This window comes from Callithrix jacchus, chromosome 19, assembly GCF_049354715.1.
Source record: "Callithrix jacchus isolate 240 chromosome 19, calJac240_pri, whole genome shotgun sequence".
Classification (NCBI taxonomy): Eukaryota; Metazoa; Chordata; class Mammalia; order Primates; family Cebidae; genus Callithrix; species Callithrix jacchus.
Window position 1 is genome coordinate 36,589,588 of NC_133520.1, and position 144,179 is coordinate 36,733,766.

The 144,179-nt window shown below is 41.3% G+C and overlaps 1 long non-coding RNA gene and 2 pseudogenes across 1 annotated transcript; 1 reads left to right on the forward strand and 2 right to left on the reverse strand.

Annotated features, from left to right (window-relative positions):
* Nucleotides 1-85, forward strand: part of LOC100399037 (transcription factor Dp-1 pseudogene) — a 2,393-nt pseudogene extending 2,308 nt beyond the window's left edge.
* Nucleotides 86-24,868: 24,783 nt separating this feature from the next.
* LOC144580335 (uncharacterized) lies at nt 24,869-101,931 on the reverse strand. Its single transcript, XR_013529639.1, has 3 exons — nt 97,306-101,931; nt 53,357-53,488; nt 24,869-26,860 (listed from the first exon to the last, which is right to left on the reverse strand). It is a non-coding gene; the product is annotated as an uncharacterized LOC144580335 (long non-coding RNA).
* LOC118149521 (ATP synthase F(0) complex subunit C2, mitochondrial pseudogene) lies at nt 34,008-34,788 on the reverse strand (annotated as a pseudogene).
* Nucleotides 101,932-144,179: the final 42,248 nt, after the last annotated feature.

Consider the following 144,179-nt stretch of genomic DNA (forward strand, 5'->3'; position numbering starts at 1 on the left):
CTTATGGTAAAATTTGCCTGATTTCTTACAGGCAGCGTTTGGAAACCTCTTATTATATAGTTGTTTACATACTTATAAATCTATCATTTAACGACATGTACTGAAACAAATGTTGTATTTGTTTGATAAGCATTTCCTGTAATTTATTATAAAATTGAAATTATAGAGAATGTTTTAACAATTTTTTAACTCAAAATTTGTCAATAGTTTTTTTTTATAAAAAGAAAAAGGAATTAAGGACAGGCAGTCTCTTTTAAAATTTATTCGCAAAACCCATTAACTGCACGGTTGCTGTTAGCTGGCTGTTCTAAAATGAGTCTTTTCATTGAAACAAAATTAAACTTTTCTGTAATGTTTTATGGAATATAAAGAGATTTTAATTGCTTAACTTGTTTAACTTGACACTGTTAGTTCTTATTAATAAAATGCAAATGGGCATTAAAATAAATAAACATAGAGAATCCAGAAATAAATTCACAAATACACAGTTAACTCATTTTCAACAAAGGCATCAATAACATATATTGGGAAAAGGATAGTCTCTTAAATGAATAGTACTTGGAAAACTAGATATCCTTAGGCAGAAGAAACTAGACTCCTATTTCTTGCCATATAAAAAATCAAATCAAAATGATTAGGGATGTAAATTTAAGACCTAAAACTATGGAACTACTAGAAGAAAACATTGGAGAAACACTCCAGAATATGGTTCTGGACACAGATTTCTAAAGTAAGACCTCAACAACCATCAGCAAAAGCAAAATTTGACAAATGGAATCACATCAAGAGAAAAAGCTTCTGCACAGGAAAGAAACAATAAACAAAGCCAATTTCAACTACTTTAAACATTGACAAGGATTTGAAAAACCATTTCTACCAAAATGATGTATAAATGTCCAAGAAGCACCTGAAAATATGTTCAGCATCATTGCTCACAAGGTAGATACAAATCAAAACCAGAATTCACAAAAGTTTATTTTTAATTTGAGAAGCTCCAATAACCAATTTATGGTTTGCTGCTCATCATGTGCTGGCACTGTTCTATGAAGTCATGAGTAGTCAGCACTGGACACTGCCCATCATGACCAGTTGAAGCCAGACATAATGGGTCAAAACCAGGAGAAACTATCTTTTTTTTTTTGAGATGGAGTTTCGCTCTTCTTACCCAGGCTGGAGTGCAATGGCGCAATCTCGGCTCACCGCAACCGCCTCCTGGGTTCAGGCAATTCTCCTGCCTCAGACTCCTGAGTAGCTGGGATTACAGGCACGTGCCACCATGCCCAGCTAATTTTTTGTATTTTTAGTAGAGACGGGGTTTCACCATGTTGACCAGGATGGTCTCGATCTGTTGACCTCATGATCCACCCACCTCGGCCTCCCAAAGTGCTGGGATTACAGGCTTGAGTCACCGCACCCAGCCAGGAGAAACTATCTTAAAAGCTAGTCTAAACTGAGGTCAGCTTCCACCAGTTGTGACTGACCCCAGCCTATTTATACCAGTTATTTCTGGTCTGGGCTATCTCCAACTGATTTAGATGGGTTTTAACTGGCCACAAATGGTTTAGACTGATTATAACTAGCTAAAATCTGTCTGGGCTCGTTTCTTCTGGCCACAATTAGTTTGGATTGGTTATGACCGACCATGACAGGTTTAGACAGGTTGAACATGGAACAACCGGTTTAGGCTGGTTTTTACCAGCCACAGTTAATTTTGGCCATTTCTGACTGGTCATGGTCTGTTACAAATGGTTTAGATCAGTTTTGAGGGTCCCAAACCAGTTTTGACCTGTTATGACCAGCCACAACTAGTTTAGACTGGTTTTAATAGAGTATAACTGGTTTAGGACAATTTTCAGTGGCCACAGTTTATTTCTCTGGCCAGTAAGTTCAAACCAGTTCTGACTGGCTGCAGACAATGTAAGCTGGTTGTGACTGGTCACAACTTATTTTACTGGGCACAGCTGTTTTAGACTACCTATTTCCAGCCTCAATCAGTTTTGACTCATTACTCATTTTGTCCAGCCACAATTGGTTTATGCCTATTCTGACTGGTCATGGCTGATGCTGACCAGTTTAGACTGGCTTCAACCAGTTTAGGCTGACTCTGAGTAGCTGCAATTTGTTTTGACTGATTTTGACCTGCCAAAACTAGCCTAAACCAGTTATGATTGGCGGTGACTAGTTTAAACCCTGCCTAGACCAGCTACAACCAGTTTTGGTGGGTTTCAATCAGTCATTGATGATTCTAACCAAATTCAACTGGCCACCACTGCATTAGACCACTTTTGACCAGCTGCAAAATACTGATGCTGGTTTCAGCTAGGCTCAACTGTGACTTGTCACAGCCAGTTTATACTGGTTCTGACGGTCATGGCAGGCTTTTACCATTTTGACTCATTATAACTAGCCACAAATGGTTTCGACCAGTTCTGACTGGCTGCAACTGTTTTAAGCCAGTATTAACTGGCCCACACCAGTTTCTAATGGTTATTAAAAGGCATGATGAGCTTAGAGTGGTTTGAACTGGGCACAACTGATTTATGCTGGTTCTGATCCATTACTTTCTGTTTGTTTTGACCAGTTTGTTTTGACCAATTTTAATGAGCCACAGATGGTTTACACTGGCTATGGCTGAACCTAACTGGTTTCAACTGGCTATAGTCATTCTATGCTGGTTCTGACTAGTCATGGATAGTCCTGACCAATCTGGAGTAGTTTCAACTGATTGCAGTTTAAATAGGCTCTGATGGGCCCAACTAGTTTAGGCCAGTTTTGACTGGCCATAGCTGGTTTGGACTGGCCCCTTCAAAACCTGATCTGGAAAGGTCCCATGCTTGTTAATTATTCATTAGTGTGATTGCTTTTATCTCGGATGTTTGGGCTTTAAGCCCAATGAGAAGTCTTCCCTTTTTACCCTCAAGGACCTTTCTAGTGCTAGTGATAGGATGGAGAGGTAAGGTGCTCTGGGACTCTGAATTATACCTCCATGGGTAGGTTTCTCCATGTGGTGTGAGGACCCTGACCATCAAAATCACCTAACGCACTGATTAAACAAGCAGCTGGACTGCTTCTCCCCCTTAACACTACTGAATAGGACATGTTGGGGTCAGCACAGAAATCTATCATTTACTAAAGCCTCCTGATGATACTGAAGCCCGACAAGGGCTGTAAACTTCTTATCCTGGGACTATCAATGTAAATACTGTGCTTGCCTAGCTCTTTAACTTCCTCCTTAGTCACCCGGCCCTATTTCCACATTTTCCAAATATGAGATTGTCCCAGAGCCACTGTGTGGCTTACTGAAGATCACACAATTGGTTAGCACAAGAGAGAGCAATGGAAAGCAAGCTTTCAGATTCCAAAACCAGGATTTTGCACCTCAAACTGAGTTTAGGGAGAGTGACGTAAACTAAGAGGGTATTTATAATAAAATGACTGCTGAAACTTCCTAACCACAGAACCATATCTTTCAAACATGCTTCAAAACATAATTTAGCACATCTCCAAGTGATCAGGATTCTAAGACCTCACATGGAGACTTCAGGCAGGTATTCTAACTTTCTATGAAGTTTTAAGAAACTTGACAAAATCCTTTCATTTCCTACTACTATTCCTATGATTGAGCACATCACATCACGGCTAAATCTCTGAGACTCTTGATGTTAGAAATTCCTTTACTTTTATCTGTGTGATAGTATTTAGTTAGGAGAGTGGAATTTGAATGTAATCAAGATTGGAAAAAGAAGCAACATGAGCTGCCTAGGTAAAGAGGTCAAGATTGTGGACTTCAAATTTCCTGAAAGAGACTGTTTCAAGCCAGAAGAGGCCAGGATGAACTGCAGGAGTAGGAAAAGATTTTGGAAACAAAGATTATGTCAGTGATGACTACAAAGGTCATGCCTATGAAGATTTCTGATGGGGATGACCTATTTATAGATAACAGGATACTAACTTCTGGTAAGAAGTTCAATCCCCTTTAGAGTTTGACTTTCTTGACCTAACCCAGCTAAGACACTGCACAGGAACTTTCAAGGCTATGATTCAAGGCTATTTTAACTTTGGATCTTCCAACCTCTAGAAAGTCTATCCATTTGTGGTACTGAAACCAGAAGTGATCCACTGGAGAAAATACAGAAAACAAGGGCAGGAGAGCAGAACACTAAATTGATATAAAACTCATAGGGTTTGAGTTGAGAAAAGGAAAAGGCCATTTTATTTACTTAATGAGAAATTGTATTGAGGAATAGGTTTGGGGATTTTGTTTTTGTTCTCTGTACCATGCAGAGAATGTTTTCCACCCCTAAAAGATTTTACTCCTTGCAAATTCTAACCATTCCCCAAAGGACAATTTTCTTTGACTAAATAAGGTTTCTCAGTTGTAATGAACTGTAAAAGAGACTTATAAGCTCTTCCTCACTTATAAAACCATCACAGATGAAAAACAATTAGAAGAATCTTGCTTCTTTTTTTTTTTTTTTTTTTTTTTGAGATGGAGTTTCGCTCTTTTCACCCAGGCTGGAGTGCAATGGCGCAATCTCGGCTCACTGCAACCTCCGCCTCCTGGGTTCAGGCAATTCTCCTGCCTCAGCCTCCTGAGTAGCTGGGATTACAGGCACGCGCCACCGTGCCCACCTAATTTTTTGTATTTTTAGTAGAGACGGAGTTTCACTATGTTGACCAGAATGGTCTCGATCTCTTGACTTCGTGATCCACCCGCCTCGGCCTCCCAAAGTGCTGGGATTACAGGCTTGAGCCACCGCGCCCGGCCTATCTTGCTTCTTTAGCCTGCAGAAAGTGGAGCAAGAATCTCCAACTCAGGAATATTGGACTTCCAGGCTGCAGAAAGGATTGAGGTCAGACAGGATGGATGCCTCATCAATGTTCTTCCTGCGTGAGGTCAGACAGGATGGACGCCTCATCAATGTTCTTCCTGCATGTGAGAGATTCCAACCTTGCCCATGAACCTGTGAAAAAGAACTCACTAAAACACCTCTCATTTGAAGAATATGTGTTCTGTGAGATAATATTAACTTGCCAATCTGCCTTTCCAGAGGAAGAAACGTGACCCATTTATAAATGTTGAGTTAGAAACTCCATGCAGAATTAAGTGACCTCTGGAAGTTGTCTACCAGACTCTGGGTTCTACAGATATTTCTTCAAAGACTAAAAAGGCTTATTTCTTTTCAAAAATCTCAGCTGATTTCCCACAGCTGGCCTCAGAAGCATGCAGGAGGCTCTGGCCCTTTCATGTGGGCAAGGCTGGCAGAGGAAGGAGGAACATTCTTCTTTTGTAGGCAGATTATGAGAATAAATTATCGCTCATGCTCCTAAGATATCTATATGGAAATAGGTGCACAGACACCTGATTTAGAAAGGATTAGAGTATTTATAACAAGTCTTTCTGAGCCTGGGAAACATAATACAATCTCTAAACAAATGGGAACTATAAAGAAATATTATTAAGCTAAACGTGTATTCATTTTGAGGGACAGACTTACCTCTCTCTGTTTAGATCATTTCCAAAATTAAGAACAATTCCCAGCCCACCCCCACCACCTCGCATGAATTTTAGTAGACAAATAGCTGTGTCCCCACAATTCCAAGCGTACTGGAGACAAGCTAACAATTCAAACATCTGCATGTCCAGTTGTGAAGGGTGATTATGTGAATTGGGCCACTCTTGACCCAACTAAATCAGAGTCAAGAAGCCAGGGGGAAAAGCACCTGGGGCACATAACACCTTGCAAAGAATTTAATTATTTGCAAGCCTAGCTGCGGAACTGCCTGCTGTAACTCTAAAACTACTTAGATCCAACAGCTGCTGAAACAGCCCGCCACAACTCTAAGACTAGTTTTTACCTACCACCATCACTCACCAATCAGAGCGTGCCATCTCCTACAATTCTACCAGTGCCGAGAAACTTTTTTTCAAAACATATACCATTTCTCTTTCTCATAGAAACCCCCCACCTTCTCTTTGCTTTTCAAACACACCAAAGACCGCCTACTCTCTAGGTACGTCTTGAATCACTATTCTGTGATTCTAAAAACAAAATGTTAGGTTTAGGATCCATCTTTATAGTCTATTTTGACTTCAACGTAGTGTATTATATGTTACCCAAAATCTGTATATTTAGAATGATCTGGATAACAAGCTCTATTTTTCCTTTTTCCAAACTCCCTAAAATGACACTTAGTGAAAGGACATAAAGAACTAACTGTAAAGCACCCTGCAAATATAAAATGTCATGATTGCTGAGATCTCATCACTCTTAGAAATCCTTTTAGAAACATTTTGTGTAAGAAATACCTTATTGACCATAAATCGTTAATCCTGTATATTTCCCCCTGACCCTCCCTTCTGAATGCTACAGAAGAAGCTTAAAAACAAGAGAAAATAACAATAAATGATATTACAATGTTGCTTTGAAATGCGTATTGGTAGTATAGGGCAGGGAAGAAACAGACGGGAAAGAAATGCACCCAGAGAGGATTATTTTTGTTTAAATAAGTTCATAATATGTGAAATGCATGATGGAAACTGACAGGGGAAGTGGAAGATCATTGTTTGAATAGCATCAATATAAACACAGATGCAAAAGAGATTGGCTTGGGAGATGGAAGAGCCTAGCTTGAATAATGTTGCTATACAAATAAAAACCATAAAAAGGGGAAAATATATGGAGTGGGTGATTATTTCTGTGATGCCTGAAGATGCACATTTCCGCTGATAGCAAGGGGAAAGGAAAATATGCCTTAGCTATGCCGTCGTTGGCTATTTTTGCTACAGTTCATAATTCTTCTAGGTTTCACCAAATCACGACTTGTCTATCTACCTGGCTGTTTGCTAAGCAGGCTTCTATCTCAGAATGAAAGAGGCTGCATATGGGTCAGTCCTGGGAAATATAAAATATGGAGATGTGAAGCATGAATAAGTTCGACCCAAATCCCAGCCCTTGTTGACATTCACACTGTTTAATAGGAACCACAGAAATGTTTAGGGCAGACGGAGGACAGGGACAGCTGTCCTCACTCCTACGCACTGCCCACCCACTCCTAGTGTGCTCTGGGAGCCTCTCTTGCTTCACTACCTGCCTATGTTATCCTGGGAAGAAAGAAAGGTATTTGTTAGCCGTATAGTAATATTTATCAAGTGTATCAGCAGAAAGAGCAACTTCTCTCCACTCACACTTTTTAGTATTCCACTGGCTTGGCTGAAAATCTTTCATTTGTATTCATAAAAAGTAACTATGGATAACAACAACAATAATAATGATGGGCAGTTTGTATTCAGGACAATGTACCTGGCTGGCATTGTGGAAACGCATTATCTACATCATCTCTTGTAATCCTCACAACAGTCTGGGAAGTAGGGCACTTACTCCCATTTTGCAGATAGGGAAAATGAGGCTCCAAGAGGTTTAATAAGTTAATGAAAGTGGCACCGCTATTAAGGGGAGCTGGATGCAGCTCTCCCAAAGTTTAGGCTGGCTGCCTCGACTCAATATTTATGGTTAGTCTTACGTGCATGACATTATTTGAGGGCTGTGGGCAAAGTTCACCCTAACCCCAATCTCCTTTTAAAAGTTTCCGGAAATGTCATCATTAATAATTCTGTATTTTGTATTAAGCATTGGTCTCTTCTTGCAGGGCTTATCTTGCAAGGGACCGATGTCTTAGAAAAAAACATGTACCCATCTACTTTCCTTTATGACAATGAAGATACAGAAAGCCTTGGAAAACAGAAAGAGCAGAGGATGCATAAAAGGGTGGGGGTGGGGAGAGAGCAAAGAGAAGGCACTAAAACCAACCTTTATCTACTTCATAATTTTTTTATGGGGACAAGGTTTGTAAGGAAGAAGGAAAGTAAAAGATGGCAGAAAAGCTTTCAATTAGATATAAAGCATTCCAAATAGAAGACGTAGTCATGCCCAATATCAGGAAGCTGAGGAGTGTCCTTCCCTGGAGACTTTCCAGGTGAAGAAGGGATCTCTAGAAGAGCATCTTGCAAAAGACAGAAAATGGACAAGATGATCTTCAGGGGAGCTTCCCCTGCTGCTATCCAATGTGCTGGTGCTGAACTGATTGTCAATGCTTTCTGAGTTTTGTGAAATAGACTCATCCTGTTTCGTCTCATTTCTGTTATCCTGGACAGAGGCAGCAGCTCTTCTCTGTGAGAAGGATTGTTGTGGAAAAGCAGTTCTCCCTTGATAAGATCCAGGAGGAAGAATAAGCAGGAAAGGGTAAAGTTCCTCATTGTTGACAACCAAAAGGGGCAGACGCTTCCTAAAAGATGACAAGCAATCACCTTTACAGGGGGTGATAATATGCCTGGTTGATCTGATGTGTGCCTGTTCTGCCACTGTTGTCTGAACAGAGGCAACTCCATTAAGAGGCTCAGGATGTGCTTGGCAGTTTTCTTCTTCCAAATCAAAATATTATTTCTTTTCACCAGTTGCAATTTGTTGTTCAATGAACAATGATGGGATTTTATTTTAAATCCTTTTTCTTTTTTCTTGCTTCTTTGAAAACACTTAAGAATGTGCAGCTCTCAGTCCCAAGCATATAGACTTAGGTTTTAAGCAAAACCAGAGGGTTGGAATTTAAAAAAAAAATCAGAAAAGCACTTTTTCTCCACTTTAAGAGAAACTTGCTGGAAGAGAAAAGTCCCTTTGAGGGGTCAACTCATCCATCCTCTTGAATTTAGGCAAGAAAAACTGATTCCACAGCTGGATGAATCTCACTTCATACAACCCTCACGTTCCATGCTTGCCTCTCTGCCTCTGGGTCATTGATTTGGGTTGGTCTCTTGAAAGGGAACATTGGATGGCTTCAGCTATTTCAGCATCACCAGCCTTGGTTCTGACATGATAGTGGTATGATAGAGTAACACTTTGAGATGTTACCTGGCATACAATTTCTTTTTGAGACAGGATCTCACTCTGTTGCCCAGGCTGGAGTGCAATGGTGTGATCAGGGCTCACTGCAACCTTTACCTCCTGGGATCACGAGATCCTTCCACCTCAGCCTCCCAAGTAGCTAGAACCACAGGTATGCACCACCAGGCCCATACACACACACACACACACACACACACACACACACACACATATGCTACCATGCCAGGCATGGTGGGAGATGGAAGAACACTAACATATATATACATATTTACACAATATGTTGCCCAGGCTTATCTTGAACTCCTGGGGTCAAACAATCCTCTTGCCTCAGCTTTTCGATGTGTTGGGATTACGAGCGTCAGCTACTGTGCCCAGCCACAGTTTTTTTTTTACCTCCCTGTGACCATCCTTGCTCCAGTTGTTGACAAGGGGCCACTTTCAACCCCAGAGCTACAGAACAAAGATGTCACGTTGTCAGCTTCTGAAATAAAGTGTTGAGGTTTCTGGTGTAAGACAGAAAATACAAGAAAAGGAATGCATCTAAGTAGAAACATCTCTGCCCCAACTGCTTCCTCTAGATGAAAAAGAGAGAGGAAAGAGTCAGAGGGGAATCCAGGAAGCAGAGATGTGGATTCCTCTTTGTGTCATGCCCCCACCAGATCCAGATAATTTGAAAGAAAAAAGTAGCACAAGAATCACTGCTTCTCTGGGGTGAGAGAGAGAGAGAGAAAGAGAGAGAGAGACCTATGTCTTGGGCACAGAGAGAGAGACGCAGAGAGATGCAGGCTTCAACATTCCTTCTAGAGACCTTGGTGCCTTTGGGCATGTGAATGACAAAGCAGAAAGATGGCAAGGCTACGCTAGGGCACTGAGGACCCCTGAGTGTCCCCTTAGTCTTTCCAGGGTCACAGAAAGACTCAGAACCATGTGATCTTCAAGCTCACGAGAAGGATGAGGAGGGGCTGATGGATGCACAGGAACCTGGGAGTCCAAACAAGGAAAATGAAGAGTAACCCTATAAGCCTGGATGGTGGAGGCTACAGCAAAACCACAAAAACTTCAGAGAATATGGCTGTTGAAGGATGGGCATGACTAAACACCTTGTGGTGGGTGGGGCAGTGTGAAAGGGGCTCCCCCAAAGACCAGACATTCATGTCACCTCACAAAGGACAACAGCACAGGACCGAGACAGGTGGGCCCTGGGAAATGGGCAGCTCCCGTCCAGATGACACCATGGTGGGCAACCATTGCAAAACCACCTCCTCTCCAGCTGAAAATCTGTGCCGAGGAGGTGGGGGAGGGAACAAACTGAAAGAAAATTTTTTAAAATCTAGAATGTATCTGAATCCTGACCCCATTTTCCTGAGAAGATACTGCATAGGAGTAAATTTACTCGAAAGTGACTAGATTAAGTTTCTGCATCAGGTGGAATGAGGGCTTAGGTTTAGAAAATTGAATTGCCTTTTAAGAAGATGGAGAAATTTATTTTTGTTCACTTGAGCCTGTATTAGTGAAAATTCATATCCAACAAATAGGTTACATTCCATGGAGATACTGACATTGCACATTAAGAAACAATGTCCATAAGGATTTCCCAGCAGAATCATCTGAGTTCCCATCACTAGCGCTAAGCCCAGCACTTCTCTGTGCCTGAAAGGATCAAGTTGCTCAAATAAACTCTTCCACGCTGAGCTAGGATTGCTACAGGAAAGAAAAGTTCCAGGCTCAGTGTGGCCAGCTGCAAGGCATCATCCCATTAGGATTCTTTCTGTAATTAATTATGCAAATAGGTTATTGATTATTAATTAGAACATTTAGTGAGGTTATTAAGAACTCGGAAGATAAATCTTCTTGACTTGTATTTAACTGGTAGATTGTATAAGCAATAAAGAGTACATGAGCAATAGCTGCATAATTACATTTTATGAATAGCAGAAACCTATAAGGGATGTGGAGAGATTTAATTGACATTTAACAAGATAACTACAGCAAATTAATTAGGAATTATCTGCTAAAATATGAATTAACTTCTAATAATATTTTAACCAGCTACTCAGTGACGCTAGCGTCTTCTTATTGTTGCTAAAATACCTAAAGTATCCTGCTAGTTAATATGATAGTGCTAATTTGTCTCCCAAATAATCAATCAATTTTTATTGAGATTTATTGTGTAGCCAGGACATATTAGAGGATAAAGAGAAGTATGGCATGTGGTTTCCACTGTCATGAGATTAACAGGGTCGGGTCGTGGGTTTTGGGGAAGAACCCAGCCCAAGTGACTGTGAGGGGCAACCGCTTCCATGTGTTTGCAAACCCTGACACACCTCTTGAAGCCTCAGTTTTCACATCTACAGAATGGGAAATGAGAATCTCTAACTCAAGGTTTGTCGTAAAAATGCCTCAGTGTTGCATAAGAATTGTTCAGTAAATATTGGCTGGGTTCTAACCTTGCTATATGATCCTGAGAAGAAAACAGAATCGACAAATGCAATCCACACACAGACAAAATGAATTATTCTCAGGTTGTTTCTCGAAGCAGAGTTTGCACACCAAGACACTGAAATATCCTAATGCCCATGAAAGAGGTAATAGTTAAATTAGTGGTTATTCATTCTACAGAGTCATCCACATCAGATAACCAGGGTGAGGCTCCGCCAAGTAGGCTAACACGAGTAGATGTCCAGCAAGTTTATCAAATGTAAATGCATGTTGCCATTAATATTTTTTAATTGGCACATACAATATAAATTCTACATAACCTTTATGAGCATATATAAATACACATGAAAATGTAAAAAAGAACCACCATACCCAGAAGTATGCTTCTAAGCACTTAACCATGCTGCCCGGGCAAGGGGGAAGGAGGAAGATTGGAGGAAGTGATAAAGGGGACCTTAATCTTGTCTATAAAGTTTATTTTTAAAGAACATTATATCGCTCGTGTAATTAAAATTTAAATTACACAGAAGAAATGGGATCAGAATGCAGATAAAGCCAGAGTGGTTTGGAGAGCTATGCAGTGCTATAGGTGCCAGTGAGAGAGGGGGAAGTAGAGAACACGCACCGAGTCCTCAGGCTTTCATTATGCACCTGCTGAATGCACAGGCAAAGGGGGCTGGAGGAACATCGAGGAGCTGGAGGGCAGGCAGGGGCCTGCTGGCTGAAGCTGGAACATAGCATCATGGTTGAATAGACCGAAAAGGAGCACGATACGGAAACCAGGCAGAGGAGTTTTTCCTGTGGAGCTTAGCAGGCAGTGGGAAGTATCTGTGGGGTCTAGAGCAAGGGAAGGTTAAGGCACAAGGAGTATTTTAAAAGACTGACTTGACAAAAGAGAGGTGAGAAACGGGGAGCCTCCCGAAGGCTGTTGAAGGCATCTGGACATGCAGCAATAAACACCCCAACTGTGGGGATGCAGAGGGAAGGGTAAACCCGAAAGACAATTGGGAGCAAACCATGGCAGAAACTGATGAAGGGGAGGAGCGCGGTCAATATCAGCTCAAACTGTCTAGCTCAGGAGCCCTGAGGTATCTCAGAAGGTACTAGGAAATAGCTGAACATCTAGGTGGAAATGTCCATTTGCTGAGTTGCATGCAAAGGAAGGTCTTCTAATTTCCTTCTGAGAGGGGTCAGCTGAAGCCAGAAGAGCATACAAACTCCCCAGCAATGTGAGTGAGGTGAGTGTAGAGAGGGAAAGACAGAGCTAAGAACTGAAGGAGGAGCACCCACTGGTTCAGAAGTTCAGCACTGGCATTTGAGTCTCCTCCATCAGATGCTATTTACTAGGTGCAGGTGCCACTAAAATAATTTTATTTATTTTGAGACAAAGTCTTGCTCTGTCGCCCAGGCTGGAGTGCAGTGGCGCAATCTTGGCTACTGCAACCTCCAGGTCCTGGGTTCAAGTGATTCTCCTGCCTCAGCCTCCCAAGTAGGTGGGATTACAGGCACACACCACTACACCTGGATAATTTGTGTGTTTTTAAATAGAGACAGGGTTTTGCCATGCTGGCCAGGCTGGTCTTGAACTCCTGACCTCATATGATCTGCTCTCCTTGGCCTCCCAAAGTGCTGGGATTACAGGTGTGAGCCACCACACATGGCCTAAAAGAATTTTATATCTACACCAGGGAGGCCTTTTTCTTTCTTAAGAAATAATTTTTAATGCTAAGGGAGGAGCACAAAGCTATGTGCATTATATTCTAAGAATGCTTTTGCCTGGCAGTCTGCATTCCACTGCACTTTCCTATGTGAATAAACCAAGAGCTGTGATGGAGAAACGACTGCTGTTTGCACTGGCTGGGCTCTCTAGGAAGGCCTCTCTCCCCGCCTCTGGAAGTGGTTACTGACTAAATGATGAGGCTTTGCAGTGGTCATGAGCCTTGCAGTGATCCTCCTGCCCCAGTCTCCCAGAGTGCTGGGATTACAGGCATGAGCCACCATGCCTGGTTCTTTTTTATCCATTTTAACCTCATGCACCCCTTTCGAGAAGAAAAAAGAGAGTTATGCCTATTTTCCCCTCTAGGTTTTTTTCATTTTTGGAAAAGGTAGAGTAAGTTATTTTGCCGCAATTGCTTGGTAACTGATTGACAGGAAACAACAAATATGTAACAAAAGTAAGTGACGCTTACTAATCACCGAGCACTGTGCAAAGCACTGTATCTGCATCATCTCATTTACGATTATCCCCGTTATAAAAAGGAGGACACTGAAGCTTCCTAGGACAAGCAGGAGGGAGCAGAGCCAGCACTAAGGCCCAGGTGGTCTGACACCAGAGTCCCTTGTGTTTAACCACTGCACCACTCATAATAAGGAGGCAGGTTTCATTGTTTTATAATTTAGATTTTTTTTTGGCTGACCCTTTGTATTAGTCTGTGTTCTTCAGAGAAATAGACCAATCGGATATGTATGTGCATGTGTGTATAATACATATTATATTATATATAATATGTAATATACATTATAAAATTCTACATATGTTATATATAACCTACAGAGATAGTTGCATGAGCTAATTTTTAATTTTACATATATTACATATATTATATGTTATGTATACATATGTATATTATATATAAATAAAATATATTTTATTATTACAAATAATAAAATAAAATGTTTGTTTTCTATATTACATATAAATACATATGCATATATTATATAGTATATGTACATATGTATATTATATATTATATATAAAGAAATTAGCTCATGCAACTATATTATATATGTTATATATGAGATAGTTGCATGAGCTTATTTATGTATTATTTATTATACATATGTAGATATATGTAATATACAAAATATATTTTATTTATATAAGGAATAATATATTTAAATATATATTTATATATAAATATATAATTTCTTATTTGTGTATAATATGTATATTTATACATATTTATATAATACATGTAATATATATAACATAAGAAATTAGCTCATGCAACTATGGAGGCTAAGTCCTGAGATCTGCAGTGGCAGGCTGCCCCAGAAGAGCCAATGGTGTAGGTTCCAATCTGAATGCCAGCAGGCTAAAGACCCAGGAATAACCAATGTTTTAGTTTGAGTCCAAAGTAAAAGGAAACAAATGAAGTCTCAGCTCAAAGGCAGTCAGGCAGGCAGGAGGAGTTCTCTCTTAGCCTAGGCAGGGTCAGCCTTTTTGTTCTCTTCAAGCCTTCAACAGATCAGATGGGGCTCACACACATTAGCAAGGACAATCTGCTTCACTTGGTCTACCGATTCAAACGTTAATATCTTTCAGAAACACCTTCACAGACACACTCAGAATAATATGTGACCAGATGTCTAGGCATCCCACAGTCCAGTCAAGTGGACACATGAAATTAACCAGCATATCCATACTCTTCCCTAGAACTACTTTGATGGATAGGGGCTGTGAATTTTTTTTGTTGTTTTTCTTTTTTTGTCTCCTCTGTCTGAATTCCTCTTCTTAGAAAGAAAAGTCACCATGAGCAGGCAAAGAAGAAACTCATGCCACTTTCATTTGGCAACCTGATTCCAGAAATCTTCTGGCAGAGACCACGTGATCCTCTTTCAGGGGTGTGCCAGGGAGCCAGTAGGCTCTGTCTACTGGATGGGAGCCTAGACTAGAGGGTCAGAATTGTCCAACTCTGAGAGTCTATGTAGCTTGGTAAGTTTGCTGTTCCTGGGTCCTTTTTGTCTCATTTTCTGTGATGAAGGAAGTGTCAGAGCTCAGTGATCATGAGGCTTTTGTTTTGGCTATTCAACTTCTTCCTCAAACTAGACAGTATTTTTTAAGGATGTAGGAAAGTGCAGTCTAAGAACACAGCCTTTGTCATTAGTCAGAGCCGAGGCTAAATTTCAGCTCTGCTGACTGCTAGGTATGTGAGTGAGTTCCTTAACCTCTGTAATACTCACAGGATTGTTGCAGATCGATATGTTAATGTATATCAAGCAAGCACTTATGGTGGTGCCTGCCAGGTGGTTAGCATCAAATAAGTCTTCACGGATACTATTATTAACAGAAGGCAGGCCCATTTCACCTGTATCAGTCACTGCCTACAGCCAATAATCAGGCCAAGAGGTCCTTTGTTGCCACCTAGTGGCCATTAGTTGCACTACACCGCATAGCTAAACCTACCTAAATGGAATTGAATACAAATGCTGGCAACTCAGGTGCCTAAATGAAAGAAAAGGCAGGGGTAAGATTATGTACCAGTGAAACGACCACCTTCGCCCTGGGAAGCTTGATTTTTAGCCTTCTGCTGCTTGGTGACAGGAGCTGCCTCATCAAGAAATCATTGATGCATGCACAACGAGATGAATAGCATTTTTTGTCATAAATTGGAAAGTTTATGTTATTATTTCTGTAGAATCTATTTACAAGATTAGTAAAATGCATGGAAAGGTGGGTAGAGAGATAAGCATGTGTTCTGATTAAATAGAGCACAGGCCAATGCAGCACGGAAGAAAAAAACCTCAGTGATTTGAGCCCACACAGGGTTTTTCAATAAAATCCAGGCCAACATGCCTTAGGCACAATGTGTTGAAGGTTTTAGCAAATTCGAGCAGAGAGCAAGCTTCAAACTCACCTCACTTCCTTCCTCCCTTGCTCCCAAGCTCCACAGAGACATCGTTTAGGGAAAAAATAGTTAGGCAGTCTCCTTCCATTTCTCCAAATGTCAAAGTGAAGTCCAACAGAAAGCAATTAACAGATGTCTGCCCAGCAGAGTGTGGGAGTACCAGGCAGCAATAAGCGCAGGGCATATCTTAGCATATCACAGGGTGGCCCCATTTACTCCCCATTACCCAACTAAAAATAGCCTCTCTACTTCCTCAGCTTTCTGTCTTTATTAGAATCAGTCCCAACAGTTTAGCTCTTTCCCCTTGAAAGCTTCCTTAAACAAGTGGCAAGTGAAAGAACTAAGTGTGGACTCTGCTCCGGTGCAAATTTCCCCGGGGAATTTCTAGCCTCTCCCTGCAAGTAATCCACCACCAACTATTCCTAAAAATTTACCCCAGGCCCCACTCAGCTGGCCCCCATCCCAGAGGTAGGATAATAACCAAACTGTCCGTGGAGAGGGATCAGAATTTGTTGCTGGGGAGAGATTATCTGTGGTTAGATAGCAAGATCTTATTTGTGACATTAAATGAGCAAACCATAAAGCATCTAAAATGATTAATTTCTCACTGGCGCTGTCAGTGAGCTGTCATCAACTGACAGTTCTGTCATAAGTGTCATTTATAATGTCACAAGTCTATTCCCCATCAATGTCATTAAACAATTATGCTTGGTTTATAAAAGAAAGGGGGAGGGAGGGGGATGCGTGGAAAGCCATATGTAATGCTTAAGCAATTATATACTTTGCTGTTCCTGGATGGCAGTCCCTGCAACAATTAAATCTTACTTGATTTGTTCATTTAGGCAAATTATCAATTATTTGGAGGCGTCAGCCTGGGTAATTTTTTCCTCTCCACTGGCAGCAGCCACAGTGCCCTGCCAGGATTGATATCAACAGGATGGAGATGGAGCTTTGATAATGAGCCCTCTCAGCGCCTGAGCCTGCAGCCCTGCTCTCTCTTTTTTTGTGCTAGGACTGCTGTGTTTTCTTTGTCAGCGTTTGGCATATGGGTGAGACCGATAATTTTGTGAGCTGTTTAAATGAAGGCAACTCTTCTAATAAGTATGCTTCCTCCTCCTTCCTTTTAAACATTTTGGTAAATATAACCTGTTAGGTAGCTACCTCCTCACTTCTTCTCTTCATGTTAGTTATGCCGGGGCCACATTGTTTTTTCTTCATGTTAGTTATGCCAGGGACACATTGTTTAACTCCCACTCCTGCCCCAGGTATCTGCTATGCATCTGTAAGAGGAAAGGCCTGTTTCAATGGATATGTTCACCAGAGCAAAAATACCAATGACCCTTTCTGAATACTCTGTAGTATCAACAGAGAAACAGATGTATGTGGTGGGGAGGAGTCTAGCCTGGGTGAAGATTTAAGACCAGACCTCGTGAGAATGTTAAAGACAGGAGGACACTCTTGCATTCTACAAAGGCACTAGGGTTTCTGGGGTCAGGCCTACAAAAGGTAAGTTTATTTATTTATTTATTTTTTGAGACCATGTTTTGCTCTTGTTGCCCAGGCTGGAGTCTAATGGTAAAATCCTGGCTCACTGCAACCTCCGCCTCCTGGGTTCAAGCAATTCTCCTGCCTCAGCCTCGAAAGTAGCTGGGATTACAGGCATGTGCCACCATGCCTGGCTAATTTTTGTGTTTTTAATAGAGACAGGGTTTCATCATGTTGGTCAGGCTGGTCTTGAACCCTTGGCCTCAGGTGATCCACCATCCTTGGCCTCCCAAAGTGTTGGGATTACAGGTGTGAGCCAACACCCAGCCTAGCGTAGGTTTCTTTCTAAAGCATTAAGGAGCAGGCCAGGGAGGGTCTGAACAATTTATCAGAAAAAAGACCCTTATATAGAATGTGGTCTGGGCAATTGTCATTTACACCTTGAGTCCTCATGTAGATCTGACCCTTTCGTGGTAGATTCCAGAAACGGGTACATAACTGTACTTGGTTCCATTTTATGACTTTGGCTGCTTGTTGCCATCTGGGGTGGACATCTGTTGTTTATGCCTGCCAGCATCTTTGCTCTTCTGTAAAGAAGACTCCTGTTTTTTTCCTGGCAGAATCATTTCTCGCTCACTCTCGGACCATGTGCTTTGGGTGTGGTTGGCCCCAGTCCCAGCTCCAGGGGTGAGCAACTGGCTAAGGCACAATCCATAAAGACATCCCATCTCTCTGGCCACAGTAATTAGTCTGGAGAAGGAATGTAGCTCAAATTGATCCAGTGGGAGTCCACCCTGAACTTTTCCTGGTACTAGTAAGATCGAGTTTGAGTCTGGAAATCCTGGCAGCTCTCTTGCCACCACAAACCAAAGTGTGTCTGAAACTGAAGCTAGTACAGAGAAAGGCAGATACAGTGTCGTTCCAGGTGGCATTGGAGCCTCCAGTGTGTGCCTGCAGCTATGTAATCCTGGGCTTTTTAATGACATCAACCAATAAGCTTCCTTTTCTCCTGAGCTTAGTCAAGATAGGTTTCTACCCTGGTAATCAGGAGAATCCTGACTAATCCAGATTTTCCCCCATTCTCAGTTCTCCAGTTCTTCCCTCTTTCATTTATGGCCAGTTTGTCTATGAGTGTCTGTCTCTATCATTACTCAAATAGCTTCCATTGTGCTTTATGTTGTAGCTTCATTTTGGTCGAATAGATTGTCTGAACTCTCTCCTCACCTCCACCTATTGACCTAATGGTAATGGAGACTTCTGGATGGGGAATTAACATCCAGCCAGCTTTTTGAAATTGTATCCTGGGATTTAGAAGCTTTTTTCACTGGCTGGCTGGATTGAAACCAACTCTTTGAATTTATCGCTGAATGTGGCTAAGACACATGTAAATATTACTCAAGAGCCCCTTACAGTCTTATCAATAATTAAATGAAGAAAGATGGGAGGGAGGAAAGAAGAAAGAAGAGGAATGGCAGAGCAGGGCACAGACCCCTGTCTCTTGCCCCCACATCCTATGTAAACACAGTGTTGTGATGTCACATTGTGGCTTCCTGAGGCCACAAATGCTTAAGGCCTTTGAAGCCACTGGGCTACGTGCAATGTGGGAACCTGGCCAATGCTCCACCTTAAGCATTGTTCAGCTTGCAGCGACCATGCCTCAAGTTCTCACTCTTACTTTATCAAATATTCTTTCCCTGTTTAGGCCCATCCATTGAATAACAGCTTCCCTCCATTCCCAACTTCTCCAATTCTCTGGCTAAGTCACATCACTTCTTTCCTACCATTGTCCCATATACCTTGTCTCAAGCTCCAGGGAGTCTCCAGTCCTTATGAGACATCATTTATAAAACCAACTGAGGATACTAAACATAGAGGGGCTTACTGGTAACCACTCTAAGGGGATGTGGAAAAACAGCCACTCAGAGATGAAGAGGGTTGTTTACTGCACCTGGCATAGTATTCAGATGGGGTCTACTCACTGCCAAAGAGAAGCCTGGCAAAATGTGGAAAATTGAATCCTGTTTGGTCCACACACCACTCATGCCAGTGATGTTCCGCTGAATTGACAGGCTGTCTGACCCCATCAGTTGGTTCTTTTTGTCATCTGGTAGACTCAGAAACAGTTCTCCCTTGAGCTCTTTAGTTTGCAAAAGATAAATACACACTGACTTGAAAGAACGATGGAGTAGAATAAACATGTGTGTCCTCTAGCTGCATTTTGCAAGAAGAATCGGAGAAAGAAGAGGAGAGAGGAAAAAAATGGGTAGTGTGACAGAGCTGGGGGCTGGAGGGAGAGGAGGAGAGAAAGACAGAGAGAGAATGACACCTGATGGCAAATCTGCCTAGACCGCCCCAGCTGTGCTATACCGGAAGTGTAGGTTTGCCCAACCCCAGCAGCTGTAACTAGGGCCCAGGTGTTTCTGGAACATTAACGTGATTCGGTGGTTGCTATCAGAACTAATGCCAGGGGGGAAATAATCTAAATTACATTTAAAAGGAATCTACCTTTTTATCTTTTAACCTTAGGCCTTCCCCAGACATGCAGAAAAATCAATCTTGGCTAATCCACTGACCAAGAAAAAGGGAAAAGAACAGAAGAAAACGTTGCTTTAAACTCCTACTTGATGCTTAAAGAGTTATCAGAGGGAAGGTGATCCGAGAGCTCACCAGCTGAAATACAAGCTCAAAGGGCCGAACCAAGCGGCTTCTTATCCATTTCCCCTGGCTGGTCATTAACCAGGGAGTCAAGGATAGAGTTACCTCACATCTTAGCTTATAGATCTTAAACCAACAACAGCCATGCTTTCTTGACATCGCTTTGCTGAGAGCTGGAAAAACTGGTTTCTTCACTATTCTTGATAGAATATAGCCAACTATATGACTGTTAGGTAGGCATTAATTGCAGAAATCAAGAGAGTTACTTGTACCTGTGATGCAATAAAGGACATATCTAATACATCTAATCTTTGTCCCTCAGTTCTTGGCACAGAACTTCAAAAACCCTTGGAATTTCCTAAGTGGTAGGAGTGTCTTGTTATTCACAAGGAGTCCTTTTGAGCATATCTGAGTTCATGCTAACAGGATGACTCATGGTGGGGGTCTTAGTTTCAAGGGAGGGGTCTGGGCACTCCAGAAAGACCAAGCACATGATTTAGAGAGTGGAACTTATGGGCCTGTCCCCAAACACCAGGGAGAGAAGAGAGACTGAATATTGAGTTCAATCACATAAATAATGATGCAATCAATTATTCCTACTTAATGAAGCCCCATATAAAAACTGATGAACAGGTCATCAAGTGAGAGGGTGATGTACCCTGACTCCATGCAGACAGAAGCTCCTGTCCTTGGGGCCATTCTAGATCTTGCTTTTTTTGTCTCTTTATCTGGCTCTTCATTTATATCCTTTATAATAAGACAGTAATTGTAAGCATCATGCTTTTTGAGGTCTGTGAGGCATTCTAGCAAATTATTCAACCTCTAGATGTTATAAGAAACCCCAAATTTGTAGCTGACTGGGCAGAAATGTGGGTAGCCTGGGACTCTACTTCAAACTAGCAGCTGAGGAAAGGGCAGTCTTGCTGGGGTCTGGTGGGGACCTTGCCCTTTAACTTGTGGGATATGATGTTAACTTGGGAAGTGGTGAAGTCAGGATTGAACCGAATTGTAGGACACCCAGTTGGTATTAGAGAATTGGTGTCAGAATGCACCCCCTCTTCAGCACGCTCAAGTAGGGAGGCCACAAAAGGGGCCATGCTGCATAAGACACGTGGTCTCTGAGCTTTATAGTGACTTCTGTCACTTTATATTTTGACAGCAATAGAAAAACTGGTGGAATATTCACTTGGGCTAAGAGGTCAAGTTCATAGAATTTGGGACTGACTGCACCAGGGGATGAAGCCCATATGACCGTTCTGCATCAGGATGACTTTTCAAATATCCAAAAAGCAAAATTTCTCTGCAATCTACTTATAATATTTCTAATTACCTCCCCTCTACAAACACCTTCATCCAGCAATCACCTCGCCCCAACTTTAATCTCAACCAGAGCACTTACTGGCACTTGGCATGAAAGGCATTTGCTGAAGTCCCAGGAAGAGAAGAGACAGACCCACGGAGGTTGCCTGTCAGACTCGCTAGAAATGGGGAACGTGGGTGTAGCAATCGATAAGGATGACCACGCAGTTTCTTACTCTTTTCTTCTTTTTCTACTGTGGTAACATGAAAACATTTATTATTTTAGCCACTTTTAAGCATCCAATGCTGTGGCATTAAATACATTCACATTGTTCTCCAACTATTACTACTGTCTAGAGCCAGAATTTTTTCATCTTCCTGAACCTAAACTCTGTACCCATTCAACACCAACTTCCCATTACCCTCATCCCCAGCCCCTGGCAATCAGCATTCTACTTTTTATCTCTGTATATGGGATCAATCTAGGTTTTGCAAGTAAGTGGAATCACAATATTTCTTCTTTAATGACTGGCTTTATTCACTTAGCATAATGTCTTCCAGGTTGATTCCCGATGTAGCGCATGTCAGAATTTCCTTCCTTTTTGAGGCTGCATAATATTCCATTGTATGTATACTTCACATTTAGTTTTCCTACTCACCTGTTAGTGGATACTTGGGTTGTTTTCACTTTTTGGCTATTGTAAATAAAACTGCCATAAACATGGGTACATACAAATATCTGTTTGAGTCTCTATCTTCAAATCTTTTGCATATATACCCAGGAACAAAATCGCTAGATTACATGGTAAGTTTTTTTATACGGTAACTCTGTGTTTAATTTTTAAAGGGAACTATTACATTTTTCCACAGCACCTGCACCATTTTTGTTACCTTTTAAAAAATATTTTCTCTAGGTCTTCAAAAATGCTCTTCTTTTTTTATACATTCATTAATTCTTACATGTGGGGTCTCACTATATTGCCCAAGGCTATCCACAGACAAGATCATAGGACACTGCTGCAGTCTCAGACTCCTGACCTCAAGTGACTGTCCCACCTCAACCTCCCAAGGAGCCGGGATTACAGGCATATGTCACCATGCTCAGCTTAAAAGTTATATACTTCTTGTGTGTGTTTTGAATTGGTAATATATTCACATGACACAAAACACAAGATTGATCACAAAGTACGTACCTTTTACTCCTGTCTCCAAGCCTTTTAGTTTCCCCTCTGGAGGTAGCCAATGTTACTATTTGCCACTGCTCTACCATAGCACCACAAGTCACCCCAATATCCAAGCAAGTTTCAAAATTCCAATCTGAGGCTGGCTTTGTGAACAGAAATGTTTTCAAATTATCTGCTGTCTGCTCAAAGAAGGGGTTAATGGAGAGCAGAACTCTGAAATGCACTGTATATAATGAATAACAAATACCCTTTTAAGATGAGTATTTTAAAACACCAACATGTTATTATCCAAAATGTATAAAAGTGTCTTTTTTTTTTCTGGCCCTGAGTACCACACTGAAAGCATAATCTAATGCCCACTCCAAAAGATTAGATCCCTCTGAAAGAAAAGAGTCAACATGCATAGCACATCACAGCACCATCCTGCATCTTTTCCATTTGGGTTCACAGTTAGACATTCCCTGGTTTAAGGGAAAGAGCATTTGCAAAATGGCTCTTGGGGCTTAATTGGCATTTCTTTCTTTTGCCGGCAGGTGTAATCCAGGAGAGGAAACTGCAAAGCAATTTAAGAACATTAGCATTGTTCCTAACTACCCACGTCCAAGGTTAGTGAATACAACTGGAAAAGCCCAAAGAGCACCTAGGGAGATTAAGGGAGGTTTTGAAGCAGAACGCATGATTTTAATGAACTTGGGCTCTGCCTCACAGAAGAAGAATCTATCTAAATACATTAGGGCCAACAGAGCAGACAGCAGACAGGAGGCAGCTACCTAAATTCGAGAGATTCTGCTCTCAGTAAGTTGTGAAACGCTGCAAATAGATTTGGGTGGATTTGAAGCCCTGAGTCGCTACAGGGTGCTAATTATGATTTCCATACTATTGGCGAGAGAGATACTCCCCAGCAGGGTGTCGAGAGCCACAACATATGCACTCCAGCTGTCCTCGTGAACCTCCCCCTTGTACCCCTCATGGCGGAGGTCTCTGCTTGGTTTCTTCCTCTCACTGAGCAGATGAATTAATTTGTTTGGTGATTGGAGAAGGATTTTTGGAAAGAAGAGTATATTATAGGTTAGTACTAAATAGAAATAATTTTGCACAGGATCATCGTTGAGTCCTTTTTAACTTCAATATAAATGTTACCTAAACAAAAAGATGTATAAAGTCAATGTGATCACATTTCAACACCTGCATCCAAACCATGAGAAATAAAATGTTATAGATTTTAAACAAATCTCATTTTTGACTCTGAGAGTTCAAAATGTACCTGATCTTTCTGTTGGGGTTCTTTGGTGAAGGGGACTTCTGGCACCAAATAACCAGAGCCAGACAAAACTTCACAAAAGAACTCTACTTATGATTATAGTTACAGCAAAAGAATGGAAATCAATCAGAGTCAGCCAAAAGGAGAGACATACACAGCAAAGTCAGAGAAGGTCTCAAATGTAAAACTTCCTTAGTCCACTTTCATGCATTCAGGGTGCATCACCCTCCTGAAAGGTTGTTAAGTTCAGAGTATTACACACAGCTGAGCTCGGTGTCCACAGTTTTTACTGGAGTTTCAGTATGCAGGCATGAATGATTAAGCCATTGACTGTGTGACTCGATCTCTAGTCCTTTCCTTCCCAAAGACTGGTCTGATATCGAGGTATCTTAAAGCCTCTATAATCTCATGGTTGGTCTTTCGGTCATGCCCAGATTCCATCCTGAGTTTTTTCCTTAACATAAACTATCTAGAGCCCTACTGTGAGTCACCTCATAAGCACAACCTATCAGACCTACCATTAACAGCAAAGACACTCCTATTACTTAGGAAATTCCAAGGGTTTGGAGGCTGCCTCCCAAAAACTAGGGACGAAACCCAGTCAAATCCTTTATTTATAAGGTAGATAGAAAACAGTAAGTGAGGCCAGGTGTGGTGGCTCACGCCTGTAATCCCAGCAGTTTGGGAGGCCAAAATGGGTAGATCATGAGGTCAGGAGATTGAGACCATCCTGGCTAACACTGTGAAAGCCAGACTCTGCTAAAAATACAAAAACGTAGCCAGGCATGATGGCGTGTGCCTGTAGTTCCAGCTATTTGGGAGGCTGAGTCAGGAGAATCCCTTGAACCCAGGAGGCAGAGGTTGCAGTGAGCTGAGATTGCACCACTGCACTCTAACCTGGGTGACAGAGTGAAACTCTTGTCTCAAAAAATAAATAAATAAAACAGTAAGGGACAGAGGAATGGGATGAGGTGGGAGATTATGAGGTCATCCAGGAAGCAAAAACTCAAGCTCTAGTTAGAGTTTATGACATCTTCTCAAGACAGTTATTTAATCATTTTGGATTTTACATATCATTCTTTTCATTTACAGCAATAATGACTGTTACCATTTAATGAGTGCTTACTCTGCACTAGATGCTGTGCCAAGTGCTTTGCCTACTTAATCTCATTTATTCTTCAACAGAAACTTGCAAATTTTGTCATTTTATGATCTCTATTTTGTAAAGAGTGGAGAGGTGATAGAGATTTCAGGAGGTTAAATAACTTGTTCAAGTAAATGGAGGAGCTGTCATTCAACCACAGCTGTGAGTCCAAATTTCTGATTCTTAAGTTTCAATTCTTAACACTATACTTACAACCCTTTGCTTGGCTTACAGGCATATTGGAAAATAAATTAGAAAAATATGAATAATTTATCATCTGAGAGGGAATAACCTTGTAAGTCAAGGTTATAAGATTACCATTATTATTATGTCACTGATTATTACTACTAGCAATATTATTTAATTTTTACACTTCACATTAATCTGTCTACTTATTGCAAAAGTGGTTTCTACTTAGTGTATGAGTTCCTATTATAAAGAATCCTCTTTTAGAGAGAAAGCAAGTCTTTATATTATAATAAGCAAAATTCCATGTAGTTCCTCAAACATTTGTTATAAAATTATAATACGTAATATGTGCCAACTTGTAATGTACAACTTGGAAGGTATAGAACGATGAGTAAAACATAGGCTCTCACCAGCAAGAAAAGCATGCATAGAATAACACAACTTAAGGCAGAATGTGGTAAGTGTCCAAACACTCATAGAAAGCCCTCTGCTGGTTCAGAGGAGAGAAAGGATAGCATATAAGCCTCAGGGGATCAAGAAGAATTTTGTATCCACATCCTGAAGGACAAACAAAATTTGGAGAGACTTGGATGGGTAAGAAGATGGGATTTCCTGAAGAAAGGGATCTATTAGCAAAATTAGACCAGGATCTGTCACACTTATAATGCATCAATGGGTTGTGACAGTACTTCTGTATCCACAATTTTTACTAGGGCTTCATTATGTAGATGTAATTGATTAAACCACTGGCCATGTGCCATTAAACCAGGCGCGATTCAGAATGTTCTAAAGGATGGGAATGAGTATACAGTTTAGTGGTAACATATTTTTGTAGGATGAACACAGCATTTAAAATTTTTTAAAAATTGGCATCATCAAAATTCTATTAGCTTTATTAATGTTGAGTGAAGCTCTGAACTCCTCCAGCACCAGTTTGCCCATTCTAAAAATGAGGGCAGATACTACCTAATTCTTAAGGCTTTTCTTAGAGTTAAATGAAAAATATATTGAAAAACTTACATTCTGTGAACTAAATAACATTAAGCAAACATTAGGTTTTACAATTTTTGTTGTTGTTTGTTTGAATTACAGGAAACCAGCAGAGCTATGACAAACAATATCAATGAAAAAAAAAATTGGAAGCATACCCTGGAGGGTGGGGACAGTAGGGTTAGGATGCCAGAGTGAGGAGGCTGAGCTTTGTCCAGTAGGAACAACAGGAACTAACAAGTCAGTCCATGTCATGTTTTGTGTTGTTTTGGTTTGGTTTGTTGAAGGTGATTATAAAAGCATTAGTACTTATTATTTCAAGAATAGCAAGCATTAACTGAGAAAAAGTAAAATTGTTTATCTGAAACTTTCAGTGAGAATAAGCATGGAATGTGATGCAAATTTGTCTTTGAAGATTATGTGAGCGGGTTTATTTTTTCAGTGGTAACACCTTGGAGAATAGACAAAAGGCCAAAGACACTTACCTGGCTTCCCCATTTCCCCATCTAGAAGTCAGAGTATGGTACGATGGTCTGTGAAGATGACTTTCAGGCCAAGAACTTGAAGCATTTCCAGCAATAACTCCAGCAGTCTGCATAATTATCTTTCTGCCTCTCAGTTTGCCTTAACTAGTCCATAGAAGCTGAGGGAATGAGAAATGTGACTCCTCATTTGGCTTCATAGAGCTGAAGAGAGTAGAGAAAAACATCTATTAATTTAAAGTGTCCAAAATATTCATGTGCAATTCATTTTCTAATAAGTAGAGATTTCAAAGAGATTTACCTTAACTAGGTCTGACTGTAAAAATTTAATCAAATCATTTAAATTAACTCATTTAAATATTTGGGTGGGCTTTAATATCACAGAGTTAGAACCTAAATACTTTATTTTTAATACCGAGATAAACTATTTTAAATCAGTTTATTATAAAATGTTCAAAATTCTAAAACACAAAGAGGATAATGTGATAAATTTTGCTGTACTCTTCACCTATATTCACCAAATGTCAAGAGTTTGCTGTACTTACTACATATATCCTTCCTTCTCATCTTTAACAAATATATAAAAGCTTCCTATAAGTTTTGCACATTTCATTACATTTATGTATGTTTTTTGTTATTGTAAATAGATATATCTCCTCCATTAAAACCTCTAACTAGTTATTGTTCGTATTTAATGAGGTTACTAATTTCTATCAGTTATTTTGTATTATCTTTTATTAAATTCTATATTGTTTATAGTAGTAGTCTTTTTCACCAGTTCTCTTGATTCTTCAAATATAGAATATCTTCATTATTACATACATTTCTAGAAATTCTACAGTTTTGCTTCGTATTTTCCATTTAACTCAAAAGTCTTTAAGAAAGATAATCTGTTGATTATTTCTGATTTAACTGTAATTTTGGAGGAAAAAGAGCTGGATTGTTATGTCTGTTTTCTAAAATTAACTGAGGTTTTCCTTTGTGTTTTAATGCATGCTAAATGTCTACAAATGACCAAAAGCACTAGAAAAAAAAAAAGGATATTCTTTACGATTAGGATTCAGAGTTCAATATATAGCTCTATGATCTACTGGTTTTAGCCCTTCTATATTCTTGATTTTTAAAAAAAATTTCACTGTCTTGAAAAAAAGTTATAAAAATCTTTTGTTATTTGTATTTATCCATTCTTTCGTATTCTATATTTTTTGCTTGTAAAAGTTGCAATTTTACTTTCTGCATAGATATTGGTAACTATTACGTCTTTACCATGTATTGTATTTGTTAGATCCCTTAAACGACCTTCATCTCTTTCCAGGTTTGTCGGCATGAAATCTATCTCATTCTGATATTCTGATCATGTCCTCTGCTTTCTTTTTATTTTTACTTGACTGATATATTTTGATCTGTATTTTTACTCTTAGCCTTTCTAATCCACTTTTCTTCCTTGGTATGTTTTATATAACAGCATGGGGTTAGGTTTTGCTTTGTTAAGATCAAGATTTTTTTCTTGTTTAGGTAAGTACATTTACATTTATTGATACCATCAACATTGTTTTCTCAGTTCTGACATATTGTGTTATATGTTATTTCTTTGTTGAATCATGTGAAAGTGCTAATAGCCTATTGTTTGTGACCTACCAAAATGCCAATTGTATCCATAAATATTGACATATTTACATATGTCTCTGACTTTTAATGTTCACAAACATACACAATATGAATGCAAAGCGCTTTAATTTGTGATTTTTTAATTTTAATTTTTTTTTTTTTTGAGACGGAGTTTCGCTCTTGTTACCCAGGCTGGAGTGCAATGGTGCAATCTTGCCTCACTGAAACCTCTGCCTCCCGGTTCAGGCAATTCTCCTGCTTCAGCCTCCTGAGTAGCTGGGATTACAAGCACGACCAGGATGGTCTCGATCTCTTGACCTCATGATCCACCGGCCTCGGCCTCCCAAAGTGCTGGGATTACAGGCTTGAGCCACCGCGCCTGGCTTGTTTTTTAATTATTTGAAATTTAGAAAGTCTTTTTTTATATTCTAGTGGTTATCATTATTTAATGCTCTTATTCCTTCTATAAAATCTCAACCAGTAATCATTTTTTCTCCCCTCTTCTCTCTTCCCACTAACCGCATTATCTCTAGTATTAACTTAATGAGAAATTTTAAGGCAGCTCAAGCTTCAACTACTTCCATTGTCAGCCTGAAGCAATATCCTCTTGCTCCCACCTAGCACATATCAGGCAATCTGTAAGATTCTTCTTCTTTCCATTGACTCACTCCCTTCTTGTCTCATGTTTGTTCGTTTTTATTATCTGACACTGTCATAGCACACATCATCAGTACACTTTTTAAATTTGTATCTCCAATTTCAAGTTGTTGTTCTATATTGAAATGCATTCACACTTATCTCTGAGAACTTGTACTGAATTTTCTAGAATCACTTATTGCTCCTTCTCCAGTAAATGTCTCAGGAACAGCTCATGAGAGTAACATTCCATGAGATCTTGCAGTTCACAATGCTGGACTCTTTCCTCCTAACCCATACAGCCTTTGACCTTCATCTTCTTTTCGTGATTTTCTTTAAAATATTTCTCTTGTTTCTAAACAGAAGATGTTGCTGTTAATAATTCTGATTTGTGTGTGCATTTGTTTTTGAGACAGGGTCTCACTGTGTCACCCAGGATAGACCAGTGGCACAAGCATAGCTCACTATGGCCTCGAACTCCTAGGCTCAAGTGGTCCTCCCACTTCAGCTGCCCAAAGTGCTGGGATTACAGCTGTGAACTGAGAGATCTAATTCAAATATGATTTTCTATCTCTTAAAATCACTTGGTCTTTTTGTCTGAATTTTCAGAGGTTTTTTTGTCTGTTTGTTTGTTTTTAACTTTTAAAGTCCAGTTATTTTATTAGGATTTCCCTGGTGATAACTGTTATGGGTTGATTTTTCCACTTAAAATAAATATGTAAATCTTAAAATGTCTTCTATTTCAGCAAACTCTTCCTGATTTATAATTGAATTTTCATTTTTCTTCATTAGGAACTGTTTTGTTAGATCCTCCTTTTTTTCATTATTTCTTTATCTTTGCTTGTCTTCTCATCTTTCATCTTGTCTCAAATCATTTTTATCTTTTTCTTTATTTCTGTTTGATTTCCTTCATTTTTCCTTTTCTATCTTTTGATTTTTCTTACTGTATTTCTCTAAGTATCTTTTTTCCCATGTGTTGCTACTTATTAGTCTTTATTTATTAGTGTATTTTTAAAAATAACTCTTTCCTGAGTTCTGTAAGTTCTCAGTTCATAGTCATTGGCTATCTAACTATTTCTTCTATTTCTGGCTTATACTATTCTTTCAAAGTGTCTATTGTTTCTTTAATTTCTTTTCTCTCACTTTGCTATGGCATGTGTGATATTATGATTTATATAGTTTATATGTAGACACACATATACAGGTTTTCATCCACAGTTCCTGGATCATGACTCGATAACTCTGGTTACAGTTTTCCTTTATCATGTGGGGTGCCTCATGTCTTTGAAGCAGACCTCAGGAAACAGAATCTCTCTCTTTGACCTCCCGTCCTCCTCTCCCCTGCCCAAGGCAGGACTCTAATCTGATTATGGGCTAAAAGACTCTCATTCAGAGTGTGTCCTGCCCCACCACCCTAGAGGAGGGGATGCTGCACAGATAGGCCAAAAACAAAAACGTCTCAGCAGGCAGGCCTTGCTGAGTCTAGATCATGCACTTTTTGCCCAATCACATTTCTGAATGGTTGTCAATCATGCTTATGTAAAGAAGCTACTGTAAAAACCCAAAAGGACAGGGCTGAGAGAGCTTCCAGATGGCTGACACGTGGAGGAGGTTCCTGGAGGGTGCTGTGTCAGGGGAGGACGTAGAATCTCCACATCCCTTCCCCCATGCCTTGCCCTATGTGTCTCTTCATCTGTATGCTTTGTAATATACTTTATAATAAACTGGTAATCTCAAGTGTTTCCCTGAACTGCTTCAGCAAATTAATCAAACCAGAGGGGGTCGCGGAACCCCGACTTGAAGCCAGTAGGTCAGAAGTTCCAGAGGCTCAGATTTGCAGCAAGGAGTATCTGCCACAAGGGTGTGTTGGTGCCGGCAGTCTTGGGGACTGAGCCCTCAGCCTATGGGATCTAATGCTATCTCCAGGTAACTAGTGTGGGAATTGAACTAAAGGCGAATTTGAGGTGAATTTGAATTGAATTAGTTGGTGTCCACTGTTTGTTGGTGGGGAACCCCTCCCAAAAGTCTGTGGTCACAGAAGGCTTCTGTGTTCATTGCTGTGGTATGAGAACAAAGGAAAAAAATGTGATTTGAGTGTTTTTCTGAATCAGCATGTTACAATTTTCATCTGCTTTGTTTTCACTTTTTCTGGTGTTATTTATTTGTTATCATCTTTTTAATAATAACTTTGTATTTTTTTTCTGTGTGTCCCCTGTTTAAATGAAATGGCTTTTTCTAGACTATTAGGTGACGGTTCCTCATCATTGGAGTCCAGGGAACGCACTAGGGTCATTCTCTTAGCTTTATCTTTCCTTGTTACTAAGAAGGACTCAAAATACATCATCCGATCCATCTCTCAGTCCAAAGCCTGGCCAAGACGGTTTGCTGCCTTCAGTCCTGTGTTTCCTAGAGCTCTCCCCTGTAGATGAGGCATTTTGTTGTTACACGACTTCCCGGGATCGGATTCCTCTGGGCCCACAATCTCCTCCCCACACTACCTACCATCTCAGCTGTCCAGAGTCATTTCCCAGCTCAGTGTGTCTGCTTCTGGCAGTTTTCCCCTCAGGATGAGACTACATTTTTGGAAAGGGATATGAGTTGGATATTTTGGTGATCATCAAGGGTTTGCTCTACTGTCTCATTGTCGGGTGTGATGCCATGTACAGGCTCCGCTTTCACTTGCAACTCTGAACATACCAGAACTTGTAGTTTCAGTTATTCGCAGGCTTGTCCACAGAGATTTTTATTCCAGGTGAGGCCTTCTTTTGAGGGTGAGTCTTTATGGGTGATCTTGGGTTCTATAGCTTACAGGGCTTGTCAAAGGTTTGTACTGAGCCCACCACTCTCTTTTCCTGTTTCTGCCACCTTGCACTATCTGAATTCCAGTGTTTCTACCCTGCTCTATTACTGCCACCTCTCCACAGTGGATTGCCTTTAGATGCCATTGTCATATGTGGTTTTGACTATACTCACCAATACTCTATCACCTAGTATTTAAAATACACAATCTATGCATATTTTTACACTATTCTTAATTTTCTATTTGGTTTTCTGGAGCAGTTTTGAAAAGACTGAAAAACTACACTGCCACCGTAATCTCACTAGGACCAGAACTCAGGATATTTTTTATAGAATGTGGAAGAATTAAGCTTCCACATATTCTTTATAAAATCTTATAATTTAGAATATGAGTTCTCTAAAAATCTTAAAGGTCACAGAGTCCGATACGCTCCTGTAATAGGAAAGATAATTGAGGTCCAGAGAGTGAAAAAGACTTTCTCAAAGCCCGTGTAAAAAGTAGTAGAGCCAAGTAAGAAATATAGCTTTCACAGAATCTTGATATTAGCGGGAACCTCGGGGCACGTGGTCCATCTTCTTACCCAGTGTACAGAATTCCCTAGGAAGAGAGGCAGCTGATATCTCCTTGAATTTTTTTTTTTTTTTTTTTGAGACAGAGTCTCACTCTGTCACCCAGGTTGGAGTGCAGTGACTCAATCTCAGCTCACTGAACCTCCACCTCCTGGGTTCAAGCGATTCTCCTGCCTCAGCCTCCTGAGTAGCTGGGATTACAGGCATGCGCCACCACGCCCAGCTAATTTTTGTATTTTTATTAGAGACAGGGTTTCACCATGTTGGTCAGGCTGGTCTCAAACTCCTGATCTCGTGATCTACCCATCTCAGCCTCCCAAAGTGCTGGGATTACAGGCATGAGCCACCGTGCCCGACCCCCTTGAATATCTTAAAGGAGGAGATGTCTAACTCAACCATTTCCCCATGTGGTAAGGACAAGCTTATCTTTTCACTTTTTTTTTTTTTGAAAAGTATAAACAGACACAGACAAGGATGAAGTGATGCAGGTGTCACTGCATTTGTTCTCTGTTTCCTCTTGGTTTAGAAGCTGACTTGGAAGCACCTCGAGGCTGATTCACAGTCTGAGTTGGAAACAATCTTCAAGTTCATCTAGTCTAGTGTGATGTCATTAGTCTATGCTTAAACATGCCTGGCAGCTCACTCTGTCATCAATTGTTCAGTTCTTCCTAAAGTGAGATGATGCACATGAGTGTATTTGTGGATTACGCAACATTATATAAATCTAAGATTGTCAGATTTCTTATATTGAATGGAATTTTCTTCCCTTTAACTTCTAAGCATTGTTCTTGGTTCTGCCCTCTGAATCTATGCAGAATAACTCTCATTACTCTTGTACTTTGCAATGCTTGAAATGCTGGAAGACAGCTACTGGGCTCCTTCCTCGTGGCTAAGGCTTATCTTTTTCCATGCTTATAAACACAGCCAGCACTTTGATTCCTCTTGTGGCATTGTCTCCAGTCCTCCCAGCAATCTGTTTAATCTCCTTTTAACACACTAGAGCTTATGAATGTTTCTCTTAATATGCCAAAAATCAAGAGTGGCACTGAACTTTCTTCCACTCAGCGTCACACTTGTATCAGCACATTGTAAGACAATGAGTCATTCCAGTGCTCCTTATTAAGCCTGATTTGTTTTCAGCTTGCACTCAACTAAAAACACCTAATATTTTCCAGTGAACTTCTAGTAAAGCAGTTCTCCCACTTCTTGGGTGTGTAGGTAGTGGATATTTTTGGTCCTAGATGTAGGAAAATAGCTTTGTAAGCACCAACACAAATCCTGGCAGAACTCCAGTGACTTACTGAACCTGGGGACCTCGACTCTTTTGGGCATCAAGGTTCTCTCTGATATGCTCCATACCTTCCTTGTGATTCAATTCTTCCTTGGCTGTTTCTGCGCTCTTCCTTTGTATTTGAATATCGTACTCCTAGATCGAGATGTCCAAAGAAAAGTGGTGGGTCCACAATCCCCTTCTCACTCTTGGTAATAATTTCTACCACTTTCTGCCACTCCCCTGGCACCACTGCTATTTCCTGTTTACCGCTATCTGTACCCGTATGTCACTGAGTACCCAAGCAGTGGTACATGCTCTCCTCGTTCTCCCGTGTACTTTTTTTTCTTATTAATACAGTATTTATTTGTCTTTTCTCTGTCAAACCCTGAGCCAACCATGTTCCCCAGGCTACCCGGGGAGGTATAGGAAAAGGAACACACAGGGCCCACCAGATATGGGAGAAAGAACTATGGGAGGTGGACGCAGCTCCTTCACAAGGTGAAGAGGATGAGAAAGGCCACCATCAGGCAGAAGAGCTCCAAGGCCTCCCAGAAGGCAAAGCCCAGAAGGGTGTAGGAGAAGAGCTGCCGCTTCAGAGAAGTGCTCCTGGCATAACCAACAATGAGTCTCTCAAACACAGTCCCAGCCCCAGAGCCGGCCACTCCAACTACAGCAGCCCCAGCCCCAGCCCCAATGAACTTGGCTGCTGTGTTGATGTCCCTTGAAATGGTGCTGGTTTGGAAGCTGTGGCTAAGGACAAGTGAGGTAAGGGGACATGAGACTGCCAAGCTGCTGAGACTCTCATCTGTCAGTGTCTCTGGTTGTTTCAGCACCACTGAGGATAGTGGACAACTCATCAGCTGTGAGGCACTCTTGACCAAGGAGGGAGTGGAGGCGAACTTGGAGCAAGCATAGATTTTCAGCGGGTGAGGGGCTGTGGCAGAGAGCTGCTCTGGGTGCAGAGAAAACCGGAAGACTCTCCTGTTTCACATACGTTGGAGGGTCAGGAGGAGGGAACGATTTGGAAGACATAAAATTGGATGGTGTATATTGACCCTCTTTAAGAGGCAGATATCTGCTGTCAGCACATCTTGATATACATTCCCTGTCCACTCATTATCCAGGATAGCACCTTTATGTCTTCTAACACCCTGTATTTCCTTATCTATGAAACAGGGATATTTAGTGATAACCTGCATTTCCTTAGAACATTCCTAGTAATATAACTGATTTTTTTCTCACTCCCCTATTTACCATGTAGACCTAATCTATTGAAGCCATATACTAAAGAAGACCCTTATGGTGCTAAGGAGTACATCTTGGGGCCAAGAAATCAAAAGCCTCCACCCTAGTGTGTATTTTCAAGTGCTGGCTGGCCAGTTTCTATCAATGATCCACTAAACCACTAATGAAAGCCTCAAAAATAAACATAATGCAAAACAAACACTTGGAGAGAAAGGTTAAGTTAATTTTTAAGTACTTTCCTAGCATTTTTTCCTGCTAATGCCCAAGTACTCCTCAAAGGATGTGTTTTTATGTTGATAAGGGAGAGTGGAGGCTACGAAAAGGAAATAGGACTAAAAGATGAGAACAAGGGTGAAGCATGGACTGGTCTATGAGCTGGGATTCAAACGGCACATTTCCCACTTCCAGAATTGTGGTGAACACCATGAGGTCAATAAAGATTACCAAGAGAGATGTATTTTCATATTTCTTCACTGTTAAATGAATATAAATGAATATATACATATACTTCATACATTCACCTACTCTATCTCTGTTTGAAAGATCAAATATTCCCATTACCCATCACAGAATTTCTCTACCTGCCCATCACCACTCTCATCTACTTCCCTATTCTCTTAGAACCTGAGTTTTCTGTTTATCAAATCTTCTGTTTTTCTTTATTATTTTATGACCTATATTCTTATTTCTGAACAATATATTAGTCTTGCATGTTTTTTAACTTTACATAAGTGGAATTATACTGTATATTTCTTTGCCCTGCTTTTTTGTCTGTTCAGTTTCATATTCCTGAGATTCATTTATGTTGCTGTATATTGCTATAGTTCATTTATTTCTACTGGTATATAGTATCACATTTATTCAGCAATATAGTATCCATTCTATTGTTGATGAACATTTGGATTGTTTCCAATATTATTTTTTAACCACAGAAAGTGCTAGGATTAATATTCCTATGCATGTCTCCTGGTGGTATGGACCAGAGTTTCTGCAGGTGTATACCAAGGAAGAGAGTTGCTGGGTCAAAAGTTATATGTATTTTTAAGTAAACTGGGTAATTCTAAGTTTAAAAAATGGCACCAATTTTCATTTTTACATACTGTGTATAAGAGTTCTGATTGAAGTCACATCCTTGCCAAACTTGAATAGTCAAACTGTTTAATTTTTGCCAATTTATTGAATATGAAATATTTCCTTATGGTTTCAATTAGCATTTACCCATGAATGAGGTTAAGGGTTTGTTTTATGGTTTTCTTCATTTCTAGTTCTTTATCTTCTTGTAGTTTATTCATTTTAATGGATGTTTGGGTGGTTCTTGAGACATTTTTAAATGGATTCTGTGTGCTAATTATTTGACAATTATATATGCGAAACAATTTTTATTACCCTTTGAAAAATCAAACTTCTTAATTTTAATCTGGTTTCATTGGGTGGTTTGTCTATGCATGAGATAATATGTCTCCCCAGTTCCTGTCTTGCCTGTTTATTTATGTAACAGTTACCTCGATGAGCAAACGTTTTTAATTTTGATATCTGGTTTATTAGTTACTTCCTTTTATAATTATTGTTTTCAATATCTAAAAAATTTTCAACTTCAGAAAATATCTTCCTATTTTCTTCAAAAATCTTTTCAATTTTTGCTTTTAATTTTACATCTATTTGTTATTTGTTTTGTATGGTGAGATAAGGGTTTGGAGTTCATTTTTTTCCCCCATAGATATTCAGTTGACTGAGCACAGTAGTTAAAAATGTTTGTTGTTGTTGTTGTTGTTGTTGTTGTTGTTGTGTTTTTAAAGATGGAGTCTCACTCTGTCACCCAGGCTTGAGTGCAGTGGCCTGATCTAGGCTCACTGCAACTCCACCTCCTAGGTGCAAGCAATTCTCCTGCCTTAGCCTCCTGAGTAGCTGTGATTACATGTACATGAGCCCCCACACCACTATGTCTAGATAATTTTTGTATTTGTAGTAGAGATGGAGTTTCACCACGTTGGCCAGGCTGGTCTCAAATTTGTGACCTCAAGTGATCCATCTGCCTTGGCCTCCCAGTGCTGGGATTACAGGCATGAGCTACTGCGCCAGCAAGCTGAAAAACTATTTTCTATTGAATCATTTCAGTGTCTTTATCAAAAATCAGTTGACTGTATCATTGTGAGTCTATTTTGAATTATCTATTCCGTTTTGGTAGTTTTCATCCAATATGTCTTCATTTAGTTTTTCTGCCCCATTCTTTGTCTCTTCTTCTGCGTCTCCAATTACACATATATTAGACTGCTTAATATCTTTACACAGGACTCTAAAGCTTTGTTTCTTTTTATTCAATATTTTCCTCTCCATTTCTCAGCTTGTGTAATTTCTATTGTTCTAGTTTTATGTTTATTGACTTTCCTCTACCATCTTCAATCTGCTATTAAACCCATTTAGTAAATTTTTCATTTTAGTTATAGATTTTTCTGCTCTAAAATTTTCATTTTGTTCTCTTTTGTAGGTTTGATTTCTCTAATTATATTTCCCATCTGTTCATTATGAATATATCTTCCTCTGAGTTCTTAAACATATTCATAATAGCTGCTTTAAAGTCTCTGTCTACTAATTGCAACATCTGCATCATCTTGGAGTTGGGGTCTTTTGACTTATTTTATTTTTTTAATTTTTTTCTCTTAGTTTATTTTTATTGCTTTTTATTTTTTAATTTTTTATAGCGTTTTAGGTTTTGGGGTACATGTGCAGAATATGAAAGATAGTTGCATAGGTACACACATGGCAGTGTGTTTTGCTGCCTTCCTCCCCTTCACCCACATTTGAAATTTCTCCCCATGCTATCCCTCCCCAGCTACCCCACCCCAATTGTCCCTCCCCTATTCCTCCCAATAGACCCCAGCATGTAGTACTTCCCTCCCTGTGTTCATGTGTTCTCATTGTTCATCACCCACCTATGAGTGAGAATATGTGGTGTTTCATTTTCTGTTCTTGCGTCAGTTTGCTGAGAATGATGTTCTCCAGATTCATCCATGTCCCTACAAAATACACTAACTCATCATTTTTTACTGCTGCATAATATTCCATGGTGTATATGTGCCACATTTTCCCAGACCAGTCTATCATCAATGGGCATTTGGATTGGTTCCAGGTCTTTGCTATTATAAACAGTGCTGCAATGAACATTCACGTGCATGTGTCCTTATAGTAGACTGATTGATAGTCCTTTGGATATATACCCAGTAATGGGATTGCTGGGTCAAATGGAATTTCTATTTCTAGGTCCTTGAGGAATCACCACACTGTCTTCCACAATGGTTGAACTAATTTACACTCCCACCAGCAGTGTAAAAGTGTTCCTATTTCTCCACATCCTCTCCAGCATCTGTTGTCTCCAGATTTTTTAATGATCGCCATTCTAACTGGTGTGAGATGGTATCTCAATGTGGTTTTGATTTGCATCTCTCTAATGACCAGTGATGATGAGCATTTTTTCATATGTTTGTTGGCCTCATGTATGTCTTCTTTTGTAAAGTGTCTGTTCATATCCTTTGCCCATTTTTGAATGGGCTTGTTTGTTTTTTTCCTGTAAATCTGTTTGAGTTCTTTGTAAATTCTGGATATCAGCCCTTTGTCAGATGGGTAAACTGCAAAAATTTTTTCCCATTCTGTTGGTTGCCGAGTCACTCTAGTGACTATTTCTTTTGCCGTGCAGAAGCTGTGGAGTTTGATTAGGTCCCATTTGTCTATTTTGGCTTTTGTTGCCAATGCTTTTGGTGTTTTGTTCATGAAGTCCTTGCCTACTCCTATGTCCTGAATGGTTTTGCCTAGATTTTCTTCTAGGGTTTTTATGGTGACAGGTTTTATGTTTAAGTCTTTAATCCATCTGGAGTTAATTTTAGTGTAAGGAGTCAGGAAGGGGTCCAGTTTCTGCTTTCTGCACATGGCTAGCCAGTTTTCCCAACACCATTTATTAAACAGGGAATCCTTTCCCCGTTGCTTGTTTTTGTCAGGTTTATCAAATATTGTATAGTTGTAGATATGCTGTGTTGCCTCCAATGCCTCTTTTCTGTTCCATTGGTCTATATCTCTGTTTTGGTACCAGTAACATGCTGTTTTGATTACTGTAGCCTTGTAGTATAGTTTGAAGTCTGGTAGTGTGATGCCTCCCACTGTGTTCTTTTTGCTTAGGATTGACTTGGCTATGTGGGCTCTCTTTTGGTTCCATATGAAGTTCAAGGTGATTTTTTCCAGTTCTGTGAAGAAAGTCAATGGTAGCTTGATGAGGATAGTGTTGATTCTGTAAATTACTTTTGGCAGTACAGCCATTTTTACGATATTGATTCTTCCTAACCATGAACATGGAATGTTTCTCCATCTGTTTGTGTCCTCTCTTATTTCGTTGAGCAGTGGTTTGTAGTTCTCCTTGAAGAGGTCCCTTACGTTCCTTGTAACTTGTATTCCTAGGTATTTTATTCTCTTTGTAGCAATTGTGAATGGCAGTTCGTTCTTGATTTGGCTCTCTTTAAGTCTGTTATTGGTGTATAGGAATGCTTGTGATTTTTGTACATTGATTTTGTATCCTGAGACTTTGCTGATATTGCTTATCAGTGTCAGAAGTTTTTGGGCTGAGACAATGGGGTCTTCTAGGTATACTATCATGTCGTCTGCGAAGAGAGACAATTTGTCTTCCTCCTTTCCTATTTGAATACCCTTTATTTCTTTTTCTTGCCTGATTGCTCTGGCTAGAACTTCCACTACTATATTGAATAGAGGTGGTGAGAGAGGGCATCCTTATCTAGTGCCAAATTTCAAAGGGAATGCTTCCAGTTTTTACCCATTAAGTATGATATTGGCTGTTGGTTTGTCATAAATAGCTTTTATTATTTTGAGATACGTTCCATCAATACCGAGTTTATTGAGGGTTTTTAGCATAAAGGGCTGTTGAATTTTGTCAAAGGCCTTCTCTGCATCAATTGAGATAATCATGTGGTTTTTGTTTTTGGTTCTGTTTATGTGGTGAATTACGTTTACAGACTTGCATATGTTGAACCAGCCTTGCATCCCTGGGATGAATCCTACTTGATCATGATGGATAAATTTTTTGATGTGCTGTTGCAATCAGCTTGCCAATATTTTATTGAAGATTTTTGCATCTATGTTCATCATGGATATTGGCATGAAGTCTTCTTTTCTTGTTGAGTCTCTGCCGGGTTTTGGTATCAGGATGACATTGGTCTCATAAAACAAATTGGGAAGGATTCCCTCTTTTTGGTTTATTTGGAATAGTTTCAGAAGGAATGGTAACAGTTCCTCTTTGTGTGTCTCGTAGAATTTGGCTGTGAGCCCATCTGGACATGGGCTTTTTTTGTGTGGTACGCTCTTAATTGCCACCTCAAATTCAGCCCTTGTTATTGGTCTATTCATAGTTTCGGCTTCCTCCTGGTTTAGGCTTGGGAGGACACAGGTGTCCAGGAATTTATCCATTTCTTCCAGGTTTACTAGTTTATGTGCATAGAGTTGTTTGTAATATTCTCTGATGATGGTTTGAATTTCTGTGGAATCTGTGGTGATTTCCCCTTTATCATTTTTTATTGTGTCTATTTGGTTGTTCTCTCTTTTCTTTTTTATCAGTCTGGCTAGTGGTCTGTCTATTTTGTTGATCTTCTCAGAAAACCAGCTCTTGGATTTATTGATTTTTTGAAGGGTTTTTTGTGTCTCTACCTCCTTCAGTTCTGCTCTGATCTTAGTTATTTCTTGTCTTCTGCTGGGTTTTGAGTTTTTTTGATCTTGCTCCTCTTGCTCTTTCAATTTTGATGATAGGGTGTCAATTTTGGATCTCTCCACTCTTCTCATATAGGCACTTATTGCTATATAGTTTCCTCTAGAGACTGCTTTAAATGTGTCCCAGAGGTTCTGGCACGTTGTGTCTTCGTTCTCATTGGTTTCGAAGAACTTCTTTATTTCTGCCTTCATTTCATTGTTTATCCAGTCAACATTCAAGAGCCAGTTGTTCAGTTTCCATGAAGCTGTGCGGTTCTGAGTTAGCTTCTGAATTCTGAATTCTAACTTGATTGCACTATGGTCTGAGAGACTGTTTGTTATGATTTCAGTTGTTTTGCACTTGCTGAGGAGTGCTTTACTTCCCATTATGTGGTCAATTTTAGAGTACGTGTGATGTGGTGCTGGGAAGAATGTATATTCTGTGGATTTGGAGTGGAGAGTTCTGTAAATGTCTATCAGGTTTGCTTGTTCCAAGTCTGAGTTCAAGCCCTTGGTATTTTTGTTAATTTTCTGTCTGGTTGATCTGTCTAATATTGACAGTGGAGTGTTAAAGTCTCCGTTATTGTGTGGGAGTCTAAGTCTCTTTGTAAGTCGTTAAGAACTTGCCTTATATTTCTGCGTGCTCCTGTATTGGGTCCATATATATTTAGAATTGTTCGCTCTTCTTGTTGTAGCAATCCTTTTACCATCGCATAATGTCCTTCTTTTTCTCTTTTGATCTTTGTGGCTTTAAAGTCTATTTTATCAGAGACGAGAATTGCAACTCCTGCTTTTTTTTGCTCTCCATTTGCTTGGTAAATCTTCCTCCATCCCTTTATTTTGAGCCTTTGTGTATCCTTGCATATAAGATGGGTTTTCTGGATACAGCATACCGATGGGTTTTGGCTTTTTATCCAATTTGCAAGTCTGTGTCTTTTGATTGGTGCATTTAGCCCATTTACATTTAGGGTTAATATTGTTATGTGTGAATTTGATACTGCCATTTTGATGCTAGCTGGCTGTTTTGCCCATTAGTTGATGCAGATTCTTCATTTTGTTGATGCTCTTTAGCATTTGGTATGTTTTAGGAATGGCTGGTACTGGTTGCTCCTTTCTACGTGTAGTGCCTCTTTCAGGAGCTCTTGTAAAGCAGTCCTGGTGGTGACAAAATCTCTGAGTACTTGCTTGTTTGAAAAGGATTTTATTTTTCCTTCACTTATGAAGCTCAGTTTGGCTGGATATGAAATTCTGGGTTGAAAGTTCTTTTCTTTAAGGATGTTGAATATTGGCCCCCACTCTCTTCTGGCTTGTAGAGTTTCTGCCGAGAGATCCGCTGTGAGTCTGATGGGCTGCCCTTTGCGAGTGACCCGACCTTTCTCTCTGGCTGCCCTTAGCATTTTCTCCTTCATTTCAACCCTGGTGAATCTGACGATTATGTGCCTTGGAGTTGCTCTTCTTGCGGAGTATCTTTGTGGTATTCTCTGTATTTCCTGGACTTGGATATTGGCCTGCCTTGCTAGGTTGGGGAAATTTTCCTGGATAATATCCTGAAGAGTATTTTCCAGCTTGGATTCATTCTCTTTGTCACATTCTGGTACACCTATCAAACGTAGATTAGGTCTCTTCACATAGTCCCACATTTCTTGAGACTTTGTTTGTTCCTTTTTGCGCTTTTTTTCTCTAATCTTGCCTTCTCATTTTATTTCATTGAGTTGATCTTCAACTTCTGATATCCTTTCTTCTGCTTGGTCAATTCAGCTGTTGAAACTTGTGCAGGTTTCGTGAAGTTCTTGTGCTGTGTTTTTCAGCTCCTTCAATTCATTCATATTCCTCTCTAAGTTGTCCATTCTTGTTATCATTTCCTCAAATCTTTTTTCAAGGTTCTTAGTTTCTTTGCATTGATTTAGAACATGTTCTTTTAGCTCACGGAAGTTTCTCATTACCCAACTTCTGAAGTCTGATTCTGTCATTTCATCACAGTCATTCTCTGTCCGGCTTTGTTCCCTTGCTGGTGAGGAGTTTTGGAGCTTTGTAGGAGGCGAAGTGTTCTGGTTTCGGGTGTTTTCCTCCTTTTTGAGCTGGTTTCTTCCCATCTTTGTGGTCTATCCACCTGTCGTCTGAGTAGTTGCTGATTTTTCTATTGGGTCTCTGAGTGGATGCCCAGATTGTTAATGATGAAGTATTTCTGTTTCTTAGTTTTCCTTCTAACAGTCTAGCCCCTCTGCTGTAAGACTGCTGAGGTCCACTCCAGGCCCTGCTTGCCTGGGGAACTCCTGTAGCAGCTGCGGAACAGTGAGGGATGCTACCAGTTTCTTTTTTTGCTATCTTTGTTCCAGAATGATGCCCACCAAATGTCAGTCTGATCAGTCCTTTTTGAGGTGACTCTTTGGATATACAGGGGTCAGGAAGCTGCTTGAGGAGACAGTATGTACTTTATAGGAGCTCAAGTGCTGAGCTGTGAGCTCCATTGTTCATTCAGGGCTGCTAGGCAAGTACATTTAGGTCTGCTGCAGCAGAACTCATAAAACCCCTTTTTTCCCTCAGATGCTCTGTCTCGGGGAGTTAGGGCTTTATTTATGGTATCCGTTGCACTGTCCTGCCCAGCTAGGAGGCAGTTTAATCACTATTTGCCTGCCGAGGCTCTGCCCTGCAGCCGTGGGCTCCAGCCTGCTGTCGTGGGCTCCGCCCTGTTGGCGGAGTCTCTCTGTTATGGAAGGTTGCCTCGGCAATGGCAGGCTGCATCAGCAATGGGAGAGTACCTCAGTAGGGTGGAATGTCTCAGTAATGGCAGATGCCCCTCCCCCACCGAGCTGCACCATCCTGGGTTCAGCTGTGCCCACAGTGAAACTCTCAACCCCAAGCGTTTCAAATCACCGTTTTGTTTGTCCCTGTGGGGGTGGGACCCATCAAGCCTGATCACCTGGCTCCTTGACTTAGAGCCCTTTTGTTTTTTTTAAGTTGAATGCTTGACTCTCTCCCAGGTGTTTCAGTCGCCTGCTGAAAGGGCACTGGGATCTGTGTGATTTCTCATGCAGCGACCCACTGCGCCAGCTCACAGTTCGCTTCCCGGGAATCTCCTGGCCTGGCTCACTGTCCAAGTCCTGTTTAAATCAGATGAATATGCTAATCTGCCCTCCCAAACCTCAAATTGCTGGTTTAACAGGGCACCCAGACCAGTGCGTTTTGTGCAGAGTGCCACTGTGCTGCGGCGCCGGCCAAAGTGGCTGCACCAGCCGAAACAGCTGCACTGGTGTCCCGTGTCTCTCCTACACCTGGGAATTTCCCCATTCTGTGGGCAACAAAGATCCGTCTCGAAATGTGGCATGAACTCACCCTCTGCGTCTTCACTGAGAGCTGCAATCCTGAGTTGTTTCTACAGCAGCATCTTCCCCCTCCTCTCCAACTTATTTTAATCTTGGTTATTGGTCATGTTTTTCTACTTCTTTCACAATTTGTATTGATAATTGATTGATACTGGACATTATGAAAATTGTATAGAGTCTGAATTTTGTTATTTTCCCCTGAAGAATTATTTTTGTTAACTATACTGAACTTGAAACTCCAATTTTTGTCTCTCCTGCAGTTGGCAGAAGCTTAAATCTCTCTTTAATTCTTTCAGCTTCCCCTGTTTTCCTCAATGTATGTGTGTAGTTTTCTTCTTTTCTATTTGTCACACTTCTTTCTGGGATTTTCCCTATGCAAAGAGAGTCAATGGTCAGCCAAAGATTCAGGTGGATTTTATGTGCAGGTTTTAGGGTTCATTCCTCTGTGGAATTTTGTAGATATACAACTATATCATTAGCAAACAGAAATAATTTGACTTCCTCTTTTCCTATTTAAATTTTTATTGCTTTCTCTTGCCTGACTGCTCTGACTAGGACTTCCAGTACAATGTTGAATAGGAGTGGTGAAAGTGGGCATTCTTGTCTTGTTCCAGTTTTTTGAAGGCTTTTAACATGAAGCAATGTTGAATTTTATCAGTGCTTTTTCTGTGTCTCTGGAGATGATCATACAGTTTTCCTTGTTAATTCTGTTTATGTAGTGAATCATATTTATTTATTTGTGTATACTGAACCATCCTTGCATCCCAGAAATGAATTATTTTTTTGCTGTGTTGTTGGATTCAATTTGCTAGTATTTTGTTGAGAATTTCTTGGTCTAGGTTCTTCAGGAATATTGGCCAATAGTTTTCTTTTTTTGTTGTGTTACTGCCAGATTTTGGTATCAGGATGATGCTGCTTTCAAAGAATGAGTTAGGAAGAAATGCCTCCTCCTCAACTTTTTGGAATAGTTTCAGTAGGATCGGTACTATCTTTTCTTTGTATGTCTGGTAGACTTCATCTGTGAGTCTATCTAGTCCAAGGCCTTTTTGTTAGTAAGTTTTTATTACTGATTCAATTTTGTCATTTATTATTGGTTTGTTCAGGGTTTCAATTTCTTCCTGCCTCAATCTTTGAAAGTTGTGTATTTCCAGGAAGATATTCATTTCTTGTAGATTTTCTAGATTATGTGCATAGAGAAGTTCACAGTAGTCTCTGCAGGTCTTTCATATTTCTGTGTGAGATTAGTTGTGATGTTGTCTTTGTCATTCTTGATTGTGATTATTTGGATCTTCTTTTCCTAGCTTGTGGTCTATCAATCTTGCTTATCCATTAAAAAAAAAAAAAAAAAACCTTTTCTTTTTGTTGATCCTTTGTGTGGGTTTTTTAGTCTCACTTTAATTTAGTTCTGCTCTGATTTTAGTGACTTCTTTTCTTCAAGTTTTGGGTTTAATTTGTTCTTGTTTTTCTAGTTCCTTTAGGTGCAATGTTAGGTTGTTAATTGAGATCTGTCTAATTTCTTGATGTAGGCATTGGGTGCCACAAACTTTCCTCTTAACACTGTTTGGTCATATCCTAGAGCTTTTTGTATGTTATGTCTCTATTTTCATTTGTTTCAATGAATTTTTTATTTATGCTTTAATTTCATTGTTTACCCAAAAGTCATTCAGAAGCAAGGTGTTGAATTTTCATGTATAGAGGAAATATTTTAAAAAGCTATCTAGCAGAATGCTTCCTCATTCCTAGGAGACTCACTTCCTGGTTCCTCAACTGCTTCTGATGTTTCTTCTTACCCACCCCTCCCCCCACCAAAAATACTGTGTACAATAATCTTTTAATTAAAGCATGGCATTGTGGGTGCTGAGAGAAAGCCTGCCATTATTTGTTGCTGCTGTTGTAGCAGCTGATGCAGGTATTCTGGTGATTCTACTGTGCTGCTTGTTTACCCTGAATGGATTATTATTTTCTCTATGTTAATGGTATGTTATATTTTTTACTGTTAAGTACTTATGTGAGAATAAGCATAAGAAAATGATTGCTTATCAACAGCAAATAAATTCAGAGTCAGGAATAATAATGATGCTAAACAGCCACAGACTGTCCACACAGGTGCTGAGATAGTGATGCCTTTACTTTCTGAGGCTTCACTGTATACAAACTTTGTTTCATGCACAAAATTATTCAAAGTGTTATACAAAACTACCTTCGACCTATTGTATAATGTATATATAAAACATAAATGAATTTTGTATTTAGACTTCAGTATCATTTCCAAGATACCTCATTAAGTACAGTCATGCATCGCCTAACAATGGAAATACATTCTAAGAAATGCACTGTTAGGCAATTTCTTTGTTGTGCAAACATTATGGAGCTTATACACACCCAGATGACATAGCCTACTGGACATACAGGCTACATGGTATAATCTATCGCTCCTAGGCTACAAACCTGTACAACATGTAACTGTACTGAATACTATAGGCAATTATAGCAGATCATTAGAATATGAGTATTATAATATGTTATTATAATCTTACGGGACAACCATTGTATATGTGGTCTATCATTGACCAAATCATTGTTATGTGATGCCTGATTACATATGCAAATATTCCAATATCTGAAAAAATTCTAAAATCTGAAACACTGCTTGTCCCAAATATTTTAGATAGGGGACACTCAACCTCTGCATTCAAATACTCCACTTATATTGCTGATGAAACTTCCCCAAATTAGCATGCCCATGATAATATTTTATCATTCAGAAAATACGCACTCCACTCTTTTCTATTGCGAGAAGACATACTTACAATATGGAAACCCCATTTTTGTTGGCTGGGCTTAGCCATGTGATTTGATTTGTCCAATGGAATGTTACCAAATGGGGCATGGGCAAAGGCTTAAAATGGGTCTGCGCAATGAGGTGTGCTTGCTTAGGCTTTTGCCATTGTTATGGGAAGAACTACCCATGCCTTGCTGGTGACAAAATAAAAATAGCAGGTGGGGCAGAGGCACCCTTGCTGACCCACAGGTGCAAGAAAGAAGAGCCATCACGGTCACCCTGCATAATCTGAAGCAGGGCAGCCCGGCAGACCTACAGATTTGTGAGCAAGGTAATAAACATTTATTATTACAAGCCACTGAATTTGGGGATCGTTTACTATGCAGTCATAGCTGATTGATACAGGAATTTGTATCTAGAAGCAGGTGCTTATGTTAACAAAAACTTAAAATATATGGCTCAAGAAAACTTAAACGAAGCTGAAAAATGGTGACCTGCGCTGGATGGTGAACTAGTTGGTAAAATGTCTCTCATGATAATCTGTAAGGTAGAAAGTGTAACAAATGAAATGGTAGAGTTGAGTTCTGAGGCAAAATGTGGAAATATGTGCTGGCTTCTGTTGACTGTGTGTAATAAGATACAAGAGACTAATAAGTTCAGAAAAGAATTGGCTTGGGTATAAACAGAATTAAGAGAAAATATAAAGGCGAAAAATTTCAGAACTAGAAGGGTTGTAAAACAAAACTCTTTCTTACCAAATCAAAATGTGACCCTGATGAAACTATTTCAGGGAAAAACCCAACCCAGGCTACTGTCAGTAAGATTTTAAATCTCTGACACTTTTTATTAAAAACCCCTTAAAGGGGTCAGGCATGGTGGCTCATGCCTGTAATCTCAGCACTTTGGGAGGTCAAGGCAGGAGGACTGCTTGAGGCCAGGAGCTTTGAGACTAGTCTGGACACAGTGAGACCCCATCTCTACAAAAAATAAAAATAAAAATATTAGCTGGGCATGGTGACACATGCCTGTAATCCCAGCTACTTGGGAGGCTGAGCGAAAAAGATTGTTTAAGCCCAGGAGTTTGAGTTTATAGTGAGCTATGATGCTGTGATTGGCAACTGCCCTTCAGTCTGGTCAAAAGAGCAAGACTCTATATATTAGAACAAAGACAAAAACAAAAGAACCTCTTGGCTGGGTGCAGTGGCTCACACCTGTAATCCCAGCACTTTGGGAGGGCAAGGGGGTGCACGACTTGAGGCCAGGAGTTCAAGACCAGCGTGGCCAACATTGTGAAACTCCATCTCTGTTAAAATACAAAAATTAGCCAGGCTTGGTGGCAGAAACCTGTAATCCCAGCTACTCAGGAGGCTGAGAGACATGAGAATTGCTCGAGCCTGGGAGGTGTAGGTTGTAGTGAGCCGAGATCATGCCACTGTACTCCAGTCTGGGCAACAGAGCGGGTGTGGTGGTTCATGCCTATAGCCCCAGCATTTTGGGAGGCTGAGTTGGGTAGATCATTTGAGGTCAGGAGTTCCAGACCAGCCTGGCCAACACGGCGAAACCTCGTCTCTACTAAAAATATAAAAATTAGGTGGGCATGGTTGTGCACACCTGTAATCCCAGCTACTCGGGAGAAAGCAGGAGAGTCACTTGAACTTGGGAGATGGAGGTTGCAGTGAGCCTATATTGCACCACTGCATTCCAGCCTGGGCGACAGAATGAGACTTTATCTCAAAAAATAAATACAAAAATAAACAAGTAAATATATAAGTAATAAAATAATTAAAAACACCTCTCAAAGGATGAAGGTGTTCTCTATTAGAACTTTCATCTGGACAGCAGTGTTTCTAGAAAGTCTAATGGTGCAGTTCTACAGAAGCCCGATGATCAGAGTACGAAAAGCTAAGTAGGGGTGAAGGACTGAAAGAAAGGTTTTTTCAAGAAGAATCATTGTTGTGACTTTTGGTATATACATTTGACTAAAATCAAATATATAGAAAGACCATAAGTTTTTGACAGTGTTCTTTTAGTAAAAGTATTATGAGCCTGGACTAAAAGAGTCTAAGGCTGTGAAAGATATAATAAGATCTCTGAACCTCCAAATTTCTACAAGCAGAAAGCTGATTTAAATAGCCATTCAGCTTCCAAAAAGGTCTAGTCTCCAGTATTAACCTCAGAAGTGGCCAAAGAGCTGGATGGATAGAGAAGGACCTTTGAAATGGAGAAACTGAGAACTAGGGACAACAGTGGACTAGTCTATGGTATGAACAATCTTATGGGATCCACCACTCTCCTGGGGCCTAATTCATTGGAACCTAATTAAAGAACACTTCTTACCCTCAAGGTAGGGGGACTTGGCAACAACTCAGAATGTTAAGGATCATGGCTTCTCCATTCCTTATTCTTCCCCTTTTTAAACAGAGGTGTCTATTGCAGTTGTGCTGTCCTTGTTCACCCATTCAATGTTGGGTGAGTGATGGGCAATTAACTTGTCATTTTTGTACCTAGATTTTTAGATTAAAAGGAGCATACCCAGTCTAACATAAATTGTAAGATCAGATATGAGATCTGAAATAAACTGTAAGGACGTTGAGCCTGTTTCATAATTTGCTGAGACATTGCGGGATCTTGGTAAGGTATGAGAATATTTTTATGTGGGAGGGGCCTGAATATTTATGAACAAGAGATCAGACTGGAACAGCTTGGAGTATTGCTTAGCAGAGAATCACTGCCCTCTCCCTCTTCATCGAGGCTTAAAATGTGCCAGACATTAGGACTTGACATCTGCCCTTCATCCACCACCATAAGAACAAGCCCAGAGGGGAATGATACAAGATGGCCGATCGATAACAGCTCGGGATTGCAGCTCTCAGTCAAAGAGCAGAGAACTAGAGGATGCCACACTTTCAGATAAATTCTGGTCGCTCACAGAGCAGAAGATCCCCAGTGGAGGAACCACACGGGTCACCAGCGCGACTCTTGTGGCCGGTGCAGCGGCTTCGCTGGCACCTCGGTGAGGCAGCTCTCAGAGCAGAGTAAACAGGGCCGGCTCCCCTTCTGACCGAGGTTTGGAGGACCCACACGGGTCCCCAGCACAACTCCTGAGACTGGCGCAGCGGCTGTGACGGCACCTCGCGCCGCAGCTCTTGGCACAGAGTAAACGAGACTGGTTCCCCTTCTGACCAAGGTTTGGAGCCCGGGGAAGGCAGAGTCCCCCATTATGGACACAAGAAGGAAGACAGACAGGAGAATCCTGGGCAAAAAAGCACCATCAGTCTTAACGCTGCCGTTCTGGCCCTGGGAACTAACAACCTGGATGCCCACACAAGAGACCTAATCTGAAAGTTGGTAATTTCAAAGACAACAGGAGGATAAATTTACAATGATGGGAAGAAACCAGTGTAAAAAGGCTGAGAATACTCAAAATCAGAACACCTCTCCCTCTAAAGATGATCACAGTTCCACATCAACAATGGAACAAGGCTTGATGGAGAACAAGCGCATCCCAATGACAGAATCACTCTTCAGGGAATGGATAATAAGAAACTTCTGTGAGTTAAAAGACCATGTTGTAGCCCAATGTAAAGAAACTAGGAACTTTGAAAAAAGGTTTGATGAAATCCTATTGAGAATAGACAACTTAGAGAGGAATATAAGTGAATTAATGGAACTGAAGAATACAATACAGGAACTCCGAGAAGTATGCACAGGTTTAAACACTCGAATTGTTCAAGCAGAAGAAAGGATAACAGAGGTCAAAGTCCAACTTAATGAAAGAAAACAGGAAGACAAGATTAGAGATAAAAGGATGGATAAAAAGGAATGAGCAAAGTCTCCAAGAAATGTGGGACTATGTGAAAAGACCAAATTTACGTTTGATAGGTGTACCTGAATGCGACGGAGAGAATGAATCCAAGCTGGAAAATACCCTTCAGGATATTATTCAGGAAAATTTTCCTGAACTAGCAAAGCAGGTCAATAGTCAACCCCAGGTAATACAGAGAACACCACAAAGATATTCCTCAAGAAGAGCAACCCCAGCCGGCCGCAGTGGCTCAAGCCTGTAATCCCAGCACTTTGGGAGGCCAAGGCAGGTGGATCACAAGGTCAAGAGATTGAGACCATCCAGGTCAACATGGTGAAACCCCGTCTCTACTAAAAATGCAAAAAATTAGCTGGGCATGGTGGCGCGTGCCTGTAATCCCAGCTACTCGGGAGGCTGAGGCAGGAGAATTGCCTGTGCCCAGGAGGTGGAGGTTGCGGTGAGCCGAGATTGCGCCATTGCACTCCACCCTGGGTAACAAGAGCGAAACTCCGTCTCAAAAAAAAAAAAAAGAAGAGCAACCCCAAGGCACATAATCGTTAGATTCACCAGGGTTGAAATGAAGGAGAAAATACTAAGGGCAGCCAGAGAGAAAGGTCAGGTTACCCACAAAGGCAAGCCTATCAGACTTACAGCAGATCTCTCAGCAGAAACTCTACAAGCCAGAAGAGAGTGGGAGCCAATATTCAACATCCTCAAAAAACAGAACCTTCAGCCCAGAATTTCATATCCAGCCAAACTAAGCTTCACAACTGAAGGAAAAATAAAATCTTTTATGAACAAGCAAGAACTCAGAGATTTTATTACCACCAGGTCTGCTTTACAAGAGCTTCTGAAAGAGGCATTACACACAGAAAGAAACAACCAGTATTAGCCTTACTAAAAATATACCAAAAAGTAAAGAGCACCAACATAAAGAAGAATTTACACCAACGAATGAATAAAACAGCCAGTCAACATCAAATGGCAGTAACCCTAAATTTAAATCGACTAAATCCCCCAATCAAAAGACACAGCCAAAACCCAACGGCATGTTACATCCAGACCTGTTTCACATGCAAGGATACACAAAGACTCAAAACAAAGGAATGGAGAAAGATTTACCAACCAAATGGAGAGCAAAAATAAATAAATAAATAAAAAGCAGGAGTTGCAATTCTCGTAGCGGATAAAATAGATTTTAAAGCAACGAAGATATAGTGGTAAAGGGATCAATACAACAACGAGAGCTAACGATCCTAACACCCAGATACACAGAGACTTAGATTCAATTAGACAGAAAATTAATAAGGATATCAAGGACTCGAACTCATATTCGGAACAAGTAAACTTAATAAATATTTATAGAGCTCTCCACTTCAAATACATAAAATATACATTCTTGTCAATACCACATCACACCTACTCATAGGTTTAAATGAAACATTGATTGGCCATTATTAATACCCATTTTTTTTTTCAGAATAAAGCAATATTTCCGTTCACCCTCCCTCTCTCTCTTCTTCTTTCTTTCTCTCCTTTACTCATTTTTTTCTTTCCTTCCTCAAAAAAAGAAATCAACTTGTAAACCTCTAGATCCAGGTCGGCAATGTCTCTCTCATTGCTTGAATTCCTTCCTTCCCTTCCCTCCCTCCCTCCCTCCTTCCCTCCCTTCCCCCTTCCTCCCTTCCTTCCTTCCTTCCTCCCTCCCTTCCTCCTTCCCTCCCTTCCTGCCTTCCTCCCTTCCTCCTTCCCTCCCTAATAAAAAAAAAGAACAAGCCCAGATAGCCCAATCACCCCAGATAAGTGAGAAATATGTGGAACAAAGCTGGAAAAGGCAAGTTGGTGCAACTGTAGTGGGTTGGCTACCTGCTCCTGCAGTTTATTTCTCCTTTAGCTCTTCTTGAGCTCAATCTCAGCTGTGCCACTTCCTTTTTATAATAACCACTGCTAAGCCCACCCAAATTTATGACTTGGAAGGTTTGGTTGGACTCAGCTCATGAGGGGCAGTTCTGAATGTGTGGTCAGTTAGTGTCCCATGGTCCAGTGTTCCACAGCTATCAGGATATCGGGAATGATTTTTCAAAAGGTTTATGATGCTCTGCTGTAGATGTCATGGCCTAGCTCCAGAATCTCAGGAAACTGTATCGTGATTCTTCCCCTGGGGCTTGCCACAAACTCCCCATCGCATCTTTTCCTACCACTGACACCTCCAACACCAAAAGATCTAATAGATGACAGAGTTCAAAAGGAGGCACTGTTCATACCCCAGCTCAGACCTACTGCAGAGCCCCTTCCTGCTCCAGCCTCCACTTAGAGTTGGCACCCTGTCCTATGACCTGGGATGTGTCAGGGAGAGGAATGCGTGGGGATGGAATATGTTACTTCCAGAAACTAAAAAGACGTCCAGGGCCAGGTGTAGTGGCTCAAGCCTGTGTAATCCTAGCAATTCTGGAGGCCGAGGTGGGTGTATTGCTTGAGCCCAGGAGTTCGAGACCAGGCTGCACAACATGGCAAAACCCCGTATCTACAAAAAATACAAAAATTAGCTGGGCTTAGTGGCACATGCCTCTAGTTACAGCTACTCAGGAGGCTGAAGTGATAGGATTACTTGAGCCTGGGAGGTTGAGCTTGCAGTGATCCATGATCATGCCACAGCACTCCAGCCCAGGTGACAGCTCAAAAAAAAAAAAGACCTACTTACTTATTTGTGCTTTCTTATTTGTCGTTAGATGAAGATACAGATTTTTATTTTATTTTATTTTATTTTGCTTTGGAAGGGATTCCTGGCACACTCCTGATCACTGAATTCCTGAAAGCTTTTATGAAGTAGCAGGTTACTTTATCCTTTAGAGTTTATCTTCTATCCTCTGAAGCACATCATCATATTGAGGCCCGCAGCAGAGTAGTCGCTTTAGCTTACCTTGTCCAATTAGCATGATATCATAGCTGTACTGGATCAATGTAATATCCTGTGGTATGTCCAGATGGTCCACATCTCTTTGAATTTTATTATCAACAAGCATGGCAGAGTTAACATAGCGCTGAGGTAAACCTGTAAAGAAATGTCTTTGTTCATTCTGTATGAATGCGAGCAATTCCTGGTCCTCTTTTCTGATTCAGAAAAAAATGTGTTTGCCCCATTAGTGGCTACAATACAATACGCAGCATGGCAGATGCATTTAGGAATGTTACTTGGTTGAGTTTGTGGTAGTTTATGGTCATTTCAGGGATTTATCTGATTTCTTTAGGGTTCATGGACAAATTTAATGGAGCTAGGATAGGAACCACCAGTCCTACATCCTTTAGATCTTGAGGAGTAATGCTAATCTCCGCCATGGCCATCTAGAATGTGATATTGTTCTTGCCCATGGGTGGCATTGAGTGGGGCAGTTTCAGAAATTTCCACTTGGCATTCTGCACAACAGTAGTTCTTACCCCACAAGCCAAGATTTGAGGGTGCAGGTTACTCCACTACCACGTATTTTAATCCCAGTTATACTCTTGGAGACTCAAGAAATGGACCCATTGTGAGCCTGATTTAATCCTGTTTCCATTTCTTTCCTGGTTGCTATATGCTCTATTTTAATATGGGAGCCAGGATAACACTCTGGATCATTGGGTAGCAATGGCAACTCAGACTCTGTGTCCAATAGTCATCAAAAGGAGTATTCCCTTTTTCCCCCAATGTATAGTCATCCAAGTAAGTGGTCAAATGTCCCTCTGAAAAAGATTCCTAGAGGGATCTTTGCAATATATACCTGCTGTGACATTGATTCTTACTCCAGTAGACTTAACCAACTCCTAACTCTATGGGCTCTGATGCGAAAGTTGAGTCAGACCCAGAAATTGAGGAATGGGTCATGATATTTCATTAGTGCAACTAGCATCAGCCTTCTGCTTTTCCGTTCTTGCCCCATTTTAATCATATATATTCATAAACATCTTTTTTGGCTCCCCATCTATCTTGCCCTTCAGATCTCAGGTATAATCAACCATCTTCTTAATTCCCCATAAGTTAATCACCATTGGCTGCCCCTCTGCCCTTATCCATCATTATAGCATTGAAGCCCTTAAGCTTCTGTAGGTTAGGAAATTCCAGCTGGCCTCTTTTACTTTGGGGCCCCATCATTTGCATTGCATTAATAAACCAAGCTTTGTGACAGCCACTCCTACTGTCAGCCCTGACCTATACTGGAGAACTATCACTGAAATTGTTATTGATGCTATCTATGCCCCACTCTCAGTACCTTCTTGATGGCCTTCATGAATACAGCATCCTCTTGGTCTTCCCCGGAATATAATCTTCTGGCCTCTGTTCATACATCCACACTAGCACACTCATTTCCCTGAGCCTGAGCCTTCTAAATCATTTCTATACCATCTTTTACAATAACTCAGGCATTTCTGTGTGGCTGAGCATGGACTGTTGTTTTCTACAGGTTTCTAAGAATCACTCTAGCAGTGACTTTGTCTCAAACATTAAAATCTTTTCTAGAATATAAAACAATAACCTGAGACAACATCCCAAGTCACCGAATATGTCCTTATCTCTGTGCACCTTGAAGTTTCATTTTAATGGATACTCCTCCGGCTTCTTCCAGTAAAAGCTGGCTGATTCTTATATACCAAATGGGATATAGTCCACTTTCTTCCTTATGAGGTTCAATACTTCTCCAGGTTGGTTATGCAGGGATATAACCCTAGTAATTTGCCTGGCAACTGGGAAAAGAGGGACAAGCAGCTCCTGATGTGGGCATCTGTTGCCTTGTGGAGTAAAGTCCTCTGCAGTGTCTTCCCAAACTAGTGCTACCTTGTATTGGGGAGGGGCAAGCAAACTGCAGACTCTGAGACTTCAGGGAAAACTGCAGAGACACAATCTCTGTGACCTCCACCCAGTTGTCCCTGTAACTATATTTCAGGATCTGAAGTTTTTTCAGCCTGGGATCTGACCTTAACATAATGCATTTGGCTGAGCATTTAGTGCTTGAAGCTCAGTGACCCTCCCCTTTGGATCCCACATTTGCTCCTTGGCTGTATCTAATCATCCACTACATGTGATAATGACCTCCTTTTAAGCTACCAAAAGAGCTGTCTGGCCAACATGCTTAATTTTTAGCTGTTTGTTAACTACCCTATTTCTGTTTGTCACATTGTAGAGGGTCAAGGCAACTTAGTAATAATGAGCCAATCCTTCTGTCCTGTGTGCATTGTCCCATGTACATTTCCAATGCCTGAGTCTTCACATTAGGAAGGGCATTTCTTTCACTGGGGCATTTTCCAGGTCCACAACTGGTGAAAGTCTAACCAATTGTGCTAAGAACTGTCCATGAACCACATACCATAGCCAGATGGTGGTCAGAGATTCATTTCCCAAACTTCATCTTGCCACTTGCCTTCTTGGTCCAGTTCTGGTAACAAATGTGTCAGTTTGGATTCTCAAACATGCAGATATCAAGACAGTATAAGAAAGGCAAGCAAATCACTGGGGATAATAATGATGAAAAAGATAGAAGCAAAGGAGCAGGAGTCAGCAGGGGAGACCTTCATCCTGTAATGCAAATCCATCATCACTGAAAGGGTAGAGGGGAGGAAGAAGGATGTGGTGGGAAGAGCCTCAGAAGACTGCCGTGCAGCTCTGAGAAAGTTTTGGCCATATGCATGTTGGGCAGAAATGGAAAAGTCTTATTCCTTTACTTAATATATACCCTTATGCTCAGTTATTGGCTGGAGCCAAAGGAGGAGTGTATCTCCTCACCTCAAATACCATGCAGGGAATAATTTCCCTTTTTTTTTTTTTTTGAGACAGAATTTCGCTCATGTTACCCAGGCTGGAGTGCAATGGAGAGATCTCGGCTCACTGCAACCTCCGCCTCCTGGGTTCAGGCAATTCTCCTGCCTCAGCCTCCTGAGTAGCTGGGATTACAGGCATGTGCCACCATGCCCAACCAATATTTTGTATTTTTAGTAGAGACGGGGATTCACCATGTTGACCAGGATGGTCTCGATCTCTTGACCTTGTGATCCATCCGCCTCGGCCTCCTAAAGTACTAGGATTACAGGCTTGAGCCACCACGCCCGGCCAATTTCCCATTTTTAAGCCACCAAAGAAGCTCTTTGGCCAAAATGCTGCAGCTGGAGACTGTTGGCTCACGGCATTTGTTGTGACTTCTCTCTTACAAGATAATCTGAGCAGTGTCTGGAGAAGACAGCAGCAGCCATTCTCCTGCAGATCAGTTCCAGAGGGCTTTCTGGTCCATTCATATCAACAGAATCAAATATATATCAATCTTGCTATGTTTATTGCAGGCCTACTATGTGTTAAATAGACTTAGTTCACAGTGATACAAAAATGACTAATTCATTATCTGCTTTGTCACTGAAAGCCTGCAGAGAACTAAGACACATAAAATATTAAATATCGCACAATGCTTGCGCACAGTGGCTCATGCCTGTAGTCCCAGCTACTTGAGAGGCTGAGGCAGGAGAATCACTGGAACCCAGAAGTTAAAGGCTGCAGTGAGCTATGATTATGAGCTCCAGCCTGGACAACAGAGTGAGACCTTATCTCAAAATTAAATAAATAAGGCACAATGTTGAAATTAGCACAGTGCAAGTATGCATAAGGGTCTTAGGAGCACAAATAAGAGCTTGATTCTTTCTGCCTTGGCCAGTCAGAGAAGGCTTCAGAGAGAAGGCATCATTAAAAGAAGAGTAGGAGTTTATCTGGCAGGTCACAAGGCTAGAGCATTATAGGCAGAGAAAACTGTGTCCTCAGAGTACCTAACACATTCACTTGGCTATGGTAGGAGCCCAGTGACTACACACTGAAATAAACATGGTGCTAAAGTGAGAATCTTTAAGTTGCCAGCTACACATCTAACTGACGTACAATGAAAACTTTTTTTTTTTTTTTTGAGATGGAGTCTCGCTTTCTCACCAGCCTGGCGTGCAGTGGTGTGATCTCGGATCACTGCAACCTCTGCCTCCTGGGTTCAAGAAATTATCCTGCCTCAGCCTCCCAAGTAGCTGGAACTACAGATGCATGCCACCATGGCTGGCTAATTTTTTTTTTGTATTTTAGTAGCGACAGGATTTCACCGTGTTGCTGAGCCTGGTTGAGAATTCCTGAGCTCAGGCAATCGGCCCGCCTTGTCCTCCCAATGCAATGAGGCATTTTAAGGGTCCTCAGAAATCTCATTATATCTAAAAACCCAAAATTAAAAAATATGTACAGGTGGGTCCCGTGGGAATTATTGGAGTACTGGAAAAGCATCTGAACTGAAGCCCTTTCTGCAACTCCGTGTCCCACAGCAGCCACGTGCCTCTGCTCTCCTCAGCATATCTGCTCCATATCCCTTACAAACTGGGTCTATCACTTCTCAGCTGTCTACAACTCTACGCAGTCATCTTTCTCTCTCCTAGTCTATGTGACCTTCTAGCTCCAGCACTTTTCATAAGTTAAAAACAGATGCTACCTCCTATGTCTCTCGCTGTCGTGAGGTGTACAACTTACTTTCACATGCATTAAAAAATAAGACATATTGATGGATCACTAAAAGAATGGCTAGAGGGATAGTTATGTAACAAAAGAAATAAAGTGAAATGTTAATCATAGAATCCAATGGTGACTTGGATTTAGGTATTTAATGTGTAATTCTTTCGACTTGTCTAAATGTTTCATAATAAAATGATGGGGGAAGAAAACATATTCTCGAGAGGGAGAATCTGATTGGCCCAGACTATCTCTGCGCTGGGCCATATGAGTCCTAGGTTAGATAATGAGTTGGCTGGCTACCTTTTAATCTGGTTCAAATCAAGTTTGATTTCTGGTTCAATCAGCCATGGCTCTGGGCACAAGAAGTTCCATGACACAGTAGGCTGCTTCTGCAAGAAGCTATGTGCAAGGCTAACACTGTGAAACACACCTCCATATCAGGTTTAATGGAAATAAGGGAACAATAAACAGAGGAACTAGATTTTTACCATACTCAGGATGAGAATACTGTATCTGTGTATGTAAACTTTTGGGGGACAAGGGGAAAAGAAAAACTAAACAGTTACTCTAAAAAGGGAGTCTGATGCTTAGAAAGGGAGTCTCTGCCCCTTCTTTCACTTGCCTCCTCTGGTCTTCATGCCACCAAAAAATTCTATCACCCAGAGGGAATGCATTTCCAGTCTCAGCAACAGGCAGATAGGTATTATCTGCCAGGAAGTGGTGAGTTTTGATTTAAGGATCTCTTAGATAAGGAATAGAATGAGATATAAGCAAGGCCAGGATGAGGACAGAGGGTGGCAGGATACAGGAGAAACATGTAGGATAAAACAATTTTTATCCACTGACAAAATATAGATGGTGAACTCGGAAGTTTTCCACCATAATAAACAAGAAGAAGAAGTGCAAGAAGTGGACATATAACTTTATGACCTGTGAAATTGAATTGCCTCTTATGGATTTTTACTTTTTGGTGGACAACGAGAAACTTCGTCATCTCAGGCAAGGGTGGGTCATAAAAGCCACTGGAAGGAAAGGAATCAGCCCTGTCTGATTAGAATCCAGGAGGCCTTGGTTTGCAGGGAATGCTTTATATCTCTGAGCTTCACCCAGTGGAAGCTTTAAGCTCTATGAATTACAGTGCTCTTCACAGCCACAAAAGCCCTGTCTCACCCATCATAAACACTGGGGAAAGGCAAGGCCACCCTCTAAAATCAGTATCCTGAGAGAGAAAAGCAAGCCCAGACACAGCTGGGGAAGACAGCTGGGGAATCCCTGCTAGCAATGCCAGCTGAACCCAGGTCTGTAGCTAATTAAGACTTGAGATCTTGCTAAGGGGAACTTCCTCTCTTCACCCTGACCTGCCATGGTCTGTATTGGGTAAAACAACTTACAGCTCACCTTACAAAAGATGAAACACATTATCTTCTCTCTATCCTAGCTAGAAAACAAATGAAGTAGACAGAGACAGTCAGAAAAGATTTGGTCCTCATACAGTCCTGCCAGTTACTGGGATTCGAATTCAAGCTCCAAATTATTCAGTTCTACTTACTTTATTTTCTAAGTATTTTTTCAAGCTTTCCCCTCTTCTCTGTCTCCTTTGCCCCTTCTCTGTCCCTGCCATCCCTGTGCTGGTCTCTCGATTGGATTGTAGTGGCTGACCAACTATCTTCCCTGGCTTGAGTAGGGTTTCCCCCAAGCCATATTCTGTAAACTCTTAACAGGAAATATTTGGAAGGAAAACCTGGTGAAGGCTCAACCTTCAGTGGAGCTTCATATCCTTCAGTGGTTTCCATTTTCCTGAAGATAAGGATCAATTTGGTTGACTTGACGTGGTCTTCTATAACCTCCTCATAGAAGCCATCACATTCTTAGAGTGGGCTGAGTTCCCTGCATCTGTATGTCTAAACCCCCTGGGTACGATGCCGATAGTAAAATAGTACAACAGGAGATGCTTTTCCTTTGCATGATGTAAGATTGCAAAGTTTGGTAAAAGATGCAAATAATATTGTTCTCTCTTAGGATGGAAGGAGCTGATATATGACTGAAGAGATAGATGGAGCCCAGTCAAGGGATTGACCTGGACTTGCTATGGGTGGAAATAAATCCAGGTAACTGTCCAAAGCCTATTCTCCAATTTCTAACCAGACAACCGGGTCCAACCTGTCTCACAGACTTTACTATTCTGAAAAGTATTTTTGTCATTTTCTAAACACTGTCCCCAGGCAATGGAATTTGGGTGAAATTTGGGTTCTTTAAGGCTGAGAATACAACAGGGAATCTCTCCATGAATCTACAGGAAATGTAGGGAGATTTAATCCAGTCTAGATTTAATCCAGTCTTCAGGATAAATAGAAGAGAAGGTCAACACCTGAGGGGCCAAAAGCTGGAACAAAAATCAGGTGTCAGGAACAGATGTGATAGGAAGGCAGGGTGGCAACTAGAGGGGCCTTCAACAATCAGGCTCAGAAGCAGTTGTATGTTAGTTTTAAGTGTAAATGAATACGTGGCAGAAATGATTGAGGGCATCTTTAAAAACTACGACAAAAGAAGCAATACTTTAGGCAAGGTAAAACCTTTCAGGGTCTTACAATGAGGACCCCACTCTAGAATTAAATTCATCGTGAAATTAGTGAGCCTAAAGCTTCAAGGCCTTTCACTTGCATGGTTCCCTTTAAGGCTCTAAATATAAATTTTTATTTGTAATTTTATATTATTTGTCTTGTATTACCTTCAGGCCCCACAAAATCTGGAACACCTCTACCTTTTGGCATTGCCAAGCTAGGTAATTTAATAAGGGTAGCCAGAGTTTTCTATGTCAAGCATGTAAGTATTACTCTCCATCAGAGTATGTCTCAAGGTAGGAGTCAATAAACCCTTAACCAAAACTGCCAAGCACAAAGGAGCTTGTATGTCTAAGCAAAGGAAAGGAAACCAAAAGAATAGGATTCAGGAATGCCCTTTGTAACCTTCGCTGAGTAATGGTCATCAAATAGCACACCTAGGTGACATCACTTGAGAATCAGAGCTTATAAAGCAGGCAAAAGGAATTATGTGTATGAAAACCAGAAAGATACAATTAAGGAAGTATCTGTAAGTGTGCACACGTCTGTGTGTGTGTGAGACAGAGAGAAAAAGAGAAGAGAAAGGGAAGAAAGAAGTGGGAAAATGAAAGAGAGAAAGTAAAGTAAGATACGGAAACGGTGAAACATAAGTAAATAGAGGATTCGGAGGGGGAAAGACCAAAGGATAAAGTCAATTTAATTTTAAAACTATCAACTGCACCTGCCAAATACATTTCTCCTTCCCTTTGGTGAAGAGCACAGTAGAATAAAAACCAACATCTCGACAATTCAGAGGGATGAAAAAATCAAACTTAATAACAATTCTGTAATAGAAGAACAAGCTCTTGTCAGTCTGGGTCACTGTCAATCCAGTATCCATCCAGACCCATCGAGCGGCAGCAGGCAGGGAAGGAAGCCCCACCCAAGGCACATGTGCGTGTGTGAAATCAGCCTGAAATATAATTAGAGTTACACGGCTACCTTACATGTGTGATTTGAGATTTGAGAAATACCAGGGAGACACTCCAGAGCAAACACATTTTCCTCAATCAGCTAAGAGGCTGCCTGAAATTCCATTATGAGAGCAGCATATTGGAGGTTAAACACACTTTTCATGTGCTCTTCATTCAAATGGCAAATGCCCTTGATAAGATCAACACAATAAATTATCAGCACTGTTCCATAAATTAGGACATTTGCATTCTTACAGTGATTGGAGGGCTAAATTATCCTGAAAGCGCAGGGAAGCCTGAGATGAGTTAGAAATTCAAACCAAGCTTCTGAAGTTCTTGCCTTCCACATGTACCTTCCCCCCACGTCCCCAGCCACCAACACATGCTATTAAGAATAGTTTTGTTCCCAGGCTGCCACACAGACTTTACTATTATAAAAGCCATTCAGTCAAACTAGTCCTGGGACATTAGCAAAACTGGCACTGAGAGAAAACCCAGGCAGCCCCAGGTGCCTGGTGATGGAGCTGCCACCCTCACATTCTCACCCATGAGGAGTTGCTGAAGCCTGTCCATGCTGCTCTTGGGTTGGCAGCCACTGGAAAATTGACAAAGGAGTGAAAATCAAAAGCCAAAGTCTCGTTTTCATTTGAGCATTAGGAGAGCAAATGGAGAAGATGAAAATCAAAAGGGTTTTTATTTGAGATGCTTGGTTTTGAGGAGGAGAAATATATGGGATATCTTCGTCCTCTTTCCAGCTCAGTGATGGTGAAAATAAAGCTCCAGGATGATCTATAATGTAAAAGTTGGGAGATGACTTTGTTTCGGGGGAAAAACAGCTCCGGAACTTATAAATGTCAGGCAGCCTTGCAGATTGCTCACAGGAGAGGAAGGCTTGGCAACAACATTGCTCAATACTTGACAGAACTAATGGCCAGGGAGGAGGAGGATGTACACTTGTAGACCTGACAGGATCCTTCATCAAACACAGGACCACCATGAGGAGGAGTGAGCAGCAAGGGAGGAGCCCCGTGCTGTGGGAAAGAGGAAATTCAGCACAGCAGGCAACACACCAATTGGCCTTGTGTTTGCAGGAAAGTGTGGGGACCCCACGAAGCAGGAGATGGAGGAAGGAGAGGAAGTAGACATCACTACAAAAAAAAAAAAATAGTGTTTGACTCACTGACTCTCATAGTGAAAAGGAATCATTTATGATTCCTTTACCCAATCTCCCAATTCGACAAATAAAATCTAAGCAAATGACAACATCTAACAGGTAGTGAGCCACCTACTATTGTACCAAGTGATCAAATACACAAGATACATAAATTCTTCCATTCAATCTTCACCATGCTTCTATAAAGTAAGTGTCATTATCAGAGTTTTACAGAAGGCTAAACTGTAAACAGAGTTTTTAAGGGTTTAAGTAGCTCGCGCAAGGTCGTTCAGTTAATAAGTTATAGACCCATGTTGGTCCAGCATCTGCACTCCTAACCTCTATGTCTTGAGGTCCAAAGAGTCACAGAAAGTTGTGCCACAGGGAATTGGGGGCTGAGCCAGCCCAAAACTCAAGTCCCTCAAGCCCTAATATAGAGTCTTTAAATCACCAATACTTATTGCTCCCTTCTGAGCCAGGATAAGCAGAGTCTCAGTTACCTCTCCCGGGTGCTCATGGTACAGTACAAACCAGGCAGATGGGAATCAGCCAGATGTCTGAGGGAAATAGATGTTTGCTTGTATTGGTAAGAGAAGATTTTGACATCTGAAAGAAGGTGTTGTGGTTCTTAACGCAGGATCGCAGTATATCACTGAAACTTGGACACCTATCAGAAAGAGGGTATTTGGATTTTCACTTGGAAAAGCGCAGTTAGCTGATTTTTACTCACTGAGCACATTTTTCTGAATGACTGGCTGCAAAAGTCCTTGGGTTAAGGAGGACTGTGAGAAGTGATTTAGCCCATTGCTCTTCCTCCAGGCAGGATGGCATTTAAACTATCTTTGGGAAGTGATTTGTTTTCTTTTAAAAATAAAAATAACAAGGACTGCTGCAGCCTTCTTGTGTTAAAAAGTTTCACTCATTCCCAGGGCCAAAAAAACGTTCACCTAAATATCTAACCCAAGACTTTCTAAAGACATAGAAACCTATGTCATCTTCTCTATTTTACTGAGTTCTCTTCAGGGATGAACATTATGTATACAGCATAGTTCCTAGGACTGGTCATCTACCTGGCCTTGGCCCTCATTAGAGTAGTAAAAGCATGCAGCCATCTCTGGTATATGTGGTTTGTGTGATGCAATGAACAGCCTACTTAGTGGGCCGCAGGAGTATGAAGTGTGATCCAGAAAAGTGAACACGATCTTCAACTAGAAACTTCTCATTAACCTGAAATCAATAAAGAATAAATCTAGGCCTCCCACCAGAGGGTCATAGAAGAATTCCCAAATTCCTGAAATAGAATTGAGGTGGGCTTAGGAAACAGTGTTAAGAAAGACCAAGCATGGGTTTGGGGATGGAGTTTGTAAAAAAGAACAGATAAGCAAGTTTCCTGCTAGATTAAAAATAAAACAAGAATCTAAAATCTTTGGGAGACTTCAAGGTCTGATGTTCTAGTTGTAAACTAGACGTGAATGCATTTCATTCATGTATACATGTTGGGAGTTTCCACACTTTGCTTCCCATAATAGGTGAACTCCATGATAAATTCCAATTTTATCTAGGTTAAGTCAGGGAGGAAAAGAAGGCTTTCTTAGGTTAGGAAAAGTTTCCTTGGGCAATGGAGATGGGTGATTGGGAAACAGACAACGCATACAACAGACTCCCAGTAACTGAGTGGGTAGCTGTGGGGTTGGTGAGTCAGACTTGAGACCTAGCCATGGCCATCATATCTAGAGGATGAGTACTCAAGAAGCATCTACTTCCTTTACTTTAGTGAGTGGAAGCAGCGTTTCCACTTTTAACGTCTGTTCCTCAGAGTGGAAGGATACCAAGAGCCCATGCTCTGGTTAGGTTTTCTGTAAAAACATAAAGAACAGCTGACAGAGACAAGCAAACATGTGGAGACTAAAGTAACACGGAATGTTACAACCAGAGTATTGGCTGTGATTCTAGTTGGATCACCTCTTCTGATCCTGTCTCTCCACTCTCAATTGCCAATCCCATTTATGTGCATGGCTTCCAAAACCATCTGTGTGTCAATAATTCTTGAATTTCTATCTTTGTTCCAGACCTTTCAAATGAACTTCAGGCTCATAGAGCCAAATCCCTACTCAGTCTCTCCGCTGAGGTAGCGCACGTGCGCACGCGTGCACACACACACACACACACACACACACACAACAAACCAAATCAGAAATCAGGACCAAGAAGACTCTCTGCAATCAGACAAAATCAGATTTTGAGTTAGGGCATTATCATTTATTGTCTTCAGTTTCCTTAGGTAAACTACCTACTTTTTCCAAATGTAAAATCAGTGTTTTGTTAAGGGTCCAATTAGATAATACTGTAAAATGCAATGCTATCTCATGCCTGGCATATGTAAATCACATATTCCTACATATGGATGCTTGTTGAGTGGATGGGTGGGTTAATGGCTGGCTGGCTGGATGGATGGATAGAAATGGAGATTCTGTGAGCCACAATTGCTCTACTAAGGTCACACATAATCATAGTAGACAGATAAATATATGCAATAAAATCAGCACGGAAAAAACAAAGAGCACTTCCATTTACTTGATGAAGACCTGGAATGCTGAATGGAATGGAAGAGATTCTATAAAGAACAGAAAATAATGCAATGCCTCTTGGACAACACTGTTTTCTAAAGCTGCTAAGATCTGATTGTGACACTTCATTCAGTTCCTTAGCTGGGAAAAGGCTAGCCATTGATGGATGAGTTGTGAGGCTGACCAAGAATTGTTAAAATGGCAGCTGGCAAGGATGGAAAGGGTATGAGGCTAGTGTGTTAATTTTTGCCCAAGATACCTGCCATCTGTGAACATATTCTACATCAATAGCAGATGGGCAAACGTGGCCTTTAGCAGAGAGAAAAAGCTCAGATATAACGGGAACATCAAACCTGGAAGTCTCCCAAAGTCAAGACTTTGAACATATCACCCAGATTAAAGCTTTTAAGTAAAATTTCCTTTAAAGTGTTTCACTATAAAGAATCTTTAAGTCTGGGGTAAATGGTGCTTCAAGGATTTAGGCATCTCTGTAAAGCTGTGAAGAAAGGAAATGTTTTAGCGTGAAAAACTTGCCTTGTCTTGAATGTAGTGATGCTTTATATAATTGTATATGATTACAAAATTTACCAAAATGTGTTCTTAAAATAAATAAATCTTAATGCATGTAAGTAATACCTCAATAGCAGGAGAAAAGTGGAAGAATCCAGGAGTAGATCAAATATTGTACCTACCCTGATGACTAGCCAGACAGTAACTCAGTAAGAATAAAGATTTTGGGGTCCTTGTAACAAAAGACTGGGAGAGGTGAGAGGTGGGGAATGATAATGGAAAAAGTTGACTTATTTTGAGATAAACATACTAAAAAAAGAAAATTCTAGTAGTCACAGTTAGTTGTAATAAGTCCAAAAGAATGAACTGGCTGGAGACAGAGGATAATAGCCAACACCTCAGAGAAACTGTGGGATTTTTTGTTTCCTACAGTTAATCTCAGACCCTCTGACAAAATCATGTTTGTTCACATTAGAAAATAAAATGGAAATTTGGGGGAAATTTTGCTAGAGCTAAGAAACAGGCTCTGAGTCTCAGAGAAAGAAGCTTTAAAGGGCAAAAGTATCTCCTCCCCTGAATGAGGAAAACTGCCTCAATTCCAGAAGAAATTAGCCTTTTGAGGCAGGAAGATATGGAAGCATCAGCCAAATATGTGTGTACTCATGTAAAATCAGACAGCAGACATATTTGGGCTCAGTGTGTCCCTGAACCATTCATTCCCATAGCCAATGAAGCCCTGAAAACAGCTGCTTCCCCTGAATTGATGGTAGGCATGAGACAGAGCAGGGTCTCAGGCACCAGGGAGGATCTGAGTAGCCACAAAGGGGAGCAAGGTCAATGGTGGTGGGAGAATCTACAGAGAGAAACCGGTGTCGTTTGGACACAGGAGATCACCCCTGGAAAGGGAAAGGTGAGGCATGAAATGGAGACAGTGTGGAAAAGCTCATGACTCCACACGGCAGATGTCACTTATTGAGTGCATCCTAGGCAGGATCAAGATTAGACAGTGACTCATGTAAATGAAACAAGAATCTAAAATGTAGATCAAACTGTAATTCCTGCATTTGGAATGGGAATACCCTTTGCTACATGAACAGAATACTAGAATATAATATTTAGAGCTCTCCCAGGCAGCAGGACACTTAGAAGCTAAATTCCTCACCACAGTGTTGCTTTGATGAGTATAGTGGGAAATGGGTGGCCTTGAAGGGTGGCTCCTAGAGGCCACAGGAAATCCTTATGGACTGCACCTGTCCCACATGAGTTCAATTCCCCAGGGACCTGAATGCTCATTTCCTTCACACTCAGACTCTGTAACCTCCGGATGTGTCAGATGAACAATGATAAGTTTTGGTCCTTTGGTGTCCTTTTTTCAGCTTCATGCAGACCCACTTGTTAAATGTGCCACATACTATATGAACCACTACAGACATTACCTCATTAATCAGCACACAACTCCAGTGACATACCAGTTATCTCCATTTCAGTGATGAAGAAACTGATTTCCATAGAGAATATGTGGTTCACAAAGTCACCTGAGACAGGAATTTAAATCCAGATCTGTATTCCTGAGATCACACTCTTCAGCACCGTGCTATGGTCTCTTCAGGAAGGAACTGATTGATTTCATCAGGTTTTACTGTTAAGTTAATCGCATTCAAAGCCAGCCCTTCCAAAGCCTCCCTTCCGTTACTAGCCCTATATCACTCAGCTGCCCATTTACAAAATGTCTTTCTGGTTTCTTCTAAAAAATGAGGAATCATGTGCATCATATACAGGTTTTGCTCCTTTAACTCTCAAAGGAGAATCATACTTTTAAGATTTGGTAGGGAAATTATGAGGAATAGTAGAGAAAATCTTGTCCTGGGTGACCAGCAAAAATGTCTTTTGATTCAAGGACACGGAAGTTAAGGCGAGAGCAGTTTCCTGCAGAAAATCAGTAAAACCCATGGAGCACGCTTCAGGACCCCTAGTTTGAAATGTTTAAAATACTCCACTCTTTGCAACTGAACATGAAGCTTTTCCTGGATCGAATGCATTCTTCTTGGGTAGGGATGACAACATCTAACTGGGCAGAGCAGATGCACAAGGACATAACATGCCTGTTTCTGGATCTAAGGAGCATACAGAACTGGGTAAGAGTGAACGGCAACAGGATCAATGACAGCAACAGGATTACACGCTCCGGCCCTAGAGGCAGCAAGACAGAAAAAAAAGTTTAATCGTTCCTAGTATCAATAATTCCTCCTCTTCAAGTGCACAGGTGGTAACCAACTCCTGTCGCCATGTTCTATTATCACTCCTTCAACAGATCTTCATCTTGCAGAAAAAGTCTATCCAATTCTCTTAATTCAGTTTTTAATCATTCAAAAATTTTTTACCTACTGTCTGTCAGATTCTAAGGAAACATAGGTGAACAAACACATAACTTACATGTGTTCATTGTTGTTCTATTCCCCCAATGACTTTGTTCTTTTGTTCCTTTATGATTGTTTCATGGAGCTCAGGTAACTGGAGAGAGAAATGTGTCATCAACTAACCATATATATTCAGAAGTTCTATGGTCAGGCTAAAGGTTTATTTATCTCTCTTGGATATAGGAATATCTGAGAGTACTATGAGGTTACATGAATTCAAATGTCAGCCTAAAATTCCCAAACTAATGGACTAGAAGCATGACTTAATGGGACTTTAAAAGATATTATTATGGTTTATACAAACCCTTCCCATTAGAAGAAGGGTACGATCTTCTCACTCTACTCTTTATTGGTCAGAAATGTTTCAACCTTACTCAGGGTTTCCCATTGATTTGATATTTGAGGAGTTGCCAGAAAGTTCTCTCCCCTTTGCAGAAGACCATCTCCATTGCCCCCAAAGTAAAGTCCAAATTCCTTAGCATGGTCTCCTAACCCCTTCATGATTTCTCTGCCAACAACATTTTAGCCCATCTCCTGGAACATCCCCCCAAACATTGACAGTCACATTTCACTGCTTCTCTCACACCAAACATTTTATTATATTTGTGCCTGCTCATGCTGTTTCCTCAACCTGAAATACACTCAACTCCCTTATCCTATACAGTTCTATGAATAAGCTCATTGTTACTTCCTCTCTGCAGCCTTCCTTGATCCTTGGTCAAAAGCGTTTCTTCATTCTGATGCATGCCTATGACACCTCTTCATACTTCTGTTTAGGATGTAATCTGGGATTGCCTTGTAGTTGACTACTAACATCTGTTTCTCATTCCATTATTTGAAAGCTTCTTGAAGGGAGGTAGGAATACAATATGCAAGGTAGGCATTAAATAAATGTTTATTTGTTAAAATCAGTTTCTTAAAGAGATAAACATATTTGTCATGGAAAATGGATTAATTATAAAGTCAAAGTTGGAAAATACTAAGTTGATAGTGGAGAAATTTATTCCACCCAGAAACCAGTGATATCAAATTATGCAGCAAAATTGTTGGACTTCAATAATCTGACAAATGCCCTCCCTCAGCTTTGTGTGCTGGTGAGAATTCTCCTCTCCTCTGAAGCATCACTTCCTCTGGTGATAACCCAGGGCAGACATAGCTGTCCTTACCTTACATTCCCAAAACATTTTGTACAAAATTACATTTGATAAACACTCACGCTATGTTGTAATGCCTCCTTTGCCTCTCTCACTGGACTATGAGTTTTATTTTTTCTAATAGGATTTCATATGCACAGAATTGGACTAAGCAGAATTTGGAGTTTATCACTAGACTGTCTGTGGTCTCTCCTTTCAATGTTTTGTTTTTATTAAATAAAGTCCTATGTGGCTAGTACTGTGCTAGAATCCAGGAATCTGAGGAGAATAAAACACACCCACCGTCCTCAATGAGTTTAGTTAATGCCTTCTCTTCTTTGTGTCTTCAGCCATTAGCTTAATCCCTGGCACATGGTATATGCCCCCTATAATAAATCTGTTTCCGTTGCCTAATTCTTGGATGTTAGAGCGTCACAGAGTTTAGTTTTTGTAATAATCATCTTCCCTATCATCATACTCCTGAAATTCTCATCTAGCACTAAAGCTGTAAGTACTCTCCCAAACAGATATTCTCAATTGTAGTCTACACCATAAATTCAGCTCATAACATCCAACTTCCTCCGTGAAATCTCTACCAGGATATCTCCTCGGCATCTCACACTTAACGTGCCCAAAACAAAGTTCTTGACCCAGTCCCAGTCTGCCTGCCATCAACCCTGCTTCTCCATGGTTTCCTGTTTCATAGATTTAGCTCAAGCTAAGTTCCCTGCATTCATCCTTGGCTCTTCCTTTTGTCTAACATCCCCATAGTTAATTCATCAAAAATATTGTTGGTTTCACCTGATAAAATATTTGTTTGCTCATTTGAGTCTTCCACTAGGGATAAGCTTAGTGAGGCTAGAAATGTTGTCCATTTTGTTAAATTAGTACCAGTCCCACTTAGCATATGACAGGAACTCAATAAACATTTGTTGAATAGAATTTAAACAAATGTTTTTGAAAGAAAGAACAAAAGTGTGCATGGGATCTCTGAGCTGCCCTCTAGATAAATAAACAGGGAACAGCAGTTACCATGTTTTTCACTTGGAATGAAACAACGAGGTTGTTTTCGGTTAATATGTTAGAATGCAGAAATCAAACATGCAATACTTCTACAATGAAAAAGAAAAAAATAGAATTGTTTTTAAATTTGTTCATCTCATAAAAATGTAAGCTATGTCAGAAGCGTTTTTTTTCCAGAAGATGGAACATGTCATAAATGGATAAAACTTCTCTGACTAAATATTCTGATCAAATACTGTCTTCTGCTACAAAATAAAATACTACCTATTCTATCAAAACCCAGCTTTATTTGTTTTTCCAGGAAAAGGGAGAAAAAAAAAACCACAGAAATTGGAACCCCCAGCCAAATCTATACATCTCTTGTTTCATGCAAGTGGTAATAAATAGCAGAATATTAAAAGTTTGTAGACTGAGGAGCTAGAAGTAATTATTGAGTGTCCCCAGCAGGGTACGAACCAAAACTGTGCTATGTGTGGTTTGCAAAAAGATTAAATGAGAGCATTAAAGCTTGTGTATACCCAACTGCCCCAGATAAAACACCTACTACAGCTACTGTAATCTGTCCAGGTTATTTCAACTCTTGATCTAGGGAAAAGTTCCTGAAAAATAAAGTTAGTCCCAGAAGCTGATCCAAGATAATGTTTTCATGACCCTACAGTGCTTTTATAAACCCACTGTTCACCCCACTTCACCAGAGAAAAAGACTGCAGCCCCTTTTCAGCACTTGTAATCTTTTGAGAGAAATAGACGAATCATAATTGCACATATAGATAACATTGCCATTTTAAGTCTCTATATGGAATCACATCAGAGACATTTATGGTCTCCCTCAGAGTGATTCAAGAGGTAGGTTTAACAATAAATGTCAGCTCCCGTTACCTAGAGTGCCGTACACAGATCACATGGTGAGGAATAGAAAGGTAACACATTTCTAGAATAAAATGAATTCTGCACACAGATGGAAGGCTCCAAAACCATGGGAAAAATTTAAGAGTTCAACAGGTTTTTCGGGCCTTATTTTAGACTGCAGGCCTTACCTTTAAATGCAAAACAAATAATGCTATCTGAACTCCTGAAGCCCAGTGGAATACAACCAATTGAATTCTCATTTTCTCTATCTCAGGAGATATAGTCGCTCTGGTGCCTGTGAATATATGTTAGTCCAGGTCCTCTGATAAACAGACACCAAGCTGAGATTAAATACGGTGAAATACTTTTATAGAGAATATACCAGTAAGAGAAAATAAGAAGGGAGCTAGGGAGACTTGAAGAGCCATCAGACTACCATGCAAGTCTGAGACTTCCAAAGAAAGGGACAGGAAGAAAGGCTGGGTAGAACTGTCCTAGATCATCATGAAGTCTCAAGACAGTGCAGCAAGGCCATGGGGCAATTATTAAGATGGAATCTAAGGAATCTGGTATTTCCCAGGGTTTGGTTTGCCTTAGTATCCCTGCCAACTTCAGTCACTGGCTGGAAGCCACCTCTGGGAGGTGGGCCTTAGCGTAAACACAGTGATGCTGCTCAGAGCCCAGCAGCCAGTACCCTTGGTTAACTATGCCCCTGGAGTTGGAGGTTTGCATGGGGCATTCTCACAGCTACTATACTAAGGTGCTGAGATAGCATCAACATAAGAGAGTAAAGAGAATATTTCCTAAGTATGGGACTAATGTTATTTCCCTCTTTCTGAGCAAGGAATTAAAGCTCACAAAGAGCTAATTAATGATAGTTCAGAAAAAAAGACTGACTGCTAACTTCTGGCCCTAAAAGATCTGTGTTTCTCTCCAGTGGTGATTCATCCCAGAGCACTTAACAGAGTTAAGCGGCATGAAACCCTTGAACTGTAAGTACCATCAATGAGCCTTAGAGCTGGATTCTTAAGTTATCATCAAATTCTCAATTATGATGGCAAATGTATTTCTCAGAGAGTTTTTGGATTAATTTATAAACCTTGAGGCTAAACGGAATGAAATATCACCTTATTTCAAAGGCTGGAAGAACTTATGAGGTTCTGGTTGTTTGAATGCCCTACCAATGAGAGATATAACCAGGGCTCCCAACACACCCTGCTCACGGAATGGGAAAGCCACTTGAAGCATGGGAAGAATAATCCGCAAGAGTCTGGGAAGGATTCTTTCAACGTAAAGTTCACTAGATTAAAGTAGAGGAGAGGGAAGAAAGTTACCTGCATGTTTCATAAACAGTGCTAGTCTTTAAGACCTTTGGCAAGATTGCAAACCAGGAAGCAGAAATCTGCACATGATCATTTTATTCCAAGTAGATATTTGAAGGGGAGAGAGGCAGCAAAAGAGAGAAAGTGTGTGTATTTCAGTGGGGCAGAGAGTACTTTTCTTTTTACTTCCTAGGACAAGTTCCAAGAGGAAAGGGAATTTCCAAGAACATCTAGGCTTCTGCCTAGATGACCTCCAGAAGCCAGCTTCAGGCTGCAAGGCCAGAGGAGGGCCAGTGAAACTGAGAAATCATGGGATTGAATGAGGGCCAAGTACCAGATTTTGTTTTTGTTTCCCTGGACCTTTCTTCACCTGTCTGGGAAGAAAAGCTGGGCAGGGAGGAAGAGCCAGAGACAAGGAGAAGACATTGCAGTCTTTCCACACCAATCCAGGAATGAGATTTCTTTGCTCCTCCTCTTCTAGGGTCTAAATCCCACCCAACCAATCTGGCTGCCATTTCCCAGATTGGCTCTGCCCAGAGTGCAAAAGGGTTCCAGAAGGCTGGAGCCAGGGGAAAACCTAAAAATAGTAAACAAAACAGAGAATCTACAGCCACCACAGATGACAGCAAAGGATAAAAGAAGGCAATGTGATCCCTGTTCACAGAGGAGAGGAAGGAGGGAGGCAGCCAATATATCACTTGCTATTGCTGAAAGGTTTACAAAAATCCAGTTATATTTTTTAATCATCTTGCATTTTAGACCTTTAAAGTACAAATATGGATTTCAAACATATCAAGGGAACAAATTAACTTAGAAAAATGGTAATGCTTTCCAAGGTTGCACCTGCCATGAAATTGCTCCAAGTTTGCATTTTCCCCAGGTCTCCGGTGTGTCATTAGGCCAGATTGATTGCACTCCTCCCCCGAACAGCTCCCCCATTAGAGGGTTATTGTATGGAAATTAATGGAAGGTTGGGAACATTTTTTTGCAGCTGCAGTGGTTGGAGTCAGTTTTGATTAAGCGATAGAAACCCGGCAGACTGGGAGATCTCTTTGCTTTAGCTGCCTCCTCTATTATCACTCAAGTGCGGCTTCTCCCGGTGTGGATCTTCTGCTGCTTTTTAGACTGTGCTGTTTACACTGAGTCATCTTTGTGTTCTTTTAATGTTTCCCAACTCGATTTCCCCATTAGTACTCTAATTTGGTGTGAAACTTAAAACCAGTCTATTCGTTCCTCATTTTCTATTTCCCAGTTTATAACCCTCACTCCACACCCCTACTCCATCTTGGGTTTTTGGAGATGCAAGAATAAAGTGGTGATATTCCTCACCCTCCATCCCTCTATCCTACTTATCCCCTAAGATAAACTATTGAAGGGGCCTAAACCAACAATCAGAGCCATGATGGCCTCAGGGGATTTCAAGGTGCAAATTAAGCCTTGGACTGGCTGCTCCTAGAACTGACAAGTGAGGGCTGACAGTTTTCCTCTCCGGGTTCTGTCAGGAGCTTGCAAATGTCCCAGAAAAACTGGGGCTCTGGCAGATTAGGAGTTGATCTGCCTGTCATGCAGGGTCAACATCAGACTACAGCAATTGAGGGCAACAAGACATGATGGAACAGAAAAGTAAAGGACAGTTTAGGTGCAAACGGCCTGCAGAAAGTTGGAAGCGGGAGACCGGATGGGGGTGGGGGAGCACATAACCTTCTATAGGCATTTCCTATCTATACGCTGGAGACCTCTGTTTCTGTGCTCTATTTTTTTCTACATTCATTCAAGCCTTCATTCATTTTCTCTTCCATTAAGTATGTACTGAGCACCTCTCTTAGGTATTGTACTAGATGCTGACACTGAAGAAAATAGTGAATGAGAATAGTCTCCCAGTTCCATTGGAAAAGGCAGGCATATTAACAAAAAATTACAACCTAATTTGTATAGCAGGGGCAAGTGTTCTAGCAGAAATCTACTAAAAATGCTTTGCAAGAACAGCAGAGGAAACCGCAAAATCTGCCTGAAGTGGGAAGGATGCAGAGAGGCAGGTACTAGAGAAGGCTTTTAAGTTCTAAGGCTTTTCTGGTTCTTGGGCATTCCCTGCCAGAGCATGGGTGGAGGAGACAGATTTCAGTGCGAGGGACCAGCAACAAGCTCAGGTAGAAAAGAGAAGAGCACATCCACAGGGAAACACATGGTTTCTAGGGGCTAGAGTAGACATTTGGGGCAAGAAGTGATGAGATAGGAGGCTGGAAAAGTACGTTGGAATCGGATGATGAATAAGGTAGCAGGCATGCTGGGGAAGTAGGACTGTATCAGTGACAGAAACCAGGAGTCTCTGGAGGTTTTTAAGCAGAGGTTTCTTTTTTTATTACGCCATTTTAGAAATTATGCCTTGACAACCCTGTGGAGAATGGGAGACTGATGTGGGGAGACTCCAGAGGATGAGACCACCGTTACAGACACTACAATTGTAACTGCAATGCCTCCAGCCCACGAAACCTCTAACTCATATATCTAGCCAAAGGTCTGTGTTAGGGCTTTTCACTTGTCAAAAAACGATCCCAATATCCTCTCAGAGCTCATATGCCAAGGACACTTTTTTTTTTAAAGTTAATTTTAAAATATTGCCATCTAGTAGTTTAATAAGTTCCCTGACACATTGAATAACATCTCCTCCCTCCAGCAAGTGAGGATGGGGTCAACCTAAAATAGATATTTGCCAGTGGTCAAGATTGGACGCCTGAACTTGATTGATGCTTCCCGAACAGCCATTGAGTGGGTTGCACAGCCCACAACTTTGACCTCATGAATCTTTTCTTTAATCCAGAGAGAAAATTAGCTCCTGCCTTTAAAGAATGACATCTGCCCCTGAAGCTATAGTCCCTCTGCTGAACAAGAGCAGTCCTGATCTTTTTTCCCAAAACTGAGTCTGACAGGCAGCTCCCTTTGGTGACTGAGATGATCCCTGCTGTTTCCAAATCGGTTCCACATCCCTCCAGTTGCTCATCCACATCTCTCCTTTAACCTCATGCCCTGTCCAAGGCTCCCACCTTTCACATTCCCCATACCTAGGATAAGCTGCTGCTGCTGAGAGCACCCGCTGTTATCAGAAAAAAAAAAGCAAGAGGCAATTGTCCACTACTATCTCAAATGCCTCCTGCTTAAATCAGTGTGGGGATTAACGTTGGACAGCTCAAAAATGATGTACTGGGAGCCAATTTCTCTTTCCCCCCATAGGCAGTCACCTTCCACCTGGCAGAGTAATCCTCAAAGCTCATTTGGGAATCCAGCTCACCTTGGTCCCTTTAATAGCCTTAAAGGGACAAGCTGATTCCCCAGGGTTGGTAATTTACTATCCTGATATCATCCTCTTGGAAGAAAAGGAGGGAGGCTCCAGCTAAGGGCTCCCTCCTGCTGACGTCTTTGGCTACATTCCTGCCTCTCTCTTTTCTTTTTTTCTTTTCATCTACCCCTCCCACAAACAGTGAAGTACAAAAACAGTGAAAAGTCTTGTGAATGTCTAACCAGTAGGCATTGTTGCAAGAGGAAAGTTGTGATTATTTCAGCTCCTGAAGTGCTTGGGGCACTTACACTGTTTTTAGTTGCTCTAAACAGTCGCCTGCTTTTTTGAAAGGGTAGGGTAATGCCAGATCATGATATTTCACTTGTTGGAGAAGATAGTTCTCATGTGAAAAACACTATAATCACATCAGTTTGATAAAATGCTTCACAATTGAAGACCCCATCCCCATTTCCACTTGGAATATTTAAGTTCTACAATATTCCAGTTTAAGAAAAGCATCATGGATTTAGGGTAGACTCAAGACAGCAAAAGAGTAATCTCAAATGTGGCAAGGACTTGGGAACATATTTAGGGAGGCCTTCATTAGTTGCCAGAAGTAGATGGCCTGAACATCTCTACAAATCTATATAAACAGCAAGCACAAACAGCCCATTTGAAAAGCACATGGAGACACCGATCACAAGGACACAGGTAGACCCAGAAACAGACAGGAGCCAGTGGACTGCCACATGGACAAATGATAGCAGTCACTAGGAAGATTCTACACCAAAAAGCTTAGGCTAAGACAGAGGGGTGGTAGATCTGATCAGCGTGTAGACAAAGCATTATAGGTTCTTTCTTCTATGATTGAGCAACCCTGGAGAACTCTTCAAGGATAAATATCGATTAGAAAATTCCTAACTAGTCACCCACTTTCATGTTCTTCCAGTCCAGACTCAACTAGACAGAGAGACTAAGTATCACAAAGCCTCCTCTGAGTGAGAAGACCCCTTTAAGATCCTTAAGATATACCTTTAAGAAATCCTTAAAGGTAAAGAGGCATAGCCTCATTTGAAAATCTAGGGGCAAAGTTGGGGTGGGGGGGAAGCTGTAGACTGTCCCTTTCAAAAACTCTCATACAGAATCTTTATTTATAAAGATTTTATTTTATGAATCTTTATAAAGAAGCTCGGTCAGGCATGGTGGCTTATGCCTGTAATACCAACACTTTCGAAGGCTGAGACAGGCGGATTTCTTGAGGTCAGGAGTTCAAGACCAGCCTGACCAACATGGCGAAAACCTATCTCTATGAATAATACAAAAATTAGTTGAGGGTGGTGGTGCACACCTGTGATCCCAGCTACTCGGGAGGCTCAGGCACAAGAATCGTGTGAGCCAAAAAAGCAGAAGTTGCAGTAAGCTGAGATTGCGCCACTGCACTCCAGCCTGGGTGACAAAATGAAAGTGTCTCAAAAGAAAGAAGAAGCTCATGAGATCCCTGAAGGCTCATGACACACAGCCAAATAAGAAACCTCTAATGTAAGCTCCAGCAACAATGCCTAACAGAGAAATGAATCAATGTATGCATTCACTCCACAAAGTTATATTAAATGTGTACAAAGTGCCTGGACCTATGCTAGAGGACATGGGAGAATATAAAGGAAAAAAAATACACTTTTCATCCCTCAAGTGTGACATGGTAAAAGCCCCATAAACTGACCATACCTCGGCTTTCTGTTAAAACTGCTCTCTGTAACCCTAATATGGCAAGCAGTCCAAACCCACGCCATCTTGGCCCCTGAGACTTGTCATAAGTAACTAAGGCCTGTAATTTCCACCCTACCCAGACAATGTAGAAACTAACGCTTATCTTGACTTCTGTAACCACTTAAGTAACAATCAGAATGTCCAAAGTCCCCTGGCCCTCAGAATGTCCAAAGCCCCTCACCCTCACCCCCACCCAGAAGGTGGTTTACGAGCATAAAAGGTCTTGACACCCTCCTTTCCGGGCCACAGGTTGGAGAGACGTGAGTCCTCCGTGGTCGCTGGCAATAAAGACCCTGCAATTTGGCATACTTTTATCTTGGTGTTGACTTTCTATGCTCGCTCTGGTACAACAAAGGAAGTTCAGTGAGGTAGAAAAGTGCTAAGAGAGAATGCTGGCTGAATGACTTAGTGGGGGCTGGTGACTTCCTTTTCCCCAAAGTTCATTTCCACTGATTAATTCATATGGGAATGGGGACCTCCCTATAGAAAAATACCTCAATTCTCAGTATGGGAAATTCAGAGAGAAATAGGCTCTTCTGAAAAACGGGGATACGTTTGAAAATAACTTGATGAAGGCCAAACTCCCATGGAGAGGTGTGGGATCCCCCTCTGGAAAGCAATCTACTCTGAGAGAAGAATGCCTGCCTGGCGTGAGGTGAGCTTAGCAGCATAGCACAGGGACTGGGGAAGAGAGCTGGTTCTACTACAGCAGGTAGCTACTGACCTGCTCAGTGCAGCCTCCCGCAAGCTCACATTTGTTCCAAGGAAACAAAGCTTGTCTATGAGCATTAACAAATCTCTAATTTTCGAGGCCCAAGCAACACTGTTCTGGAGACCCCCAAAATAGTAGAACACAGAGGAAAAAGTAGTTATTTACCTTCCAGAAAGTGAGAGGTAATGACTGGAGACCTGGAAGAAGGATTCTCAGCAGCTTAGGAGAAGCAGCAGTGGGTAGAGCTGTAGTGTGAGTGAACGGTGCCAACCAAGGAGAACAACAAAGCGTGCAGCTCCCAGAGGAAACATCGGTGGTCAAACAGCGGAATGCATCAGCTCTATAGGCTGCATCCCAAGAAGAATGACAAGATCGTGGCTTGATACAGCTGCACAGGTAGTTAGCACTGAGCTGATTGGAGAAAGGATGAAGATGGCAAGTGGAAAATGCTCCAATCATGGCAGCTGTGGCAGAGACTTATGGAGCTACGGCTAAGCGGAAAGTGAGGGCAGTGGCATGGGAAGTGGCTCAGATTTTTGCTGGCACAAGAGAACTTTAAGCAGAGATTCATGGCATCCAGTAACTTTGCAGGTACAGGCCCACAAGCTGGGTATCCATATTAGTGCCATCTCATTTGCCGAACAGACTGATGAGCCCTGCAAGCATTTAGATGACGGAGACACAACATCGTGACTGATGTTCAAAACTTCTAACAAACCCATATGACATAGGCATCAGCTGGTAAGAAGAAACACCAGCCATAGGACTAGAGCTGGGTAATGAGATGCCTTACAGCACCAGGTGTTAATGCTTAATAGTTAGAGCACAAGAAGGTCCAGGTGTTAGCCCTTAATAGTTAGCTCACAAGGAGGTCCAGGTGTTAACCCTTAATAGTTAGATCACAAGGAAATCTAAAGAAAGGGCCAGAAGAGCCTGGATGATGGTTAGGCACTTAGGGATTTAGAGTAACAGTTATTTACTCACCACCATAGAATTCTTTTGATATTTTAACAACCTATACAACCACATAGGACAATATCAGCTGGATATCAAACCCAGACAAAGTTAAGCAAGATTACGGAGCACTACTTGAGTAAATGTCACTTGAGAGGCATTATCAGTGCTATAGGATCTCATCAGGAAGAAATAGCCCCACTGGGTGGAGAAAAGGACTAAAGGCAGGCTGTATGGTAAACAGGAAGTGTCATTCCAGAAATCAGAGATCTAGGTTCTGATCCTGACCCAGCCTCTTCCCTAGTCCTGCAACTTCAGGCGTCACTGTTCAAATGTGAAAGATTCATAGGGAAGAAGCACCATGGCAAAGCAGGCATGGGTCAGACCATGAAAGGCTGTGATGCCAGGCCAAGAGGTATAAACTATAAAGCCATGCTGTGAAAGAAGACAATATTGCCCAGGGGTGTGGGATAAGAATGAAGGCTTCAACTTGGTAACATATTTCCCGAGCAGGTGTTTGGCTAGAGATCTGAATATTGTTATTGTCATATGGCCAAAAAGAAAATGTCAACAGCAACATTGAATAGCTTTGGTAGGAATAATATAAGAAATCTATGCACCACAAGAACTAGCAGTGGTTCCAGCCCTGTCCAAGTGACTGCCACATGCCATTATGCCGAAAAAGAAAACAAGGAAAAATAACAAGGCCATGGGAATACAAGTCGAAGGATGGCAATCAGTGGGCTTGTGTGCAGCCTGTGAAATGAACAGAGAGCATGAGAGGTAAAAAAAATAGAATGGCCAGATTCCCACAAAGCCACTGCTGCCACAGGTTAAAAGACTGCTGGGCAGATGATAACCACTCATTTTGCTATTGGATCTGAGCAGGAAGTGGCAAAGCATGCTTAATGCCCTGGAACTTACCTAGTCTTCTCTGTAAGCTAGAAGGAAAACAGGTGATGTAGATAGCGCCATGCTGCATGAATAATGTAAATGACAAGGGAGAGAAGGTCAGACCTGCATGTTGCCATGCAGCCTTGCCACTGGGGCCCCCAATGTGAATGGTACCTTCAAAGGTGCCTTCTTTCTGTCACCTGCCCCCCAGTACTGTGATATCCAGTGACTTCCCCCTTTTCTGAGCAATTAGAGCACATGGAGTCTGGAAACTGCATTCTAACACTTATCTGAATACCTGAATACTGTCTTGTATCACTTTGGAGTTTTGTTAATTTAATTATCTTCTAAATTCTAAATTTCACAATGGTGTTGGCTGTGACTTGCACTATTTTGTTGCTGATATTGTTGTTTTTGTTTTTAACAACACACAGTACTTTGTATTCTGCTGTACATATATTGGGAGGTATTTAAGAAGTAATTATTGAAATGTATTTAAGCGAAATCAACAAGCATTTATTGAATGCATGCTATGATCCAGTTGCTAGGTCAAAAAAAGGGAGAAAGTAGAGACTCAAGCATAGTGTAGCGACTCAGTAAATATGTGCTCTGAAACTGTGAAGCACAGAGTGTGAAGAAGTCTATGGAACTTCTTTTTCTTTCTTTCTTTCTTTTTTTTTTTTTTTGAGACAGGGTATTGCTCTTGCTCTGTCACCCAAGCTGGAGTGGAGTGGCTTAATCACAGCTCACTGTTGCCTCAAACTCCTGGAATCAACAGATCCTCTCACCTCGGCTTCCCAAGTAGCTAGGACTATAGGCACATATCACTACACCTGGCTACTTTTTAAATTTTTTGTAGAGGAGTCTTGCTATGGTTTCCAGGCCAATCTCAAACTCCTGGCCTCAAGTGATCCTCACCCCTTGGCATCCCAAAATGCTGGGATTACAGGCATGAGCCACCACACCCAGCCTGTGGGACTTCTTAACCCAGATTTCTCCCAAGAGGAGAAGCATCAGAAAACAGTCACTTTTTAAGTTGCCATCACAAGATGTGTTACTCCAGCAGGCGGTGATACTAGAAACAATTACAAAGCTAGGTGAGGCATTCAAGGTCACTTCAATAGAATTGGTTGTCCCCGGTATCAGCACCAAACCCATTATGCTTCCCATTTTTACTTTCTCTGGCCTGCCTAGAGGTCTCTAGAGATATTCAGGAAAACGTTGCATCTAAAAAACAAGAGCAAGATGTTATTTAAAAAAAAAAAAAGGATTGAGAAATTAGTAATTGAAGGGTTGGATGGTCTTGAAAAATGTATAAACAAAAAATTAAAAAGAGCTGGAAAAAATGAGACATTGCCATTCAATCCAGGAGATCTGACATTGACTAAGAGCAGTTCCAGAAATTTAAAGCAGAGAAACAGAGAAGAGGGGACTATCTAATCAATAACAGGAGACAATTTCCCAGAATTGATGTAGACATTAGACTCAAAATGTGCCAAAAAAATTCTAATTAGTATAAATGAAAGACACATGCACAGGTATGTTCATAGCAATAGCAAAGACATGGAATCAACCTAAATGCCTATCAGTAATAGACTGGATAAAGAAAATGTGGTACGTATGCACCATGGAATACTATGCAGCCATAAAAAGAAAGGGATCATGTACTTTGCAGGGACATGGATGGAGCGGGAAGTCATTACCCCTAACAAACTAATACAGGAACAGAAAACCAAACACCACATGTTTTCACTTATAAGTGACAGCAAATGATGAGAACACGTGGACACATACAGGTGAACAACACGCACTGGGACCTTTTGGAGGGTGGAGACTGGGAAAAGTGAGAGAATCAGGAAAAATAACTAATGGGTACTAGGCTTAATACTTGGGCGATGGAAAAATCTGCACAACAAATCCCCATGACATAAGTTTGCCTATGTAACCAACCTGCACATGTACCCCTGAACGTAAAATAAAAAGAAAGACCCACCCGTAGGCAGATCGTTTTGAAATTTCAGAATACTAAGACTAAAGCAATGATAAAACCTTCCTACAAGGGTGGGGAAGCAAAATAAAATAGGCCATTGATCAAACAAGAATCAGACTGACATCAAATGTCAAACTTCTCATCAGCAACACTGAATGCTAAAAGACAACTGAGTGACATTTTACATTACCCACTTAATTTTGCTGTCACGCCAAACCTGTGAGATAGCTACTGGCGGATAGGTCTTCCCTATTTTGGTGTGTCCTTTCATGTAGTGGGAAATCCACATGGGTAATGTTCCTGAACTCTCTCCTTCTCCTCTCAGGGAGGAGTGACTTAATCCAATTTGTGAGTTAAATTATATGTGAACTGGACATGTATCAATCCAATTCCTTCTTCCTTTTTCCTTTTCTTAGGAACAAGCTTCCCGCAGGAAGCATAATTGTGCTCTGCCTCTACAGCTGCAAAGCAACCAGCTCTCACTCCTCGTGGAGATGTCTTCTCAGTCCGATGGCTCTGCATATGAAGCCTGCTTACATACAGACACACGATATTTCATCTCATGGAAGGTACCATTAGTGAAGTGGCATCAGGATTTTATGTATCACAAAGAGAAAAACTGACCATTAAGCAATACATTCCATTCTACCACTTCGAATTTTTTAATGCTTATTGAATAAAATTGTTTCTTTCAGACATACATGTTTATGACATGTCACTCTTTTGTATACATAAAAAGGAAAATAAATTGGCTAATATATATCTTTAAAATTTACATTTAGAGTCTATTTTGAATCACACTTTGACTCAGAGTTATGTAGCTACATGATTTTTTTAAAAAATTTCCTCCTTGCCATCAAGATATAGCTTCAGTTTCATATTATTCTGGAATTTTCTTCCAAGCTGAAGACATCCAGTCTGTTATCATTCTGTCTTTTAGAAGACACAAAAGGAAGATTTTAGACAACAACCAGGACTTTTAAATTTATTCTTCCCTAGATGGTCCTTAATAGCTTATTGATAGAAACATCAAGAGATGCAGTGGCCTGGTCTTGCCACCCAGAATAACCCAAGTTCATGCATGTGCAGGCACTAGTAACTCTGTCACGACTGCCACTTGGCCAGCAGCAGCTGTAACTGCCATGGATTGTGAAATACGCCCTCAGTAAAAAGATGTTAAATGTGAACGGAAAGTACACTTTAGCATCAATAAAATACAATAGCCATACTCTTTAGTACCAGCTTCATCACTAATAAAAGTGATGTTCAGTGTCTCATCTGCTTTATCATTTAGTTGTGTTTTTCAATTTGCTCAAAATTTGGAGAGGAAGGATGGCTACCATTTATTGGGTCCCTTGAAATCCCAATGGGAAGTATCACGATTATTCTTAATTTACAAGTTAAAAAAGGAGGCTCAGTAAAGTTAAATAACTTTCCCAAGGATGCACAGCTCGGGGGCACACATGGACTGAATCCTGGCCTGCTGTACCGCAGCACTAACCAACAACTCACTGCCTTTTGTAAACGATCTGATGAAAGAGCTTTAAAGGATGGGTACCAGCTAACATTGAGAAGGACCAAAGATGTGCATGGTCTTTTCAGGAACCTCCAAGTTTTTCTCATTGCTGGAGGGCAGAAAGTAACAGAAAGGGGTTGTATGAAAAGAGAGCAAAAGGGAGCATTGCCCTTTGCAAGGATGAGAGGCAATTTTATAAAATAATTTATTTATTTATTCTAGCTTAAACATGATTGCCTGGGAAGCCTTCCCTACTTTTGCACTCCAGGTGAAGAGTCTCTGTGATCTGCTCCCATAACTTATACTTCTTCCATCTTAGAACTTATCACACTTTACTGTAATTACTAGTTTAACCATCTCTACCACTAACTGCAAATAAGCTCTGTGAGCAGAAGATTGATTCTGTCTAAGTCATCATCGTATTCCCAGAACTCAGTACGGGACCTGGCACAGAGTAGGTACCCCAAAACTGGCTGGCATCGGAACATACAACCCAGTTAGTGGTAAGCATGGGCTAGACAGCAAACGAGGATATCACATAAAAACAAGGGCAACTCTTGGATACATTTAAATACTGGACCGACATAACCAGGGTTATGCTTTGGTGAGACGTCTCTGGTTGCAAGGCCAAAAGAGAATTAGAGGGAACAGCATAAATACACACAGGCAGTTAGGAGGCCTGGACATGAAGCCCTGCAACAAGAAGGTGACAACAATGGGATGTTATTAGCATTTATGTCATACACAGTGGATTCATGAGAGACCTGCATAAGAAAAGGGCTGATGCAGAAACCTGGGGAATGAGACATTGCCATGCAATCCAGGAGATCTAACATTGACAAATATGGCAGAGATGAGTGGGAAAGAAGAGTCCATAAAGGAGGACAAGAGGAAGCGTCCAGAGAAATGCAAAGAACAGGAGAGCACTGTGTCAGAGACACTAAAGAAGAACAGAATTTATAGAAGGAGAAGGAAGATCTCTACCAGGTTCAAATCCAGCCAAGGGTAGAAGTAAGATTTCCATGGGATTACAAATAAGAGGTCATTTATGGCCTTGAAAAAGCAGTTTACCTGCAGTGAACACAGAGGCCTTTTGCCGTGGGCTGAGCTGAGGCTGGGAAATGAGAGCACTGGAGATAGCGTTTGAGAAAGTTTAGTTTTCTAGGAACTTCAACACGAAGAGAAGAGAACAATTAGATAAGAAGGAAGGGAATGTACAATGCAAGGAGAGTTGTCTTGTGATTGAATCCTATTGAGGCTGTAAGTAAACTGGGGGTAAGAAGTCATCAGAGAGGGAGAGAGTGAGGACGTGGAGAAGGGATATGTCTGAATTAGTGAGGTCTCTCATGACCTGGGAAGCTCTTCACAGAGCAACTGGATACTGTGAGCTTTCATGACAAGGGACACCCAAGGCTGTATCTGTTGACTTCCTGGTAATCAAGGCAGAGGAAATATACTCCACTCAAGGGAATTCAGGATAAATGGAAAGAGAGAAGCGGAAGGAATGGAGAGAAGGATGTCACTCTCATCAATCAGATAAATCACTCCTTCTTCACTAAGAAGGCAAAAATAGGAGGAAGAAGGACCAGAAATATTCCCTTCATATTGCTTCCTTCTGGAATGTGTGAAGAAATCCCCTCCGTACCCATGGATAGGAAGCAGAGTAAATATGAACTATACCATCTGACCCCCACCCCTCCCAACCTAGGGCAGTTCCCCAGCCCTCAACCTAGTTAAGGCCACTGCAGGAGACTAACAGAGAAGTCTGGTGCGGGGTTAGTTTCCAAGATATGTCAGCGCTTGACAGCAGAGGGTAATAGCTATTGCGGGGAGGGTCCTGCTTCATTTATTTGAACAGGTTCAGAGAGAATATCTCAGTTTTGATGTGTGGGCCTGAAAACAAACCCAGTGGGCCCTCTGAAGATCCAAAGATCAATACCCATAAGCTATCCAAAGGCTATGCATAAGGCCTGATCATTGAATAATTTTACATCCCAAGCACACAAAACATTTGTGATTCTCAACACATTTTTGCAAACCATTTGATTTCACTTGGAACAGATTGCTGTCAGGAGGAACATTTTCCAGGTGGGAAGTTCCCCTTTGTTTCACCCTTGGCAGCCCTTCCTGACAGTCTCAGGCACATACCTGCACCTTCTGCTGTGAACCTTTTCCCTCTAACCCTTTCTGGGGCTAATGAACCCCTCTCAGCAGCAAATCATTCCTTGAGCCTGTATTACATCTCTTCTTCCCAGGATTTGCTCCATGGGTATAATTGGCTGCATTCCGCTCCCCTCTGTCCATAACACCATAGATCATGCAGGCAGAGATGGATGCCTAGTGAACTAGAACAAGCTTATGGCTTCAGGAAGGCATTAAGATATGCATATTTTATTTTATCATCCTTTGGGTATAGGGTAGCCAAGGCTTGTGTTTTCCTAAATAACCTCCCTGGGTAAATAGTATATGGATAAACAATGCATTATATAGCTTACACCCAATAAAATCCAAAGGCCACTTATAGGGGAAAACAAGTCCAAAACCTTCCCTTCTCATGACTCCTTTCTTTGCGTGATTGATGAAGTCTGCGCTTCTGTTGCAGAACATGAACTCAATTAAAACAGTTCCTATACATTGCTGCTGGAATCACTTTGGAATGTCCCCATCCTATAAACATATCATATTATAATATTAATGTGAAACCTGCTCACTTTATTGCCTCAGTCCCTTCACAGTTCATTGGTTTACCAGATGCCAAGCATACATCCCCTTCACTGTGTGTGTATGTGTTTCATCGTGGAGGATGCATTATCAGTCCCATCCAAAGTTTCTCGCTGAGGTTTTTCCTATCAATTGTTTCCTTATGGTTCCTAGCATATGGACAGTTTATTCTCTCATCAATCCTCAATGGGCCATTTGTGTCCTTTATAATAATAACAGCATTAATGGATGTGTTCCCATTTCAGGATGTACCATTATCTCAAGCTAATTTAGTTAAACAGCACCACAACCCTGTGTCCCTGCTTTCTTTTGTTCATCACACTGTTCTCCCACACCCCAAAAGAATGTGCTCCTGAGCTGACAAAGCTCATTCTTCTTATTAGAGAAGCATGGAGGGTCATTGGATGAGGGTTTGTGGAGACCACAATTGGTTAGTGGGAGCAGAGTCACAAGGGGAAGACAAGAAAGGATTAGGGGAAGAAATTAAAGTTTTTTCTGCCCAAGAGTTTTGTGGTCTAATAAAATGAGCATGGACAGAAGTTGACTCAAATCACAGCTCTGCCACCTACCAGGTTTTTGACCTTGGAAAATTTTAGTGCTTTGAGTTTTGATGTCCTCATCTATAAAATGGGCACAAGAATCCATTTTTATATGGCTGTTTAAAAGAACTAACAACATAATGTAAGGAGAGTCCTTAGCACATGGTTGGAACTCCATCAGTGTTAGCTTCTTTCGGCTTCTTCCTGCTTCTCAACTTGAGTTTCTCCAGCGGATGCCATTAGTTTATATTGCAGTCGTGTGCTGCCCTACACAGAAGGTGTGTTTCTAAATAACGGGTGTAAATTAGATTAGAGAAATGAGTCATATTTTAAATGTAGTGGAGAGTATGCTTTTTAAAGTTCTGCTGTGTTGCATTCTCTTCTGAAACAAAGTCACCTTGTTACCCATAACAAGTGTGCATATAGCAATAGGTTGTTGTACAAAAGACTTTCTAGAGCTGAGTTATAGAACTTCCTCTTCTCTGTGATCACTGAAATAATGATACTATCACTGAATAACACTTACTGAGAGCTTACTCAGCTACTATTTTATGTATATTCTTTACATTCTGTGTGAAATAGACACCATATTATCCTCATCTCATGAACAAGAAAACTGAGACACAGAAAGATCACACAACATGTTCAAGGTCACACAGTGAGTGGCAGTGTGGCTCTCCTGCAAGACTTTAGGGTGGGAGCTTATTTTAAATGGAACCCCAAAAGAAACACATAAAATCACAATCTCCCTCAACCCAAGGCTTCTTAAGAACCTAAATTGTATTTTGTGTTCATCTTAAGAACCTCTAATTATACTCTCTACTTAAGGTTCTTAAGGACATAATTGTACTCTAAAAGTTTTCTTTAAAACTGCATTTCCCCCTTAGACCACAACTGAAATCTGCCACCTGACTATTCATCCTGCCAGAGAAACAAGATGGATGTCATTTTAGAGCTCATCTTAAACTTTCCAATTCCGTGGGTTCTTTCTAAAGACCAAAAGTCTCGTTCTGTCCATCCTTATGTGAACTCGTGTTAGCTAGGACACTGTGCATTAGACTTTGAGATCTAAAGAAGCAGAATGGGGACATTGAAGAGTCTGGGAAGGTAAGGAAAGGACAAGGTATGAATAAACCTCAACAATTTTATCAATCGAGATGGAAGACAGAAGGTAGAAATCTAATTACTCATTATCAATTCTGCAACAAACCTCATTCTGGGTATTTTCAACAAGGCTGTGTTCTGGGTATTTTCAACCAGGTATTTTCAACTGTGCAAGTGCCTCAGCCCTGATTTTCATATAGTCATTTTACTTAACCATCAGGGAAAACTTGATTGTTGAATGTCTTAGTCCATTCAGGCTGCTATAATAAAATACCTTAGACTGAGTAATTTGTAAACAACAGAAATTTATTGCTAACATTTCTGGGGCCTGAGAAGTCCAAGACTGAGGCTCCAGAAGAGTCAGTGTCTGCTGAGGGCCCACTCCTCATTGATGCACTTTCTAGCTGTGTCCTTGCCTGTCAGAAGGGCTGAACAAACTTCCTTAGGCCTCTCTTATAAGGTCACTAATTCCATTCGTGAAGAGTCCATCCTCACGATACTGCTCGAAAACTTCCTAAAGACCCCACCTCTTAATACCAACACTTTGGGGGTTAGGTTTCAATGTATAAATTTTGGGGAGACACATGCTATGCATTCAGATCCCAGCAATCTATATTGACAGCTTGACACATTTGTATCTCATTTGAAAACAGCTAAGAATTCAACTCCAAAGCCAACCTATGCTATCAGACTTGTTCTTAGAAATTCATCTTTTCAATATACCCTTATTTTATCCCGTATTTAACTTGGAAAGAATTTAGGAGATGATGCTTAGCTTTATAATATCATTTATGCCAGGATCCGTGTAAACAACAGATGTCTCTCTACTATTCCCATCACTCAAAGTGACTCATCCGAATTTCTCCACTTTATAACACATGATTCCCTCATTCTCAAAAAAAGAACAATAGGAATATAGCCCAGGGTATCATGGGGCTTGGTACAACATTACACAGCATTAGAAATGCTCAGGAAACCCAACCCTTAGTGATTGAGAGTCCCTGTGCTCAGGAGAGGGTAGAGATTCCAGTCCTCAATCAACCTTCTACTTCCTAATCTAGAAAGAAATTAAGGCACCCACCCAGGCAAATGAATGACCAATGGGAAACCTAAGACTCCTAGAGGGTAGGGGTAACTCAAGACTATCCTCCTAAAATTTTGGCTTCAAGGAACACCTCCTCTCAGGTCTCATAGCCTTGTTCCCCCCGCCCCCCCACCTCTCTATTTACATCTCTTCCTGGGTAAAGACTCCTGGCAAAGGCAGGATATGAACAAGTAGGTGGAAAATCGTTAACTCAAGTGTAAGCCATTCTCCAAACCCTGAAACTCCTTCCTGTCACTTGTACTCTTTTTTTTTTTTTTTTGATTCTTCAGAAAAAAAATTGGTTAAATTTCACGGAAATCTGGCATATTTTATTTTATCAAAATGGTTTTGAGATTTGGGGCAAGAAGGAGTCACTCATACATTCCTGAGGACCCCAACAGTTTGGATCATGCCTCCTATGTGGCTGGTCCCTCCCTTCTCTCTGAAGAAGCTCAATGCCTACCTCAGTGTCAGCTTCACTCAGTCAGGGTTATTTTCAATGCCAAGTAATTTGGGCAGGGCTGTCAGTCTTGTTAGGACTGTCCTCCTTGGTACTGGCAATAGCCCAGTTAGTGCTTCTCCCAGCAAGCAGCCTCAAGACTGGACAATCACACCTTGCTGAATGTCTTGAGCTGTCCAGGGTTGAACACTCACCTCTACAGACAGCTTGTAACTCACATTACATGGTCCTCAGGGAATGTTGGAGAACACACAGGAGGTGCACAGGAGGGCCTGAGCTGAAGTGAAAGGAGCCAAGGCAGCTCCCACTCTGCAGAGACTGCTGTTCTAGGAGTGTCATCAACATATGTTTCACTCAGGCCTTTTCAAACAGCAACAGGGGTCTAGTTGGTCTGGTTCTTTAGGTCTGCTACTAGGTCAGTCACTAGAAGAAGGCAGTTGTATGAGCCAGCCTGGGAAGATGTTAGCAAAATCACAGTAACTGCAAGGCCCTGACTAATCACCTGTATATTCTCACGACAAGCCTAATGCCTGGTACATGAATAGTTAAGGCTACTTTCAGAATGCAGTCTTAAAATACATTATAGAAGACCTGTGAAGTGGCTCACACCTTTTCGGGAGGCTGACATGGGAGGATCACTTGAGCCCAGAAATTCAAGACCAGACTTGGCAACATAGCAAGACCTCATCCCTAAATTTTTTTTAATTAGCCTAGCATGGTGGTGCCTGCCTGTAGCCCCAGCTACTCAGGATGCTAAGGCAGGAAAATCTCTTGAGCCCAGGAATTGAGGCTGCAGTGAGCTATAATTGTGCCACTGCACTATAGCCTGAGTGACAGAGAGAGACTTTACTCAAAATTAATTAATTAAAATAATAATTTCAAAATGTAAAAATAGATAGATATATTATTGGTTTTTCTTTGCTTCGCTTTCTCTCTTGATTGACTCTACTGATACGGCCATTAAGAAAAGAGACAATCCCAAGATATAGACACATACTCCTTGGCTGGGTCTCCTGATGCAAAAGCTTTTGGTACACCTATGAGGCCTCTAGCACTAAGAAGTCAGATCTTAGAAAGCCTGCCAGGAGCTTATTAATCTTCCTTAAGAATTTTTCAGGAATTAGAACCAAGACAATTTGAGGGTTGAAATTCAGGTACTGCTTGGTTGACTAGAACCCAGCACGCCTGTTACAAATGGCACTAGTCTGGAACCAGGAATATTGAGCCAGCTCAGCTCATCTGCCCTAAGGATCTTGTCTTAACTTGATCATTTACAAAGAGCCTATTTCCAAATATAGTCACGTTCATAGGTACTGGGGGTCAGGACTTCAACATCTCTTTGGGGAACACAATTCAACCCAAAACAGAAAGCTTTATGATGCCTGTGAAACTCGAGCTGGATCTTGAAGAATGTAAAGGATTTCTATAGGTGGTGAGGAAAAGGTCTGTTGCATTCTAAGGAGGGAAAACGGCACACAGAAAGGACACGGAGACCGGGCAGGGTGGCTCACATCTGGAATCCCAGCACTCTGGGAGGCTGATGCAGGAAGATCATTTGAGGTCAAGAATTTGAGACCAGCCTGGCCAACATGGCAAAACCCCATCTCTACTAAAAATACAAAAATTATCTGGGTATGGTGGCAGGCACCTGTGATCCCAGCTACTTAGAAGGCTGAGGCAGGAGAGTCGCTTGAACCTGGGAGGCAGAGGTTGCAGTGAACTGAGATCACACCACTCCTGCAGCCTAGGCAACAGAGCAAGAATTCTCAAAAAATAAATTTAAAAAGGATGTGGAGTTTGAAGTAAGCAAAAGCTTACTCCATGGGACAACAAAGAAGCCAGCTAATTAAAGAGGAAATTCTTGGAAATCAAGTTGAATAGGGAATGTGGGTCTGATGATGGGGAGTTTGGGCTGACAGATAGACTTTAACTTAATACAGTTTGAAAAGAGAGCAAAGAACTGGCGTGGTGCATGGTGAAACCCTAATGTCTAGGGAACCCAGGTTAAGACAAAGGATAAAATTATGTACGCTGTTAATCAACAACCATATTCTAACTTTTTCTAGGTGGTGGGAAGAGATTGGAGTTTCATGAAACAAACATTATGCTTGTTTCATATTCATAGAGTTTCATCCTCTGTATAATTATAAATTGAGATAAGTGCTCAGAGGAAAAGAACTTGTCTCTCTAGAGCGCATAGCGAAGGAGCTTGACCTAGACAAGGTTACGAAAGGCATCTCTGGAAGGCGATGTTTGCCCTGAGAGCTGTGGGATGTGCAGGAGTTAAGCAGGTGCAGTTTGATAGGGAAGAAGGAGGGCGAGGTATATGGAATAGAAGAGTGGTGTGGTCAAAGAGTCTACATGGGCCCAAGGGCTGCACACTCAGTAGATGTCACTCAGGAAGCTGTTTTAAAAGTGTGAATGCCTGGGTTCTACCCATGCACTGGAGATCCCTTGTAAAATGGAAATGCAGTCCCTGGGGAGAGAGTAGTAAGTTTATGGCCTAACCTTGATCTACTAAGTGGGTCTTGAGTAGCACATGGCCTGTCAGATTTAGGGCCTGCCCTAAATAAAGAAGGAAAGTTTGATTTTCAGTGTTGCCTTTTTCTGCTGTCATAGGCCACCACCTTTCTTCTTATCCTCTATCCCGTTCCCGTCCACAATCCATGCCTACCCTGTGCAGTAGTGCGCGCGCACGTGCACACACACACACATACACACTTCTAGTGTCCATTTCTCTGCTTGCCAAGATGTCTTCCAAAGTTCTTCTCTCTGGCCTACTTTTTCAGGATGTGCCCCAGACTGAGGGCCTTTCATGATCCCTCTCTGCAAGAACACTAACCTGACCCATTTTATAATCACTCAGGACCTTGCTTTCTGCTTGCTAGTCAATAAAGCTATCTATAGTCACATGTTGAATGGTAAAAATCATTCCAGATAATCATAATAACTCACATGTAAGGATATGTGGTACCATAACTTAAAATGGCATTTTAAACACTGCATTCATTTAATGTTTCTAGCAGAACTAAACTGTTGTGCGATACTAGCTACACTCAACAGGTGATGTGATGTGTCATCATTGACCAAGGTCAGGCAGCAAACTTGCTACTCTCCCCAGGGAATTACATTTCCATTTTACCAGGGGTCACCAACCTCCTTTTTAAAGCAGAGGAATAGTTGGTATCGAGTTCCTCTCAAAGCAAGCCTTGAAGGGATTAGGGTGGGGATCCAGGGTAATTGGGCAGGAGGAAACTTTTAACACTGCAATATATGCAAGACAATATAGTAGAGGGATCAAGAGTAGTATGTCTGGGCTTTTGAATGAAAAGTCTTGAGTTCAATGCCCACTACTGCAATGTATTAACTGTGTCATCTTGTCCCAGTTGCTTAATCTAACTCCCGTTTCCTCAGCTGAAAGTGAGGTTAATAGTAGTACTGACCTCGTAAAAGGGGTGTAAAGTTTAAATGAGATAATTCAATGAAAGCATTTAACGAAGTGTCTAGCACAAATTAAATCTACTTTTAAATTGTTGTTATTAAACCACATAGGCAACTGCCTTCCCTTTTGTGAGACTGGCCTTAGAGACAGCCAACAGAAAATGAAAGTGAATGTGCTTGCATTGGTGGGAGGTGGGAAGATAAGGAGAAAGAATTGGGAGAGCAAAGGAAAGAAAAGACTACAAAGCCCTCCGCTCACGTGGCCCTCTTCTGATTCCACCAGCCCAGGTAGGCCATTTTCTTGCCCTGCCAGAAGGAGTAGAAATTGAACTGTGATCTGGAGAGCTATCTGTTCTAATCATTAGTCAAACACTGGGAGCCAGTTAGACCTAATTGTCTTTGAAACATCTGAAGCCCAAACACTTTTTCTGGAGGTCAGGCTGCATAACTGAGAAGGGGGCAGAGGTACCTGGGATGAAAATAAAGGCATAATAGGTTCATATAGTTGGTCTGAAAATTAGCTTTAGGGATCTCCTTACGTTTGTTTCTTAATGGTGTGAAACACAATAATGGCTTTGGCCATAATAAAGATGAATTAGGGGGTTTTTTTCCCTGAAAAATAATGAAACTTTAGTAAACATCCCAGGTTTATCACTTAATTTATCCCTAGCTCAGGGGGAAAGAGACCTCCCCCCAACCCAGTCCCCATTTTTAATATTCCAAGCTACTAGATTTCAATAACCCACTCTCTAGCAATGTGTGTCTCATTTCCCTGGACAGACCAAATAGGCAATAACAGCCTCTCGGTTAGAACACTAATGTTGTAATTTAGAACTTCTGTCAAGATGAAAGATCTTTGCTGGGATCCTCAGAGGGCCCACAGCAACACTTCAACCCGGGCCCGGATAATGAAGTTTTCATTATTAAATAAAGATATTTTAGGAATGTCATAAACCATAAATCCACTCTCTTCTATTGCCCTGCCACCTTATTGTGTTTATTTCTAGCAAAAGTCCATCCTCTCTCGATTGCCCCAACTCCTCCAAGCTTGGTGTTTCTTGCCTTACAACCCCCTAAGCCCACTGTGATGCACTTACGTTGCCATGGTGACAGAAGACTGTGTCTTCTCCCACATTGAGACCCAAAGGCTATAAAAGAGGAAGGTGTCTGGAGAAGAGGACTGCCTGCTCCCTCTCCCTGTTGGCCTCCTCCTCCCACCTTGTTCTGCCAATCAGCTGAGAGACTGATTCCGCACAGCTTTATCTCACCTCAAGGAAATGCTAACATGCACCATCAGGTCTGGGTGTTCTTAAAAATTATGGCACAATCAATTTTTAATGTAAATTTAGTGCTGGTTGGAAGCTTTAGACTCTGAGTCCCAGGAAAATGATTCATCGGTTTATTCATTTGCCAAATATTGGGGTGTGGTTTTCTCAAACTCCACCTGCCTTAACCTGGTTCTGCTCTTGCCCCTAAGATCACACACAGCCTTACTGAGGCTGCTTATGCCAAGCTCAGGAATCTGCCCATGTAGATCCAGCCCCGTGCTGGAGAGCAAAGGGGAAGAAAAACAGACACTCTTATTTTCCCAAGGCCTGGTGACACAACAGCGTCAGAGGTCAAAGAGAGCTCAGACGAATCCCAGCGGACTCCACAAATAAAAGAAGCAGGACATCTGAAATTAGGAACTCATTTGGTCACCCCCAACCCACTACTGAACCACACCTGACAAGCCAGCTGTCTTAAAGATTCAGGGGAAACTTTCTAGTCTATCACTGTGAAGTGAAGGAACTCGCTCATATTTGCATGTAACCAAATGTCTCTTTGCTGTGAATTAGGCTCATATTCAAAGGAGATGAAGATCTACTTATAACAGTACACAATATTATGTTCTTGGAAGGGGAGCGTTAATACTTAGGGAACTAGCTTGTGCTTGTATTTTTGTTTATACTCATGATCCAATTGAAAGCAAAGAGAACTGTAAGATTAATCAAGGAAGAATTTGTAGATATATCTGAGGAAAAAATGATGACTCTATATGGCTTCCAGCCATCTCTGTGTAGTTTCTTCCATCACAGTGATATATGACATTGAACAGATTAAGCAATACGATATAATTTTTAAAAATCACTTTTTCATCTCCATTGCTCAGTGAGCTTCAGGAACAGTTGGTCTCAGCAAAAAGCACTCTTTTATGAAAGCATCTGAGAATCTAAATTATGAAATATATATATATACACACACACACACACACACATTTTATACATATATATATCTCCAAAAGTCCATCTAGGAGCACGTATCAGTTTGGGACATTTATTGGAAAAGAACACAACAAGCCATAGAATGCTATCAGCACTTGAATTAATTGAAAATAAATTTCCCCTCCCAGTACTACGAAATGAGGAATGTTTGTGTGATAACGCACACCGGCCTGTAATAGGTTGCTAAGATTCCACTAATTAAAAAAAAAAATCTCATTTGAAGATAGTTAATGGTTACTGCATTTCCACAAAGCGCTAGTCAGACTACATTCCCCTGAACTTCAGGGTCTGTGCTGATTACTACTCAATTAGTTTTGATTCAATTCACTGAAGAAAAATGTCCATTTCATTAGTGTGGAGAAATAACCATTGGACACGAAATATATTTCCAAGCATTGCTATGGCAACCGAGATGACACAGCTCAGCTCAGAATGTTAATGCCTTCCCTGGGACTATGTTTTTAAGTCAGCATATGGCCATTAAGCCTTGCTGGGTTGAGGTGGCTCCTGCCACATCGCCACTGTGATTGGCAGGCAGAAGAACACATGGCACTCCCAAGAAGGCTCACTTCCTGCCACTTGCCTCCCCTGCCACTCCCCTGTGGGCTGGGCATATCAGCAACAGCATAGATTGTTGTTTTGCAAGTCCCCAAGGCCCCTCCTTATGTGACATGCAAAAGTCCAGCTGGGCAGTGAGAAACGCAGTCTGTCATCCAGGTGTGTTTTCCTATGTGTTGTCTGTTTTGTGAATGCGTGTGACTGTCTGGGTGATGAACTGACTTTTGAGCTTGTCATTGCTAGATTCCTGCCAGCACAGTATTGACAGAGAGGTGAGGAGCAAGTGGTCCAGCAGTTCAGTAAATATGACGGCTAATCTGAAGCACTCTGCCCACTTGAGGGAGACGTGATTCTCATCTGCACCCGCCCCTCCAACAAGACATGTAGACAAAGGATGGGAAAACAGATTCTAGATTACCAAAGCAAAAAAATGGATCTGTTTGTATGGAGTAGGGAGCAAACATGCCAATACCACTCTTCAGGAATAATAGATGTGGCCATTATTTAGATGTTAATTAAGGAATAACCAAATTAAACCATAAGAAAATTTCATTTGAGAGACCAAATTTTCCAGGTTAAATGGATAATTGCCCATATTTTCCCTTACACCATGGCAGCATAATCATAGGTCACCAACTAATGATTAATTGCTGTATACTGTGTTCAAGGATCCATGCCTTAGGATACAAGGGTTAAGTATATACAGCCTACGCCCTCAAGCGACCGTTTAGTAGGGAGATAGAATATGAACTATTAATGAAAGCTACTATGTATTGAGTACTCACTATGTGCCTGGAAGTATACTAAGTACTTTATATGCAGTAGTACTGTAATCCTCATATTAGTACTATGAAGAAGATGTTAGCTCCATTTTATAACCAAGCACACTGAGGCTTAAAAAAGGAACTTGGCTAGTCAATTACTAGGTCAATTACAGCAAGTAATTGGCAGAGCTGAATTCAAACACAAGTCTCTCTGACTCCACAATCACTTCAAACCACCATGCACACTGCCTTTCATGTATACATGAATAGAAAACGCAGGCTGTAACTATTCAGGGCCCAGTGACTTACAAAAGTAAATACTTGATCTGTAAGGAAAGCAGCAAAGTCTGATGGCATTTAATTAATTTAACTTCCCTTTTAAAAATTCATCTTCAAAGTAATGGGCAAAATCATAGTGTCCCCTTTCTTCCATTAAGCAGATGTTCTACACATTGCCCTCCTGCTTCTTCTGTGACCACAGGGAAAGGAAGCACAGCTGCTGCAAGAGCTGCCAAAAGGCAGGGAGCAAGAGCTCATTCCACAGCAAGAGCAAGCTCACAGTCGGTGATCTCAGTGTCAGAGTCCCACTCTAGTCTCTTGGGATCCTATGCATCTGAGCTTCTCTATGTTTAATCATCATCATGTCACCATCAAAAATATTTATTAAGCTGCTGCATACATATGGTTCTGGTCACCCCATTTGTTCTTACTCCCTTGGCACATTATGTAATTTCACTCTATTTGTTTCCAGTTGTTTGACATAATTTTATATCATCTTTATACCTCTTCAGACACAGTGCTCAAAACACCTTGAACTCTCTGAGTTCACAGAGTAGATTCTTACCCTTCTCCTTGCTTGACCGTAGTAGGAGCAGTGGCTCTTGGTTCAGGGCTGGCCCAATGGCTGTCTCTTCCATGTGGAGCAGAATTAACCAACATAGGTGGGGGCTTGCAATCTAAAATGATGCCAGAGATAAAACATGCAATGGGTACACACGCCACTCAGTAGATGGGCTTTGTTGCTAGAATAGCCTTCATCAAAATGTGTTCTAAGGAAACCTAATTTCTTGGAATGTTAAAGGATGTTATAGTGACACAGCTCAGAACATGTTACTCCAAAACATGGCACCTTGGCATTTAAGAAAAGAACAGAAGCAGGAAGGTCTCTATGACCTTTGCCATTCTCCCCTGAAATGGGCCATAAAATAATTCTCTGACTTTTCTCTAAAGTAGGATGTAAGACCCTCATTCCAAAGGAGTCCTCCCCGTACCCAGAGAAAAGTAATGAAGACACAGGGACACAGAGAAAACATAAACAAGGCCAGGTGCAGCGGCTCACACCCGTAATCTCAGTACTTTGGGAAGCCAAGGTTGTAAAATGACATAAGCTCAGGAGTTTAAGATCGGCTTAGGCAATGTGGCAACACTCTATCTTTACAAAAAACTTAAAAAGCTAACTGGGCCTGGTGGTACATGCCTGTGATTACAGCTATTTGGGAGGCAGTGACAGAAGGGTCTCTTGATCGCAGGAGGTCAAGACTGCACTGAGCCACGTTTGAGCCACTGCACACAAGCCTGAGTGACAAAGCAATACCCTGTCTAATTTGGATTTTTATTAACAAAAAGAATCTGAACAAACAGGCCTGGCTAATAGGTTTCCCCCAATTTATTACCTGTCCTCCTATCATAACTTCTGCACCACTGTGCATAAAAATATAATCATTTCTGTTTCTTTGGGCCTTCATTTCTGAAGGCTCTCATGTTAGGTAAAAGTTAAATATATTTGTATGCTTTTCTCTTGCTAATCTGTCTTTTATTATAGGGGTCTCAGCCATGAATCTAAATGGGTAAGGTAAATATATTACTTCTCCCCTACAATAGAAAAACAAAAAGGGGAAGAGGAGGTTCTCTGGTCAAGTATGTTTAGGAGATGCTGTGTTAAACAATGTTAATCACATTTGTTTATTTCTGCCAAGGTCCTCAGAGCTCTTAATATACTAATATATTATATGACTCTTTAAGTGAAGAGAATGGAGGGAAGCATTATCTATAGAACCATTTCTGTGCTGGAGCACTGAGGTACCAGTGTTTTGCAAGTTCTGGAAAACATAAAGCAGGGGTCATTTTAGGAGTCTAACCTGTGTACCTACATCAGGAAGCTTGGAAAGTGGCTTAGACCACTGGGACTTTTTGCATGAAGATTCCTAAGCTTCATGGGAGAAATGTTAAGGACTTTGGGGCTGATATTTGAGCCCAGGAAACAGGGCCACCAAATTAAGGCTTACAAATAAGACAAAATAACAACAACAACAAAAATCTGGCCCCCAATCCCAAAAAGGGCTGGAAATCAGCCACCCTGAGGTAGGAAAGAGTGCAGGAGGCAGGAGTGAAGGAGGCAGCAAGTGGCTCAGAACTAACCTAGTACAATAATTTATAATTTCTAGAGAAATTCTCTGTATAGAATTGAATATGTTGAGAAATGTGAGACAGAAAATCCTGACTGAATGGATTTCAACACTAGGGACATTGATACACTCATCTAATAAGAAGTCAAGGGTTCCAATCTTTAGAATCTCTGTGATTTTCTTGGTTCACACCTCACATTGCTTCTTGGATCCCACATCAGCCCTTTCCTTGAGTTTGTTCTTTCATTTTGCTGAAGTAGATAACTTAGGAAAGATACATCGAGCAAATTTTCTAAGATCCCGAATGTCTACAAATATTCCTGTTTTCCTGTCACAGTTGATTAACAGTTGGCTAGGTCTAGATTGAAAATCTGGGTTACAGATGTTCTTCCTGGAAACATTGACGTCATTTCTCCATTGCCTGTTGGCATCCAGTGATACTGCTGAGAAATTCAATGCCAGCTTAATTCTTTTTGCTTACGTGTAACATTTTTTTCTTGCACTGACTTCTGGGATCCTCTTTTAACCTTAATGTTCTGCAATATTGAATGTCTAGATTGGGGTTTATGATTGTTTTACCCTATTCAGACCTCGCTGATCCCTTTCAATCTGCAAATTTTCTTTTCTTTTTTTTTTTTTTTGAGACGGAGTTTCGCTCTGGTTACCCAGGCTGGAGTGCAATGACGCGATCTCGGCTCACCGCAACCTCTGCCTCCTGCGTTCAGGCAATTCTCCTGCCTCAGCCTCCCGAGTAGCTGGGATTACAGGCACGCGCCACCACGCCCAGCTAATTTTTTCTATTTTTAGTAGAGACGGGGTTTCACCATGTTGGCCAGGATGGTCTCGATCTCTTGACCTCGTGATCCGCCCGCCTCGGCCTCCCAAAGTGCTGGGATTACAGGCTTGAGCCACCGCGCCCGGCTCAATCTGCAAATTTTCTATATTGTCTCTTTCTCAAATCTTTTTTTTAGCATTTAGAGATTCTAGATAAATTCCTTATGTCATCTATACATTCTCTAGTTTTCTATTTATCTCTCTAATTGCTCTAGATTCTAGAAAATTTCTTCAACTCATCTTCCTATCATTCTACTAATTTTTTTAAACAATTAAATATTAACAGTTGCATTAGTTAGGGCAACACTATCTGCTGCTATAATAAATAACCCCCCCAAATTTCAGTGGCTTGTCATAATAATCACTAACTTCATGCTAGCATAACTGTTTGAACACAGGTTCCCCTGTTCAGCAGGCAGCTCCCCGACTTAAGAAGAATCAGGGGATTTGGATGCCATCCTCCAAGGCCTTGCATCCCCTTGCATTCAGCCAGAAGAGCAGAGAAGATGACGAAAATCTTCTCAACAGCCTTGATGTGCAAATGTCACATGTCTCTTCTGCTCACATTCCATTGATGAAAATAGTCATTTCACCCCACTAGATGCAATGGGGAGTAGTAGGGGGCACTGTAAAATGTACTTCCTGGTTAACTGCTGCTTCCTATAATAACTATATACTTGGGAAGGAGGAACACAAATTTTGTATTCAATTGATGATCATTAGCAGTCGCTACAGCAATTATATATAAATATATTTTGTTGTTGTTGCTGTTTTGTTTTTTGGGGATGGAGTTTCATTCTTGTTGCCCAGGCTGCAGTGCAATGGCACGATCTCGGCTTACCACAACCTCCATCTCCTGGGTTCAAGCGATTTTCCTGCCTCAGCCTCCTGACTAGCTGGGACTACAGGCATGTGCCACCATGCCAGGTTAATTTTGTATTTTTAGGAGAGACGGGGTTTCTCCATGTTGGTCAGGCTGGTCTCAAACTCCCAACCTCAGGTGATCTGCCTGCCTGAGCCCCCCAAAGTGCTGGGATTATAGGCATGAGCCATTGGGCCCAGCCTATATATTTTTTTTATGTTTGTGAGTTCAGTCATGTTCTCCGATTGTTCCTTGCCCACAGTATACTTATGTCTTTTGTTCGTAAATGATTGTATCTTTTTCTTTCTTTCTTTTTTTCTTTTTCGGAGGCAAAGTCTCTCTCTATCACCCAGGCTAGAGTGCAAGAGTGCAGTGGCATCATCTCAGCTCACTCATCTCAGCTCACTGCAACCTCTGCTTCCATGGTTCAAGTGATTCTTCTGTCTCAGCCTCCCAAGTAGCTGGGACCACATACCACCATGCCTGGCTAATTTTTGTATTTTTGTTAGAGAAAGGGTTTTGTCATGTTTCCCATGCAGATTTCAAAGTCCTGACCTTAAGCAGTCTGTCCACCTCAGCCTCCCAAAGTGCTGGGATTACAGGAGTGCCACTTCTAAGGTCAGTTAATCTTTGTTATCTTGGCCATTCTTTTTTTTTAAATTATTTTTATTTTGTGGTTTTGAAGTCAGTATTATTTTGAATACTTGTTCCCAGTGGTCTTGGCCACTCTCATTCATGCTATTGTTTCCTTTGTGTTCTGGAGATCCTTGTTTATGTATATTAAAGAATTGAGATGTAGGTTGATTTTCTGAGTAGATGGATGGAGTTCATCTACTGTGGGTTTGTAGGCCTAATACTCCCAGCAGACCTCTTTCTTGGTGGGAGAGCTGATGTCTTTGTATAAGGGTGGGTGTATCCACTAGCAGTTTCACACGAGGTTATGAGGAGTCAGAATGGGAGAGTCAGCAGCCACAGACTGCAAGCTCCACAGGTGCCAGGAAAAGAAAGACTACTCTGGGCCACCACTCCCAATCAAGAAGCCTTGGTTGCTCTGGGGAATTCATCTCTGGAAAACATCTAGATGTTTTCCTAGGAAGTTTGCCTGTCATTCTGTGAATAGGACAGGATAGCAGAGGGTGGAGGATGGATGCAATCAGCAAAGCTTCCACAGATGAATCATAGATTAACCCACCTTTTTGCAATTACTCTTTCCCCTTCTGCCCTCCTTACCAACACCAAGCTGCAAGTGTGTCCAGGTTTTAATCAGCATGCGCATCCTACCTGCACTGCAGCCTCACCCAGGAAATGCTCCAGCCTGGACTGCTTCTACCACTGTTTCCTCTGTTAACATGCTTCCATTCATTCCATCTGATGCACTGTAATCTCTCAGCTAATGAACCTGCCCACCCCCCCACCCATACATTTTCCAGCAGGTATTCATTATTTTGTACACTTTCCAACTGTCACTTTGATGATGCCTGACAAGGGGGAATGTCTCCATTTGCCAGCTTCTGCAAAATTAGAAAAATACTTGTAAATGTCCTTTGGAGAATATCACCATGTTTTATAAGAAAGGAGAGCTATAAAAAATAAAAAGCAGTGGCTGATAGCATTCTGAAAGGACCTTGGTCAGCTTTGGGGGGAAATTATCTTTCAGTTTACATGGACTAACTATATACATTCATGTATTCATTCATTTTTTGTAATAAATACTGAAAGTTTATTATTTACCACAGGCTATGCCAGGTAGCGGGGCAAGAACCGTGAACAAAAATGGTCTTCTAGTCTCATCCTCAAGGAATTTAGAATTTATGGGTAAAATTAGCATTTGAAATTTGAATTTATTTGCACACTGTTAGAAGTTCAGGACACTAAGAAAGCACATAAAAACAAAGAACAGAAAACAGACTTTGTCATGGAAGGACTGGAGGAAGTAACCTGAGAAATAAAATAGAATCAGCCACATTAAAGCATGGGGTGGGGTGGGGTGGGACTGGGTGTTCCAAATAGAGGAAATAGTAGGCTAGAGCCTCAGAAGGGGTTCCTACCTGCCCATTTGAAAAACTTCACACATGAATACTGACTGTGCTTGGAATGTCTTCACATCCACCACTCCCAATCCACCAACTGGGGCAAAATTCTCAACCCAGGCACTCATTCACTCTTTGAGGAGCTAATGGAATCTTCCCCCACAGGTCTAGGCATTTTCTTCCATTTATACCTTATATGTTCTATGGTTTTAGCAATGGGCACACTCTGTGAAAGCATTGGGTTCATCCTTGTATCTACCACCAATCTAAATTCCCTGAAATCAGGCATTGTGTTTTATTTACACTTGTATCTCCTGGGCTGGCACAGTGAATCAATGCCGAGGGCTAGGTAGACAATTGATATATCTTGAATGTTGAATGATGAATAAATAGAATGGATGAAGTGACAGAATTATGACAATGTATTGCCTGCCCTCAGTTGTATACAAATTTAGTATGACTCAGAAAAAAAAAAGTTGAGAGTTATAATGAATGATTTACATATTCATTTCTATGGGACCTTGGTACAAGCCTAATGAAAGATAAGGCTGTGGAGAACTCCCCTAAAACTGCTACTGCCTATAATAATACCACATACCAACTTAATGTTCACATTCTGAGATGAATTAGCAGGAATAAGGAAAGTCTTTATCAGAATACCTATCATGATGCCAGCTTTACCTCTACTCTTTTCCTTACCCCTGCAGGCTAAGTAGACACCTGAGAAAGGATAAATTCCTTCTGGATGTATGTAATCTCCCTTCCCATGACATAAATTTTCTTCAGATGGAAGTACAGAGGCAGGGGAATGAGAGTTGAGGCTGATCCAATCAATTCAGCCTAAATTACAGGTTCTTCTCACTATATATCAGCAAGTTTTGTCAATGGATAAAAATAGGTATTGCTGCGATGGGTATACATGATGTTATGATGATGCATGTCAGATGAAGCTTTGGCATAAGAGAAGCAAGGCAGAAGTTCAACTGCAGGAGGGTAATGAGTAAGAACCACACCACATAATCAAGCAGGCACCAAAGAAAGACCACATGTTTATGGCAAATGTGAGAACATTACTGCATGGGTATTTACGAAAACACAGGTACAGCCAGGACAAGAAGCAACTCACCTCAGAGGTAACCCATTGCTGAAAGGCAATCAGGTGAATAGGGCTGAAACTGTAATGACTGAGTAGACACCGGAAGACTCTACTCTAGCAATATTTGGTTTGCTCGCTTGTTTGTGTTCAACTCTGTATCTTGAGCACAATAAAAAAGTGAGAACCACTGGATTTGACTATAGCTAGTCTAATATTTGCACCTTTCTGCTAATATATTTATGTAGATAAAATACATCTTTAGATTTTAATTCCATATTTAATCACCAACACTAAGTAATTATTAAACTTCCATAATTGAAAATAATCTCTATTATTAGGGTGACCATGCATCCTACTTTGCTTGAAATACTCCTAGCTTTATCTGTTATCCCAGATCTGGCACAGTTTAACATTCATCCTATTCATTTTTTAGCAAAGCCTGAAAATATACTAAGATGAGTTTGGTAATTCCCACTTTGTACCTCTAGCTTCTGCTAGGGTCTTGTCTAATACTATGTAGTGGACTGATTAACACATGGTTTAATCTGACAGATGGTAAGTGGTAGCTCAACCTGTTTTTCCTTTTCCTTTCAAGACACATGGCACCAACACCTTCTTTTCAAGGACAGCATGCACTCCCTGATTAAAAAAGAAAAAGGAGGCTTGTAATAGGTGGTGAAGGACCACTAACTCCCCTGATCTCAAGCATTGATGGGTGCAGTATTCAGTGTTGCTGCCCCTGCTGGTCTCTTGGTGTTATCAGTAGCCAGCTTTGCTATGACCAGGACAATGCCCAAAGCCACAGCCTGTGAGCTGCAGGAAGTCATCAAGCCATCATTCAGTAGGATAGTAGGAATTGTCAGAAACCATACTTCTGAAATATGTAAACTATGTACTGGCAGTATAGACTGTCATAACATAAACCACAGAAGGAGTAGTTTGAACACTCTTTCAGGGGTGTGGTCTTTATCGTATGTATGATACAAATCTACAGTTATGTATGCACTTTATTGTTTACTAATGATTTTATTTTGTCCTTTTCAAATAAATAATCTCAAAAGTGTAACATTTAATGAAATATTAAATATTAAATTTCCATGTCTTAAAAACATTGATGCTGAAGATGCAAATTGCACAAATTATTGGTGTACATTTTCCATCTACCTGAAACCTACCAGAGGGCGCACATATTCTGAAGAAGCATTAGCATTTAATTCAAAAGTTAGTAATTATTTTAAGAAGACTATTTCCAAAGATGTCAATTTAACAAGTATATACAGCTGCAGAAGTTTCATAATCAACTCTGGGAAGCATGACTTTTCATTTGGATCAATGTTCTAATAAAATTAAGAAACCTGTGGAGCAGAACTCTAGTTAAAATTGGTTGTAGTAACCTATTATTTGTAAAGTGTGTCCCAACATGCTTTGATAGTCTACCTATCAAAATAGAAGCGGTATTTAAAGCAGCTAAATTATAAATCTTTGTGACAATATTCACGTTTTCTTTTTAAGTTTCAGTATGGTAGGGCACTTTTTTCTTTTTACTATGAAGGATTGAATGTTTATGTCCCACTAAAATGTATATGTTGAAATTCTAACCCCAAAGTGATGGTATTAGAAGGCGAGACCTTTGGGGGGTGATTAGGCTATGTCAGTAAAACCCTTATCAATTGGATTAGATTCCAGAGAGAAGTCCTTCACCTCTTCTGCCATGTGAGGACATAGCAAAAACGTGGCCATTCATCTAGAAACCAGGAAACAGCCCTCTACTAGACATCAAATCTGGTAGCAACTTGATGTAAGAAACCTCAGCCTCCAGAACTGTGAGAAAGAAATTTTTATTGTTTACAAGCCACCCAGTCTATGGCATTTTGTTATGGCAGCCCCGACAGACTAAGACACCCATCATCAGATTTGTAAAATGTTTTCATTTTTAAATAACTATTTTGTAGACCAATGTAAGCCTCTTACAATGATATTGAACCTCATTGTAAAACAGTTCTCCAAACCAATGTTGAATTTTATTTGAAAGAAGTTGCAATTTTTTTATTCAAAATATTTGACACATGCACAAGTATGTTCATTGCAGCACTATTCACAATGGCAAAGACAAATCAATCTAAATGCCCATCAACAGCAGATTGCATAAAGAAAATGTGGTACATATACAACATGGAATACTATGCAGCCATATAAAAGATCATGTCTTTTATGGGAACATGGATGGAGCTAGAGGTCATTATCATTAGCAAACTAATGCAGTAACATAAAACCAAATACTGCATGTTCTCACTTTTAAGTGGGAGCTAAATGAAGAGAACTCATGAACACAAAGAAGGGAGAAACAGACTCTGGCGTCTACTGCAGGTGGAGGGAGAGAAGGGGGAGAGGAGTAGAAAAAAATAACTATTGAGTACTAGGCTTAGTACCTGGGTGTTGAAATAATCTGTACAACAAACTCCCATGACATGAGATAACCTACATAACAAATCAGCACATGTACACCTACACCTAAAATAAAAGTAAAAAATAAAATAAAACCTCTTCCAAGAAAAAATATTTAAGGAAACAACAAACAATTTCAACTTAGAAATGCATAGCAAATTGTAACTACTGAAAGAAAAGGTTGACACCAGAAAAATGATGAAGTTTAATCCCATAAAAGCAAAGAAAGAACAGAACAAACTAGATGATAGGAGATGAAAGGCATAAAACATTTAATTTTGAAATCCTGTGTTGCATATGTTGACCTCTGGGAAGAATCTTGGGATGGGGCTCCATTTTTTACTATTGATGATCTTATATTCTGTACTATAATAGAACTATATTGAGATAACTTTCAAATTTGCAGATAATTTATTGACAAGTTTTGTTTTATAAAATTATTTCCTTAAGAAATGGATGCAAAAATATAGTATGTGTGAAAACCTTTGATATACAATATTTATATATTTAAATACTTGTAAATGGTTTCAAGAATATTTTCCAATCAGCAGATATACTCTGAGCTTACCACCTACACCAATACCTAAAGAATTTTCTCAATTAAAAATAGTATTGTCTACGAAGAAAAGTCAATCACAGTCATCAATTCTAAATTTATTAACCATAAAATCTGGCTTTAAGGAAGATTGCAATCAACTTGATTTAAAAAGTTTGGATAATAAGCAATATTCAAAAATTTTTTATTTAGAAAAATACTTATAGTATTAGAGATTGATATAATCAATAAATGAAATTTGATATAATCAATAACTATTGATATAATCAAATGAAATTTGCACTCATTCATGTATGTAAAGATATACTAAAAATAATGATTGACCTATGTTATTTTCAATGCTCACAGAACCAACATAAAGAAATTTTATCTTACTTTAATGTATATGATACATTACTTGTATTTTTTTAAATTCACCTTTTTTGGAAATAATTGTTGAATAGAACTAACTCATTTATTCTCCCATACTATAAACCCATTTGTAAGTTAATAAATCCATATATATATATAATTTTTTTGAGACAGGGTCTTGCTCTGTTGCCCAGGGTGGAGTGCAGTGGTGCAATCTTGGCTCACTACAACCTGCGCCTTCTGGGTTCAAGCAATTCTCATGCCTCAGCCTCCTGAGTAGCTGGGATTATAGGCACGCACTACCGTGTCTGGCTAATTTTTGTTTTAGTAGAGACAGGGTTTTACCATGTTGGCCAGGCAGGTCTCGAACGTCTGACCTCAGGTGATCCACTTGCTTCAGCATCCCAAAGTGCTGGGGTTACAGGTGTGAGCTACGGCGTCTGGCCATAAATCCATATTTCAGAAGTTATATAGTCTATATTATTTTAGTACTCCCTTCCACTCTACCAGTTTTACACTTACCTCATGGGCAAGTCTTGTTTCTCATGGACCAAGTGGTAGACAATTTCTCTCTCAATTTAACAAGGAAAGCCTGTATCACAGAGATCCTACCCCCAGTGGCTGTGTTGTCCTGAAACGGTCATGATTTAAGACTACCCAGAAAATGCAAGAGACGCTAGCTGGCCCTTCAACCTAAGTTTTGGAACATGAACTCACAGAAACATATAAACTCCAAACTGGAAAGAAACTAAAGAGAGAATGCAATTTAAACCTGTCCTGCAACTGCAACTTTCACTCTTAGATTTGTATAGTGCACCAGAAAAGTCAGCCTCAACTCTTTTTCCAGACAGTAGATATTGGAAACTAGAGGGGGAGCAGTTTCTTAATCAAGGCCTCACAATAGCAAATGTAATTTTATGGACACGCTAGGCCTTCACTGTGCTAGTAAGTGTCCACTTCATAAAATGTGTATTTGGTCACCATGCAGATTTTTGAAAAAAATGAATGTATTTTTAAATAAAGTCATTCATAGAATGTAGGTATGTTAAGTGTCTCTTAAGGTGTTCTTTCAATCAAACATACTGGTTATAAAAATTGGAATTTATCAGCATATTACACATTTATGAAAATCTACCTTTTTTATAGAGGGCAAAGGCACAAGACAGATACAGGTGTGAGACTGGCTCAAGCCAGGAGAAAGTCTTGATTGGGAACTTTAAACCAATACCGAAAACAATATGCTCAAAATTTCTATTACATTAAGAAATAATGGCTTTTTAAACATGTTTATAAAACTTAACAGTGAGTGTAAAAATTATGGAATTAGCATTTTCAAGTCCTTTAATTTCGTATCTTAAACAGCAGGATTGTTTCATTAAGCAGATAACTGTTTTAGACATACTGTTTTTAGATTTTTCTCTTTATCGGAACATATCCTATCTGTCAATTTTTAAGCAGACTGCCCTATCTGAAAATATGTACTCTTCTGAATCTGGGCTTGATTGCATATTAATAAACCACCAGAAAAGATAAACATTTCCAAGAGGTATTAGAGGATATTAAAGTAGATTTTCTGTTTTTTTGAATAAGTTGACTGTTTCCCCTAACATTGTAGAGACAGGAGAAGCAACCTGTGGATAGCAAAGCTTTAAGTTCTTTCCAATCAATTGTCTTTCCTTAGCTATCAGTCTTGTCTACAAGGAAATCTACTGGTAAGAAAAAAATATATTAAGAGCCTGTTATGCATCGAATGATTTGCATACCTAATTTTGCTAATTTCTTTTCTTTTTTCTTTCTATTTTTCTTTTTTTTTTGAGATGGAGTCTCCCACTGTCATGTAGGCTGGAGTGCAATGGTGCGGTCTCAGCTCACTGCAACCTCCACCTCCTAGGTTCAAGTGATTCTTCTGCCTCAGCCTCCTGAGTAGCTGGGATTACCGGCATCTGCCACCACACCTGCCTAAATTTTGTATTTTTAGTAGACATGGGATTTCACCATGTTGGCCAGGCTAGTCTTGAACTCACGACCTCATGATCCACCCACCTCAGCCTCCCAAAGTGCTGGGATTACAGGCGTGAGCCACTGCACCCAGCTCTAATTTTACTAATTTCTACCAAAAATATTCATTTTAAAGATGAGGAAATTTCAGCTTAGAGAGGCTGAGTAGCTGGTTCAAACTCTCCCAATAGCAAGCGATGGGGTGAGATGGCAAACCCAAATGTATGCAACCCCAGGACACATCTCCTTCATTCCATCACACAGCCCTCTACCTAGTATCTTTGCACATCTATTCTTTATTCAGCTCTCACCTGGAATGATATGACGTGCAGTGAAAAAGGGGAAAGACACTCACACATTTGAAAGCCTTCGTGAGACTCACTTGCCCATGATCACCGTAAGCTCAGGGCAAGGCTATGTCTGTATTATTCATTCACCACTATATGTTAAGAACCACATTCTATACACATGGCATACAGAGGCCATCAGTATTTAGAGGGATTCAGTAATTTTTGTTATGTGTTGAAGTCGAGTAAGAATCATAGTTGGTGAGGGTAATGGAGAGAAAGACTGGAACTGGATCTTTTGACACTATTGGCTCATAGTTGAATTAATCTTTCCGCTGTTTTTGCGCTCATTCATTCAATAAATACTTTCATGAGTTCTGGGCATGAGGGACATAATAGTAGCATGTTGTCATCCTCATGAAGCTGACATTCTCAGTAATCAAGAAATCTTACAATCGTTTTGGGTCCTTGCAGCTGTCCTGTGAGATAGGTGAAGTGGGTTATTCATAACTTGCTGGCTCTCTCCTACATTGCAAAAATGTCTCACTCATGCACTTTTATTCACCAAAGTACAGCAATGACTGAAAGAACTGAACGAGTATTTTGTTATTCCAGATTCCCTTCTGTTCTCAACATAACATCATAATTTGGTATTATTGCATTCGCCAATTTTCCTAACTGTGAAACACACATGCATACAGAAACATACACACCCTGCTACCACCGTCCCCCTGTTCCATCCCTTCCTACACATCCACTGCAGTGCTTAATTGAGAATTATCATTATTGCGTGTGATGTGCTTATCATATGTTGGATACCTGGGCCTTGTTTTATATTATTTTTAATCTTTCCAGTAACCCCAGGAAGTAGGTATTACTATCCTGGATTTACAGATGGAAAAACTGCAGTTCAAGAGATGATTTTACTTAAGATCCCAAAGGCTAGTTAGCCGCTGAGTTCAGGTACCAATTCCTACCTGTCTTGGTCCTGTCTGTGTTTTTCCCACTACATCATAGCTCTGGCAGGCTTTCTCAGACACGATTCTCTTCTGCCTTTAATCCATTCTCTACAGCTTCACCAAAGTTCTATTTTCAAAGCACAGGTTTGATCCCGTAGCTATCCTCACAAAGTATTAATGGATCAGCTCAGCTTTTAGGATAAAACGTGGAAAACTCCACATAAAATGCAGGGTCCTTCCTGACCGTCCCCAGACTCCTTTGCCAGGGTCTCCCAGGCTGCTCTTCCCTGCCAAGTGTTTCTTCCCACAACACAGCTGTCCTTTTCGTGGCTGTTTGTGCACATACCTCATCTCTGCCCTATCCTTTTTCTCTCTCTCTAGCAAAACCCCACTCTGCTTTTCATACCTACTTCAAAGGATTCCTCTTTTGCAAAGCCCTCTGTGGCTTCTCCAGAGAGTTACTCCCTCCTCTAGGCACCCATGACACCATGTATTAACAATCATTTGTCACGTGGGTTTACTTGTTATCCCCTTTGCTTACTTATCTTCCCCTTTCTCCCTTACTTTCCCCTGCACCACTACAGCGGACTCCTCAAGGGCTGGACCAAGTTTCTATTTGCCCGTATTCCTGGAGCATAGCCCTGGCCCTGTCACACAGTAAGGTCTGAAATATTTTAAGTGAATAATAAGTGAAGCTCTCTTGCAGGCTCCTTCCTCAACCCAGCTGAAGGATGGCCAGAAGGGCCCCCTGCAACTGAGAGAAGAGCCAGCCTCCAGGGTGGTGGTGGCTCTGGCCAACCCAAGATATTGCCTAGTAGAAATGTAATTTTCAGATTGTCTTGATGTGACTTGATCATGTGATAATTGACTGATTGTGTAATGTGAAACAGTCTGGCTATGAATAGCCCACTCTCAGAGATGAAGCGTAAATGAGAGACGGTCTGCATGATCTGTGTGTAAATGCAAGCAGGGTGCCCACATCCCTCTTTATTTTTAAAGAGCAGAAATGAGAAGAGATTCCCCCTCCCAAGGCGCTCTCTCTCTCTCTCTCTCTCTCTCTCTCTCTCTCTTTTTCTTCTCGCTAATAAGATTTGAACAATTCGGTAGAAAGGTGTGATATTGCTCTCACAGATAAATAATAACCAAAAAGTCATAATGTTGATGTGATTATATCTCACTGACTAAAAGGAATTAAAGGTAGATTCCTTTTATTAGTTTATGATCCTGGGCATCCAATGCCTCATAACTGCTCGATACATCATGCTAGTTAATCATTCTTGTCGTTATCTTTAATGTCTTATTAGTGGGCTTCATTCATCTGGTTTTTATCTGTTTCATTGGAAGCAGTTTTAATCTCATTTCAGCGGCGCTGATGATAAGCCTGTTAGTTTGCACAAATTGGTTTTGGTGACAATGTGTAGATAGCAATAATGTGTGATTTCCAAATGGAAAAGAGAAATCTATACAGGTCCAAAAAGGCAGGTGGAGAGAGCAAAGGAGCTGAGACGAGGTGAAGTCGGTGCCCTCAGTTTCCTAATGGAAAAGTAGAGAAAGTAGAAAAGAAGGTGAGAGAAAAATAAAATAGGAAACTCAGATAAAGAGCTGTGCCGCTCCCCCCACCACCTTTTGCCCAGCCGCGGGTCTCAGGAATGCTACAGTGATCGCTGCATCGTCAGACCACTAGGCAACCTAGCTGAGTCAACAGTGTCCCATTGAAGAGGTGGAAGAAGGCAGCATGTGCCCGACTCTGATTCCACTGTGAGTCTGTTCCCTGTACAACCAGACATCTTCCCTCACAGACCTTCGCGAGTCTTCCCTCCTGCTCTGGGGGACTTAATATGAGGCTGTCTTTGTGCAATTTATCCAGCTAATGGAGCAGCTTGATCACTTCCACCCAACATCAGATTGGCCTGACATTGGCCTTCTTAGAATAAAGGAGACAATAAGCCCATCGGGCTCTGACTCAAAATTGCATTAAGTGCAGATGTTAAAGTAAATACAGTTTCCTCTGGTTCCCAGATTACAAGTCATCTTCTGGCAAGGGGAAAAATCAATAACCCACCCATCTGAGCAGCAAAGCTTGGAATGGATATCTGATTTAAGAAGGCAGCCTTTCTTGAATTTCCTGATTCTTTCACTTCTGGGGCCCTGGTACCAAGGCCAGGAAATGAGGCTTTGTATGTATTACAGCAGGGGCCCTTTCTTGGGAGCTCTGATCTGGAGGTGGGTGTCTGAAAAGATGTAAAACCAGAATCACTCTCCAAATGGACTAAACTCTTTATCTGATATACCCTCCACACATTAAAAAAAAAAAAAGAAAAGAGGAAAGGAAGCATTTCAAGGGAAATGTGTCTCATAATAGGCTTCAAAATCACTTGTCTCTGAGACAAACAAATACTAGCCGAATACAGACAGTCGATGACGTGGCGGTGTTTGGGGCGGGAGAGTGCTAATATTATTCCAAAATCCCAAACTGCCAAAACACTTTGCAGTTTCATTTTCAGTCCCTCTGCTTTTCTAGGAACGTTTGGTCCGTGTTTGTCTGATTCATTCTCACAACTCCAAATGTTGATATAAAGTCTGCTTGTAAGATTCGGAGACTTTTTTCCCAGAAACCCAGAAGGCTACAATTTCCACTGAACCTAAGCAAAGTGTCAACCTCTCTCTATTTTAGAATCTAAAACTCTTCATTAGACAATTCAAGTAGTGCAAGCTAAGAAATTCTCACAATCCTCCTTTATCCTATGTTCTGATATTCCCAGTTTAAAAGCATATGTATCTTGTAACTATTGTGTGTGAGCAAAGAGTTGGGATGAAGCTTAATACCTCCATTCTGATGAGAGCTTGGAGGAAAAATGGAGTCTCAAGACCACAGCACAAAGAAGGTGACTTCCAGCAAGTGCCAATAGCATACATTAGAGAGAGCAGAGCCCTGCCTCCTGAACGATGTTGCCACTAGGCAATTGTTGCCAACAGTAACGTCAAGAACCCACAAAACCTGCTAGATTTGCATTTTTATTCAGAGGGTATCTCCCTGGGTGCCCAGTTTTAGGATAAAACAGTATAGGTTCAAGGTGGGACTGACCCCAGCCCTTTAGTATATTCACACTGTGTGTTGTTCCTTATATGGAAATGATGGTTTAGGACAGCTGGGTACTTGCCTAGGGACATATGAGTATAGTGTCCATAATTGCCCAACCCAAGTGGGGACATATTGCTTGCACACATGGTCTGACAAGAGCATGGCCTCACAAAGCCAGGTTTGGCCTCAACAATCTGGGACCTGATACCAGCACAGAGAGCCATGGAGCCTGCTGTTAGGGCTGTCTGTTCTTGGAAGTTCTCATGGAGATTTAACTTGTACATGTGTGTCTTTGTTCCTCTTCTAAACTACGCCACTAACTCTTCGGAACAAAGTGCACTTTTGCCCAGTGTGGTCCCCCTAATGGCCAGTGTGTACCATCTGTATTTAAATTTGTTGCCATGAGATTTTGGAGATGAACTCAAAGCCTTTCAGTGACCACCCTGGAATCCCCCACTGGATTTCCCACCTTGAAATCCAGCTTCTAAAAGTGAGGGCTTGGATCTCTGATTATTTCCTGCCACCTCACGCTGCCACAGATTGCACTGCCAAGTATCCACATAGCACTGAGAGCCTTGTGAAGATCTGTGCCAGCAGTGCCAGTGCAAAACCAAGCCTGCTTTAGGCTTGCAAAGGGTACCATACTTGACTAGAGAAGAAGGACTTCATTCCTCTCCTCCTCCATGTCCTTACAGTAACCAGAAACCGCCTGTGTAAAAACGTCTATCTGTGTAAAGTGCCGAGTGCCTAGGAGTCAGATCCATTAATAGCCTGATCCAAGTTAGCAAGTGCTGTTGGAAAACAAGAGCCAGGAAAAACAGACACGTGGCAAATGGTCCATCTGCCTAGGCCTGGAATCCAAATATCGCCAACCTGATGTCAGGAACTCAGATGGAACTGCTGACTGGGGTTCCTGCCAAACTTCTTCAAAACTTTTTGCTGTACAGCTGACACCTATTTGAAAATTTCTCCTTCATTCATCCCAGCAAGATAACGTAAGGTTTATCTGACCTCTGTGCAGATGAAAAACAAAAATAAAAATAAGTTGTGAGGCCAGGCACAGAGGCTCATGCCTGTAATCCCAGCACTTTTGGAGGCTAAGGTGGGTGGATCACTTGAAGTCAGGAGTTCGAGACCAACCTGACCAACATGGTGAAACCCCATCTCTACAAAAATACAAAAAGTAGCCAGATGTGGTGCTGGGTGCCTCTAATCCCAGCTACTTGGGAGCCTGAGACATGAGAATCACTTCAACCTGGAAGGCAGAGTTTGCAGTAAGCTGAGATCACATCACTGAACTCCAGCCTGGATGACAGAGTGAGACTCTGTTCTGAAAAAAAAGAAAAAAGAGAAACCAGTAAGCTGTGTTGCTCATACTCCATTAGCCTGTTCTATGGAAGTCACAGAACAGAGTTATTATGCCCCTATCCTCATGTGATCACAGACATCTCTCTAACTGCTGATTCTCTGTGACAGCTGCTGAGGCCACAGACACCTAAGACCGAGGTGCAGATCCCTGGGAAGAGGCCTCAGATCTCGCACCATCTCTGCCAAAGCAGGCTGCAGAGCTCCAGGACTCCAATGTTGCCTGGTACTGGTGACAATCAGGGAAGCCGAGCTTTTCGTTACACCCCTTCTTGTATTGACTTTATTGTAGAATCTGGACCCTGAAGAACAGGTATCAGAAGCTTCCCTTTCCTCCTCACGGAGGCATTGTCCCAGACCAAGCTTGTACTCCTTTACCTTCTTTCTCTAGGACATAATCTCTCCCACCATATCCTCAGTATCTCATACAAATGGACACTAGGGAGACATTGGTCTCCCAAGGTGCCTAGTTTTAGGATAAAACAGCATAGGTTCAAGGTGGGACTGACCCCAGCCCTTGAATATATCCATATGTACCCATCCCAGGATTTAGGATATTTAGGGGCATTTCTTCCATTTCCCATTTGATCACATCTATCAAGTCAGATTTAACATTTGGGCAGGCATATGTAACCCAGTAAATGGCCCACTCTTCATCTAGATTCACGTTCAAAGAAATCCAATCTCTAGGTTTTTTGAGAATTATAATGTTTATCAGAATCTCTTTCAATAAAAATGTCAAATGAACCCAATTCACAGCCCCCAGTAAAAATTTAAAATTCTCTTTCCCCATTCCTCTGATTCTAACTCTCTCCCACCTGCCCTAGCTGATCTAAATCCTTTCCTCAAAGAGACATTCTGGTTGTCTGGGTGAGCTCTTGACTTTTCTCCTTCTTCTTCTATTCTTCCATCTCTATTATTTTATTCTTCCCACGAGTAAATCTGTCTTTTTATATGCAACTCCTCCATCCTTGCTTCTCTTTTCTGACTCTCACCACTCACTGCTAGAATTCGGCATCACAGAAGTCCAAGAATTGGGCCTCAGAGAGATTCAGTTATATATCTCACAAGGTAGAATCCTTCCTAGAGAATGAGAGGTGGGAGAAGCTGAGCATGCCAAGACTGTATTCTCTTAAGTGTTTGGGGTCTGGGGGGAAAGGGGAACTGTGACTCTCCAATTAATGCTAGGTTGGTGCAAAAGTAATTGCTGTTTTGCCATTAAAAGTAATGCCAAAAACCACAACTATTTTTGCACCAAACTAATACTTTTTGTCCCTAATGCATAAAGATCAAGGCTAAGTTTAAAAAGGACTTTTAAACATATGCCTCTCTAGAGATTCTAAACCAGTTGAGAAATGGGCCCTGGAAGTATAAAGAAATCCAAATATTAATTTACTTGTGGGTGAAATAAGATTGGAGAATCTTAGACTTGTGGTCAAAATAAAGCTCCTTATAACTTTCTTTCATACTCAGTCCACAGGACTCAAATGAGGGAAATGGGGGTTGAGGAGCTGACTGCCTCATGTCTTCCTGAGCAAAAGATCCCAAGACCCAGGAGATAGATGGACAACTAGACCTTCTTGCAGAAGGGCAGGGGCAGAGGGCTGAGAAGGCCTGTCAGGGGTCAAGCCATCCCTGTGCCCCTGCCTATCATCCAGTCTCCCAGTCAGATAAATCATCCTACTGCCATGGTCCAAGACAAAGAAGAGGGTGCAAAATCCCTTCCCAATACTTAAAAAGCTGTTTAAAAACCTCAACATTTGCTAAGCAAGGTTATAAATATGGAAATAGGGAGAAAAGACTCTAATTAACAAGCCACAGTTTCTGCCCACAGAGGCTCATTCTAGACATTGATCTTTCAAATGATTACATTGCCTTTCTTCATTAGAAAGAAACGGACTAGGAAAGAAACAGAAAATAAGGGTTCTAATTCTGACTCTGCCACCATAGTTGGAGTTTCATGTTGAAATTTGTTCCCCAAATTATCTCCCAGGCTCAGCAGCCCTGTCATCTCTGCACCCAAACCCCAAGGGCCAATCTGGGTCCAGTGTCCCAAGTTCTCACTTGTAAGGGAAAGAGAACACATCCTTCACAAAAGTTTTATTTACTTAAAAAATTAGTCATAATCTGAGGGTCACAGTAGTATAGTGGCTGAACAGTGTAGGGGGGCTATGAACCATCCATAGAGCACTAACTACCTCCATTCAAATTTTGGCCCCAATCACTCAACAGTCAAGTGACCTCTGGCAATTACTCAACCTCTCAATTTCTCCCTCTGTAACTTGGGGAATATTGACAGTACAAGCCTTACACTGTGGTTTTGGGAATCAAGTGAGTCAATGTACGCAAAACATTTAGAACAGTATCTGGCACATAGGAAGTGATGTGAAAGGTTTACCAGCATTATTATGGTTGAGTAAATTCAAGCACAGAAATAAACAGAATATTATAATGCCATCACCATCATTTTATGAGCATTTCTAACAACATGAAAATGCTTATGCTTCATAGTTAAAACTTAGAATTAAAATGTTAAGATGCCATTTTGAACCATGTTTAAAACTTATGGAAAACATATAACATGATAACAAAATGCTAATTGGTTATCTTGGATGATCACATGATAAAAGGCTTTCATTTTTCTTTATGTTTCTATGCATGAATTTTCTACAATTGCATGTGTTCATTTTAAAGAAGACAAAATGATTATTTTAATATTTTAAGTAATTTTGGTGTCTTGGGTGGATTTACCAGGCAAAAGCATCTTCAACAAAATACCACTCTTCCAATCTGCATATGTCAGACATTATACAGACAATAAATCCCACTTTTGCTGGAAGAGAAACATTCCTTTGTCAGCAATAAATTGTTTCTATCTCCACCCTCTTACCCCACCCCACAAAAGTTATAAGTGCTACTCTCTGTGGTAGGTGTTTCTCCTGGGGCTGCATTCCATAGCTCTATGGTAGGTATCAAGTTCTGCTCTTTCTTTGAGGGTTTATCCACCCTGAAGACAGCTGCTGCTCAAAGCAAGAAGCTTTGTGAACCCCACCTGCCCCCAGCACCCAATCCCACCGAGTCATATTTACCGAAGTATTAAATATTTGATGACAGAGTGTGCTAAAGGCCAAAAATGACAGCTAAGCTCACACTTCTATTGCAGTTCCATTTTCCCCTGAAGATAAAAGACTATTTGGAATAATAACAAAACCTGAATAATTCTCGCCATGAGTTTAAGCCTCAACCTCCAGATTTTTAACTCTCTGGAATAGTCCTGAGATAGGAGCTCCCACCTTGACTCTCATCTTTGAAGTCTATTGCCAGTTTGGGGGGTGTTGGAATTTTGCCGGTGTTTATGTGGTGAGATTTCTGTAAGCCGAAAGAGCTATCTGCTAAGAGTATCGCGGGACTCACGGTACTTGGTTCAGCATCCAACACAAAGGGAAAGCAACTACCTGGACAAAGGTTGTCATCAAAGATGTAAATCAAGCTTGTCCGGCTCAGCTTATTTTGTTGTTGTTGTTGTTCTGTTTTGTTTTGTTTTAGGCCTTTAGAAGCCTGAAGCCATGGGTTTCAGTTTCTGTCTCTAGTGATAAGTGGGAAAGAGGGATGAGAAAGGGGCTATATGGGCCCAGCCAGAAACAGGAACTAAGAACACATGACTGTATTCTCTCCCTTGGACACCCCAAATCCATCATGAATTCACTCCGACCTGGTTTAGAGCCCAGCACGAGAGAAGACTGACTGAGGTTCAGGCCTTCGCACACAAGTTCTGCCTTGCCTTGCCTTCCTTATGCCTTCTTAGTCCACTGAACTCATCAAAGCCCACAGAACAGTAGAGATGGAATAGTTTAGCCCTGCTCACCTTGCTCTACGCATCAAACAACTAGTTAGAAATAATGGCAGTAGTGATATAAACAAACATAAACAGCATTCACTACGGCCAAGCAGTGTTATTTTTGTTTTTTGTTTTTTTTTTTTTGAGACAGAGTTTTGCTCTTGTTACCCAGGCTGGAGTGCAATGGTGTAATAATCTTGGCTCACTGCACCCTCCGCTTCCTGGGTTCAGGCAATTCTCCTGCCTCAGCCTCCTGAGTAGCTGGGATTACAGGCATGCACCACCAGGCCCAGCTAACTTTTTGTATTTTTAGTAGAGACGGGGTTTCACCATGTTGACCAGGATGGTCTCGATCTCTTGACCTCGTGATCCACCTGCCTCGGCCTCCCAAAGTGCTGGGATTACAGGCGCGAGCCACCGTGCCTGGCCGGCCAAGCAGTATTCTAAGGTTTTAAAGACAGCAACTCATTTCATCTGCACCACAACCCTGTAAAGTAGATACCATGATTATCATCCCCATTTTATGGGTGAGGAAATTGAGGTTCAGAGAGCTTAAGTAGCTTTCCCAAGCTCATGCAAAGCCAGAACTCATGCCCACTCACATGAGGCCAAGACTTTAGTCTCTTTACTTAACATTCAGTGGTTTTTGATTTCTTTCCCCCTCAGAATATAAAGCTGTTGACTAGAATTCAAAAGCTAATAGCAGCAGCCAACACCCTTAGAACCTTGCTCCTAAGTCTGCTGGGCCAGACAGAAATTGAACAAAAACCATAATCACAGAGGTGGAAGAAAGAGTCCATTTGACTTTATCTCAAAACATTTTCTGACACCTGCCCTGTGTGGCAGGTGTTGCGGGAAAGTCGGAGATGAATAAAAACAGGGCATTGTTTTCATGCAACTTAGAACATAATGGGGAAAGATGGAAGAATGAAATATGTGTTGAGTATTAATACACATTGCAGGAAAGGCTTTTTATCTTTTTAAGGACTAGGCACAACGCAAAAATCAAACTACAATGAAATGAAGACTCCTGGTCCTCCCACCAACATCCGCTTCACTTACCCCAGCCCTCAGCAGTAGACCCTCAGCTATCAAGGGAAGGGGAAGGGAATGCCTACTGGTTAATGATGTCATCGGTGCTTACAAGGATGCTAGCAGGAAGCCAGGATTAACCCTAAGTTTAGAGATACAGTATCTGAGGCTCAGAGAGGTTCACTGCTTTGCCTTTAAAACAGAAAACTAGTATGTTGCAAATAGAGGACTTGAAACCTGGTCTGTCCTCAGACTGGATGCCCCTCCCACTGCACTACGCTCCCTCCTTCCACTAAATTGATTCCTGAGACTCATCTCCCAAGAAAACCTTTATCCATGGGTCCCATTTGGTGAGTGATTGATGAGCATTTCTGAGCGATGCCAGCCCCTCCTCTAGGCCTGGCCTGGTTTCTTTGCCATTCCAGAACAAACACACATTTGATCTACGAGGCTACTTTCTTGCCATGAAAGGATGTGTCTCCCAAGTGACCTCTTCCTTGGTAGTTGGAGAGAAAGTGTGATAAAAAGCAAAGGCCGTATCCTTTGAAGATAATTCATACATTGGCCAATAGATGCGATAAAGTAGCTAGAAATCCAGCACAAGCTACAGACAACTCCACATTAAAGGCATCTGTGTTTAATAAAACTAATAAATCAAATGCTGTTAGGTGGCGCCTCCTGGCTATGTTTTAGGCCCATAATTGGTGCATATGGATGATACAAGAATAAAAGGCACTGCGTCAGCAGAGAGTCTGCTAACCTCTGAGGAGCCCCTCAAGTATTTCTAGGATTCTCTCCATGATTTGTTTGGAGAGGATTGTCCAAATAGAGTCCCTTTCCTAGAAAAGTGCCAGGCTATCAATTTATCCCACATAAATGGGGAGTGTGTCTTCTCCCCAGGTATCTTCATGGACAACATAAAGCCAGAGAGGAAGGTAAAGGAAAGGCAGTAAAAGGAAAAAAATGTAATTATAGCATATTGATTTATTGTTCATTTCATACGTGCACTTTACATGCATTTTCTAATTTCCTCATCATAATCCTGTAAGAGAGGCAGCAGCATCCTCCGTTGGAGGTGACAAAATGTATGTCAGTTAAATGACTTGTCCAATAGCAGAACTGATTAACTCCAAAGCCGGGAGAAAAAAAAAAAAAGCTAAAGTAGCTTGAAGTAGGCAGCGTTGAGAAGCTAAGACTAGGGGAACAGCTCCTCTACCCTTTAGGCTGGTCTAAGATTATTATTTAAAGATTGGAAACCCATTTGCATTAGGTAAAATAACGAAAGCTATGGGTTTTGGTACAGAAGAAGAAATTGATATTAGGCATCTCTGAGGGCCAGGGGACCTAATAGGAAGTGGCGGAAATTTTTTGCCTGGAAAGAGTTTACATCCAGCAGATAGTCTGTTGCATTCATGTTGTAGAAAGGACATTAGATAAGGTTCATGTCCAGGCACTGGCTCTTACAAGCAGCCTGACTTTCAGCACACTGCAACCTCTCCGACCTTCAATTTGCATTGTAAAATGGAGATAGTAATAACTAATTTGAAGTATTTGTGGAAAGCAATAAATGAAATGATGGATGTAAAATGCTTGGTAAACACTGAAGTGCTGTCAAGCATGGGGATTGTTATTACTCCACCTTTCTGGAACTTTTTATAAACATACAGCACAGAGACAGAGGAATGGACTAAATGACTTACTGTGGCTCTTTTTTTTTTGACAACAGAAGTAGATGATTCAAAGTTTGGGAGTGAAATCAAGCTGTCTTTAGGGATCATTAGGTTTATAGTTTTCAGAAAAACCTCAGCCCAAAATAAAGATTTCTTATGACTCCTCCTCCCCAGCAAAAGGTTTCAATGACATAGTCAGCTCCATCTCTAGCAGAATTGGAGAGTTGCAGATGAGGTCAAGGTCAGCCATCTCCCGCCCGGAAGGAAGACGATTAGGATGAAGAGTGAGTGTTATACCAAAAGGGGTTCATGATTTGGGGCTAAAAGAAATAAACCTTTTTCTTCAGGCCATTTAACTCCAAGAGTTTCCAGTCTTTCTTCCCTTTCAGGGGCCAACTTAAAAAAAAAAAATAAAGACTGTGGCCTTAATTATCACAACAGATTGATTAGTCAGGGACAGATGGCTTATGGTCTATTCCCCATTCTTCCTATAACTTACATGATACACACTAAATTCATCTCTTAATCAATGTTGTAAATAACTATCTTGTATCATTAAATGAGAGATAGTGTCAATTTTTAATTATCAGTAATGTATAATATCATTTTCATTCCTGTCTGATGTCCATGGGAAGAACTGTTCAAGCTGATAGAAAGGGATAGGCTAAAAAGTGTTAAGAAGCATATAGACATGCAAGGATATCAGTAGAAATTCATGTAGATACACTTAGAATAATGAGTAAAATGACAAAGCAGTCTGTGATCGTATCTGCAGTTTAATAGTGAGAAGTTCCAGCTACTTCGTAACTACAGCCTTATTCTCTCAAAGCTTGTATTGAAAGGCCTTTTGATTTTTAATAAAATAATAGCACTTGGGCCTTTTTGAAAGATGAGGGGTATGATTTTGATAAACTTTCCCACGCCAGTCACTGAAAATCCTTCACAGGACTAACAAAATGACCAGAAATAACTGCATTTATCAGGGAAGACCTTGCTGATTAAAGGCTAAGCCAGCATCAGCCTGGTACAGGAAAGATGTTCCTGAATGGGAGACTTTAGCTTAGGCCACCGAGACACTACCAGAGGGTTTTCTTCTTATACCGCTGCTGAGCTTTTTGGAGAACCTTTGAAGTTGGCAATAGTAGACTGACTCAGCCATCCCCTTTCACACTGCAGTCACTGTCGAGGGCCTATTGATGCAGAGACTATGTTCAGTATGTGCAGGCAAATACCTACTTTACCCCTGACGTCCCCTCAAGGAGCTTACTGTCAAAATGAGAAGACAGGGGCCGGGCGCGGTGGCTCAAGCCTGTAATCCCAGCACTTTGGGAGGCCGAGGCAGGTGGATCATGAGGTCAAGAGATCGAGACCATCCAGGTCAACATGGTGAAACCCCGTCTCCACTAAAGATACAAAAAATTAGCTGGGCATGGTGGCGCATGCCTGTAATCCCAGCTACTCAGGAGGCTGAGGCAGCAGAATTGCCTGAACCCAGGAGGCGGAGGTTGCGCTGAGCCGAGATCGCACCATTGCACTCCAGCCTGGGTAACAAGAGCGAAACTCCGTCTCAAAAAAAAAATGAGAAGACAGGGTGATGCTTCCGGTCAGAGGTGGTGACCCAAGTTTGCCTGACCTTCGTGATAGATATTGAAAGTTACAAAACTTCGGAGGTAGGAAAAATCACTCAGACACAGTCACTCAGAATGAAGGATGTCCTGGAAGGGCCCAGCAAGAATTCATCAAGCCTCTGGTGTGTACTCATTTTTGGTTAGCGTTGGGCGAATGGGCTGTTTGCAGAGCATTATCTTAAAGCCAGTTAACATCTGAGTGGTCAAGGGAATTTTCCACTTGCCTCTTGGAGATCCAATCCCAGTCCTTGCAGGAGGAAACTTCAATGCCTACAAAAGTATAGTGTTCGATATAGCACTGGAGTTTAAACCTGAACTTCGCTGTCAAAATGTTATATTGTCATCCTTTGCATTGTGGAATGATTTCTGCTTTATAAAGAGTGCTCTATTTGGGGGCTGTCTCATCTTCATAGGATTTAGTCAGAGAAACAATTTCCAAACATAATTTATTAACCTCAATTTACACAGGAAGTAACTGAGGTCCAGAAAAGTTGTTCAAGGCCACCCAAAAATGGTGAACAGAGGCAGGCCTCGGACCCAGGGCCCTCCAACTCCCCATCCAGGCAGGGAGATGAATGTGTCAGCTGCAGCCAGCTGACAGCAAAATAGGAGGATGTGATTAATGGCTGTGTGCCAAGTAGCCACAGATCCTAGGAGAAAAACACATTATACAAGGGCAACATATTAAGCTAATTAGTACAAGGGAAATTCCTTGAAGATGGCATTTCAATCAGAAGCTCTCTTTAGAGGTTCCCCAAACAGTAGGTGGCTCTGTAAAGCCAGTTTTTCCCGTGGTGCAGAAATCATAACCACAGTTTGGTCATGCATCTCGCTCCACACAGAAACCTGAATAGAATAAGAAACTGCTTTCAACTCACAGCTAGATGGGTTAGAGACTGAACATTTGCTCTAAACCTGCTTCACTGTAAATAAAATCAAGCTTTAACTTCAACTAAGGCTGGGTACTCTGGACAGGGAGATTTCCAGGAGAGATGGGGGCAAAAGGAATGTTTGTTGAATACCTGCTGTGTGTCAGGTATTTTGCATGGATCCTAGGATTTCATATTCACCACATCTTATGAGGAAAAGACAATTGTATTCTTCTAAAGGATGAGGCAGTCTTGCAGAGGTTAATAAATGTGCTCTAGGTCACACAGGCAGCTAAGTAGCAGGCTGCTAACCAGCATCCAAGTACATCTGACCAAAAGCCCATGTGTTTTGCATTCTCAAGTCTAAGACAAGCCAGTCACTGAGATGATGCTGAGAAAGAACAAAGTCACATCTGGGAGAGAAATTTACCTCTGGCTGTAATTTTCCACAGTAGGACCAGCTATCTAATATATATGGAGCCCAGTGTAAATAAATATGCAGGACTCCTTGTTCATAAAATATTAAGAATTTCAAGACAGTGACAGCAGAATATGAAATCAAAGATAAGGACCTGCTGAACACCAGGCCATGTACAACTGCACGGATTGTATGGCTAGGATGCTGGCGCTGCACCACTGAATCCGAAGGAATGAACCGGTGAGAAGGCAAGAGTCTTGGAGCTGGGGATGAATCTGGAAATACGGTTTCTCTCACACAACTTCTGTGTGGTCCATGAGAGCCTCATATCTCACCACCGACCTATTCTCTCTCACACACACACACACACACACATTCACACACACGCTAGGCACTGCCTAGGGGAACTCACAGATCAAGACTGATAAAAATTACACGGCAAGGCCCTGGGGGCAATTGTAATCCTTTCTCTAATCTCAAGAAGATTCGAAATAGCATCCCGGTGACACAGCGAATGAGAGAACATCACCCCTATTGCAGCTGTCACTTGTATCTGCAATCGGGTGAATTATAGAGATTAGCTACGTCCAAGAATTACTGCACTTTTTGCATGGTTCTCTGCATGGCCCTTCTTAAGGTGGAATTGCTCAGGTTTGTACTCAGCCTGTGGAGAAGGCTTAGGAAAGTCCGTGCTGCCACCCAGTGTTCAGACATAGGCGCAGGAGAAACAGCTAAAGGCCTACCCAGTTCTGTAGGGGCTGGAGCCTTCCCAGAAGCCACATTGAAGGCTGGAAAGCTTTCCTGGGCCTCTGGCAAGCTTGTCTTAGAGGTCGCATCCTACATTACTTCAAAGATATTAAAATGCACCCACATCCCACACTAAATAAATTTACATGTAACTAAGAGTTGAGTTGCTTTTGAGTTAGTTGACATGTTTTGTAGACAGTCATTAAACATTTATTAATTTGGCTCAAGCCTGTGATCCCAGCACTTTGGGAGGCCGAGGCGGGTGGATCACGAAGTCAAGAGATCAAGACCATCCAGGTCAACATGGTGAAACCCCATCTCCACTAAAAATACAAAAAATTAGCTGGGCATGGTGGCGCGTGCCTGTAATCCCAGCTACTCAGAAGGCTGAGGCAGGAGAATTGCCTGAACCCAGGAGGCGGAGGTTGCGGTGAGCCGAGATCGTGCCATTGCACTCCAGCCTGGGTAACAAGAATGAAACTCCATCTCAAAAAAAAAAAAAACACACATTTATTAATTTGGATTTTTTGGTTTTCTTTTCGAATTATGAATCCACTGTGAGGATTTTGTGTGTGTGTCAGGGGTGGGGGCTCTTCAACATTTTCCTAAAACAAATATTTGAAAAGCGCCTGAATCCTGAGCTCATTGTCTTTATTGGCTGCTACAGTAGGTAGACAGGAAGGCAGAGGAGGCCACAGAAGAGAAAACGTTGGGGATATTTGCATCTGGTTGCTTCTGAGGATCAGTCCACTACAAAGATCAGTCCTCTAGTTATGTCGTGTAAAGTAGCAGCCTTGGGCTGCTGAATTTATGTAGAAGAGTCACAGGCAAACTGTGGCCAGGATCTATCACACCTTAGTACCAAGATTTTATTTTATTTTATTTTTTGAGATGGAGTCTCGCTCTATCACCCAGGCTGGAGTGTAGTGGCACAATCTCGGCTCACTGCAACGCCTCCCGGGTTCAGGTGATTCTCCTGCCTTAGCCTCCTGAGTAGCTGGGATTACAGGCATGCGCCACCACGCCCAGCTAATTTCTTTATTTTCAGTAGAGTGGGGTTTCATTTTGTTGGCCAGGCTGTTCTCAAAGTCCTGACCTCAAGTGATCTGCCTTCTTCACCCTCCCAAAGTGCTGGGATTAAAGGCATGAGCCACCACACCCAGCCTTAAGATTTTATTTTAAAATAACAAAACCAAGAAACTCCTGGTCAGGTGTGTGGTCTTATGCAATTCCCAGAAAAGGCCCCTGTCTTCTCACAGCTCTGGGAGCTGCTGACAGGCAAGAAGTCAATGACGAGTTTCATGCCCTTCCTTCCCTGAATCCCTCCTGGGGATGAAGAGAAGAGGGTGTGGAGAATGACATCAGATCATAAATGCTGAACCCCCTTGCACAGCTCTTGGAACAGAGACACACCATGCAAATGTTAATCCCCTGCTTCTCCCACCTGGATTGTATGGATCCTTGGTGTAGAAGCACAGAGGCATAACCAGGGGTTGCAAAGATAACCAACTTCATTCAAATCAGGACAAATTGGGGCAGGAAAAGAAGCGGCAAATTCATGTTGGAAGAAGCTACAGAGGGAGGGCATAGCTACCCCCCTGCTCTCTTGCACAACTGAAGGAAATCTATGTTAATCACCTTGTTACTTACGGATGGGTTTTGTAATCCTGCACCTTCGTAGATTTAAGATTTCTGTAGATTTAGGGCAAGGTTTTATTCTACCAACTAGCCTTTCTTTTCCTCCCTTTCATTATGTGTTCTTCAAGCTCTTTAATTTTATCTTTAACTGCACTGGCCAAGACTCTGTTTCCCCCATTAACTATTTGTGATCACAGTTCACTGAGAGCCTGCATGACCCAGCTTATATCTAAGGATTATGGGGTCATGGGATTCAGAGTTGGGAGAGAATAGAATCCAGCTCCCTCCAGAGCCAGAGTCTTCTTCCCAGAGCTCTTTCAGACTCTGCCTCAATTCTACTTCCCGAACAAGAAGATTGTCACATTCTGAGGAAGGCTGCTTCCTTTTAGTGGTAAAGAAGCACATCTGCAAGAAAGTTCTTTCTTCTCCTATTCCTTTAAGATTTAAACCACGATGAATTAGTGATGTGTGTTTGAGAGTAGGTATTTCACTTCTCTGCTACAGGACACCATTGGGAGCCCCACATGGCCTTGGCAGATTCCACAGGGCACTGGTAACATTCTTTGGAGAGACACCAAAACCAGCCCCACTCTATCCTCTCCAAATGCCTCCAAGGATCTCAGACTTTTGTGGAAGGAGGTAGTCAAAAGACTCTAGGGACACTTGAGCCTAGAAGACAATGGACAACCTCTTTCTTACACTTGAGCGAGGGCTCAGTTCTATTCTGAGATCCTGCAACTCTTCTTTGTAGACAGCAGCCAATGGCACGCTTAAAACTTTTGAAAACAGGATCCTACAGAGACTTGTGCATATATCTCCGCAGACCAAGTATTATACTACCACTTCAGTGCCATGGTTCTTTGTGGTTCTAAATGTGGGTGACTGGGTGTCCAAGTGCTGGAACCTCAGATCCTAGACTTCTGAAACCTAGAAGGAAAAGCCATCTGAATGTGAAGGAAAGAAGATAAGTGCTTTAAACTCTACGCCATCTGCCTAAGAAGAGAAGAAAATTAGCCCTGAGTTTCTAACTTGGGTGGAAAGTTAGCTTCTGAAAGTAGACTGTAGCTCTTAGAATTTCATCCATCTATTCATAAGCAAGTGACTGTGGGCTGACTCGCTCCTGGGCTTGGTGCTAAATGCTAGGGATATAGGGATGAGCAAAGTAAGCACAGATCCCTAGCATCCCAGAGCTTAAAGAGAAGCAAACAATTGAACAACTGAAAATATTCTTGAAGCCACCTCTAAGGAGTAGTAATTCTTCTTAAGGAGGATTTCTCAGTCTACTGCTGATTATGCATGTTCCCCAACTTTAACTATGGCCTAAGAAAAACTGTCCCTAAACCAAAAGCTTTTCCATGCCCAGTCCTACTCCTTCTCCACCCAACATGGCCCAATCGTGGGCAGTGATCTTAAGTCCTGAGAAATGTGCTGTGTTCATTTTCTACTGCTGGTATAGCAAATTGCTACAAACTTAGTCATACACATTTATTCCCTTGCAGTTCTTAGGTCAGAAGTCTCACTGGGCTAAAATCAAGGTGTCAGCAGGGCTGTGTTACATTCTGGAGGCTCTAGGGGAGAATTTGCTTCCTAGCTGTTTCCAGCTGCTTGAAGCTCCCTGCATTCCTAGGCTGGTGGCCTCTCCCTCCCACTTCAAAATCAGCAGTGTAACATCCAGGAGTGTAAGTCTCTATGACTCTGACCCTCGTAATTCCTTTTTATAAGGACCACAGTGATTACACTGGGCCCACCCAGATAATCCAGCGTCATCTCTCCATCTCAGGATCATTAACTTAACCTCATCTGCAAAGCTTTTTCTTGCCATGTCACCTCACATATTCACAGACTTTAGGAATTAGGATGAGGACATTTTGGAGAAGGCGCCATTATTCTGCCTACTAGGTGTGTCATTGATTTTTAAAACAAATAATTCATGTTCACTATATAAAATTTTGAAGACACAGAAAAGGTGAAAATTACAGACTACAGAAAGTAACCACCTTCAAAATAGCTCCACTTTGTTCTTTAAAAAAGAAAACCCGACTAAATATTCTCCAGTGCACCTTTCTCACTTTCTAATATAATATGATCATCCTTCCACATCAATAGATACAACCCTGTGTATCAGCACTTTAGTGGTACAATGTTCTACTATGATATTGTACTACAATTTTTGAACATGTAGGTTGTTTACAGTTTCCTGTACACTCAAATAATGCTGTTATCAACATCCCTGGTCTTGCATATTTGCATATTAGTCTGATATTTTCTGAAAGTGAGCTTCCAGAAACTTGCTGTGTCAGTGGCTGTGGCTGCTTTCAAGGCTCCCAGTATCAATGGCCAAAGTGCCCTGCAGAAGGTTTGAGCCAATTCACAGACTCTTCTTCAAAGCTGAGAAAAGGAGCTGAGCATCCTGGACAGAGTCAAATGTTCAGTCCCTTACCAAACTGATAGATAATTGGAATTCCATCTTTGTTTTAATTTGTATTTCTTTGATAGGTAGTAAGGTTGGGCATTTTTTATATATTTATTTTCTACTTACAGTTCTTTTGTTACTTATCACTTTATGTCCTCTCTATATTAAAGTGCTTATATTTTTCCTCACTTTTAACAAATCCGTATGTTAGCCCTCTGGCATACTTTCTGCAAACAATTTTCTCAATTCAGTGTTTTAAGTTTTTTAATTGAGTTTTTATTGCACAGGGGTTTCTATTTTTTCTTGTAGTTAAGTATTCCTATCTTTTCAGGCTTAGTGTCATGGCATCATGGTGTCATGAGCCTCACTCACTCTAATATTATAGAAATAATCTCTGCTAGGGTTAGTCATCCATCTTGATTGTTTTGCCCAGAATATAATGTTAGTACCATTTGCTACAAGGATTCTGTTAAGGCAGCCACTTGAAACGTGAAGATGCAGCTTCCTGCGGGTTTGACAACAGGTTCTAAATAACAAGCATTTTGTGTGGCTATGTGCAAAGCTTTGGCAGCGGTGTCTTTAATTGGGGTTATGAGTGAGGTCCTAATTCATTGTGCTTTTTAAATGGAGTAAGGAATCTTCAGAGAGAAAGGACTTACCACCTCTTTCTATTCGGTTGTGATAAATATGACCCAGCTTGTGCTTTTAATGGTGGAACAGTTTATTTTAATTTTCTGTGTCATTTATTTCTCCAGCTCTTTGGGTCACTGAGGTGTGGGCAGAGATTCTATGAGATGAGGTCCAGGCCCATGGAGTTCTTGGCTCTGGCTGTGCCGCTCTAGGCTAAGACCGATAGGAATCGGGGTAGTGAAGGGTTTAGGAAAGCAGAATCTAAAGTAACTGCAAATGGCCCGTGGACCACTGCCCACACCTCAAGGGGAGACGTTTCTCTGTTCTTGTCTCACCTGGAGGGGTAGCTGTGGACTCACTCAGCAAGTGTTTTCTGCTGAGTCTGGGCTGGTGAAGGAAAGCCAGGCTGGCATGGGGGGGACTCTGCTTACCAAACAGGTTTTGCTGCACCGCAAAAACATAGATTTAGAAATGAAAGCACTCCTAGTTTCCTGAAAATCTGGCTGAGTCCCAGAACTTTCTATTGAATAGAAGAATTGCATATTGAATAAACCTCCTCCCTGCATAGGTCTGCAAATGTGGGAGTAAAAATCCACTGGGGACAGAATCCCATGGGAAAGGACATCCCCCATTAAGTAGGAAAGTGGGCCTGCTTTTTAGTTCATTTTCCCAACAGGTGGTTATTGAAGGCCTGCTTCCACACCTTTGTTTATGCCGTTCCCTCTGCCCAGCATGCCTTCCTGTGCACCTACTCCATGAGATCATAATTTTCAAGCTCCAACTCAGCATCTGCCTCTAATTTAAAGCCTTATTCAACATTTCTCCAACCTTTCCATCTCTTCTCCCTCTTCCTCTTCTCAAGTCCACTTATACCCGTATTGTATAGTGGCTTTGGAACCAAGTGAACCTGGGTTTAAACTGATAATTCCACCTAATCCTTGGTACAACTAGAATTTGGGGGATATTGAATTATCAGCTTTGAGCTTCAGCTTCTACATCTAGAAGATGAAAAGACACTACCTTACAGAAGGGTGTTGCTTTGTGGATAAACTGAGATAATGCATGAGATGAGACGAGAAGGTCTCTGGCTTCCACGTGCTTGTATTAACTGGTTAAAACCACAGAAAAGGGACACAAAATGCTTCAGCAGTACAGAGAAAAAAAGAGGTCTTGACAACCTGGATTGATCAGGAAAAGTTAATGGAAGGGGGATCATGAAGTCTCTTAAGGGGTAAAGTCTACCAGGTAAAGCTTGTGGGAAGGACAGGGTTATTTGAGAAAACTCAGTAAACCAAAAGTAAAGAAGAAAAAGTCAGACTGTGTCCACAGAAAAGGAAATAGGTTTCAGCTGAACTGTTAACCAAATAGTATATTGTTTTTAAATTTTGAAGCTTCAGAAACTAAAGGTCTCTAAGCATAAACTGCTATCATTAGAATTATTTTGAGAAAGATCAACCTAGTGATTGGATAAAGTTTAGAGGATATTCACTAACCAGTTAAGAAGGAAACACAATCCTCCATATTGAAAAGAAAAAAAAAAAACAGACTTAATTCTGGAGCCAATAAAATTGACCCAAATTACAACTTGACTTGGATGTGAGGAAATGGATGGAGATGGTAAAGAGAACTTGGAGTATGCGGGGGGGGCATTAAAGAAAACAGAAACCCTTAGAGGACCACTGTTGGACATGCTGGGATAGAGACCCCAGGACAAGGAACAATAAGATTTAGAAGCAGTGGAGGTTAGGAACATAATTAGCTCACAAGATAAAACTTTGCAATTTATTCACATAAATTAGTTAAATTGGAATTACGTGGATGGATGAGATGTCCAAAATATAACAGAGACCAATGACAGAACCTTAAGTAATTTCTACAGTTTAGGGAGCAAGAAAAGGAAGCAAGACCAGGATAACGCAATATCACATCCATGTCTGCTTCTGAGTTTTCCTTTGTTCTCTGGGGTTCACTTCATTTATTCATGTTACCATTATTCTTCGAGTGTAACAATACTAACACAAAGTAAGCGTTAATAGCTTCGATTTATTGAGCATGTACTGGGTGCCAGGCATCATCCTAAGTATTTTATGGATATTCCTCTTTCCCATAACCATGTGATGCCAGTGCATTAATTATACCCATTCTACAGATGAGGAATTCAGATTCAAGGAGATTTAATGATTAGCCAAGGTTTAACAGCTAATAAACAAATCCAGGTTGTCTGGCTTCAAAACTCAAATTCTAATTTATTTGTCACACTGCCTTTAATGTTTCCCCAGTATCTTTGGGAGAAGATGCAAACTCTTTGTTTTTTCATTTTAATTTTTTTGAGACAGAGTCTTTCTCTGTTGCCCAGGCTAGAGTGCAATGATATGATCTGGGCTCGCTGCAACCTCTGCCTCCCAGCTCAAGTGATTTTCCTGCATCAGCCCCCCAAGTCGCTGGGATTACAGGCGCCTGACACAATACCAGGCTAATTCTTTTATTTTTTTATTTTTTATATTTTTAGGAAAGACACAGTTTCACCATGTTGGTCAGGCTGGTCTTGAACTCTTCAGGTAATCTACCCACCTCGGTCGCCCAAAGTGCTGGGATTACAGGCGTGAGCCACCGTGCCCAGCCAAAATCATTATTTCTTGTCCTATGTGTGATCCTAGAAATACCCTATTTGAGAAGCCTGCTATATATTGCAGTGGTTAATAGAAAATCTGGCCTCTACCTTGACAGCATGCGTGCCTTGGACTAAATGCTCAACCTCCTGGGTCTTCATTACCTCTTCTTCAGAACAGAGATGACACTTACCTTACAGGATCAGTATAAAGGTTAAATGAGGAAGGCATGAGTAAAGTGCGTAGGTGCTTTTACTATTACTATTATTGCTGCTATTGATAGGCCCTCTCCCACCTTCCCTGGCAGCTCCCTCCACACCATGGACCTAGTCTAAATTTCTCCCTGTGTATCTGAGTTCTCAGGGAGCATTCATCTGTGGTGTTTTTAATTTAATGGACTGCCTATCCCCACAGAAGCAGCATTTTACAGCGGAGCTTAATCATCTTAGAATGTCAAAGGGCTTTGGATACTTGGGGAGAAACAACTTAACCCATTCAAACTCAGTTAGATAAGCCACGCAGCTGATGAATGAGACTGGCCCAAGCCCTGGTTCTTTTCCTCTTTCTGATCTGCCTGCCTAACAACGCCAGTGCCCTCACTTCTGTTCCCAGTGGGGGTAAGCAAGATGCAGCACTGCTACACCTCAGCTCCAAGAGAATACGCCACCTGAGCAGATATTGTCTCCACACCAGCCAGCTCCTCCCCTTCCCCACCCCAAGCTGATGAACCGGGTTTGCTCACGTTTGGGGCCTAGTCCCATGAACAAAGCTAAATTCCCTGAAGCGCACTGTCTCCCAAGACCTTTCCCTTGATGCTACAGCATCTGCTCCTGCTAAACCTCACTCCCATGTTCTACTTCCAAAAGTGGAAAGCATATGGGCTGCTATTTTTTGCCAAAAACTGATCAGAGAACAGAACTCAGTTCTCATAAAAATTGCACAGTACCTACTTCTCTTTCCTTGCTGACAATAAAAATGAAACTTGAGCTCAGGGAGCTATCTTCTGGGAAGGAAATATTTTTCATTCAGATCCCGCTCCTAGCTCTGTCATTTCTCACCTGCTCAAACACCCCAATTGCCAAGGGAAAAGACCGTAAATAACTGAAATTATCATTTTGTTAATAATTATATTTTATATACAATAATTTCTAGATATTTCCACTGAAATCCATTGATAATTTTAGAAGCTTCCTTTCAGAGGTGGAAAGAAATCCACAGTATTTTTTTTTATTCTAATTACTCACTGAATACAATCTCAAAGTGTTTAATTATTAGATTTATGCCTCAAGATAAGTTCAATGGTAATTACAGGATGTCTTTTTTATTCTAATTCTAAATAATTAAATCCCAAACACATTAGATCATTATGATTATAATTGGAATAAAGGTGTCTTATATTTGAAACCAAAGTTTGGCTTTTTGTTTAACCTCTTTTTGTACCTCATCAAAGGGTGACGCTTTGAAAAGAAATCTATTTCAATTTCTCTAACGCTGCTTTAAAAGAAAATTTTAAAAATTGTCTGCAGGAAAGCTTTTCCTTTGCAATATTGGCAGGGAGAAGTAAGCACTGAGCCTTCGGGTTGCTTGAGGTTCCAAAGCATGCTGACGTTCTACTGCCATTTGTCATCCTTGGACACAGAGAGAACTCAGAAACCAGGCAGAAATGTGACAAAGATGCAGTGGGAACATCAGGGCAATCAAGGGAGAGTATCCGTAAAATAATCCATCACCTCCTCCCACCCTAATCTGTCAGTTTAGGGGTAACTTTTTCTGAGCTCCCCTACATTAAAGATAAATGGACAAAGATGGGCTGGGATTGCTTAGAGACCTTAGAGCAAGCCACACAGAGACTAGAAAATCTAAAGCAAAAATTTACAAAATAAGACCTCTGACTAAGGCTCAAAAGGTCTTTAGTGCTTGGGGCCTGGCAACAATAACTAATAGAGAGAAAATCTGCCCATATTTTTGGTTGTGTTGATAAGGCCATTGAAACCCTTGCTAGGATGGCTCAAACGGTGTATGAAGTTAGCTTCTCATCCTTCAGACGTCTTTGCACCGAGCTTTGGGATTTGGGAAGGGGTAAGGGTGCTGCTTTGCGGTGTCAAGGAGGAGTTGCAGGATGAGGGTTCAGGAAGGAGAGGAGACATGCATTTTTTAAAAGAATAAATAAACCGTATGTCTTCCCCTGCCTGGTAGACAGGAGGAGAGCACTTGCTTATTGGAAAGCGTTTGAAGGATAGGAAGGTTAGCATCTGGGAGGAGGGAAGCAAAAAAGCTATAAAGAGAAGGCCAGAGAGCAATCCTAATACTTAGAAAAATGTCACATTAAAACCTCAGCTGCCGGTGGCTGCAGGGAAAGGAGTTCCAGACAATAGCTGAGGGGACAAGTTGAATCTTGTATTCATTCCAGTGGTTAAAACAAGTCTGCACGACCATAAGGAAAATTCCATCAGCCTCAGACCTTAACTCCCTGCTTACCTGAGCTGCAGACACATTTTGATGAAAGGGCTGTTAAAGTGAGAAGTGGCAATGCACAAAGGCCTGGTGTCCCTCCTTCCTTAACCTTTCTTCTGTGCCTACACCTTCACATCTTAAGAATTGCCTTCTTTCCTTGGAGGGGCCAGATAACTATTTTGCCTACAGTGAAAGAATAAAGCACAGTTCAGGAAAAGAACAAGCCCCCTCCACCCCCTCCCTTCTCTCCAACCACAACCTGCACTCATTTTCCAAACCCTGAGACCTGTAGATGTCAAATAAAACTATTCACTAATTCAGCAAGTGTTTACTGAAGGCCTTCAAGCTCCAGACCACGTATTTACAGAAGACAACCAGAATCAGGCTATTATGAGGAATGTCCAAGTCAGGAGGCCCAAGAATATGAGATTCCATATGCTGCTGATGGTATGGCAGACACAGTAAATGCTGCACATTGTGACCATTGAACACGGTTGTTTCCTTTCCTTATTTGGGGTTTTCATGAGTCCAGCTGACAAGCGGGCTGCATACTCTAGTCAGTCCAGCCAAGCATTGCTCTTCCTCACCCAAAATCCCAACATCTGCTGCTTTCGTCCCTCCCTTAACAGGCTTAGGTCACCTGGCTCTGATAACTCTCCTGTTGGAAGAAGGAGATTATCAATAATTGTCCTGTGTCCAGGGGTGGATGGAAAATGAGTTTCCTTTCTCAAACAACTCCTTTGATTCCTAATTCAGTGAGTTCTGATGAACACACCTGGGAGAGGGAGAATCTACTTGCTGAGGCATGGATGATGGTAAGATCAACCATGTTTTTTTTTTTCTCAAGCACTGTGAGAAAAAAAAAATCAAGAGTATCATACTATAGGCCAGGCACAGTGGCTCACGCCTGTACTTTGGGAGGCCAAGGTGGGTGGATCACAAGGTCAGGAGATTGAGACCACCCTGACCAACATGGTAAAACCCTGTCTCTACTAAAAATTCAAAAATTACCTGGGTGTGGTGGTGTGTGCCTGTAATCCCAGCTACTCGGGAGGCTGAGGCAGGACTGGGAAAGATCTGACTTGACATGTCCTCTCTGTTCATCAACAAAAGCTTTCCATACACCGCAATATGTGTTTCATAATCCAGAAAGAGAGCTATAGGAGCTGATCAGTGCCCTCAGGAACTTATGGCAGTGATGTGCTGGTAAATTTTAACAACCAGTTCTTCAAGGAAAGAAACAGTCCTGCTTTCTAGCTTTGGCCATTTCCATGGTGTGAATATTCCCACGATGGGTGATTTTTAGATACCAAGAAGATATCACTGAGAGAGGAGATGGGAAGACATGTGCATAGTCAGCTGTTGCTAGGTGGTATGAGCTGGCTCTGAACACCAGTGGCTTAAATTCTAGTATACTGATACAGATAAAGACAGTATACACAGGCAGCACCTCCTGACCAATTGACAGATGACATGAATGAAATATATTTAACCAAGACTCAAGGAGGAACATCTTTTAATGATAGGAAAAATGATGCCAGGTAGAGCACAGGTATCTGACTGTATTGCCTCTTCTGGTGCCTCAGAAGCACAGAGAACCATGGGAAAGCCTACAAAAACTTTGGAGAGAATCGGAATCAATCCTCCACCCTGCCTCTTAGAGAGGGGAAACTGAGGCATGCAGGTGTGAAGTGCTTTAGATCATCTTTGCTTCAAACATACCATTGTCATGGATGGTTTTGGTTTCCCTGCCATTGGGCTGGGGTATCGAGCAGAAGTGTTGCCAATTAACTGTATGATTAAAAAAGAAAATCAGTCAGAATTCACTGGGGCTCTTCAAACACCTGGAGAGGACAAGTGACTATCTGTACCTGATGGAGAGTGGGTGAAGGTAGCACCAACATGAAGGTACAGACTCTACCTGAATTTCTTATTCAGTAACTTGCCCCAGACACAAGCCTTCCTGCAGAGGAGAAACAAAGTAAAAAGTCTGCCAGGCTCTGGCTGGCTCAGCCTTTGAATCATTAGGGAGAAATAAGCTCCGTCCAGGAAGGAAAAGAAATACATTCCCCTGTGAAGAACCCCAGCAGTAATTTTCTGGGTGGGAGAACTACCACTGCATCTCTTGGGCAAATGTAATGGGATAGCAAAGTCTTTGGTACTGAGGAAGCTCCAGCTCCTTTCTGCCTGTAATTCATGATCCCTGAGACAATTATGAGCAATGAAAAGGCATAAGTCAAAGGAACATCGAGCATAGGTAGATTTAGGAAAATAACACATTACATTTAAATATCCATATATTTTTAATCTGTGTTTAATAACGCAAGGAATGCATTAGTCAAGGCTTAGGCAGATTACACATTTACGTTAGTTACAGAACAGCCTGGCCCTCTGATGTTCCCTAGCCTTGGCGCCACAGGAATGAAAACTTCTGGAGGAATAGAGCGTGTCATTGCAAACCCAGGGCACTGCAGAAATGCAAATGGAGAAATTGCAGAGGTCATCACAAAGTCAGGCTTGCTGCAGAAGATAGCACTGTGGGTGAACAGGAGATACGCAAAGTTCCAGCCTCCGGACTGACTGATTCCATTTGCTACCCTCTGCAAGGCACAGCTGGGAGGAGGAAGTAATGTCATGGAAAAACAGGGACAAAATCTCTATTCCAGCTGTTGTTTTATCTCAGATTTTCTCTCCTGTGCTTGGACTTTAAGTCCAGATCACCAGATGGAGAATGGCTGCACAGGCCTCTAGGGAACATCAGAACATGTCTCCGGGGGGCAATGCCTGGGTTCCAAAGGTCTTGCTGCCATCTGAAGGGGTGAAGCAGGTGAGCCTACTCAGGGATGAAGGAGGAATGGCAAGCATGCCCAGCCTTTAATGCAGTCATGCTCCCTTAAAAGCTGGAAAGGAAACCAGCGGGGACACGAAACAGTATCTCCCAAATGCTGTCTAGGACCTGGAGAGAGGGAGTAAGAGGCTGCACTGCCCAAGAAGCATAAGCATAAAGTCCTGTTTGATTTGACCATTGCCCAATCCAACAATTGTAGATCCCCAAGCATTTTGTCCTTGTCTCGACTCACTCACTCTACTTCAGCAACTCATTCCCCTGACTCTAGAGTCCTGCTCTACGCTCTATGTTACTCTGAACCTCAACTAAAGCAGTCTCAGGAAGAAAGTTACAGCAAGGTATCTCAGAGGCCATCTAATTCAATCTTCTCATTTTACTGACAAGAAGACTGAGGCTCAGAGAAGCAAAGCAGCCCCTCCAAGTTTCCCCAATGAGTAAGTGGATAGCCAGGATGAAAGCCCAAGTCTCATTCCAGGGATCTGGGCATGTACAACACTGCCCTTCCTATGAAGCACTGTTTTGGTGGTCTGTAGTAAAAGGAAGGCAAGCATGCATTAAATGCCAGACACTCTGCTAAGAGTTTGAATATACATTATATTTAAAAGATTAAATACTAACCTACTCAATAAAAGTTTACAGTCAAAAAGGAAATGTGGCTCTAATTCTGGCTTTGCCAATTTTCTTTTTTCTTTTTATTTTATCTTGAGATGGAGTCTCGCTCTGTTGCCAGGCTGGAGTACAGAGGCATGATCTTGGCTCACTGCAACCTCTGCCTCCCAGGTTCAAGGAATTTGCCTGCCTCAGCCTCCCAAGTAGCTGAGACTACAGGCATGCACCACCACACCAAGCTAATTTTTGTACTTTTAGTAGAGGTGGGGTTTCACCATGTTGGCCAGGATAGTCTCAATCTCTTGACCTCGTGATATAGCTGCCTCAGCCTCCCAAAGTGCTGGGATTACAGGCATGAGCCACCATGCCTGGCCATGCCACTTTTCAACTGTATAATATTGGGTAGGTCACTGCACTTCTCCAGGTGTCCCTGTGCTCCAACATCTGCAAAAGCCTCCCTACTTCATCCACTGCATCACTGAATACGCGCTGGTCTAGTTCAAAGCACAAGTGAAGATATAAGGAAAAGGAACCCTCGATGGGACAGCAAATGAATGTGCCTCTCACTGATGCCTGGGAGAAACAGAACTATAATGAAGCTGAAGGTGGGGCCCAATCCATATTCTTTATTAAGTCACACAACACCTCTATTTTCCCATCTGTACTCTAGAACTGCTCATCCTAACTCCATCCCTGTATGAGTGATTCCATGAGTTCAAAACATGCCAAGCTGTTCCAAGAAAAGAAGCAAGGAGTATCTCCCCAGTTTGTTTCAGGCTTCCTTCTGATGACTGATTCCCTCAAGATTCAAACCATTAAATATCTGAAATCTCCTAATCTCACACAAGGCTCCTGCTTGGGAGGGAACGCCAAATTACCTCTTGGTGTCTCTTTAGGTTAAGCACAACTTTGAGGAGCAGGCTCATCCTAGCAGTTGGAACTTGGAAAAAAACATGGGCTGTGACTCACCAGTCATTTTGAGCCAAGTATTTTGAATTTGCTTAGGGCAGGAAAATGGCCAGGGGGGTGGGATGGGAAGCGGAGGGGAGGACTCATGTAGATGATGGCTAAGAACTATCTGACTCTGTTCCAAAAAGGCAAGTACAGGGGAGACTCTCAGAGCGTATGCTCCTGCTCCTGTTGTTTCACTGCCAGGAGTCCACTAAATCATTGTGAAATGGCTGCTTTCTGCCTACCTCGATCATGTATTATGGAGCATTAATAAATAATGGGAGGCTGTAGGACCAAAAGGCGGGAAAACCCAAAGGGAAGGTGATGGAGCAGCATAATTTAACAAGTAAATGAAAGAAGCTATTAAATCATAGTTAAATTATGCTGGCACTGGCAAAAAAAAAAAAAAAAAGAGAGAGAGAGAGAGAGAGAAAGGATTTCCTACTGCAAAATGCTTTTGATAAAATATTGAAAGTTCTCTCCTGGCTAACCGAGACATCTTCCAATCATAAAGATAAGGATTCTGTTGCCTTGGCTCCCATTAGATACTTAGCTTGAGTAGGGGCCCTGAAGACGGAGAGTTTCAAGGTGCTTCTCAATACACAGCTTTCCTAGGATGGGTCACATTTACTACTATATGCCCCATCTCTGATGCAGCAGTTGCTGGGACTTCGGTAGCCAGTTCATGCATTCTATGCCTATTTCTCTATTGACTCTCTAGTGCACAATTAGAGGGTCCCACCTAAGGAGAAATTGAGGTTTCCAAAGTTAGGACTTAAAAATAACCCCTTGAGTATATGTACAAGCTTATGCTTTCTCAAGTACCATCACATCTATTAACGCTTTGGCATTTGCTACCTCCTGTCAGGTAGAAGGGGAACTCTTTCAGTGGGGAAGCCATATCTTGTTCATCTTTGTATGCCCCAAACCTAAAATAATGCACCTTTAATAAATACTGAATTGGATGGCTAGATGGATGAATGGATGGGGGTGGGGGCAAAGTGAATGAGTGAATACTCAGCTGAGAGGCTTAGAGAGGTTAAGTGACTTGCCCGGGATTGAACTACTCAGAGTCAGTGTAGTAGCCACTAGCCAGGCTTTCAGACTCTCAACCCTGTGCTCTTTCAACACACCATGGTGTCTCTCTTCAAGATCACACAGTAAACTAGATCAAAGCCAGTATATGGGACCCCTGTAATTCCACACAAGCGAAAAGCAGGCACATTTTTCTCTGCTGGGATTTTCAGTTTGACTGTGGCACAGACTGTTGTGCAGCATGTGAAGGACCTTGAGGGTCTCTGCATCTGAAGGAAGTTTCTGGAATTCCCTGGCAGAAGATCCACACAGAGGCCAGGACACTTTGCAATGAAGCTCTTGGGTTTTTTTTTTTTTCTTTGTTTCCGGGGATGTTTGCTTTGGTCTTGGCAGAAAAACTTGCTGCCATTCAATTCCTCAGACATGCCGGTGCCCCAAGCCCCAGTGGGAGAAGCATATGTACCAACATGCCACAGGAATATAGTCACAGCAGAGTAGATTTGTTTGGACAGGCAGGCTTAGTGGTCTGACAAGGCATGCAAGACACCCACCCTACTTTACAGTTTAAGAAGGAGCTACTTAGCAGACATATTGGGTGGCCAGGGAATAAGTGTATCCAGGTGTCTGAATGGTCACAGGTACAGAGATTGGTTGGGACATATTTCCAGACAGTGAAAGTGCCTCAAAACCTCTCTCCAGGAAGTAGTAACTCAGCCCAACTATACTTGCTTAGAAGAATCGTCAAACCAGGAAAGAAGACAAGAAGTTCCCTTTAGAGGCTGGCTCTCACTAGCAGGAAGCATGGAGTAGCAGGAAGCATGGAGTAGCAGGAAGAGGCCGTACCCTTGGCTTTGGAATCAGAGAGAACCAGGCTCCACCACTTACAACTTTCTGCCTATGTAATATGAAGCAAATATTACATATTTGTAATAAATGAGATCTTTGAGCCTCACTTTCTTCCTCTCTTAAATGGGAATGGTCAATTAGTAGTAGATTCAGCTATGAGTAATAGAAACTCTAGAACCCCAAGTGACTGAAAACATTAAAGAGGATAAAAATAATCTGGATATAAGTGGAGTCTCCTAAATCATAGTGAAATGGGTAGTACGGGGATCGAACAAATCATCAGGGATCCAGGCTCCTTTTATCTGGTTATTCCATCTTTCTCCAACATGTGCTCGAGATGGCAGCAAGCTCCAGACACTTTGTCCAAACTCCCACCAGCAGGAAGGCAGAGAACGCATCATCCCCCTCTAAGGATCCTTCACAGAAGTTCTGCTTAATTCTTCCTCTTACATTCACATGGCCACACCTCTATGCAAGGGAGCAGGGGGCTGGGAGATTTAGCTTTTATTCCCAGTGGCCATGGGCCCAGCTAAAACTCAGAGGTTCCATGATTCCATTTCTTCTTAAGCTGGATGAGTGAATTTTGGGGGATAATTAGTCTGTTCTGTCGAATTTACAAGATAAAATGAGATAATGGGTGTAAATCATCTATTTCAGGGTCTAACATGTAGGTAGTGCTCAGTAAATGGTAATGACTGCTGTAGTTAAGGTTGATGTACCCCTGCCCCCCACCCATGAATACATTTCTGTGAGAAGTCTTGGCTATACCCAACATTTGACTTCATCCCAGGGACACAGTATAATCCCATCAGATTTATCACTGAGATCAAAGTGAAGATCCCAGTGAAGTCCTTAGTGAACTTGGAGAATGCTTAATGGAGATAAATGAAGATGTGCAAAGCCTCACTAAACAGGACCCATGAGGGAGAGATTTGAAGCCATAAGGGTTTTGACTGGAAGGCAGGGGTCCTCAAAGCTGTGGAAGTCTGATCTATCAGAGGTGGCTGCCAAGCTGTGCTTTCTTCTGCAGATGGCAAAAGAAAGAAAAAGATGTGAAAAAAGGTGACAGATGATTCTGAGGTCCTAGTGCATTTAGGTTTTCATGCAGAAAATGGAGGAAAAGGAGAAAGTGGAAGGGATACTGTCAATTAAAAGTAGAGCTGTTTTAATGGCGCAGTAGATATCTAATAAGCATTTTATGAATCAAATAAGAAATTGCAATCTTTCTGGAGGTACAGAATATAGACATGAAGATTGTATTACTCAATTAGTCATGGTTCTCCAGAGAAACAGATTCAATAGATTGTGTGTGTATATGTTTATAAATACACTTGTGTGTGTGTGTGTGTGTGTGTGTGTATGTATATACAGACAGAGAGAGAGAGAGAGAAATATTTGTTTTAAGGAATTGCCTCATGTAATTAGGAGGCTGGTATATCCCAAGTCTGCCCAGTAGAAGAGCAGGCTGGAGATTCAGGAGAGAGTTCATGTGGCAGTTTGAGTTGAAGGCAGCCTGCCACTGCCTAGAGAATTCTCTTTTCCTTGGAGGAAGTTTGTCTTTTTCTGAAGGTTTTCAGCTGACTGAATGAAGCCCACCCATATTATGGAGGGCAATCTGCTTTACTCAGGTTTTACTGATTTTAATGTTAATCTCATCCTAAAAAACTACCTTCACAGCAATGTGCAGACATGTTTGTCCAAATATCTGGGTCCCACGGCCTAGCTAAGTTGACATATGAGATCAGCTATCACAAAGACCTTCAGAGTCTTACCCAGAAATAGAACCATACCCACTTGGGGACTTTCTGTTGTTATCAGATTTTCTTTGCTCAAAAAAACTTTCAGTAGACAAAACAAACAGATTACTCAAAGAAATACTTTGAAATGTAAAAGGGCATCAACAAAGAGGTTAGGCTCTAGGCATAGGTAAGGAATGTTCCTTTCAGAGTTAAAATAATAATCATAAAAACAAAAGCAGGGGTAGGAGCAGTTGGGCATTCAGATTGGGCAGCAAACTGAAATGTCAGGAAACTATTAAAGCCACAGGAGGTGGCTGACAGAGAGCCCTAACATGAAATGTCTGTTATCGTCTAAAGCAGTAGATGGATATATCACAGAAATTAATTGAGTTTTTGCCCTTATTGTTCCCAACAGAAGTAGGGTGACAGAGGAAGGGGTAGAGTGAGTAAGTGGGCATGCTGAATGTGTAAGTGCATATGTGTTTCTATTTCAGACATATTTAAATGGAAGAGAGAGGATGGGGAGAGGAAGGCAAGAATACAAATATTTAAGAAAGATTTTTCTGAAGCAAAGAATGACATGAAACCAGGGGAATCTCAATATCCACCTTGAATTTCCACGACTACCAAGAGAAGAGAACCTCTACAGGTAATTTGAGGGGTGCTGTGAAGGTCCCTATCATCTCCCTTCTCTTCCCATCATATTTCTTGGAAAACTCAGCACGAGTCACTCCTTTGGGTTGTAGCACTGGATCAGCTGGTACATGCAGTAGAATCAGCCCTTGGCATTCGGGAGCTCCAAGCCATCAGGCTCAGGAAGGAAGGAGGACAATGTCAGTGCATATCCAACTTCTGAGCAGCGTCCTGGAGAATTTTTCTCAAGCCCAACCATGACTGTGCCTTGCTCAGCTCAGAAGACTCAGAGGCTCCCCGAGCCAAGTGAATCAGTGACAGCATCTTTACCGTCAACAAGGCCTGACCTTCCTCTTGGCCTTCCTTGCTGCTGCCCCTGCCCACATCCAGCACTCCGGCCCAGCCTTTCTCGTTCCATCTCCCTGAACCTTTTCAAGGCTTGACAGTCTCTATGCTTTCCTTCCTGCTGTGTTCACAGTCTGAAATTATCCTCCCCACCCCTTAGCCTATCCACGGTTTTCCAAACCCAGGTGTAGGCTGCCTTCACCATGAAGTCCTTTCTTTTTTATTTTAATTGCAAGAGGAATGAATTTATTGTTTAAAAAAAGATGTAGCCAAACTTGGAAAGTATAAAGCAAAAAGTTTCTTTATGCTGTACCTCCCACTATGACTACTGAAAACAACGAACTGGTACCAAGGGACCAAGTGATAATAGCTGTGATCTTGTTATCAGTTTGGTGGGTATCTAAAGCCCTCTGATACCCCCTTCTAGATCACTGACTAACATCTGTCCAACCTCAGAACTTCCTTGGCATTTGGTACCCCTGTTATGGTGTTTTAC